Genomic DNA, 144,179 nt, shown 5'->3' with positions numbered 1-144,179 from the left:
CTGCGAAGCCATCACTATTTTTGGTGAGATCCACCCACATATTAAGCAATTTTCTGTGCACTATTTCTCAAAATTGGACTGCCTTTTAAGATATTTTTTCTTATTTTTTCTCATTTTGTGTCTATTTTTTCTAATTTTTCCTTTTTTCTTATTTTTCTCATTTTTGCCCTTTTTTCTTCTTTTCATTTTGTTTTTTCACATTTTTCATTATTGGCTATTAATAGCGTTTTTTTTCTCTTTTTCAATTTTTTTAAAGGCCTAGCATTACTCCAGTAGGTGGTGGATCCACCTAGGATATTTTATCCCCGCACGTATGGGATATCAGGACTGTAATTATTTGTTGCTTAGCGCTGAGCTCCCGGGTCCTCTCTCCCTCCCTCTCCTGCCGGCTGCCAGCACAGTGCCTGCGGACCGGGGAGGGAGATCTCTGATCTCCCCTCCGGTCCATGAAGGCACACTGCAGGGCATCCTTGGGGGGAATGGGGGGAATGGTGGGGGGCAATTGCACAGCGCTCTCTCAGTGTTTCTTACTCTGGCTCTGCTTCTTCTCCCCAACTCCTCTCTGTTGGTGTCCCCAAAGGTTCAGTCCTTGGTCCCCTACTGTTCTCCATCTATAGCTCACTTTGGCTTCCAATATCATTTCTATGCGGATGACATGCAAATCTTTATTTCCTCTCCTGATCTCTCCCCATCCCTATTGACTAGTGTCTCTGACTGCCTCTCTGCTATTTCTAACTGGATGGCTGCCCACTTCCTTAAACTCAACTTGACCAAAACTGAAATTCTGGTGTTTCCTCCCTCAAATGTTGCTACTCCTGTGTCTCCCTCCCTCCAAGTCAATGGTGCTACCATCAGCTCCACCATGCAGGCTCGCTGCCTAGGTGTTCTCTCTGGCTCCGACCTCTCCTTCACGCCTCATGTTCAGTCTATCGCCAAATCCTGCCGCTTCCATCTCAAAAACATTGCACGCATCCGACCCTACTTAATGCCAGATGCGACTAAGGTGCTGGTCAATGCCACTGTCCTTTCTCACCTTGACTATTGTAAACTGCTTCTCAGTGGTCTTAAATGCTCTCAACATTGGACGTTACATTCCATAATAAATGCGGCGGCGAGGCTCATCTTCCTGTCCGCCCACACCGCCTATGCCTCACCCTTCTGTCAGTCCCTACATTGGCTTCCAATAAGCTATAGGGCTCAATTTAGAATTCTGGTTCTTGCTTTCAAATCTCTACATAATGCTGCTCCCACCTATGTATCCTCCTTAATACACAAGTATGTCCCGTCTAGGCCCTTACGCTCTGCTGAAGACTTACATCTATCTTCTGTCCCTACTCCCACCTCTGATGCTCGCCTTCAAGACTTCTCGAGGGCTGCACCGTTCCTGTGGAACTCACTTCCCTCCTCCGTAAGAGGCTCACCCAGTTTCCACTCCTTCAAAAAATCATTATAAACCCACTTCTTTATAAAAGCATATCAATTAAACTGTTACTAGCTCCCGACTGATTCCTCTCTTGTAACGGTCATTAGTCTAATACTATCCTTACCTTTTGTGTCACTTTACCCCACTCCCTCTAGCATGTAAGCTCATTGAGCAGGGCCCTCAACTCCTCTGTTCCTGTGTGTCCAACTTGTCTGGTTACAAATACATGTTTGTTCATCCACCCACTGTAAAGCGCTGCGGAATTTGTTGGCGTTATATAAATTATAACATAATAATAACTCCCACGCTTTCCTAAAGGCCAAATTCTGCTACGATTTTCAGCTCCTTCCCTATCAAAATTCTAAGCCTATGTAGAGTTGTCCAAATAACTACACACACCGATCTAGTTAGTCATATTTTTCCTTCATCTTGTCCATCTTATACAATAAGATATTATACAATATTTGAACTGAAAACATTTGCCCTAAAATTCATATTTTAGCAAATAACCTTAATAAAGTTAAGCCTTACTTAAATTTTGCTCAAAAAACACTTGATACAGTTACACACAAACGTTTAATGTATAGAATGAAGGAGTTAAGGTTTTGATATAGAATGTGTATTTTGATTGAAAAATGACTTGAAGGGGAACTGGCGCCTCTTTAGAATTTACAGCATTGAGTATAAATGTTTGTAAAGTTTGTGTGTACAGCCTTGAAATCACTGTAAAATCTTTCAAGATGATTCCTTCAGATATAAACATTTTTGTAAGTTTTTAAAAGACACATAAAATGATGTCATATATGATGTCCGTTTTTCATGTACAACTCAACTACAAACATCTATAACACCATGAAGTTTTATGAATCTTTCATAAAATGTTCTAGAATTTTAATGAGAACAGAAATAAAACTGAAAACAACATGGCATAAATGACAAGGTTAACATATACTGTCCCTCTAACACTCAATTTGCTAGAGCTTGTCTATACAAGAAAGATAAATGAAGAAAACCGGAAAAAAACAACTTCTGAAGCACTGAAACCGGAGAAAACAGGAACCAGGATGAGGGATTAGGATGGTAATGTAGCCGAACTGGAATTGTTCCCAAATCAGCTGTTTAAATCTTGATTTTTTAAAAAAAAAAAATGTATTTATAATTTACTCCAAACTGATATTTAGTTAATAAACTCAACAGTGGAGATCCATTTTCTGAAAGTGAATGCAGCTAAAATAGCTGAATAGTCATCTGTAAATTAATTGGAAATGGGTCCTTGTGTCTGATTGAACTGGATATCAGAGACGAGGAACCAGGGCCGCCATCAGAAATTTTGGGGCCCCTAACACAGCTCAAGGTCTGGGCCCCCTTCAAGTCCGCCCACAGGGCCCGCCTCCAAATCCCGCCCACAGGAATACACACACAGTAACAGATACATATACTGAAACAGACATACACACATGCATAGGGAGATACTGACACACACATAAACATGCATACATGCATACATACACATACTGCATACAGACAGACAACCACTGACATACATACATATATACATACATACACACTGGCATACATACATACACACTGGCATACATACATACATACTGGCATACATACATACATACATACTGGCATACATACAGGCATATATACAGGCAGACACACACTGGCATACATACAGACAGACACACACTGGCATACATACAGACACACACACACTGGCATACATACATACATGCACTGGCATACATACATACATACATACACACACACTGGCATACATACATACTGGAATACATACATACATACTGGCATACATACATACACACATACGCTGGCATACATACATACATACACTGGTATACATACATACATACATACACACATACACTGGTATACATACATACATACATACATACATACACTGGCATACATACACACATACACTGGCATACATACACACATACACTGGCATACATACACTGGCATACATACATACACACATACACTGGCATACATACAAACATACTGGCATATGTACATACATACACACATACACTGGTATACATACATACATACATACACTGGCATACATACACTGGCATACATACATACATACATACATACTGGCATACATACATACATACATACTACCAAGGAGCTTGTCCATGCTCTAGTAATTTCCCGCATGGATTATTGTAACCCTCTCCTGATTGGTCTTCCCAAAAGCCATACTGCACCCCTCCAGTCCGTAATGAACGCTGCTGCTAGACTGATTTTCCTCTCTAGTCGTTTCTCTCACACCTCATCCCTCTGCCAGTCCTTACATTGGCTTCCTGTATGCTATAGGAGTCAATTCAAGGTACTAACTCACACCTATAAAGCACCCTCTTATATCTCCTCACATATCCATATGTATGTCCCTTCTTGGTTCTCTCCGCTCTGCCCATGACCACCTCCTGTCCTGTCCACACCCGTACGGCCAACTCACGCTTGCAGAACTTCTCCCTTCCTATGGAATAGCCTGCCTACCGCCATCAGACTCTCCCCTAGTCTTGCATCTTTTAAGAAGTGCCTTAAAACCCATCTCTTTAGGAAAGCTTATGGCCTCCAAGACTAACCTCTACCTCACATACATGTCTCTTGCCCTCTCCTAAAAGGCAGCCCACTTTATTTGACTTCAAATTCCTGTCCTAATGTGTTTTACACCCCACCTCCTATAGAATGTAAGCTCGATTGAGCAGGGTCCTCTTCAACCTATTGTTCCCGTAAGTTTATTTGTAATTGTCCTATATATAGTTAAATCCCCTCTCATAATATTGTAAAGCGCTACGGAATCTGTTGGCGCTATATAAATGGCAATAATAATAATAATAATAATAATAATAACATACATACACTGTTATACATACATACACACATACACTGGTATACATACACTGGCATACATACATAGGCATACATACATACATACACATACTCACATACATATATACACACACCTCATTTTCAGCCTTACCATTTCGTCACAGGAGGGTGACTGGGGATGATGTGAGTTGGCTGCCTCTCCTCTCCTCGCGGCCTTCATGCTGTCTCTCCTCCTTCCCGCGCGGAGTAAACTGGGAGGAAGTGACCGGACGTCACTTCCTCCCAGCAGCACTTGCTTTCTGGCTGCAGTTTTTTTTTTTTTTTACAGGGGCCCGGTCACGCTATTACAGCGCTGACCGGGCCCCTGAAGATAATAGGGCCCATTGGGTGGCCCTAAATGCTTAGGCTACCTGATGGGCCCCAGATGCACCGGCGGCAGTTCCACTGATACACGTGGGGCCCGGGCGGCCCGTCATGGTTGTCACCTCCTGATGGCGGCCCTGCGAGGAACCAATGCGATGTGGAGCTATACTAAATAAATCTTTAGTTATACCTCCCCAGGTGACCCATAACTTTAACAAAATAAATGTCCTGTGTCTATTTAAAGACAAGCAGTTGACATGCTAAACATATAAGCTGTAATTTAGCTTGATCTCTATTGATTCACATTTTAAATCACCACCTTACAACTCTTGAGACCCAACTTTTAAAGAATCACTACTTGACAAGCTTTGTCTAAGTATTTACCAATGTAGATACCGCCCTCTCCTGGATCCCAGGGTGCAACCGGGCCTGAGGTTGGCCAATCCTCGCAATGTGATTTACAAAAAAGTAATGATGGTCCAGGCACTCAAGTTCAATCCAGTAGACAGATTTATTGGAGCAAATCGAAACAATGTTTCGGGCCAAAACAGCGCCTTTGTTAGGCTGACAAAGCTTGACAAAGGCCCTGTTTTGGGCCGAAACGTTGTTTTGATTTTGGCTCCAATAAATCTGCCTACTGGATTGAACTTGAGTGCCTGGACCATCATTACTTTTTTGCAAAGCTTTGTCTTAGGACTGCCCTGTTTTTCCAGTATCATCAGATGTAGATGTAGAGAAGTACACAATAATGTGTACTTCTCCTCTAACTTCCTATATTATAGCTACATTTATAATCATCTACACATTCCATCACACATCATCGTCCACACTAATTTATTGATCCTAATGGTATCCTGCCCATTCTACCCCATTGTTGAGATTCTGGTAAAATCAACACACTGGTCTTGGATTGTACTCTACCAAGAAGATGTAGACAAGCAAAGATAGGCATGTATGTATTACCAGTCCTTAGGATGGCCATATTTAATACAAAGTAGTCCAGAAGGCAGGGACGGACTGAGACGGGGGGGCATTTGCCCCCCAGGCCGCCCTAAATTCAGCAAAAAAGGAAAAATCAGAATCCCCTGCATCTGGATGGGGACACAGATTTTTCAACTAACCTATCTTCCTGCAGCCTACAGCCAGTGGAGTTGGCTGGCCTCTCCTGATGATGTCAGGAAATCCAGCCAATCAGGTGGTCTGTGTAATTTTACACAGTGTGGGAAAATTCCAAAGAACCTTCCCACGCTGTGTAAAATGACACAGAGCACTCTGATTGGTTACTTAATCCACCAATCAGAGTGCTCTGTGTCATTTTACACAGCGTGGGAAAATTCCAAAGAACTTACCTGTCAGTCTCTTCATTTACCTGTCAGAGAGCTCTGATTGGATGGCTTAAACCCACCAATCAGAGTGCTCTGAAGGAGAGTCAGGGATAAGCAGGTGTCAGGAATGCCAGGGGTACACTAGCCATATAAGTAAGCCAAGATCAGGGTTACCAGAAATCCGAATATGTGATAAACTGGTTGAATTAATAAAAAAACAACAACATAATACTGAATGCAATTGAGGGTGACATAAACCACAAAATGGCAACTACTCAGAGGTGGATACAGGATAAATAGGAATGAGTGTGTGGTATCAGCAATCTGTATTAATTGGAGTGCAGTAGATCATGCTTGTGCGCTGATGCACAGATGACACATGAGAACATACTGGAAGCAGGAAAGGTATGGCTGCATGATTTAAAGATACTGACTGGAGTGCCTGTGTAATCATGGTAAATAAAATGGCACATAAAAAAGTTCAGGTAAGATAAACATACGGCATGTTATTCTACAGTCTACCATACTTCAGACATCCTACTATTTTATATGTCTACAAGAAGCTGTGAGTGTAAAACAGTATCAAGGTTTTACATAGATTACAAATTAAGAAAAACATTATCTACAATTTTGTGAAAATCTCTTTAAATATTGTTCACTATGATTAATGTAATGCAATGCAAACGCTTGGTAAATATTGACTAACCCTATATGTCAAAAGATGGTAGCAATGTCACATCTGAAAAGTAATATCTAAGTCCATTCCTCACAGACATCATAAATGTCTTGTTCTTTCAGAATTTATAAGTATGTGTTTCTAAAACAGAGAATGTGTGTTGGATTATTTTCCATGTGGCTAAAATGACTGCCTTAAAGTTGAATTAAATCCCAAATATTCAGTAACTGTGTTACAGGAAAAGAAGGACTGCTCCCCATTTCAATATCTAGACCATAATCCTATTCAGCTCTATTTAGTATTAAAGGACCACTATAGGCACCCAGACCACTTCAGCTCAATGAAGTGGTCTGAAAATCACAGTGAGAAGACGCTGTACATCCATAGGAAAGCATTGAGTAATGCTTTTATATGGGCTGTTTGAATGCGCGCGTGACTCTTGCCGCACATGCGCATTCGGATCTGACGTCCTCAGGGGGTGGAGAGTTCCCCAGCACAGAGGGAGCCTGACGCTGGAGAAAGGTAAGTGGCTGAAGGGGTTTTAACCCGTTCAGCCCAGCGGGACAGGGGCCCTGAGGGTGAGGGGGACCTAATGACCCTATAGTGTCAGGAAAAGTTTGTTTTCCTGGCACTATTGTACCCGCGGCTGGTTCCCTTATTTACCACTATAATGCCTTAAAGCATAGAACTTAGTAGGGCGAACCATACAGATATCATAGACATAATTGTATATAGTTAGTGTAAGAGATTCTCTATTTAACATGTATAAATAATTGAGAATACAATATAAAATAAGGATTGTCTTGGAAGCAATAAAGTTTTGTCTTTTTAGATATTTATTATATAAAAATATAAATATAGACATATAAAATCCATATAGCAGAGTTTATAAGATTAAACTAAATGCTTGCAAATGTCATTAATAGGTTACATACCCTTCTGAACATGTCATCATGTCAGCCTCTATGTCATTTTAAGATGGAGCAGCGTCTGTCTCCAAGTCTCTCCTCTGTGTCTTAACATTTAAAAATACACCTATTTATACCTTAGGAGTCTCCATTTTAGGGTTACCGTAGGTCATATATGAAAAAGTAACACTTCTTTTACTTTATTCATTTTAGGACCTCCCTTAATTTGGCAAACATACAAGGCCATAACTAAAGGGTGCATACGTCATGGAAATTTTCCTGACTTAGTTCAAGATGGCATCATAAAGTCTGAACATCCTTATCTACTAAGGTTACCACAGTATATTACGTACTGAAAGAGTCGTAGCATAGCCTTGAAACTTGTTTATGCATTATTGTTATTGTAATTCGTCTGGGACAAAATGGCGCAAACATATTATGCACTAAGGTTATTGCTTAAAGAAACATCTATGAAAAACAATATGTTCCATTTCTTGCAATATCTCTTAAAGACAAAGTACACAGTTTAAGAAATACAACATTTCATTCTAAAACTTGTAATATTTGCATTTGCCCATAACACTATAGTGCTCCTTTAAGAACCACCACATTATTGGATAATTCTCAGCTTTATTGCTCTACTACCACTTGTGACAAACCCTGTACTTTCCTTTGCCCCAGTTATTTTTTCCTATAGGCCTCGGGTGTCACAGCGTACCGGGCCAATAAAATATTATTTTCCCGCTCACAGTGTTGTATATCAGAGTCAGGTACTGTCCGGTAAGCCTCAGCTGCTCTGCCGACAATTTTCTGCACAGGATAGCTGCCCACTTATCTCTGTCCAGGTCTTCTAGGGCACATTGCCTTTCAAAGTCTTGCAAATAGGCATCTATATCCATCTCCCCAACTACAACGTTTTTGAATGAAGCATAGTTCACCTTTCTGCTTGCCCTCCATTACTGGATCCTGGTAGCGATGCTGTATCTCCCTGACACATGTCAGTTCTGGACTGCTGCGCTGTCTGTGCTGCTGTAGCTTGCTCCATGATTTGTACAATCAGCTCCTGTAAGGAATTTGGTCCCAGTTTACTGAGCCAACATCTCATGTCCCTCTGGAACTCTACCTCTTCCCTGCTTACAGTCGCTACATTACTGGCTTGGTCGCCCTCCAACAGTTTGGCTATGATCGCTGATTTCTTTTTGATACTTGCCGAACAACCCTGATCGCTGTTCGCTCGAGGCTTTGGAACTGCTGGGCCATTCACTGCTGTTTCTTTGTTCAGGAGGTTCATTCGGGAGTTACATCCCGCCACTTGCCACCAATTGTAACGAACCCCTTGTACTTTGTATAATACGTTCATTCGCACACTCCTAAACTGCTAGAGGCTTACGTGATTATAACCCATTTGCATAGTACGCTAATTCGTACTCTCCCAAAACCCAAAAAGATTGTGGCAAAAATCAAGCGCTTCTTCATTCGTATGTCCAAACATCAGTGGAAACTTGATGAAGGGTACAACTGGAATGTTTTATTATGGCCAGATGGGCCACTTTTATACACAGACCCCCAATAGGGGGTCTCCAGCAAAAATATAGTAAAACACACAGGAGTCTCTGTGTCTCGGAGATAATTGAGTGTACTTTGCTTAAACTAATTATCTCCCAGGCACTAGAGGTACAGAGAATAAAATGGAAAACGCCCCAAAACATATATAATATTAATATTGACCCTCTATAAATCCTATATCCCCAGATAGCCTGGATCTGAGTGCCCAAAGTGTCCAAATAGCGCCAATAGCGCTGAGAACCCACAAACACAGCCGAATCGCCACCTGGGTAATGTTTTGACGGACCGTACATGTGGTGTCTGCCCCAAATAGTTCCAATAGAAAAGTGGTAGTGGTCGGTCACGTTTCCCCTGGCTCATAGGTAGCAATTGTTTCTCTAGTTCATGCGTACCTTTTCACAGAATAGCGCTCTACTGTCTTGTTGGGAATAGAAGCAGGCATTCGTACCAAGTTACCGGTGTTTGCAAAGACGAGTGTCTAACTTAGAGTTCCAGACACTCAATGACAAAGTACCGTTGATTGCTTTCAGGAGACAAGATGACCGCTGTTTTCCAGCGGCCGCCTAGGCACAGCACTTAATTTTGTGGTTACTTAGAAGGTAAATGAGCCAGGTGGGTGGTCAGTGACCTTTTTTCTATTAGGCTGCAGCATGGTAACCCTGTTTTGTACAATGTACTATATATATATATATATATATATATATAATTGATTTTGCTTGATTGTTTTGTGAGTGTTGTATAGTACACTGCATTCTTTTTGCTGCCATTAGCTGTGTTGTTTTAATTGTTCTGTACTTTATCTTATTCTGTTTTAATGTTTGTTTTTATGTAAATCAATGGTATTATTGTTAAAAGGAGGCAAGGGTTTTGCTCAATATCCATTCATTTTTTACTTAACCTGACACCTATTATGATCACACCTGTGCTATAAAAAAAAAAAAAAGAGTTAAACAGTTATATTAGAAATTTTAAAGATGGATCAATTTTGTTTCTTTTTTCAACACAGGATCCTGGGAGTATCAAACTCATAATAAGGAAGATTAACAGTTCCATAAATGAATCAGTTTAAAATATTTTCAAGCACATTTAAAGGCAACGTTTCCTTGTGGGTGACTACACCAAATTGACACATTCTATATCTATTTTTTTCAATTTAGTAACCATTTCTTGATACAAATGCAGACACAACAAATTCTGCAGTTTTGATATAAGCTTGCCTGTTTTAACCTAATCCATTCACTCTTTTCTTGTTTTTTTCCCCCGATTTATGTTTTTTTATTCTCTTTATGTACATTTTGATTCTGTACAAGCTTGTTTTATATATATATATATATGTATATATATATATATATATATATATATATATAATGAAAAGTCAACGGTATCGGATGCACTATTGTTTCTAAGGATTTGAAATGTATCTAACTGCAGTCTGCTTACAATTAAACAAATAATAAAAAAAGGATATATATATATATATATATATATATATATATATATATATATATATATATATAAAAATAGTACTTCATATATAACTCTGTGGATGTAGCTATCCTTAACTTTTAAAGACAATTATTTGGCCTCTGTTTTACAATGCATATAAAATACACGAAGACAACAGGCCTACTTTAAAGGGACACTATAGTCACCTGAACAACTTTAGCTTAATGAAGCAGTTTTGGTGTATAGAACATGCCCCTGCAGCCTCACGGCTCAATCCTCTGCCATTTAGGAGTTAAATCCCTTTTTATGAACCCTAGTCACACCTCCCTGCATGTGACTTGCACAGCCTTCCATAAACACTTCCTGTAAAGAGAGCCCTATTTAGGCTTTCTTTATTGCAAGTTCTGCTTAATTAAGTTTCTTATCCCCTGCTATGTTAATAGCTTGCTAGACCCTGCAAGAGCCTCCTGTATGTGATTAAAGTTCAATTTAGAGATTGAGATACAATTATTTAAGGTAAATTACATCTGTTTGAAAGTGAAACCATTTTTTTTCATGCAGGCTCTGTCAATCATAGCCAGGGGAGGTGTGGCTAGGGCTGCATAAACATAAACAACGTGATTTAACTCCTAAATGACAGTGAATTGAGCAGTGAAATTGCAGGGGAATGATCTATACACTAAAACGGCTTTATTTAGCTAAAGTAATTTAGGTGACTATAGTGTTCCTTTAATATATATCAGTGAAACAGTCGCCAAAATGAGAGACATTTAAACCTTAGTGTGGTACTCTACAAAATTGCATTTTTCTCTAAAAATATGTGCTCTTATAAGTAAACAAAACGTGTTACTAGTGCAAATGGTAAATATATTTGAGACATCTAATGGCAATAATCTGTTGTGAAACAATGCATGATTCATAGGAGTTTGCTTATAGTGACAAAGATTAAAGGTGCTAATGTCTGTAAGCATAACAGCAGCGACCTCTTCTGGTCTGTTTTATGAAAAACGCTCAACTGAAGCCATAACCACGCATTAAATTACATTTTATTTGTTTAATTGTTTAACAGACAAGTTTCTTCAGTTATCTAGAAAATGTTTACTATCTAGTTTGTTACTTGTCACGATCCCGGGGAACCCAACACGCTAACACACACACAGACACACACACAGAAAGTGTGCTGTACCGGTCCTTAGAGTGGCCGGGCTAAGCACACAAAGAATAGTCAGGAGACAAGCCGAGTAAGGGGAACCAGAAAACAGAATAACGAGAAACAAGCCGAGGTCAAAGGGTAGGAGAAAGTCACAAAGTCAGTATAACAAGCCAGAGGGTACGTAACCAGAAAGCACACGTTCACAATCGATACTATAAAGCAAAGACCACAACAGGGCACAGATAGACAGGAAAGGTAAGTATTTAAATCCTAGCCTGAATCCTGATTGGCTAACCACCAATCAGTATTAACAAACACACGTGGGGGATATCTATACCCCCCACTGTGTTTGTTGCACTGTAGCTTTAACGCCGGGTCACGTGAGTGACCCCGGCGCTTAGATAATAGTGCCGGCTCCCAGCGTGCAGCGTTAGACATGCTGCCGCTGGGAGGAGGAGAGGAGGACGCGAGCGGCGTGTCAGGAGGAGAGGACGCCGCTCGCTTAACGGTAAGGGGAGAGGGGACCGCGGGCGGCGACGGACCGAGGGTGAGTGCTGCGAGAGGATTGCAGCCTCCCCTCACCGCTGCCCGCGGAGCCCTGACATAACCCCCCCCTCGAAGACCGCCCAGGGGGCGGGAAGCCGAAGGCTTCAAAGGAAACCGCGCATGAAAGGAGCGGATCAAGGAGGGGGCGTCCAAGTCAGAGACAGAAACCCACGACCGCTCCTCCGGGCCATAACCCTTCCAATCCACCAGATACTGCAACCGACCTCGAGAGAAACGAGAATCAAGGAGAGCAGCCACCTCATAAACGTCACTAGAGACCGCGCGGAGGGCATCGGAACGCCTGAGAGAGCCAGAGAACCGATTACAGAGCAAGGGCTTCAAAAGGGAGGTGTGAAAGGTGTTAGGTATGCGCATGGAAGGGGGCAAGGCCAGGGAGTAGGATACAGGATTCACCCTACGCAACACCTTATAGGGACCAAGGAACTTTGGCGCGAACTTCATCGAGGGAACCCTAAGGCGGAGATTCCTAGAGGACAACCAAACCCTATCACCCGGAGCATAAGAAGGAGCCGCACACCTACGACGATCAGCAAACCTCTTTTGAGTAGCAGCAGCACGACAAAGAGCAGCATGGACCTGATCCCACATCTTCCGTAAGGAGGCGAGGTGCTCGTCCAAAGCGGGCATTCCCTTGTCGGAGAATACACCGGGAAGGACAGCGGGTTGGAACCCATAAGCCACCATAAAAGGACTTGCGCCAGTAGAAGAATGAGACACAGTGTTCCTGGCAAACTCAGCCCAGGGAAGGAGACGGGACCAGTTGTCCTGGTGTGCATTCGTGAAACAGCGTAAATACAACTCCACAGACTGATTTGCTCGTTCGGCAGCTCCATTAGATTGCGGATGATAGGAGGAAGTAAACGATAAGGAGACCCCCATCTCAGCACAAAAGCCTCTCCAAAACCGAGAGACAAACTGAGGGCCCCTGTCAGATACGATATCTTGTGGTATACCATGCAAGCGGAACACTTCTTTGGCAAACACCTGAGCCAACTGAACCGCAGAAGGTAGCTTCTTAAGCGGAATGAAGTGCGCCATTTTGGAGAACCTATCCGTTACAGTCAAAATTACTGTCTGCCCATCAGATGAAGGAAGATCCACAATAAAGTCCATGGATAAGTGTGTCCACGGTTTCTTGGGTACAGATAGGGGCATAAGGAGTCCCAGGGCTTTAACATTAGGGGACTTACACTGTGTACAGACACGACAAGCCTGCACGTAATCTACCACGTCTTTTTTGAGTGAGGGCCACCAAAACTGTTGGAGAAGACCCTTGTAAGTCTTGGTAACCCCTGGATGACCAGCCGTTTTGGCTGTGTGAAATAAAGTCAACAACTTCTTTCTGTCTTTTACTTTCACGTACAGCTTACCAGTAGGTGTCTCAGAGGGTGCTTGGGGTTGGTATGACTTGATACCATCAAGAAAAAGAGACGAGATAACCAAACGGGTAGTAGCTATTATATTAGTTGTGGGTACAATGGGCTCAGGAGTGGAGGTAATAGAATCTACAGGTTCGTACTGGCGGGAGATGGCATCAGCCTTGACATTTCGATAACCAGGCCTGTATGTGATTATGTACTGAAAACGTGAGAGAAATAAAGACCATCTAGCCTGACGAGAGGATAACCTCTTAGCATCTGCGATATAGGATAGATTTTTATGATCGGTTATAACCAAAATCTTGTGTCTAGCTCCCTCTAACAAGTACCTCCATTCTTTAAATGCCATCACTATAGCTAATAATTCCCTGTTCCCAACGTCGTAATTCTTTTCAGACTCTGACAAGCGTTTTGAAAAGTAACCACAGGGAAGGAGGGGTTCGTCATACGATTGTCTTTGTGACAACACTGCTCCTATACCTGATTCAGAGGCGTCTACTTCCAGTACAAAGGGAAGGGAAGGATCAGGATGGTGTAACACAGGGGCAGTGGCAAATGCCTTTTTTAGAGTCTCGAAGGCCACAATAGCATTAGGATTCCAAACCCTGGGGTGTAAACCCTTTTTAGTCAGTTTAGTGATAGGGGAAATAATGGATGAGAAGTTTTTAACAAACTTTCTATAATAATTGGCAAACCCTATAAATCGCTGTATTGCCTTAAGTCCTTGGGGAAGGGGCCAGGACAGTATAGCTTCCAATTTTGAAGGATCCATGCTGAATCCTTGTTCAGAAATAACATAACCCAGGAATTGTACAGAGGTTTGGTCGAATAAGCATTTCTCTAATTTACAATAAAGACCATTCTGCAACAACCTTTTAAGCACCATCCTAACATGAGTATGATGTGTCTTCAAATCTGGAGAATATACAAGTATGTCATCTAGGTAGACTACAGCACAGACATGCAGTAGATCTCTAAGGACATCGTTTATGAGGTCCTGAAAAACGGCAGGAGCATTACACAATCCAAAAGGCATGACCAGATACTCGTAATGCCCACTACGCGTATTGAACGCCGTTTTCCATTCATCATTCTCCTTAATACGAAAAGGTTATAAGCCCCCCTGAGGTCTAGTTTAGTAAAATATCTAGAACCTTTGACACGATCAAACAATTCGGTAATGAGGGGAATCGGATAGGCATTTTTAATCGTTATATTGTTTAGGGCTCTGTAGTCTATACACGGTCTCAAATCGCCCTCCTTTTTTGCCACAAAAAAGAAACCAGCACCAGCAGGAGAGGAGGACCTTCTAATAAAACCTTTACTTAAGGCCTCTCGTATGTACTCCTCCATGACCTGGTTTTCTTTCTCAGAAAGAGGGTAGACCTTACCCCTAGGAGGCATAGTACCCGGTAATAGGTTTATGGCACAGTCATACTCACGGTGTGGGGGTAGCTTATCTGCCTCCCTTTTTTCGAAAACCAAAGCAAGGTCTGCATACACAGAAGGGACAGAAACAGAAAGCGGTTTAGCCGTGGGCACGTTAAGTAAACAAATGGGACGTACTTGGGCCATACAGTCTCGTTGACAAGATTCCCCCCAGGAGAGTATGTCTAAACAACCCCAATCAAGTACTGGGTTGTGTTTCACTAACCAGGGAAAACCCAGAACTATGGAAGCAGTAGGGGAGTCAATTATTTGGAAGGTTAACCTTTCCTTGTGTAAAGCACCCACACACATCTCTATATCTTGGGTCTCATGGGTCACCAGAGGTCTCTCAAGGGGTCTACCATCTATGGCCTCAACGGCCAAGGGTGTGGCCTTTTGGATCAAAGTCAAGGCTGCGGTTCTGGCAAAGGTCTCATCCATAAGGTTGTCAGCCGCACCTGAATCGATCAAGGCTTTAGTTGTTATGGTGGTTTTATTGACCAAAAGAGAGACCGTAATAAATGGTCTGGAGATGGACACATGAGGGGACAAAGTCATAACACCCGAGGCCGACCCCTCTCTAGGCCTTAGGTGCTGGAGTTTCCCTGTAATTTAGGGCATGTATTACAGTGGTGACCCCTCTTTCCACAATAGAGACATAACCCCTCCCTTCTACGATACGTTCTTTCAGCCTCAGTTAACCCCGTAGCACCCAATTGCATGGGTTCGGGGGATGGTTGCCTAGGAGCGGGTAACGCTAGTAATGCAGTACTGGGTAGAGCAGGTAACACCCGTGTATCCAGCCGTCTTTGACTACGTCTCTCTCTAATGCGGTTATCAATAAGGATTACATAGTCTATAATATCATCTAGAAGGACAGGCAGTTCCCTGGATGCTATTTCATCCAGTATGTAAGCGGCCAAACCCTCCTGAAAGGCTGTTACGAGGGCGTCGTTATTCCAAACCACTTCAGCTGCTAGAGTGCGGAATTCGATAGTATAATCCGCTACAGATCTGTTACCCTGTCGAACCCTAAGCAGAGCTTTGCCAGCAGAGGCAACCCTACCGGGTTGATCAAACGTGCGTTTGAATGCGGACAAAAAATCCGCAAAGGACATAGGAGACATATTTTCCCACATGGGGTTTGCCCATGCTAAAGCTCTCCCAGACAGGTGGTTTATCAAAAAGGCAATTTTGGATCTGTCGGTGGGATAGGAACGTGGATTCATCACCAGATGGATGTCAATTTGATTGAGGAAACCACGACACAATGCTGGGTCACCACTATAGCGCTGTGGCGGTGTCATATGGACTACATGGGCAGGAACGGGTACTGGAGTGGCAATGGGTTCGGACACAGCAGCAACCGCCTCCTGGACGGCAGGCTGCAGGTGTGCAGTACGAGCCAGTATGGTCTGCAAAGCTTGAGCAAACTGATCCATACGGTGGTCCAAGCCATCCATTCTAGCCTCCTGATTAACTAGGAGCTGTGGTATGTCAGCAGGTTCCATTATGGCCCTGTTGTAATGTCACGATCCCGGGGAACCCAACACGCTAACACACACACAGACACACACACAGAAAGTGTGCTGTACCGGTCCTTAGAGTGGCCGGGCTAAGCACACAAAGAATAGTCAGGAGACAAGCCGAGTAAGGGGAACCAGAAAACAGAATAACGAGAAACAAGCCGAGGTCAAAGGGTAGGAGAAAGTCACAAAGTCAGTATAACAAGCCAGAGGGTACGTAACCAGAAAGCACACGTTCACAATCGATACTATAAAGCAAAGACCACAACAGGGCACAGATAGACAGGAAAGGTAAGTATTTAAATCCTAGCCTGAATCCTGATTGGCTAACCACCAATCAGTATTAACAAACACACGTGGGGGATATCTATACCCCCCACTGTGTTTGTTGCACTGTAGCTTTAACGCCGGGTCACGTGAGTGACCCCGGCGCTTAGATAATAGTGCCGGCTCCCAGCGTGCAGCGTTAGACATGCTGCCGCTGGGAGGAGGAGAGGAGGACGCGAGCGGCGTGTCAGGAGGAGAGGACGCCGCTCGCTTAACGGTAAGGGGAGAGGGGACCGCGGGCGGCGACGGACCGAGGGTGAGTGCTGCGAGAGGATTGCAGCCTCCCCTCACCGCTGCCCGCGGAGCCCTGACATTACTAGTGTTGATGTTTTTATTACTTATATATTACTGCCTGTAAATGTGTTTAGTGGTCAAATGTGAAAACTTACTTATGGCATTCAACTATAATCATAGTGGTCAACTACAAAACCAAGCACTCAATTTGATAGAGCAGAACCAATTTTATTGTAGTGCAAAAAACAAACAAACCAAAAAAAAACTTTAAATTTATTTTACTTCATAAAATACATTGGCAATCGCAAACTTCTTTTTGGGATGAAGCATTTTTGTGCATTATTATTCTTTGATCAGAAAGTACATCGCCCCTTTTTTTGCAAGTAGAACTGAAGCTTGTGATAAACGTGGCCACGTGTATCTATGGAATGCAGACTTACATAGAGCCAAGTCTTCAGGCGTGCTTGTTTCTTTTAAATGTGTTGCTTTTTACAGTATATCTGCTAAGATGGCAATAAGTAATCAGACCACAAAAATATATAAAAAGGTAAAATGTAAAGCTTCAGATGTCCGATGTAAATTATTCCTTTTTTCGAACTTTTGATCTTGGAGCTGAAATTAAGAACATAAAATGTTATCAGTCAATCATGGATCAGTTTATAAAATTAATTCTGTACACAAATTAACTAACCGTTCGGATTTTCTTGCTTGTAAAAAGTTTTCAACATTTCAACAGCTCTCTCTGTCTGGTATCCAGCTATGCACTGTTTAGAACAAATTAGTAAGAATTTATGAACTCAGGAAATGGATTTAAATACAGTAAATTTTTTAGAAATCCTAATATGATTCAAAGTAGTTTATTTAGCGGATTAAGATCCCGAATGTTACATAAACCCTGTAATTGTACCTTGAAAGGTGTTCCAGTATTAGGGATATCATCTTCAGCTATATTCAGTACAGACCCGCACCCTCCAAACCTTTCATTGCGACATCCATACACCACCAGAGGAATTTGTAAGTTGATGTAAAGGAAGGAAATGTTTGTAATAATAGAAAATGCATTTTATCCATAAAATATCAGAAATCATATAGAGTAATTTCACACCAAATGTACAAATTTATGTCACCATATCTAGCACCCTAATATTTTGACAAGGCCTCTTTCTCAAGGAGTTCTTGAGAACCCATTGAGAAAGGGTCTTGTCAAAATTTTGGGGTGTCAGTCTCTATTGTTCTCGGAATCCATTTTAATATTTTTAAGCAAGTTAAAAATTTATCTGATATACAATATGAATGACCAATTTATTGTGCAATAATATAATTTATAGAATTTTTAAATATCTGATATGGCTGTGATGAAAATCTGTTAACTATAATTTGGAATCCTAAATAAATAAAAGACAAAAACCTAAATCGTTTAATGCCTCTTACATACTGGATGATGTGTAAAAAAAATAAAGCATCAATGCATAACTTTAGCAATATTCCAACCCATAAAAGTTCCAACAAAATATCAAAGGTTAGTAAATCCATGCTACAGAAAATATAAACCGGTACAAAGGGTAGATCAGAGATTACAATAAAGGAAGCTTGAAAGGAACAAGATTCAAGGACAGACCAAAAATGAAATTCAATCTTAGCAACAGGAGGCTCAGGGAGGAAAAAAAAATAACGGCAAGAGGCTGTTGAACTAAAAAGCTGTAAAGATCAAATTGCCAAGGAACTAATCTGAGGTGAAAGGCACTATAAATATACAATGTAATTCATAATTCTGAAAGAGCAGTATACCATTTCGACGAGCATTACATTTGATGAAGGGGGGGAGGCAATTTTATTTAAGGGGTTGTCCCTGGAGGTAAAGGGATCTGGGAAATTTCTACAAAAGGTAGAACACACTATTAAAAAGGTGCCTGTAGCAAGTGCTGCTTGCCTTTCTTCCATCTCTGACTGGATGTCATCCCGCTTTCTGAAACTCAATCTCTCAAAAACTGAGCTCCTTGTCTTTCCTCCTCCTAATACTGATCCTCCTCTTTCGCTCTCCCTCCAAGTTTGTGGTACCAACATCAGTCCATCCTTGCAAGCGCGCTGTCTTGGCGTCATACTTGACTCTGGTCTCACCTTTGAGCCTCACATCCAGCATGTTGCCAAATCCTGTAGATTCCATCTTAAAAACATAGCCCGCATCCGCCCCTTTCTTGCACCAGATACTACCAAGGAGCTTGTCCATGCTCTAGTAATTTCCCGCATGGATTATTGTAACCCTCTCCTGATTGGTCTTCCCAATAGCCGTACTGCACCCCTACAGTCCGTAATGAACGCTGCTGCTAGATTGATTTTCCTCTCTAGTCGTTTCTCTCAAACCTCGCCCCTCTGCCAGTCCTTACATTGGCTTCCTGTATGCTATAGGAGTAAATTCAAGGTACTAACTCACACCTATAAAGCACTGAACAACTCTAGCCCCTCATATCTCCTCACAGATCCATAGGTATGTCCCTTCTCGGTCTCTCCGTTCTGCCCGTTTGTATGCGAAGGATAGCATAAAATCTAGCCTAATAAAAGTTAGTGAGGTGAACATAGAGTCCGTTTGGGTTACGTTAGAATTTGGTAATCACGCAGTAATTCGTGTAGGTGTGATTTATAGGCCCCCAGGACAAATTGAAGAGTTAGATAATCTACTAGTTGAGGAAAAAGCTAAAATGACAATGAAGGGGGAAGTTATCATCATGGGTGACTTTAATCTTCCTGATGTGAATTGGAAAACAAAAATAGCTGCTTGTGCCAGGAGCACACATATTCTAAACTCCCTACTGGGATTGTCTCTAAAACAAGTCGTTGAGGAGCCATCTCGTAAAGAGGCCATACTAGATTTAGTGTTAACAAATGGAGATTTGGTATCCGATATTACTGTAGGTGAAAGTTTAGGATCCAGTGATCATCAATCAGTGTGGTTTAATATAAGAACAGTGACGGAGTCACACCACACAAAAACAAAAGTTTTAGACTTTAGAAAAACAGACTTTTCTAAAATTAGAATATGTGTAAAGGAGTCATTATCAGACTGGAGCAATTTAAATGGCGTCCAAGAGAAATGGGATTATTTAAAAGTTGCACTACTGAAGGCAACAGAAAATTGCATTAGGCTTGTCAGTAAAAGCAAAAAATTCAAGAAACCACTGTGGTACTCCGCAGATGTGGCCAAAATAGTAAAAAACAAAACGTTAGCATTTAGTAATTATAAAAAAAAAACAGAGTGAGGAAGACAGAATGATCTATAAGATTAGGCAGAAAGAGGCTAAGCAAGTTATAAGAGCTTCCAAATCACACACAGAAGAGAAAATAGCACAGTCAGTAAAAAAGGGGGACAACACTTTTTTTAGATACATAAATGAGAAAAGAAAAGTAAAACAAGGATTAGTTAGATTAAAAACAAAAGAAGGAAGGAATGTAGAAGAGGATAAAGGTCTAGCTGACTGCCTCAATGAATATTTTTGTTCGGTATTTACAGATGAAAATGAAGGAGAGGGACCTCAGTTAAGAAAAAGGATAAATTAGTTATTTATTACACGTGAGTTTACAGAGGAAGAGGTTCTATTTCAACTGTCAAAAGTAAAGACAAATAAGTCAATGGGACCTGATGGAATACACCCAAAGCTATTAAAAGAGCTTAGTGGTGTACTAGCAAAACCATTAACAGATTTATTTAACCAATCATTGATAACAGGAGTAGTCCCAGAAGATTGGAAGTTGGCGAATGTTGTGCCCATTCACAAGAAAGATAATAGGGAGGAGTCGGGCAACTATAGGCCAGTAAGCCTTACTTCAGTAGTGGGGAAAGTGATGGAAACCACGTTAAAGTATAGGATTGTTGAACATCTAAAAACACATGGATTTCAAGATCATAGACAACATGGGTTTACTTCAGGGAGATCATGCCAAACTAATCTTATTGATTTTTTTGATTGGGTAACTAAAATTATAGATCAGGGTGGTGCAGTAGACATTGCTTACCTAGATTTCAGTAAGGCTTTTGACACTGTTGCACATAGAAGGCTTATCAATAAACTGCAATCTTTAAGTTTGGATTCCAATATTGTTGAATGGGTGAGACAGTGGCTGAGTGACAGGCAACAGAGGGTTGTAGTCAATGGAGTATATTCGAAGCTTGGACTTGTCACCAGTGGGGTACCTCAGGGATCTGTACTTGGACCCATTCTCTTTAATATTTTTATAAGTGATATTGCAGAAGGTCTTGATGGTAAGGTATGTCTTTTTTTGCTGATGATATTAAGATATGTAACAGGGTTGATGTTCCAGGAGGGATTAGCCAAATGGCAAATGATTTAGGTAAACTAGAAAAATGGTCAGAGTTGTGGCAACTGACTTTTAATGTGGATAAGTGCAAGATAATGCATCTTGGACGTAAAAACCCAAGGGCAGAGTACAGAATATTTCCTAGCCTCAACATCTGAGGAAAGGGATTTAGGGATGATTATTTCTGATGACTTAAAGGTAGGCAAACAATGTAATAGAGCAGCAGGAAATGCTAGCAGAATGCTTGGTTGTATAGGGAGAGATATTAGCAGTAGAAAGAGGTGATTGCTCATGCCCTTGTACAGAACACTGGTGAGACCTCACTTGGAGTATTGTACGCAGTACTGGAGACCGTATCTTCAGAAGGATATTGATACCTTAGAGAGAGTTCAGAGAAGGGCTACTAAACTGGTTCATGGATTGCAGGATAAAACTTACCAGGAAAGGTTAAAGGATCTTAACATGTATAGCTTGGAGGAAAGACGAGACATTTCAATACATAAAGGGAATCAACACAGTAAAGGAGGAGACTATATTTAAAAGAAGAAAAACTACCACAACAAGAGGACATAGTCTTAAATTAGAGAGACAAAGGTTTAAAAATAATATCGGGGGGGGGGGGGGGGGGGGCAGAGCTTGACCGTCGAGCTACACAGACGCCATTCAGACAGGCTCCGCTGTCTAAGTGCACAATCCGAGGAAAATCTCACCACCCTAAGCCAATCCAGCTCCCAAAACCCACCAGCTGGATTCCCTACCTTCACCTGAGGAGATAGATGCCATTTTTCGCGGCGTCCACCCAGCCGAAACGGAGGCGGAAAATTGGGGCCTACCCCACGCTGGCACTCCCGGACCTGGAGAAAATATTCCGCGGCTACGAAACGTGGGACGGACCCTCCTCACAGAGACCCGACCAACCTCTGCACACGCCAGCCATGGGCCGCCGATCACAAAGGCCACAAGCTGCAGAACACAGCAGAGACATAGGGGCCATGCTCCAACGGCCTACTCCGTCTAAAATCACCCCCGCGGAAATACCACGATCAGCAACTCACTCCCATCACACGGAGCCACCTGAGCCGGTAACAACCCCAGAAACCCAAACAGAGCAGCAACCCCAACCCGAACCTCCAGCAGACATGACCCCAACGTCCAGGCACGACCTGAAAATTTTATTGGCGGACTTCCATAAAATTCTGGCGGCAGAACTCGCCCCCATCAAAACGGAAATCACAGCCACCACTAACAGGGTGCAAGTCTCTGAAAAACACATCATAGACTTACAATCCCATCTAGCTGAGCTTCAAAACTCGGTGCAACAAATCTGGACACAACAAAGAGTTATGATGGCACAGCAGACGGTCATGGAGGAACGCCACCGGCGCATAAATATAAAAATAAGGGGCATCCCGGCAGCCGTTTCAGCAGATGAACTGCCGCACTATACGCGACGCCTACTGTCTGTTATTCTACCCCACGCCACACTAAAGAAGATGGTCACAGGGGAGATATATCGCCTACCCACACCAGCAAAGGTGCGCTCTAACGTACCCCGAGATGTGATACTCAGGTGCCCAATGGTCCATGAAAAGGTGCAGATCATGTCCGCGTTAAAAGGCAAGACACCCCTGACCTTTGAGGGCGCTAGTCTAACATTCTTCCAGGACCTCACAAAATCCACCCTTATGTGGCGCAAAACCTTCAGTACCCTCACTAATGGACTTAGGGCAGCAGGCATTACCTACAGATGGGGGGCAAACGGATCCCTGGTGATTCACAAGAACGGAACCCAACACATACTCACCTCAATGGAGGAGGCACCCACACTCCTAGAGTCCCTGGGACTGGAGATCCCGACCGCTAACCCACTCCCGAGACCCTCAACTGCTAACTGGGATCCGGAATGCACCACACCGTTCGTCCCAAGGAACAGAAGCCCCCGGGCCCAGGAACCAAACCAAGGGAATGGCTGACGACGATGCGCAAATACCGGTGGAAGGGACCCTTCCCCAGAGACTGACTTAACAAGTCTAAAGACTACAGCATTTTATCCCTCTCGTTTCTTTTTCCCTCCTCCTCAACCTTTTCGTTGACATAGCTCCTGTGACATATGAGGTTTAATGTTTTTAATGTTTATGTTGACGCTATATTCCTCGGCAGAGATAAACGCACTGATAGCTCATGACGGACCAACTATTGACATCGACACCAACTACTAGACACAACACGACCCGTACAGATTACACCCATGACACGACACCAAACACACACAACAAGCCATCATTTCCTAGACAGGGTGGCTCAACAAGCTCGTAACGGGGTGACTAATCCACTCTCACCAAACCACTCCCCCCCCCCCCCACAACTCCCATGGACAGGAGTTTCTCACTCAAGGTATAGTACACAAACATAAAGGAGAAGCTGCGACTGAATACCCCAACACTTTTCAGAAATCGCACGACTGTGCCCACTCACCTCTATGCCCACGAAGCACTCATGCTTGACACAATTATACCCAAAAGTGCCAGAACCACGGACGCATCCCTTCTCCTATGGCCCTCCAGCACAAGGGACAAAGACGTTAGGACTGACTAGGCGACCCACACTTACGTCTACATAAAAGACACACATAGCAGAACTAACTACCAGTTATATAGCATGTTAAAATATAAAAATACAGTGCAGACGCACATAATGTTATTATCCTACAATAATTGTATATCAGACTTACTATTACGCAACAGAATGTTTATTGTATGGCTTATGCAACGCACTGCAAAAATAAAGAATTAAAAAAAAAAAAAATAATAATATCAGGAAGTATTACTTTACTGAGAGGGTAGTGGATGCATGGAAAAGCCTTCCAGCTGAAGTGGTAGAGGTTAACACAGTACAGGGAGTGCAGAATTATTAGGCAAGTTGTATTTTTGAGGATTAATTTTATTATTGAACAACAACCATGTTCTCAATGAACCCAAAAAACTCATTAATATCAAAGCTGAATATTTTTGGAAGTAGTTTTTAGTTTGTTTTTAGTTATAGCTATTTTAGGGGGATATCTGTGTGTGCAGGTGACTATTACTGTGCATAATTATTAGGCAACTTAACAAAAAACAAATATATACCCATTTCAATTATTTATTTTTACCAGTGAAACCAATATAACATCTCAACATTCACAAATATACATTTCTGACATTCAAAAACATAACAAAAACAAATCAGTGACCAATATAGCCACCTTTCTTTGCAAGGACACTCAAAAGCCTGCCATCCATGGATTCTGTCAGTGTTTTGATCTGTTCACCATCAACATTGCGTGCAGCAGCAACCACAGCCTCCCAGACACTGTTCAGAGAGGTGTACTGTTTTCCCTCCTTGTAAATCTCACATTTGATGATGGACCACAGGTTCTCAATGGGGTTCAGATCAGGAGAACAAGGAGGCCATGTCATTAGATTTTTTTCTTTTATACCCTTTCTTGCCAGCCACGCTGTGGAGTACTTGGACGCGTGTGATGGAGCATTGTCCTGCATGAAAATCATGTTTTTCTTGAAGGATGCAGACTTCTTCCTGTACCACTGCTTGAAGAAGGGGTCTTCCAGAAACTGTCAGTAGGACTGGGAGTTGAGCTTGACTCCATCCTCAACCCGAAAAGGCCCCACAAGCTCATCTTTGATGATTCCAGCCCAAACCAGTACTCCACCTCCACCTTGCTGGCGTCTGAGTCGGACTGGAGCTCTCTGCCCTTTACCAATCCAGCCACGGGCCCATCCATCTGGCCCATCAAGACTCACTCTCATTTCATCAGTCCATAAAACCTTAGAAAAATCAGTCTTGAGATATTTCTTGGCCCAGTCTTGACGTTTCAGCTTGTGTGTCTTGTTCAGTGGTGGTCGTCTTTCAGCCTTTCTTACCTTGGCCATGTCTCTGAGTATTGCACACCTTGTGCTTTTGGGCACTCCAGTGATGTTGCAGCTCTGAAATATGGCCAAACTGGTGGCAAGTGGCATCTTGGCAGCTGCATGCTTGACTTTTCTCAGTTCATGGGCAGTTATTTTGCGCCTTGGTTTTTCCACACGTTTCTTGCGACCCTGTTGACTATTTTGAATGAAACGCTTGATTGTTCGATGATCACGCTTCAGAAGCTTTGCAATTTTAAGAGTGCTGCATCCCTCTGCAAGATATCTCACTATTTTTGACTTTTCTGAGCCTGTCAAGTCCTTCTTTTGACCCATTTTGCCAAAGGAAAGGAAGTTGCCTAATAATTATGCACACCTGATATAGGGTGTTGATGTCATTAGACCACACCCCTTCTCATTACAGAGATGCACATCACCTAACATGCTTAATTGGTAGTAGGCTTTCGAGCCTATACAGCTTGGAGTAAGACAACATGCATAAAGAGGATGATGTGGTCAAAATACTAATTTGCCTAATAATTCTGCACTCCCTGTAAAGGAGTTTAAGCATGCGTGGGATAGGCATAAGGCTATCCTAACTATAAGATAAGGCCAGAGACTAATGAAAGTATTTAGAAAATTGGGCAGACTAGATGGGCCGAATGGTTCTTATCTGCCGTCACATTCTATGTTTCTATGTTTACAATTTTGGGGGTGGAAACAAATCTTTTCAGGGGCCAACTACTTTGGTTAGTCAATGATACAGATAACACGTGCGAGTCCTTTTCAAGATGGTTTATAATATAGATTTGTCTGAGTTTTATCTTTTGTATTACTTCATTATTTAAGATTCAGGTTAGGTCAAGGTTTATTGCTCAGGCTAGGTTTTCTTTAAAGAAAGACTCTAGCATTAACATTACAAAAATGTGTTACTAATGCTAGAGTATTATATTAAAATTATAAGGCCCTCCTATCTAAGAAAATGAAAGCATTTTACTTACCTTACCAGAACGTGGGTTTCACCATGGATGCCACTCCTCTGACTGAGAGCATCAATTCTGATGATAGCACCAATCAATGGGGAAGAAATGGGAGGCTCATGTTCATACTTGGCAAGCATTGACTCAATGCATCTCTACGCATTGATTTAGTGCTTAGAGATGCACTGACTCAATGCATCTATATGGGGAACATTCGGCAACTTCGTGCAGGACATGGAGATGACAAGTTTTGCAGGACTGTAAGCTTCTAGTACAGAGGGTGCCGCGGAATGTTTCCCTGGTGCTATGATTATAGCACCAGTGAAACATTACTGCTGAACAGGGAACCGAACCTCTGTAATGTCGGCCGGCTGGGAGGAAATGACAGCCTGTCACTTAATATATGTATATATCAAAAATGGTATAAAAGGATATTGAGTAATCGCAGTGCCCCAGCACACATTATGCATGGTTCCACGGTCACATACAAAATGGTGTCTTCAAAGACTTTTGAGGCATTCTTTCCATTCTTCCGGCACCAATCATCTACTTGATCGATTGCCACCATTTCTGCATGCCGTGTAGCCTGTAATGAAAAGACCAAGTTTTTTCAAAGAAATATCTAGTAATGAAACATGATTAAGTTTCAGCTAAATATGTGAAAAGACATTTGGCTACTGGAACCACCAACATTTTATATGCTGACAATTGGTATTGTTCTCAGGCCCCCGGGAATCTTCCGTAGAAATTTACAAACAGCCAAGTGATTTGCTCCTGTATATTTTAAGGTGGTACAGAGCTTTATCCCTTCAACTATTGTCCTCCATACAGATTTTTTTTTTTTTTTGTCAGTCAACAACAACCATTACCAGAATACTGGCATTGCAAAACATTCAGATAGATGTTAGAATTTTATCGTGAGATAAATATTTGGACACTTGGCTTACTATACTCACATTCCTTGTTTCATTGACCTCATTCCGTCCTTTCCCCACTATCTGTTTATTGTAAACCATGAGACAACCAACAGGAACTTCACCATTATCCAATGCATCCTGTGCCTGAAAAAATAAAACAAAAATAAAAAACTGATTTATAAGAAATCTCCTCTCCAGCAACAGATCATTCTGCAGTGAATAGTTTTTAACCCCTAAAGGTAAGTTAGGGACTTCCTTTCACCAGGGCCATAGCGCACTTCGTGCTCCTTTAACTCAAGGGGTAAAACTGTTTTTGAACAGTTTCACCTGAAGTTGGATAACCAACGCCTCATGCAGTCCTTGCCACGGTTGTAGAATGTGTACTTTTTCTCCTGTTTAAAGGGGTGGTGATTATCTGAAAGCATCAGCTGACATTCTCAGCCAATCAAAGCCCACCCACTGAAAGTTACAGTGCAATTATAACCCTGTAAAGCAGGGTAGCATTTAGTCTCTACACTTTATGCTCATACCATTTGAAAAGCTTTCTCCATCCAGTCTTTCATTTCATCAGTGATTACAGGGGTGTCATCCCCAAGTTCTTTTTGGTCCATTGTTATACAATGTTCACACTGGAAAACAAAACATGATCCAATTGACTACCAAATAAAGGAATGCCAGTATTATTTTTAACACAGACAGAATACATAAAAACGTTAAACATAGAACCAATGTACAAATGTGTAGCCTATCAACAAAGTACATACTTTAAAAAAAAAAAGCTGTTTAGCAATGGAGCCAAACTCAAAAGACAGGCAATTGCTCAGAGCACCTGCCTTATAAAGTCTGTGCTTTGAATAAAAGGGGAGAGCTTGAAAAGCTGAAGACAGCAGATCTGCAGATTTTGCAAGCAATTTTTTTAGATATGTTAAGCGCTGCATACAGCTCATCTGTCAATCAAACAGAAAAAACATGGCCCGATTTAAATGCCTGTGTGCAGTGCTTACTTTTAGCGTTCCATACAGTTTATATGGAAGTCTGAAGTCACTAAATATGGCCCATGTTGACAGAAAGAAGTACCAAGTATTAATTGAAGGACAGGCTTTGTGGGATGTAATGGCAAGTTAAAACCTTGTTAAGGGATTAATTGGTCTTTAATCCCACTCAGGAATCTCCTGCAGGCAATTACAGTGCAGAAGATAAGAAATTCTAAATTAAACACCACTGTGCAAAAAGGAAACCTAAAGAATTTAGGCTATTTGTCAGAAAAGGGGGAGGGGGTGCAAGTCACAGCCTTGGGAGGTATGGCTAGGGCTGCATGAGCAAAATGGCAGATAATTGATGAATGAGATTAAAGGGGTATTATTTATACACATAAATCACTTAATTAGCCTAAAATTGCTATGGTGCTTAGAGTGTCCCTTTAAAAAATGATTATGGTGCTGAGAGAGTGTCCTATTAACCCCTTAACGACACATGACATGTGTGACATGTCATGATTACCTTTTATTCCAGAAGTTTAGTCCTTAAGGGGTTAAAGGGACCATGGAAGTGCTTCATATCATTGAAGTGGTTGCAGTGACCTCTGCATGTGTCCTGTGGTACATGGCAACATGACATTAGCAGCAGATCCAAGTCTTGCAAGTTGCAATGTGGGCCCTCTATGGATCTAATTAATTAGTTATTCCAGCACATCCCACAGATGCCTAATTGGATTGGAATCTGGGGAATTTGGATGCCAGGGCAACACCTTCAACTCTGTCATGTTCATAAAAACAATTACTGAACATTTTTTGCAGTGTGGCAAGGTGCATTATCCTTTATAAGTAGTCTGCGACAATCTCTAGGTTTGTGTCAGAGTAACGCCCATACGAATGTCAGGACCCAAGGCAGCAGAACACTGCCCAAGTAAAAACGATGCACAAAAAAAAAATGTGATCAGACTAGGCAACCTTCTTCCATTGCTCCATGTTCCAGTTCTGATTATCACGTCAAGGCTCTTTTGGCAGTGGACCTTATGGGTACTGTGATTACGCAGTCCCATAAGCAACAAACGGACCAGATGGGCTAGCCTTCACTCCCCACGTGCATCAATGAGCTTTGACCCATGACCCTGATGCCGGTTCACGGGTTGTCATTCCTTGCACCACCATTTGTAGATACTAACCACGGCATACCAGGAACTCCCCACAAGACTTTCTGTTTTTGAGATGCTCTGACTCAGTCGTCTAGACATCACTATTTAGACCTTGTCAAAGTCATTCTGATCTTTTCGCTTGTCCATTTTTCCAGCTTCCTACACATGAAATTCAAGAACTGACTCTTCACTTGCAGCCCAATACAGCTAGCCCAATATGCTACACCTTGACTGTTGCTATTGTAACAATTTAATCAATGTTATTTACTTCACCTGTCAGTGGTCTTAATGTTTTAGCGGATAGGTGTATCCGCCCCTTTCTTACGCAAGATGCTACCAAGGAGCTTGTCCATGCTCTAGTAATTTCCCGCATGGATTACTGTAACCCTCTCCTGATTGGTCTCCCCAAAAGCCGTACTGCCCCGCTACAGTCTGTAATGAATGCTGCAGCTAGACTGATTTTCCTATCCAGTCGGTCCTCTCACACCTCGCCCCTCTGCCAGTCCTTACATTGGCTCCCTGTATCCTATAGGAGTCAATTCAAAGTGCTAACCCATACATTTAAAGCACTGAACAATTCCAGCCCCTCTTATATCTCTTCACTGATCCAGAGGTATGCCCCTCCTCGTACCCTCCGCTCTGCCCGCGACCACCTCCTGACCGCTGCTCGCACCCGTACGGCCAACTCACGCTTGCAGGACTTCTCACGGGCGGCTCCTCTCCTATGGAATAACTTGCCTACTGTCATCAGACTCTCCCCTAGTCTTCAATCATTTAAGAAGGGCCTTAAATCCCATCTCTTCAGGAAAGCGTATGGCCTCCCAGAGTAATCTCTCCCTTACATACCTGTCCCTATGGGATAGTGCTTTGCTCTCTCCTCCAGCTCTGCTTCACTCCTACTTGATATTTCCTATCCTAATGTTTCTAATACCCCACCTCCTATAGACTGTAAGCTCATTTGAGCAGGGTCCTCTTCAACCTATTATTCCTGTAAGTTTTCTTGTAATTGTCTTATTTATTGTTACATCCCCCCCTCTCAAAATATTGTAAAGCGCTACGGAATCTGTTGGCGCTATATAAATGGCAATAATAATAATAATAATAATAACAGGCTAGGTCTAATTTGCTTGCACATACCAGATGTATGGTCAATTCGATGTTCTCACTCTCCAAAAAGGAAATACCTAATACTTAACATTAAGTAATATGTGTTCCCACTGCCGCATGTCCTACTCATATTATTCCCCTGATTAGATTTCTTCCAGATTTGTATTAATTGGTTTTGACATTCTGATAACAATGCATTTACCAGTAGGAGCTGAGCCTGAAATACCTGGCTGCACACTAGCATGATGCTCCAAATTTCTCACAGCATTAATTGTGTGATTGTGCTGATATGTTAGCTGCATGCAGTGTGTGTTATGTATGTACTGTGTCATCCTGTGTGTACCCCTCCCTGCCATGCTGGGTTAATTACCCTCTCTCGCAGGATGCCTGCCTTCTGCTTGCAGGGCGGTCACATGTTATCCCGGAACTACCCAGCGGCTCCTTGTATCCGGGGGGAACGGTCCGTCTGATCTCGGTGCACCTTTATTACCGTCCCGTGCTCGCGGAAGGCGATTAGCGGCTGAGAGTTGAGTATGGAACTGATTACCAAGCCGTACATCATAACTGACACAGTATACACACACAGTGCATTATCAGCCATACATTATACTGGGCATGCACACAGCCACGGGTACACCGGGAATATCAGCCTGCACACTGTCAGTCTCCACTATACATGCAGACCTGGGACACAGTCCGAGTATAGCACTGCAATACAGAGTAACACTGCAATACAATGTCAGCATACAGAGTAACACTGCAATAATACAGAGTAACACTGCAATAATACAGAGTAACACTGCAATACAGAGTAACACTGCAATAATACAGAGTAACACTGCAATAATACAGAGTAACACTGCAATACAGAGTAACACTGCAATAATACAGAGTAACACTGCAATAATACAGAGTAACACTGCAATAATACAGAGTAACACTGCAATACGGAGTAACACTGCAATACAATGTCAGCATACAGAGTAACACAGTGTATCCATTAGACTGCATTACAAACAACCTGGGGCTGTACATGTCTGCCTATATTGCTATATACAGTATTTCGTGTATGGATGTCACTGTGCATTAACCCCTTAAGGACACATGACATGTGTGACATGTCATGATTCCCTTTTATTCCAGAAGTGTGGTCCTTAAGGGGTTAAGGACCAAGGCTCTTTTGGCAGTTTTGTCATGTGTTCATTCTACCACAGTTTCACCCCGTTTAACCCCTTAAGGACCAAACTTCTGGAATAAAAGGGAGTCATGACATGTCACACATGTCATGTGTCCTTAAGGGGTTAAATTAAAGAAGTTACAAAGAAAAGGCAGTGTTTACATTGTTGCCTAGTAATACTGGAGATGCTGAATGTTCCCCATAAAGAGGCATTAAAGGACCACTATAGGCACCCAGACCACTTCAGCTTAATGAAGTGGTCTGGGTGCCTGGTCCAGCTAGCATTAACCCTTTTTTCTATAAAAATGTTCTATGTTTATATTGGGGTTAATCCAGCCTCTAGTGGCTGTCTCATTGACAGCCGCTAGAGGCGCTTGCGTGCTTCTTACTGTGAAAATCACAGTGAAAAGACGCCAGCGTCCATAGGAAAGCATTGTAAATGCTTTCCTATAAGACTGGCTGAATGCGCGCGCGGCTCTTGCCGCACATGCGCATTCAGCCGAGTAGCAGGGGAGGCGGAGGAGAGCTTCCCGCACGGCGCTGGAGAAAGAGGTAAGTATAACCCCTTCCTCCCCCTAGAGCCCGGCGGGAGGGGGACCCTGAGGGTGGGGGCACCCTCAGGGCACTATAGTGCCAGGAAAACGAGTATGTTTTCCTGGCACTATAGTGGTCCTTTAATTCAATGCACCTCTATGAGGCAATGATTGGCGAAGCATTTTGCCAAACATGCGTAATAGCCTCAGCATTGCATTGGCTGAGATCATCAAATTTTATGATCTCAGCCGCGGAGCCAGGCGGGGCCAAGCGTGGCGCTTGAAAAAAGGTGACTTTAAACATCTTTTTAAAGGGGGGGCAGAGGACCTGAAATAGTGATTTTGACACTTGTATCAGGAATACATGTTTTCACTATAATGTTTCTTTTAAGTGCACCCATACATTATATATATATATATATATATATATATATATATATATATATATATATATATATATATAATTTATTAAGGAGAAATATTGATTTCTTATGATATATTATGTATACATATATTTTGATATGTGTACATAACACATTATTAAATCTGAATAAAATATTTAAAAAAAAAAAATCTGTTTCACATTTAAGAATGTCTAAACAAGTGCAACTGAAGAAAGCTAATTTAAAATAGATTCACTTATTTGTCCCGACTGTTATAATGCCCATTTTATCTAGGATTTCATTCATTATATATTTTTATAGGTTATAAAATAAAGTTTGCATGGAGTGAATTATAGTTTGAAAACTAAAACATTGTAAAATTTGTCATGCTGAGAATACAACTTTTGTGGTAGCTAGAGAATTCAAAACCACAACACAAAAGTATATATTTGTGGAAAGTACATCCTCGGACTATTTAACTAAGAGAATTTTGACACTTTTTATTTTATCATGAACCTCAAACTAAATATTGTTTTTCATTTGTGTGTGTGTGTGTGTGTGTTTCCCTTCAGATTAGAGACAGTGCATAACAAATGGGCTATTCTCTAATCTGGAACAGAAAAGGCAGGCAGATACCTAAAATGTAAATAGTTAGACTCCTCCCCATAATCTCCCTCTCTTAGGTATAACTTAGCTGTTTGCAAATCCTCAGTTCTTTACCTGCTTTAAACAGGAAAATATTGTATAGCAGGCAGTCACGTTTTTGGTTGCAGGACATTGTTAATCAGCTGAGGCCGAGGACAACTCTTAGGACACTAAGTGGGTCCATCTCTCTTCTCTGCATACTCAGGTGGAACGCACGCCGAGCGTCTGTGTTTCGCCTTTTATTACTTCCGTTTAATGCCAAACCGGGTTGTTTTTTCCCAGGAGATAGTCTTAACAGGCTTATCTAAGAAATACGCCTTATGAAAAAATGAGTCCACTAAACACAAAGAAACTGGTAAAAGCAGGAATCCTAAGGCATTTCCAATGCACCCTAATTTGAGAGATCTTATGCTTAGAGAATGGAAGTATCCATCTAAACATCTTCTCATTAAGGAAGACTCTGACAAGAAATTGAAGGGATTGCCTAAGTTCGATGTACCTATTGTGCAACTGGGGAAAAAAAACACCCTACCTACTGGTGATTCTAGTGGTCTCCAGGATTTCATGAATAAGAAAGCAGAATCTTCATTAAGAAAACTGTTTATAACTACGACAGCACAGAGTAAACCCCTTATTGGAGGAACATCAGTGGCTAATGCGTAACGTTTCTGGCTTGACTCACTAAAAATAGATTTATTGGGGGGCAGGGCCTGACCGCCATGCCTGCTGGTCGCATGGCACAAGAGCTCCGGCAACATTCGAATCATTGAACTACAAAATTAAGCTTAAGGTCCTACCTGACGACCTACCGATAAGGGCCAGCACACGAGGAGACAATGGACCCGGGAAGAGGCTTACGACTAACGTTTTAGTCCCCCAAAGAGACGCGCATCGCTCCTTCGGGATGAGGCCTACTCAGGCAGTAAGCAAGGCGGACGGCTGTCGCCTGCTATCCTGCCCGATGCAGCCAGGACAGACTCCCTCAACTGAGCGGACCGGGCCCTGTTCCCCCCCCCCTCCCCCGGGCCGGTGGGGGTGATCCCGGCCCACACCCTGCACACTCAGCAGCTCCTGCTACACCGAGACACCCAAAATGGAGGCACAGTGTCCCGGCTGACTCACACGGACACCTCCAGTTCCCGAAGGGGCATAACCCCCATGTGGCTAACTCAAATTATGTGTACCTGAAAGGAACAACCCAAAACGCGGCACTGCTCAGCCTCAAGGCCCAAAACCTATACACACCAAAAAGGCGGGAGCGGCAGCCGACTGATACACAGAGCTTAGACCCGGCCACCCAGACCCAACAGTCAACCCCTCGGGCCTGCATGCCCAGATTCGGGGACCTGGCCTGCAACACCTCAACAACCGCACAGAGACACAGCCTAACTGCAAGAAGAGGACACCAACCGGCTGGATGACAGCGGCTGCTACGAACTCTTCACCATGAGGGGACTTGACAGCCTCCTACTTCCACATAACTGACCCCATGCAGAGACGACCTGAGGAAACAGCTTGGGTATCGAGGAGGGTGCAAAGCTTACCCAATCCCCCTCTATGGAACAGGACTGTACAGCTGCAAGCCGCTGAGGTAGCTGGGTGTTCACAAGTTATAAGCGACTGCTCTCAGGACTATAAGTATGATAAGCTAGGCTCTCCGTAATAACAGTAAAGATTAAATAACATACCCCAGCTAAGTTAACACAGGAGTAATTGCTAGTTGTAAAATTGTTAACCTTCTGCATTCTGGACTGCCCCACCGATCTCCCACACACTTACCTGCACGCACAACCTCACAGGCACAGTGTAAAGCAGATCAGGCACACTCCAACCATAGACAGGCACCCACACTTTGGCACGAATGATAAACCTGGCAATTCTCATGTTTAATTCCCATGTTTATTTCTTCTATTTATTTCGTTATCCATCCACATGTCGAAGTTTATCGTATAGGATACCACCTCATATACTCCTGACATGTTTCGATAAGCCTGTTATATTATTACTTAAGGCACGTTGAACAAGCCTGTGACTACGTGAGTTAACCTAAAAATGTATGCAGTGATTATCCCAATAAGTTACAAGCGAACCATATATCAACCTGTTCCCTCTTGTTCAAAAAAAAAAAATGTGTGTGTGACTATCTCATACCATGACACTGTATATTTCTGTATGATAATGCATTGCATGTTAGCGCTGTCGTGGTGCTGCAAGCATATTGTTCTCCTCTTCACAAAACAAAGAATTAAAAAAATATATATAGATTTATTGGGTGAACTGAAACGGTCTGTGAAGTGATGGGTCTCTCCAACATAGCCAGGAGGGCGATGTTGCGCAGGAACTGGTCAGTTGATTCCACATCGAAGAACTCCTTTTATGATCTACCCTTTGAACAGGGAAGAATATTTGGGTCACATCTGGATAAGTTCCTCAAACAGATGGAAAATGGTAAGAAGGCTTTATCAGAAGATTGAAAAAAGAGCAAGTGGAACAAAGCATTCTTCTACAGAAACAGATCTGCCTATAGAGATTCATGTCATAGACTCACTTCTTGAGTGGGCGGAAGACTTCTGGATTATTTGTCAGTATAGAAAATTACCACCACAGATAACTGGGTCCTGTCTATTTTAAAAAGAGGCTACAGGTTGGAATTAAACGAGCTACCTCCAGGAGGTTTCCTCTGTTCAATTGTCCATTATTCCCGAACTGCCTACTGTTCAGAGAAAATCAGACAATGTTGAAGAAAAAGTTATAGAAATGCTTCCAAGAGAAGAATGTTTTTTGGAGACCTATTCGTGACTTTTCTTGTCCAAAAAAACAGATGATTCTTTTATACCAATTTTAGATCTAAAAGACATGAACAGGTTCATTGTCAAGAAGTTGTTTCGCCTGAAGACCATACTTTCTACCACTCACATTATTCAAACAGGTTTCAAGCTGAGCTCACTCAATAAAGGATGCTTGTCTGCACATCCATATCGCATAGGAAAGCAGAAGATTTCTAAGATTTTCAATTAAAAAAATCTGACAGAATAAAAGAAAACAAAATAAAATAAGTCAGCTCTATTATGGCTTTAAAAGCAAAAAAGATCTGTTTCATTGGGGAAGCAATGAGACTATTAGGTCTCTTTACAACTGCAATTTCAGCAGTAAGCTGGGCGAAGACAAGGATGAGACCTTTACAGGAAAAAAAAATTAAATCGTGGGACAAGTCTAGACCAGATGGAACTCGAGTCTTCAAAATTATGGAGTTTCCGCTGGTGAACAACATCTCAGTTCCATACAGAGGGGTCTTTAGTTTCCTATGAAACATTTTCTGCTAGTCACCACAGCTGCTTCAGACTTGGTTGGGGAGTTCATCTGGGAACATACGTGACAAAAGGTAAATGGAGGCCTCAAGATTCAAGAAAATCATCCACGTATAGGGGGCTAAAAGCCCTTCTGTCATTCAGGCTACATCTCCAGGGTCATCGTTTACAGATAAGAAAGGACAATTCAATAGCATTCACGTATGTGAACCGACATGGAGGGGCTTGTTCTCATCCCCTGGAAAAGTTATGCTGCAAAAAAATGCTCTGGTAAGTAGTCACCTGCTCTCAATATCTTAATCCACTTAAAAGGAGAAAACAATACGTTAGTCGACGCACTCAGCTGGAACCATCTGCAACAAGGGAAATGGTCTTTATAGCGTATTTAGAGAAATAGTGGCAAGATTAGGAACACCAGAGATGGCTTCAAAAGCAAACAGAAAAACGAACAGATTTGCTTCTCTCAATTCAGATTTACTAAATGCACTAGCAATTCCATTGAATTTTTAACTGGCATATATTTAACCCCAGTTGTTCTGATTCCTCAAATATTACATAAAATCTAATTGGACAAAGTAAGAATCATTGCAATTCTTCCATTTTGGCCTCTCAGAAATTGGTTCTCAATTCTTCCGAATATATCCAAAAACGCCTATTGGCAGTTTCCAATTACAGTAGAGATTTTAGAACATAACCTGGTCCCTCTGCAGACTCTCCACACATTTAATCTAATGTATGGTATCTGAATGCCAGATCCTGAGTGCTAAAGGTCTGCTTCTGGAAGTCATAGACATCATAGTAGCCGTTAAGAAAGATTCCACCTCTACAGTCTACTCCGGAAATCTGGAAGAAATTCTGCTTCTAGTCTTTTTTTAAGGCGGACCTTTCAGCTTCGATTCCTAATATCCTAAAATTCCTCTAGTAAGGATTTTCGATAGGTCTATGCCCAGCATATCTAAAAGTCCAAGTTTCTGCAATAAGCTTTTACATGATTAGACCCTGGTATCCAGATTTTCTAAGCAGTGTCCCATCTTCTTCCTACTATCAGGGAACGTGTTCCTCCATAGGATCCCCAATTTGGTCCTTTCAGCCTTTTGTGAAGCCCAATATTGAGCCTTTGGAATTCTGCAGTCTTGAGATCCTAACATACAATACTTCATTTCTAGTAGATGTTACTTCTAGGTGAACTTCAGGCCTTGGAATCTTCTCCACCCTATCAGGTGTATCATCTGGGTATAGTTATCTTTAGCTTCATCCTTCCTTTCATCCGAAAGTTTGTTCTATGTCTAATGGGAATCAGGAGATTGTACTACCAATATTCTGCCAAAAACCTCAATGTGAAAGTTTCATTACCTTAATGTTAAACACACTCTGCAGTTTTACCTTGACAGTCCTTTCTGTCATTCTGACAGGTTGGTTGTCTATTTCAAAGACAGAAGAAGGGTCTTATGGCATCTAAAGTTTCCCTAGCAAGATGGATTAAGGAAGCCATTACAGACACTCCTCACTTAACGACCAGGTTCCGTTCCTACGACCAGGTTGTAGAACGTATTGGTCGGTAAGTGATGAGTTAAGGGATTCCCCGCTCTGGTGCGCATGTCTGTGTTCAGGGACGTTTCCCCCAAATATAGACGAACGCACAAGAGCAGGGAATCCCTCCAATCTATGTTCGGTGAAATTTCCCCGAACATAGAAGAACGCAGCAGAGCAGGGTATCCCTCTAATTCCCATGACGGCTCGCTCTTACCACCACGCGAGAGAGCTGGTCGTAAGTACGAGCTGTCACAAAATGAGGACCACCTGCATTTTATAAGTCTTCTAATGTTCCTCCTCGTCTTAAATTGAAGGCGCATTCCATAAGGGTGATTGCTGCATCATGGACTTTCAGGATTTCAGCAACTCGTTCTCAAATTTGCAAACTGCTACCTCAACGTCTCTTCACACACTTTCAAAGCATTATCAGTTAGACATACAGGCCTCTGAGGATTCTATCTTTGGGCGTAAGGTGGTACAGGCAGTGGTAAAAATTGATGTATTTTTGCCTTTAAGGAATTGCTTGATTATTACAGTTGTTCTGCACTGCCTCTAATCTGGAGGGAAAAGCTAAAATTTTACTTACCGTACATTTATTTTTCCGTACGATTAGTGGCAGTGCACGTATTTCCCACCATATTTTAAAAATATATTGTTGTAGTTTCTTGGCTTGTGTATTTTCTGTGGTTTTGCGAACAGCAGTATAAGTTATAACTAAGGGAGAAGGAGTCTAACTGTTTAAATTTTAGGTGTCTGCCTGTCTTTTTCCGGTCCAGATTAGAGGATATCCCAGTTGTTGTGCACCACCTCTAATCCTGAGGAAAAATACATTTATGGGAAGTAAAATTCCATGCTGTGCAGCTGGCAAAGTCAGTCAAAGTCAGTCACTGATCACTGGGCAGAGAAGAATGCACGGAGACCTCACCATGGTCTGAAAAGACCAGGGTCTATTTAGACTATGGGGGTCTCCCTCATACTAGATGTACACTCAAAATCATCTGAGCATTAAACGGTCTTGTGCAGTGCTCACTATGAGCTCTGCGCATACCTCTTCTGTCAGTCTGAGGTCACTAAGTGTGGTCCAAGCAGACAGAGTAGACGCTCAGGTATTAAACGATACCAGGGGCTTTCTGTATTAAGATAAGGGCATACTCATAATTAATTTGCATGTGCATATTTGCTCAACTGCGATATTTAAATAGATTTAAAGGGTTCTGCAAGTCTGGGGCCACTAATTGTAGCCCTAACTAACAGAGTGTACCCTCTGGTATCCAAGGGTGGCCAAAATGTAGATTCCCATCTGTTAAACTCCAGCAATGCAATGCCAGATGAAAATTTACCATTTGCCCATCCTTGCAGGGTTGTATGTGTGAACAGTGTTTGTGCATTTGAAAGTAAGCATGTGTTTGTATACAATATGAGTGTGCATGGAGGTGTGTATCTGTATGTACTGTTGCCATTGGAATGCAGTGGTGTACTTGTGTGTAGAATTATATTTAAATGCAGGGGTGTGTTTGTATATACTGTTGGCTTTTAACCCCTTAAGGACTAACTTTCTGGAATAAAAGGGAATCATGACATGTTACACATGTCATGTGTCCTTAAGGGGTTAAATGAAGGTGTACTTTTGTGTGTAGTGTTGATGTTTGAATGAAGGAGTGTTTGTATATAATTGTAGTGTTTTTAACAGAGGAGTGTGTTTGTATGTAATGGTTGTGTTTGATTGCACCAGTGTGTTTTATGTAGTGTTGGCTTTTAAATGCGGGTGTACATTTGTGTGCAGTATTTGTGTTTGAATGAAAGGAAAGTAAAGGAAAATTGCAAAACTACAAACTTCTTATAGCTCCAAATATATCTTAACAGTTCCCAGAGATTCCATCTCATATATCTTGCATTCATCTTTCATTTACAGGTCTCCATACTGTAGACATGCTTTCTGTATGGAACTTCCTGAAGCGGCATAAGAAGAAGTTTATCTTTGTTGGTGCATTTGCTGGTGGTAAGTTATGTGTCTTGCTGATTTCATCCCTTTCAAACTTATGTCTCTAGATTCCAAATTCTACTACTTTTATAGGTATACTGCGCTGATCATAGCTTCAGTGTTCGTCACTATGTATTCTCATAAGTTCAAATAGTTAGAAAATAGTAGATTCATTTTAGCAGCTGAGAGAGAAAGATCAGAGTGCTCATTCATGTGCTGTGGGGAAGTCCATCTGCTGATAACAGCAATGGCATATGTTGGAGGAATACTTCTGCCAACAGCAGAAATCTGCAGTTAGTTGTAGAACATGGATATACGGCTAGGGTTAAGAATGGGTTAGGATTATAGGACCAGTGTTTATTTTATTTTATTTTTGGGGGGGTTAGGGAGATATAGGATTTAGGATTATAGCTTCTATGCTTCTCAGCCATATTACCATGGTAACCCGACCGTATATTGAACACTCTGCATATAGATTTAGTGCCTAGATAATAAGAAAGTGTATATAAAATATATCACCTATATAAAATCAGTTATATCATAATAAAAACAATAATCAAGTAACGTCCTTAATTTTTCTGAACAAAGACGTTCATAATGTAGTAAATTGCTATTGTAACAATCTTAAACATCACCCGAGATGCCACTACGAAAGCATTCTGATTCATGAACATGGTAGTTCAGTTTAATAAACAAGAAAATTTACAATAGAGGCAAAAACAAGAACATGAACAAACTAGTGATTCAAAAAAGAATCATAACAGAGCTTCACGAAACTAGGAATAAATCATAATGCCTATTCACACACAAAGGCTCCAAGGAATTAAGCTCCTTTATCCAGAAATGTTCTCTCTATTTAAGATGTTTCAATCTGTCTCCCTCATGTGTGCGGGTGCCACGTCCTGAACTACCTGAAAGTGTAACTGGGACAAATTATGTTTGGCTTAAAAAAAAAAAAATGGTAAGTCTATATTTTTATTCCAAACAGCAGATCTGTGTTTAGACACATGATCTCTTACTTTTTGTGTAGGTTCGCCTACATTAATATTGCCACAAGGGCATTTAAGTATCTATACAACATATGAAGATTTGCATGTGCAAAACCCTTTAACTGGGTATGTTTTACCTGTCCTACAGACTGTAGCTCCTATTCTTTTTACTTTCTTTCTTTAGTGATTGTTGGCAATTAAAGTCCAGAGGATCTTTAAGGAAGCTACCATCTAAGCGTAACCATTCCCTGAACCCCTAATCCTGCATAATGACCCACGGAAATCTAATAAATACAGATTTATATTGGAATTAGACAAATTCATTAAAGATATACAATTTGTAACCTAGACGTTCCATTTAATTGTAGAAAAGCACATTCAAGTATATGTATGTGTAACAGTTTTGATATCTACTGGACTGCAACTTAGTAGCATAGTACGTTGCTCCTAATTGTGGACCCAAATATTAAACCTAATTATAAAAGAAACACTCCAGGCACCATAACAACGTAGTTAAAATTATGTTGTTATGGTGCCAAGGGGTTTCCTGGCTCTGGCTTTCCTTTTTAGGGTTAAATGTTTACGAATTGTTTAACTGAAATCATGCAGGTGTCTGAGGCTTCCATTTTGAAGATTTTTCAGAAAGCAGATATTATTATTATTATTTATTATAGAAACATAGAATGTGACGGCAGATAAGAACCATTCGGCCCATCTAGTCTGCCCAGTTTTCTAAATACTTTCATTAGTCCCTGGCCTTATCTTATAGTTAGGATAGCCTTATGCCTATCCCACGCATGCTTAAACTCCTTTACTGTGTTAACCTCTACCACTTCAGCTGGAAGGCTATTCCATGCATCCACTACCCTCTCAGTAAAGTAATACTTCCTGATATTATTTTTAAACCTTTGTCCCTCTAATTTAAGACTGTCCTCTTGTTGTGGTAGTTTTTCTTCTTTTAAATACAGTCTCCTCCTTTACTGTGTTGATTCCCTTTATGTATTTAAATGTTTCTATCATATCCCCCCTGTCTCGTCTTTCCTCCATGCTATACATGTTAAGATCCTTTAACCTTTCCTGGTAAGTTTTATCCTGCAAGCCATGAACCAGTTTAGTAGCCCTTCTTTGAACTCTCTCTAAGGTATCAATATCCTTCTGAAGATAGGGTCTCCAGTACTGTGTACAGTACTCCAAGTGAGGTCTCACCAGTGTTCTGTACAATGGCATGAGCACTTCCCTCTTTCTACTGCTAATACCTCTCCCTATACAACCAAGCATTCTGCTAGCATTTCCTGCTGCTCTATTACATTGTCTGCCTACCTTTAAGTCATCAGAAATAATCACCCCTAAATCCCTTTCCTCAGCTGTTGAGGTTAGGACTCTATCAAATATTCTGTACTCTGCCCTTGGGTTTTTACGTCCAAGATGCATTATCTTGCACTTATCCACATTAAATGTCAGTTGCCACAACTCTGACCATTTTTCTAGTTTACCTAAATCATTTTCCATTTGGCTTATCCCTCCTGGAACATCAACCCTGTTACATATCTTAGTATCATCTGCAAAAAGACACACCTTACCATCAAGACCTTCTGCAATATCACTAATAAAAATATTAAAGAGAATGGGTCCAAGTACAGATCCCTGAGGTACCCCACTGGTGACAAGCCCAAGCTTCGAATATACTCCATTGACTACAACCCTCTGTTGCCTGTCACTCAGCCACTGCCTTACCCATTCAACAATATTGGAATCCAAACTCAAAGATTGTAGTTTGTTGATAAGCCTTCTATGTGCAACAGTGTCAAAAGCCTTACTGAAATCGATGTAAGCAATGTCTACTGCACCACCCTGATCTATAATTTTAGTTACCCAATCAAAAAAATCAATAAGATTAGTTTGGCATGATCTCCCTGAAGTAAACCCATGTTGTCTCTGATCTTGAAATCCATGTGTTTTTAGATGTTTAACAATCCTATCCTTTAACATGGTTTCCATCACTTTCCCCACTACTGAAGTTAGGCTTACTGGCCTATAGTTGCCCGACTCCTCCCTATTACCTTTCTTGTGAATAGGCACAACATTCGCTAACTTCCAATCTTCTGGGACTACTCCTGTTATCAATGATTGGTTAAATAAATCTGTTAATGGTTTTGCTAGTACACCACTAAGCTCTTTTAATAGCTTTGGGTGTATTCCATCAGGTCCCATTGACTTATTTGTCTTTACTTTTGACAGTTGAAATAGAACCTCTTCCTCTGTAAACTCACGTGTAATAAATGACTCATTTATCCTTTTTCTTAACTGAGGTCCCTTTCCTTCATTTTCATCTGTAAATACCGAACAAAAATATTCATTGAGGCAGTCAGCTAGACCTTTATCCTCATCTACATACCTTCCTTCTTTTGTTTTTAATCTAACTAATCCTTGTTTTACTTTTCTTTTCTCATTTATGTATCTAAAAAAGGTTTTGTCCCCCTTTTTTACTGACTGTGCTATTTTCTCTTCTGTGTGTGATTTGGAAGCTCTTATAACTTGCTTAGCCTCTTTCTGCCTAATCTTATAGGTCATTCTGTCTTCCTCACTCTGGGTTTTTTTATAATTACTAAATGCTAACTTTTTGTTTTTTACTATTTTGGCTACATCTGTGGAGTACCACAGTGGTTTCTTGAATTTTTTGCTTTTACTGACAAGCCTAATGCAATTTTCTGTTGCCTTCAGTAGTGCAACTTTTTTTTTTTTGTAAATCTGTTTATTGAGATGAGATAATCAACATAAGTGGCTCGCAGGCCAAGTAAAAACGTTATATTTCCAAAACAAGATAAAGCCAGCATAAAATATTCTAGTGTCAGAACAGTCTGAGCAAAACAATTTTAGTACAGTTAAACATCACAAAGTCAGGTGAACAAAGTGTTGACCTAGGTTGACAAATTCCGTGATTACTTCCCTTCATATGTGGAAACAGAGAGCAGGAGTCAGTATAGAGCGCCTTCATGTAACATTTATGTGTGTATAAGTATTTGTTCACGGCCTGACATAATTCTGGCTAGACATGGATTACAGTAGGCGCTTGCATATGGTGGACAGGGGATGGCTATGTCACATAGGTAGTTATTGCTTTAGATATTCGAGGCTAGTTCGGGGCGTAATATAGTTTCAGGGTAGGGAGACCAGTAAGTCTTGAGTTAAAGGCTATGCGGGGTCGGGTCAGCCAAGGTCGGAAGATAGCGTATGGGCAATGACATCAGCAAATCTTCCACATATGTGGGGGGCGTTGGTGTTAGGGTCCAGATGTAATCCGGGGCACAACCGGGGAGAGTTATAATCGGTTCAGTGATGTTGAGGTACCTCCCGTTAGGTAAGGTATGTGGGAGACCTATCTTACAACATCTCCATAACCCGGCACCCCCACCATAAGTAGCCAAATACCCAGACTAAAGGTAGAAAACTAAGTCCCAATGCAAGTGCTGACCCCTCCCATGCGATACCCATCCAAGGCGGAGCCCAAGACATGCTTACCGATTACCTCTACCTCATCAGCGCTGAGTCACCGAATGGTTCTAAGGGCCTCTGATCACTCCTGTCACGGGCGGTGTGTTCAGTTGCGTGTGTGTGTGTAGGGTTTCTGTCATTCCATGTGTCAAAAAATGTTGGTGAGTTGAATCAGAGCGTATTCAGATTGTGGAATGTCCAGTACAGTAAGTGTCCCTGAGGGCGATGTCCACCCCCAGTGTCTGCCGTCCAATGACAAGTCCTAACTCGTAGGTTTCTAGTCAGTGGTTTCTATCCTGTCAGTTGTCACGGAGCTCCACCTATCTGCTTAAGTCCAGTCTGTCCAGTATCGACCCCAGACCCCTCGAGGCCCTGCGATCAGAAGAAGGAGGGGAAAGGAAAGGGGATTAGGGGGAGGGGGGCATAGGTGCCTGTGCCGTGTGTCCCTGATTGCCTCCATCTTGTCGGTACTGAGCAATATAGTAAAACCAGGGCATCCACATGTCGGTGTGTCTGGTTCTTCGGCCAGTAATGGTGGCGTGTGCCTCCTCCGCCCCTTGAATATCTTCGACCCGGTGAATCCATTCCTGTTTAGTTGGCACCGTATCTGTTTTCCAATGTGCTGGAATGTTGGCCTTAGCTGCGTTGAGCAAGTGTCGCAGTAATGACTTTTTATACACTGGAATGGGCTGTGTAGAGGCGTGTAGCAAGGCCAATTCCGCAGTCCAATTGGGTATGTCCCTCAGGATGAGCGTCACATCGGTCCTGATCATGATCCAATATGGGGCAATGAGTTTGCATTCCCACCAGATATGTAGTACCGTGCCGCGTTCTTCCTGGCATCTCCAGCACACTGGTGGGATTGATGGGAAGATTCGGTGAAGTAGTGCCGGTGTCCGGTACCACAGGGATATCAGCTTGTAATTCATTTCCTGGTAATAAGAGCTCATTGAGCTCTTATGTTGCCAAAGTAGCGCGGATTCCCATTGTTGGGTGGTAAGTTCCTTCCCCATTTGTCCTTCCCATTGCCGCTTAAATGCCAACGGTGCGGGTTTGCCTCCCACGAGTAGGTTTTGATAGAGCATCGAGATTGCGTGGGCCAGATCTAGTCCTTGGTCACAGAGTCTTTCGAACCATGTGAGGTCCCTACGCATCCGTGCATTGTGTGGGATGGAGGCAATGAAGTGTTTCAGTTGCATGTAACGAAATTGGGAGAGGAGGGTCCAGGGCCTGTCTCCAAGCAGCGATGGGAGATCCCGAAGCTTCCCATCAGCGAGGATCGAATGTATGGGTATATATGCACGTTCACTCTCGATGGGCCATGCTCCCGCTGGGAGCCCACCTCCTACCTCTACATTGTGTGTGATCGGTAGCATTGGGCTAGGCGTTGGGGAGATGTGTTCTTGCTTCCTCAGCGTTCGCCAACCAATCAGGGTCTGAGAGACCAGTCCCTCAGTGCGAGTCGGGGTGATGCGTCTTCCGGGATTCCCCCATACCTGGGCCTCCAGTGATGGGCCTATGAGTCCCCTATCCAGGGTCACCCATTGTTTGGGTGCCGAGGTTACATGCCAGTCTAAAACACGTTGCATTACCGCGGCCTGGTAATATTTTTTAAAATCAGGGAGCGCTAGACCGCCCTGTGTCCTAGGTCGGCACAGGATTTCATGCCGAAGTCGGGGGCGTCCGCCTCGCCAGACATATTTAAGCACTCCCGATTTCAGGGCCGAGAAGAAAGACTCCGGAATGGCAACGGGTGTTGTTTGCAGGAGATAGAGGATCCTTGGCAGGACATTCATTTTAAGTACGGCAACTCTGCCGTGCCATGTAATATGTGGGTAGGACCAGTTGGAGAGGTCCATCAGGACGTTCTTGAGGAGGGGTATAAAGTTGCAGTCGTATATATCCTCCGGGTCCGTAGTCACCCACACGCCTAGGTACTTCATTTTGTTAGAGCACCAGCGGAACGCGAATTGCGATTCCAGAGAGCGGGCCTCCTCTGTGGGGAGTGTGATGTTTAGTGCCTCACATTTAGGAATGTTGAGTTTAAATCCAGATAGTTGTCCGAATCTGTCAAGTTCTGTGAGGAGGCAAGGTAATGTTGTTCGGGGGTTGCGGACAAAAAAGAGGAGGTCGTCGGCGTAAGCTGCCACCTTATGGTGCACTCCTTCCCACTCATAGCCCTTGATGTCTGGGCTTTGCCTGATAGCTTGTAAAAGGGGTTCCAGGTATAGTGCGAACAACAGTGGTGAGAGGGGGCATCCCTGTCTGGTTCCATTACGGATCGTGAAGTCTGTCGTTGTGGCCCCATTGATTCTCACAGTTGCCCGAGGATCCATATATAGTGCGGATATCCATGAGAGGAGCCTTTCACCGCATCCCTGCCATCTCAGCATCTCCATAAGGTATGACCAGTTGACCCGATCAAACGCCTTCTCCGCGTCCGTGGAGAGAAGCATCAATCGGGTCCCATGTCTCCTAGCATGATGCTGGATGGCGAATACTCTCATGGTGCTGTCTCTGGCTTCTCTACCCGGTATGAACCCTGTTTGGTCCTCGTGGATCAGCTTGGGTAGAAGGCATTTGAGACGGGTAGCCAGGACTTTTGTGAACAGCTTGGAATCCACATTAAGTAGTGAGATCGGGCGGTAACTGCCGCATTGTAACGGATCCTTCCCCGGTTTCAGGAGTACGGAGATGGTAGCAGCTACTGATTCCCTCCCCAAATGTCCCCCCTCTCCGACTGCGTTGAGAGCATCAGTGAGTCGAGGCAAAAGTATGTCGGATAAACTTTTATAGTACCCCACAGAGAAGCCGTCTGGTCCTGGTGCCTTACCGGTCTTAGAGGATTTCAGGGCTGCAGCTATTTCTTCAATACCAATTGGAGCTTCCAGGAGTGCCGCAGAATCTTGCTCCAGTCTGTGGATGCCCATTTCAGAGAGATATTCCTGAACCATCGAGCGGTGCCTCACAGTCTCAGCCTCCCCTTTAGGGGGATATAGATTATATAGTTTTTCATAAAACTGTCTGAATTCCTCCGCGATCTTCTCCGGGAAGGGAGATATCTCCCCGGAGGTCAAGCAGATTTGTCGAATTTGTCTATGGGGCATGGGGCCTTTTAACAGCCGTGCAAGGTACTTGCCACCTTTGTTAGCGTGGGCATAGTAGAAGCCCTTAGAGCGTTGTACAGACCTGAGGTGTCTCTTCAGGAGGAGGGCTTTAAGTTGTCTTCGGTGTTCCATCAATTCTCCATAGACCGCATTCAGTTGGGATCTCTTATGACTGCGCTCCAGCGCCGAGATGGTGCGATGTAGCTCAGTCAGTTCGGACAGGAATGCCTTCCGTTTTTGCGAGGCGATGCGAATGAATGTCCCGCGGATCACGCTCTTGTGTGCTTCCCAGAGCGAAATCGGGGAGACATCCGTCGTGTCATTCTCCCTAAAGTACTGCTCTAGTGCCTGATGTAGTTGGTCCTTCGTGCCCATATCTAGTAGCAGGGCCTCATTGAGTCTCCAGGTCCATCCCGTTGGTTTGTAGAGTGGGGAGGCCAATTCCATGGTGACAGATCCATGGTCCGACCAGGTAGCAGGGGTGATGTCGGCTCCAAGGAGGCAAGATAGTCCCTCTCGAGTGATGAAAAGATAATCAATGCGTGAATATCGGTTATGAAGCGCCGAGAAGTAGGTGTAATCCTTCACCGAGGGGTGTAATGTCCTCCAGCAGTCCACTAATCTGAGGGCCTCTAGTGATTGTCTAATGGACCTGGTATGGTGCTGCGGTATGCAGCTGTGACCCGTGGAAGAATCCAACGTCGGGTCCAGTGGGGCGTTAAAATCGCCTCCTACGATTAGGATACCGTCGGAGAAGTCCTCTAATTGTTGGAGAGCGTTGCGGAGGAAAGGAGCTTGCCTCTTATTGGGTACATAAATGGAGGCTATGGTGTAGATTTTGTCCGCGATGACCCCTTTAAGGAAGAGGTACCTCCCCATTGAGTCCTGTACACGGTCGAGTTCTTCAAATCCCAGGTTGGTCGCCAGTAGAATGGCGACACCGGTCTTATGCGATGTGGGATGGTTGCAAAAGTAGTTGGTAGCATAGTGTCGGTTGCGTAATCTGGGTTGTGACCCTTCCTTAAAATGTGTTTCTTGCAACAGGGCGATTGACACCCGCTTTCGATGTAGTTCCCTCAATAGGTGCGTCCTGCGTTCGGGGATGTTAAGTCCCCTACAGTTCTGCGTGACAACCTTAAGGGGTGCTGTGCGGTAGGCCATAGTGCTCAGTATCGTCGGGAATGTGGGTTAGTGAAGAGCAACCAGTCCACACGCCCGGCAGTCCAATGCAGGAGGGGGGGGGGGGGGAGGAGGAAGAGGAAAGAAAGGAGGGAGAGAAAAGATAAGGGGGGGTGTAAGAGAACGGGTAGGGGGAAGAGAAGGGGTCAGAGATAGGTAAAGTGAGTGTAGGGGCAGGTTCGTCCAGGGGCCCGAGGTACTGGTTCAGGCGTCTGTAAGGGGATTAAAAGGAGGTAAGTATCCCTATTGTCGATACCCTCACAGAATTTGGGTTCTATCCCAAATCTATACCCCCCACCAAAGTGGAGGAGGGTGGTCTCGTGCAGCAGCCGATGGCAATGAGTCTTCACTCCGGTACCAGCCCAGGAGAGTAAAGTACTCGTTGCGCGGCCACACCACCTTTAGCACGAGTGTATATGTGTGGAAGCACGGTTCGGGCTCCGCTCAGAGGGTCTCCCACTAGGAGAAATTCAGCACTCGCCTCAACCCACCCCCCGTGTTGAAAGTTAGTGGGCAACGTAAATGGCCTTTTGGGCAGTAGCGATGAAGGGGCCCGCGGACAGTAATCGTTAAGTAGGTTAGGCAATAAATACAATCGTCCAGGCTAGTCAGTGAATTCCGAAGCTATCCCGATTTCCCAGGTACATCCCCAGCTCAGAGCACTCCTTCTAGTCCTCCCACCTATCCCATTAGTCCGCCCCTTGCGGGTCGGCTATCGATCATATTGTGGGGTAATGAACATTTCACATACGGCAAATCCCCGGTTCCTGAGGGGGAATGAGTCTATGGAGAGCAAAACCCAAAGATAAAAATAACCACGTGCATATGTAGTGATCCATGCAAAACACAATATAGCAAAACAAGATTAGCAAACCTTAAAACAATGTTAACATCATTAAGTACGCTCCCACACCACGGTTCACCTCCCCCAGCTCGCCCCGCATCCGATAGGGAGGGGGGGCAAGCGGGAGGGGGGGAATGCACACGCGTGAGGGGGGGCGCTCCCGTGTGGGGGTTAACAGTTGGATACACCCCGAGATGAACAGATGGTTCTGATATCCCTGCAATCCCATGTGCGTGTCTAGGCAGGGGGCCTGGGAGGCCATCGCACATATCTGGGGAAGGGGCCGAGGGAGCGGGGGGGGGGGGGGGAGGGGGCCAGGGGGGAAAGGGAAGGAGGGGGTGGGAGGGAGAGGGTGGGAAGGGGGGGGGGGGGAGGAAGGAGCGGGGCAGGAGCCGCAAGCCGGTCCCCCACAAAATAGTTATGGGTGTGTAGGTCTCAGGGGCAGGGTACAAGTGCGAAGCAGGCCATCCATCTTGAAATTTGTACGTACTAAACCCCAAGGTAATATGCAATTAAGTACAACAACATGTGACCCTCTATGGAAAACGGCAAATAGTGCGGAGGCATGGAATACATCCTACGTCCCCCGCCCCGCTCCCCCCCCCCCGAGTCCACATCTATCCCATAGCTCAGGCAAGAACCAGAGGCCCACAAGTCCGTGTTGTTCACAGCGGATCCTCGGAGGGGACAGTCCGCAACCCCCCCCCCCTCCCCCAGCACCCCCCACCCAAAGGTTCAACATGTGCATATGCAGTTGGTGTCACAAATCATGGGACCAGGAATGCCATATTATAAAGCAATTAGTTACGGGGCTCACAGCAGTAAAGGGCCCAGTCCAGAGTCCACATGTCCCAATAACCCCCCTCCCAAGATGACAAGAGATAGAGGGGGCCCCATAGTACCTCAAAGTCTGTCGCGTGAAACTCACACATCCAGAGACAACCAGAGTGGAAACCGTCGTCGTCCAGCATCAGGGTTTCATCGCTTAGAGTAGAGGGTGTTGTATCATGGAAAGTTCAGGGGAGTGCGACTATTCCTCTGGGGCCGTCGGGTCTCGATGTCGTCCAGTCCGGGGGGCATAGGAGGCTCCAGCCGCACGTTGTCTGGGTTCTCTCTGTGGTCTCGGTGGCGGTCCCAGCGGGCCCAGAATCCAGTTGGTGACTGGCTGAGGCGGAAGGCCCAATTCTCCCAGAAAACGCGGGACCTCCTCAGGCCATCTCAGAGTAACCCACCGGTTTTGATGTCGTGCCATCAGGGCGAAGGGGAAGCCCCATTTGTAAGTCACATTGTGTTCCCGCAGTGTTGCTGTAATAGGTCGGAGTGCTCGCCTGGCCTCCAGGGTGATAGGAGACAGGTCGTTAAAAAGCGCAACTTGGGCACCTCTGAAGGGCCAAAAGGCTCGTTCCCGGGCTTTCAGCATGATGGCGTTCTTCACCGGGAAAGAGCTCACACAGCAAATGAGGTCCCTCGGGCCGTCCTCTGCGTTCCTGGGGCGCAGTGCCCTATGTGCTCTTTCAAAGAGGATTGGTGGTGGTGGCGTGACCTGCATAATGGAGTGGAAGAGCTCTCTGAGAGTATCCGCAGCCTCCTCTGTCCCTTCGGCTTCTGGTACACCGCGTACGCGGATATTACATCGCCTACCTCGGTTGTCCACATCTTCGAGTTGGCGGCGCATAGATAGGATCATCTCGCCTTGCCTAGCGACCGCGGTGTCCGTGGAAGCTATGCGGGTCACCATAGTCACATCTGCTTCCTCCAGCGCGGCTATGCGGCCTGCATGCGTCGTGAGTTCGGCGCGGAGCCCAGCCACCTCCGTCCGCAAGGCATCCTGCAGGTTTGTGGCCACTGCTTGGAGGTCTGTTTTAGTGACCATAGCAGCCGTTAAATCCCGGAGGGAATTTTCAATCCTCTCCAGGGCAGCATGTGTTGGGCCTTGTGCTGGGGCCGACGCCATTTTGGGTGTTGCGGGGTCGCCGCTCGCCCCGGGCTGTGGCTGCAGAAAACCGTCCAGGGGGCCTTGCTGGGGGTTCCCTGGGGTCTGGGGATGCTCAGGGCGTTTAGTGCGCCCCATGGAAGCTAAGTTGCCGCTGTAAATCGCTATATCGGGGGTTTAGGTGAGCGGAGCACTTCTCTCAGGCGGCCATTCCAGACGGAGCCGAAACCACGCCCCCCAGTAGTGCAACTTTTAAATAATCCCATTTCTTTTGGACTCCATTTAAATTGCTCCAGTCTGATAATGACTCCTTTACACATATTCTAATTTTGGAAAAGTCTGTTTTTCTAAAGTCTAAAACTTTTGTTTTTGTGTGGTGTGACGCAGTCACTGTTCTTATATTAAACCACACTGACTGATGATCACTGGATCCTAAACTTTCACCTACAGTAATATCTGATACCAAATCTCCATTTGTTAACACTAAATCTAGTATGGCCTCTTTACGAGTTGGCTCCTCAACGACTTGTTTTAGAGACAATCCCAGTAGGGAGTTTAGAATATGTGTGCTCCTGGCACAAGTAGCTATTTTTGTTTTCCAATTTACATCAGGAAGATTAAAGTCACCCATGATGATAACTTCCCCCTTCATTGTCATTTTAGCTATTTCTTCAACTAGTAGATTATCTAACTCTTCAATTTGTCCTGGGGGCCTATAAATCACACCTACACGAGTTACTGTGTGATTACCAAATTCTAACGTAACCCAAACTGACTCTATGTTCGCCTCACTAACCTTTATTCGGCTAGATTTTATGCTATTCTTTACATACAGGGCCACCCCTCCCCCTTTCTTGCCTTCCCTGTCTTTTCTATATAAAGAGTACCCTGGTATTGCTATGTCCCAGTCATTTTTCTCATTATACCATGTCTCAGTAACAGCGACTAAATCTACACTATCAGTTGCCATTATTGCCACAAGTTCATGGATCTTATTCCCTAAACTGCGAGCATTTGTAGACATGACTCTAAGCTTATCATTTTTTAACACACTTGCTACAGGCACCTTCTGTCCTTGTTTTGGGGGACAATTGGATTGATGTTTTATCACCCTTTTGCCCCCCCCTCCTAGTTTAAATACATCCTAGCAAAACCTCTGAACTGCTCACTGAGAACATTTGTTCCCTTTTGAGAAAGATGCAAACCATCTTTTTTGTACAGTTTATTTCCATTCCAAACAGAGCTACCATGAGCAATAAAGCCAAATCCTTGCTCCCGACACCATTCACCAAGCCACAAGTTAAGTCCCTAATACGCATCCGCCTGTCATTCTGAGTGTTATGCACAGGCAGAACTTCAGAGAATGACAATGTGGAAGCAACCTGCCGTATATCATTGCCGTATATCATTGCCGTATATCATTATTATTTTATTATTTATATAGCGCCAACAAATTCCGTAGCGCTGTACAATGGGTGGACTAACAGACACATAATTGAGATTAGACCACTGGACGTACAGGAACAGAGGGGGTTGAGGGCCCTGCTCAATGAGCTTACATGCCAGAGTGAGTGGGGTTTAGTGACACAAAGGGTTAGAGTAGGGGAATTAAATAGTTTGTTAGAGAAGGGTTTATTGAGTGCTTGGTAGGTCATTTTTGACAGTTGCAGGAAAGGAGTCCTGGGGTGGGGGATGAGAAGCCTGCTGACAGTTTAATTGATACGCTTTAATGAAGAAGTGAGTTTTCAAAGATTTTTTGAAGGAGTGGAGGCTGGGTGAAAGTCTGATTGAGGAGTGAAGGGAGTTCCACAGAATAGGTGCAGCCCTAGAGAAGTCTTGAAGGCGAGCGTCAGAGGTGGGGATCCGGGCAGAGGATAGGCGTAGGTCTTGGGATGAGCGCAGGGGTCTCGACGGGACATACTTGTGTATGAGGGAGGATAGGTATGTTAGAGCAGCATTATGTAGGGATTTGTAAGCAAGCGCCAGAATTTTGAATTGGGCCCTATATCTAACTGGAAGCCAATGCAGGGACTGACAGAGCGTGGAGGCGTGGGAGGTGCGACCGGACAGGAAAATAAGCCTCGCAGCCGCATTCATTATAGATTGCAGCGGTGCAAGCTGGGAACATGTAACACCGGTGAGAAGGGGATTGCAGTAGTCGAGGCGAGAGAGAACAACAGCATGAACCAGTATCTTAGCCGCGTCTGGCGTTAGATATGGGCGGATGCGCGCTATGTTCTTGAGTTGGAAGTGACAGGATTTGACATGGGGAGTAAAAGAGAGGTCAGAATCGAAAAGAACCCCTAGGCAGCGAGCCTGCGAGGTAGAGGTGATAGTAGCGCCGTTGACTTGGATGGAGACAACAGGAGTAGCAGCACTTGAGGGAGGAAGAACTAGAAGTTCTGTTTTGGACAGGTTGAGTTTAAGGAAGTGAGCAGCCATCCAGTTGGAAATAGCAGAGAGGCAGTCAGAAACACGAGTCAAGGTGGGCAGAGAGAGATCAGGGGAGGACAGGTAGATTTGCGTGTCATCTGCATATAAATGATATTGGAAACCAAAGGAGCTGATGAGTTTACCAAGGGAGGCAGTATAGATAGAGAACAATAGGGGGCCGAGGACAGAACCTTGGGGGACGCTGACAGAGAGGGGTTGGGGAGAAGAGGCAGAACCCGAGAAAGAAACACTGAAAGAGATATTTGAGGAGGCAGAGCGAAACGGCACTGGCAATGAGACTTTAGCGTTAGACCGTTCGTGAACAATTTAACCCAGAAAGATAAGCCAGCGCTTGAGACCTCCTGGCGCTATAACAACTCTAACTTTTAATTAAGTTGCTATTGTGCCCAGAGGATCCCTTGTACAGCTGCTGCAAAACCAGCACTAGAAGAGTTAATTTGCAGTGTGTGACACTTTTTTCGTTATATTTACATTTGGACAATTTCGACTGCACACAGTTCTTATAAGGTTCCTAATATTTACCCATGGCAGTATATCTTTCCTCTATTTTCTTCACTGCCTTTGTGTATATATAATATTAAAAGAAAATAGTAATTAAAACTATGCCTACTACTGGTCATGAAGAGTTTAAAATATTTGTTTCCCCTCTCCCCCCATGTTCAAGATACTGCAAATTGTATGCTCTTAACTGCATTAATAGTAAGTAATGCCATTTTACTATTACTTTTTTATTCAGGTGTTTATCTTCTTGGAAAGTATGCACAGAAGAAAATCCGAGAAATACAAGAAAGAGAAGCCGCAGAATACATTGCTCAGGCACGAAGACAATATCATTTTGAGAGCAACCAAAGGACATGCAACATGACAGGTTAATATGATATATGAAAGGATTTATTCATGGAATAAAGAATAAGATGTTTATTACATCAGTCGACTTTAGGAGGGTAGACAAAGCAGTGTGGAGATTAAGTCATGACAAAACTATTTTTGTAATTTGATATTACTTGAGGGATTATTTTAACTTCGTTATGAAGCATATTGAACTCAAATTTTCCCAAGAATGGGTTTCGGCCAGCAAGAAAAATAGCTGTGATTGGGAGTAGCTTCATTCATAGAAAATAATGAATCTACTCAATATCACATGTATTTCTCAGGTGCTTGGTGTGCCACTCTAGAGAGAATTGAAAAAAATGTAATTTGTATTATTATTGCAGAGATTAAGGTTTCACATCATATTCAAATAATGCAATGTGGTCTCCCTTTTTGGTAGTGCATTGTGGAGTCAGTGGTCAGAAAAGACACTTTAAAGATTTATTCGTGTGCTATAGGAATTTAGAGGTAGATGTGACTTCTGAGCCAGTTTTGGTTCTTCCCAATATTGTAATGGGAAAGCTATGCATATCCCCATGTGTTTATGTGATGTGTGTTTTTTTTTTCCCTTTTATGAAACAAACTAGTCATTAAGCTAATAGCAGCCTGTGCAACTAGCTTTCTTTTTGTATTTGCATTAATTTAGTTTTACTCTGCCATGCATTCCTGCTGCTTAGCTGTTTTAAAAGTACATAGTACTTCGTACTGCCAAGGAGCAATAGAGTGTGTGTATATATAGGCCCATTGCCTGAATTGCTGTATTTCTCATGAATAGCATGAAGGGGGACATTGCTGAGGTTAGGTACCTACAGTGAGGGAAAAAAAGTTTTTGATCCTCTGCTGGTTTTGAACATTTGCCCACTGACAAAAAAAAGATTAGTCTATAATTTTAATGGTAGGTGTATTTTACCAGTGTTAGGCAGAATAACCCCCCCAAAAAAATCCAAAAAAACATGTCAAAAAAGTTATAAATTGATTTACATGTCAATGAGTGAAATAAATATTTAATCCCCTATCAATCAGCAAGATGTCTAGCTCCCAGGTGTCTTTCATACAGGTAACAAGCCAAAATTAGGAGCACTTTCCTAAAGGGAGTGCTCCTAATCTCAGCTCGTTACCTGTATAAAAGACACCTATCCACAGAAGCAATCAATCAGATTCCAAACTCTCCACTAAGGCCAAGACTAAAGAGCTGTCCAAGGATGTCAGGGACAAGATTGAAAACCTACCCATAGCTGGAATGGGCTACAAGCAGCTTGGTGAGAAGGTTGACAACAGTTTGTGTGATTATTCGCAAATGGAAGAAACACAAAATAACTGTCAGTCTCCCTCAGTCTGGTGTTCCATGCAAGATTTCACCTCATGGAGTTTCAATGATCATGAGAACGGTGAGGAATCAGCCCAGAACTACACAGGAAATATAAAGCAATTATAAATACAAGGGCTTTAAAAATAGAACGCATTGGTTTTTTCATAAGAGTTTATTTAGGTAGATTTATAATCAAATTGATGAATCGAAAAGAGAAAGCGAAAGGAGAGAAAGAGAGAGGAGGAAAAGGAAAGAGAAAATTGAATTGAAAGGAGGATAATACAATCATCCTTGAAATTTGAAACTCACATCTAAAAATGGATTATAGACTTCATATAAAATTCACAATTAGAACATATTTATTCAAACTTTTAAATCACCTTCTCCCTTTTGTAATACGGTTATGTTCTTATCTATTACTCCTTCTGAGCGTATATGTATATGTTGGTGCTCTCCTGTTTGACTCCCCCTAAAACTATACGATTACGCACCCCCAAGATAGTTGTCTTCCTTGTTAAGGGTCACATGACCGTTGTTTCCATTATAATGCATTTCTTTTGAATGAGGGTTAATGCATTTCCCAATGCCTCTGGGGAATATAGAGACTTGGCGGTTTATGTGATATGTTTTTTGTTGTTTGTCATGTTTAGTAAAAGTTTCTTTATATAGATGCGTACATAGAGCGTCGGAGGAGAGAAAGATGGGAGGGAATTATAGGCTTAATGGTTACATTTTATCATTAAACATTCAGGGATTGAGTTCCCCCAACAAAAGGTCACTGATTAGAAATGTACTTAATAAAGAGAAAATAGAGATTTGTATTATCCAAGAGACGCACTGGTTAACAAAAGTTTTCAGGGCTATACGATATTAGCAAATTCCTCATTGACTGATGAAAAAAAAAAAAGAGGGACCTCTATTTTAGTCAGTAATGCATTAACAGTGGAAACCTTACACCAAGAAAATGACTTAGAAGCTAGATATAATATTATGGTATGTAGAATAAATCAACAAACATTGACCCTGATAAATGTCTATGCCCCTTCTAAAGAACAGGTAAATACCTTGAACAAAATTATAGATACGGTAGATACATTTAGAAAATGACCGGTTATCCGGGCTGGAGATTTCAATATGGTAATAGAACCTAGTATAGTTCTGTATTGTCTCAAGAGGTAATCAGACAAGCACACAATTTCAAGAAAGTTGTTAAGTTGTTAACCCCTTAATGACACAACTTCTGGAATAAAAGGGAATCATGACGGAATATATCCGTCATCTGTCCTTAAGGGGTTAAGTAAAATTGTCGGACTAGAAATAGATAAAATAAACAAAAATAAAGTTCCTGGGCCAGACACTTTCTCAGGATCCTTTTATAAAATAATGAAAGCTGATTTAGGCCAATATAGTAAAATAGTAAACTATGTGACAGAGTCTATGGGAGGGTAATAGAAGGAAGGTATCTAGGACCCAGAATCCTCCATAGTCTATACTCATTCACCTGCCCAATTAGCAACTGCTGAGGCTTTAATTAGCAGGTCTCAGAGCAGAAAGAGTCAGATACAATCTGACCTGCAGAGAGAGAGCAGGTCTGTGCAGAGCAGCATCTAAACAATGTGCTAAAGGTTGGTGAAACCAAGGCTTATTTTTGATTTGTGTAGTTTATTACCCTGGTGAGTAAGGGACATTTCTTTATGTTTAGTTAGTGCTCAAATTTGAGCTAGGATTTATTTTGTAGATTTTCCTTTCTGTTGTGCTGCAGTTTTGAACAAACTGATTACTGTATGGATTTTGTGCACGCTATAAATAAACCACACCATTTTTGCACCAGAGACTGTTGTTCTATGCCTGTAACCCTAGAGGACTGTGTTGCTTTGCCTATAAAGGTCACAACTATTTAATGGTTTCACAGAAAAAGGTGAAATAATTCCAGAACTATTCCAGGCAAATATAATACCAATTTAAAAAATAATAATAAAGACCCATCTCGGATTGAAGACTATCACCCTATTTCATTGATAAATGGGGACATAAAAATATTTTCAGCCATCATAGCTGATAGATTAAAACCTATAATTCCTTTTGTTTAAAGGAAGATATCCTTTGTTAAAGGGAGATATCCCTTAGAAAATATATTTAGAGTAGTAGATCTGATTGACCTATCAAATAGAAGAACTGAACAGACCATATTACTATTATTAGATGCAAGCAAAGCATTTGATCGGGTCAGTTGGAATTTTATGTTCCAAACATTAATTAAGATGGGTTTTAAGGGATGGATAGTACAGGCAATACAGGCTCTCTATACTAACCCCTCAGCTAGGATAATCGGTTCGGGTATCGTCTTTTCTTGTTTTAGGGTTAGAAACGGGACGAGGCAGGGTTGCCCTCTTTCTCCCATCCTGTATATCCTCACTTTGGAGCCATTATAATATTTAATTAGATCAAATTACAACATTGAAGGTATAAAATTTGGCACCAAGGAGGCAAAATTAAGTCGCTACGCTGATGATGTTATATTGATCCTAACAAAGCCCCAAAACTTGATTTTTTTTTCCTTAAATAACTACAAATATTCAGTCATATGTCAAATTATAAAAGAAAAAAAGAGATAGGAAGGACTCGGGGATCAGGACAAACAAAATCCCAAGGTCCTACAAATTAGGACTTTGTGGGTATAAGAGGGCATGAACCCTAAATTTATAGAGAGAAAAATTACCTCGGAGTATTAAAGGGGCTAGAAGGCATGACGCCGTTCTCCTCAAAACACTTACCAAAGGTATACCCACAGTGATGATAGTAACTTGTGAGCGAGTCAAATGTCAAACTATAAGCTTAATACATCTAAATCTACTATCATGGGGTTAAACCTAGATAGGAAAACTAAAGATAGCTTAGTATAAAATTATAGATTTAATTGGGCATTAGATAGAATTGAGTATCTGGGCATTACTATTACATCTCATTCAAATAATTTAGTAGAGGCAAATTATGATGCTTTGTTAAATCAGACAATCAAAATGCTTAACGATTGGAAGACCTCTGAAATCTCATGGCTGGGTCGAATTAACATTATAAAATCCTATATTTTTCCAGTATGGAACTATCTATTTGGGGCTCTTCCAATATGATTATACAGATCAAAATTAATAAAAATTTAGAAAAGTTTTTTAGATTATATATGGCAACGAAAGCAGCCAAGGACTAATCGAAAATTATTAGAAAGATGTTTAGATAAAGGAGGCCTAGCTACCCCTAATATAAAGATTTATCATGATGCTGCTATCCTAAAACATCTCTCCAAATGGTTGAAAATAGAATCTATGGAGTCTTGGCAGGATATTGAGAGATATATGTTGGAAATACAAATCTCTCTCTTTTATTGTGGCTGGACTCCAATAAAGCAAGAACAGACAGGATTAGAAATAGACCTGGAGATAAGAACAATCTTAGCAAACAAATCTTAAATTTTGATCAAAATTTTAATCTGAACATAATTTGGATTGGAGTAATACAATACGATGCAATACTAACATTAGTCTCTTAGAATATAATATGGAGGAGATCGATTTACATACTTGGAAAGAAAATGGTATAAACTACTGTAGGTATGTTTTAAATGGACCACACATAAAATCCTTTCAAGATTTAGTTTGTGAATTCCATATCTTCCCCAAAGAGGTTTTCCGTTATTTAAGAATTAAAAGCTGTATGTTGAATCACACATTCAAAAGAGACAATATATTGAGGGACTAGACTGTTTACTAAAAAATCGAGATAGAATAAGTAAATTAATGAAACGTACTTTGATGATATCGATTCATTATCTACTGACTCAGTCACAGTTATAATAAATAAATGGAGCTTGAAGTAGAGATCAGAATTACAGATTGGTGTAAAATTATACCTGAGGTTAAGAAATCTATACATTGTCTCAACCTAATTGAATTACAATACAAGATAATAACCAGATGGTTTCTAGTCCCAAAATTAATAAACAAGAGGTTCCCTTCATCCTCTATGATATGCTGGCGTTGCAGTCACAAGGAAGGCTCTTTTATCCACATTTGGTGGAATTGTCCCAAACTAAAAGCCTTTTGGAATCTAACGCATACAATCCTAGTGAAAGTATCAGGAATATTTTTTAAGATGTCCCCTCAAACTGTATTGTTACGTTTGGAATGGCCCACAATGAGATTAAGAGATAGATACATAATAACTCATATTCTAATAGCAGCAAAAAAAAAAACATTGTAAAATTTTAGAAACCGCGTGAGATTCCACGTTGGGAAATCTTAAAAAGTAAAATCTCTTATCAATTAGAGATGGAGAAGGAACTATCATCTATAACTAAATATTGGTGGATAAAATGGAATGATTATATCTAGAAGAATAAAATCTAGGTGTTATTCAAACGTTATACTTATCTTACCCCAAAATATTGGGGACCTCCCTGGATAAAATACATGTTTCACATAACGACCATTTTCCACCTATGGCTTAGCCATTTCCTCCCACCGCTTTCCTCCATAGCACCCCTCTATTTTATGATGTCTTTGTTTACTGGCACTTGTGAATGTTTGTGTTATGTTGCTTGTCATACATATCTTAAAAAAGAAAACGTCAACTTGGAAGGTGTTTGTGATGTTTGTTCGGCCCATGCACAAGCACTGTGACATTATTTGAGGTATTGGTTAATTTGTGACATTATTTTAGTAACCTATCAAGTATATGATGGTTCTATTAATCTGTTTTCAGAAGGACAATGATTGGTATGACTGGTTAATGTAAGTTAACAGACAACATTTTAATTAATCAATAATGTTAAAAGTAGTTGAAAAATATAGTAACTGTGCGATTGTAAAATCTTCTACAATGTTAATGACTCAGCAGCAGTCATTAACATGCTGATGATATTTCTAGTCATAGATTGCAATTCACTCTATTATTGACACAAATATCAACTTTTGAAAGTTCACAGTTTATCATTTGTGTGTTTTGACATAGCACAAAATCTATTTAAAAGTAGGTACATTCCAATGCTGTAGCTTTAAATGGTATCTGTTTGCTTTTGATGCATGCAAGATGACGAAAATAATCCAACATACAATCTTTCCACCGTGAGCAACATGTACACATTAAAGCGGCACTGTCATGACGGAATCCCGTTTTTTTTTTTTAACCCGCCTCCACTACATCTAACTGACCCCCTAGTCACCCCCAAATGCCCCTAAGCCCCCCATATTACCTCTTTTTTAATCTTTATTTTCTGCCCCGATCTATATTCGCCACCTTTGTGTGGGTAGATGAAGTCCCTGTGGGACACGTCATCTGCCCACACTAGACAGACTGTGAGATCCCCGCACATGCCCAGTGAAACACCTGGACATGCGAACGGGAATTTCATCTATTCATTCATCAGACAGACGAATGAATAGAAAAATCAGACGAACAAACGAACACTGAGTATCAGTGTTCGTTTGTTCGTTCAGTTTGTTACAAGGAGGGAGCTACCGGCGTGCAGCTCCCTCCTTGTAATATGTAAAGACAGAAGCGGCAGGGAGCAGTTCCACTTCATAAGCCCCCCCAGGTCCCCCTCTCACTTTATGGGGGTCAATATGACCCCCATAATAGCATAAGGGAGATTAAAATCTCCTGAATGCCCCTACTTGCGGTATGCCCCAGTGGCTGCTCACTGTTTATAACCTACTAAATAACAATAAGGAGGTATAAGAATGGTGGGGGGGGACCTAATGTCCTCCCCCCCCTGGCCCCCACCCCTGAGTGGTGGGGGCTCTAAAAAACAATAAGGGGGGGACCTACTGTCCTCCCCCAGCCCCCACCCCTGAGCGGTGGGTGGGGGCCCTAAAAAAAATAAGGGGGGGGACCTACTGTCCTCCCCCCTGGCCCCCACCCCTGAATGGTGGGTGGGGGCCCTAAAAACAATAAGGGGGGGGGACCTACTGTCCTCCCCCACGGCCCCCACCCCTGAGCGGTGGGTGGGGGCCCTAAAAAACAATAAGGGGGAGGGACCTACTGTCCTTTCCCCCTGGCCCCCACCCCTGAGCGGTGGGTGGGGGCCCTAAAAAACAATAAGGGGGGACCTACTGTCCTCCCCCCTGGCCCCCACCCCTGAGCGGCAGGTGGGGGCCCTAAATAAAAATTCACCCCCCCCCCCCAATCAAGGTGACTAGGGGTCCCAAGACCCTAGTCACCCCCCCCACCCAAATAAAACTATCCCCTACCTACCCCCCTCACCCTAAAAATAGTGAGGGGGGAATAAAATAACTAACCTGTAAACAAAAATTTAACTTCCCATTTGAAGTTTTCTTTTTTCTAAAATCTTCATTTTTCAGCCCCAAAAAAGGCCAAATAAAAAGCCATCATACCCGTTGAATTTAAAATAAAATAAAATAAAAAAACCTGAGCGCAAAAAAAAAATCCAGACGAAAAGGCAAAAACCCGACGCTAAAAAAATTAATCCATCTTCACCCATGGAGGGCTCCGCGCAGACTGAGCTCTGCAGGGCGGGGGAAGGCTTATAAAGCCTTGCCCCGCCCTGCATTTAGACTAAGAACACTCTGGTTATTTAGGGCCCCCGCCCGCCGCTCAGGGGTGGGGGCCAAGGGGGACAGTAGGCCCCCCCTATTGTTTTTTTTTAGGGCCCACGCCCACCGCTCAGTGGGACAGTAGCCCCCCCTTATTGTTTTTTACGGCCCCCACCCACTGCTCAGGGGTGGGGGCCGGGGGGAGGACATTAGATCCCCCCCTTATTGTTTTTTAGGGCCCCCACCCACCGCTCAGGGGGGGAGGACAGTAGGTCCCCCCCACCATTCTTATATAGGGCCCCCACCCACCGCTCAGGGGTGGGGGCTGGGGGGGAGGACAGTAGGTCCCCCCTTGTTGTTTTTTAGGGCCCCCACCCACCGCTCAGGGGTGGGGGCCGGGGGGAGGACAGTAGGTCCCCCCCACCATTCTTATTTAGGGCCCCCACCCACCGCTCAGGGGTGGGGGCCGGGGGGGGAGGACAGTAGGTCCCCCCCCTTATCCCTTATCTTTATTTAGGGTGGGGGCGGGGGGTGGACAGTAGGTCCCCCGCATTGTGATTTGGGGGCCGGGGGAGGGGAGGACAGGAGCCTCCCCCCCTCATTGTCATTTAGGGCCCCCACCCATCGCCCATGGGTGGGGGCCGGGGGGGAGGACAATAGGTCCCCCCACCTAATTGTTATTTAGGGGGCACCCGCCCGCGCAGGAGGGGGGAGGGGGGAAGGGGGGAAAGGGGAGTGGGTTAGTAGTTTTTTTTTTTTTTTTAAACAGTGAGAAGCCACAGGCTGCTCACTGCTTACTAGACATGCCCCTACTCGCAGTATTGCGAGTAGGTGCATCATTTACTAATACTAAGTAATCTTTACTTAGTATTAGTAAATTTGGCTGAAAGACCAATTTAGATCTTTCAGCCTTTTAGTAGATAGCTTCCTAATTCCCACGGTATCAGGGAGTTTTCTACTAAGCGGCTGCAAGATGCAGCCACAGCACGAATAGGATCGGAGTTTCATTAATTCGAATGAAATTGCGATCCGAACAAAGTCCCGAATTGCATCCTAACACGAATGGAGAAACTCTTCTCATTCTGTTAGGATGCAATAAGGCAGTTTTGCCGGCGTTCTGTCTAAGTGACAGGATGTTCGGCAGTACTGACAGGAAGCATTGTGGGAACAGGGAGGAAAGCTAGGGATCATGGGAAAATTGCTCTGACCAGCGGAAATGAAGCACACTTTACTCCTCCACGGGTCAAAGCTGGTCAAGCGGAGGAAACCTCCATAAGGCAAAGAGTCCCTACTTTGTCTTATGATTTTAAAGAAGACCGGAAGAAAAGAAGGACAGATCCTGAGAGAGGGGGAGAAGAGGAAGAGATTGAGGAAAGGTAAGTTCGGCATGACAGTGCCACTTTAAATGAGTTGTTCTTCATCCATGGATTCTTGCTGTTTATTAAAAAAATATAAACCTAAAATATACATATCTATCAAAATATGAAAAAATGAAATACTTTTTCCCCTCACTGTATGCTAATATTTAAAGAACCAGTACTGGCTTCTTTTTCTTTAAAGGAACAGTCATACCCAATTTATATTGTGTCTGACAGAACAAATCTAATGATAATTTTCATGAATTTCATTGTAAATGTGGCATTTACTCACTGAATCTTGCTCTGTAAAATCTTATGTCAGCAAAGAATTAAAAGATGAATAGAAATTGCTAGCTACCAGATACTATAAGTCTCTTATTTCCTTTTATTGATGATTTCTACATTTTGTATTTGCTTTTTATCAGTATTGTCAATGCTACCAGCCCTGAAAGAAGCATTGATGCAGCAGTTGAACTCTGAGAGCTTAACCAGCCTGCTGAAAAACAGGTAAATAAACAAACCGGGATTATTTGTTATTGTCACACACCATATGTAATTAAGTCTCTAAAAAGGTATATATGTTAAATCCCAATATTTATTTAGCTAGTCAATTTTACCACTGTTCCATCTGGCAGAAAAAAAAAACACATAAAGGTATTTTGATGCATTATTGAGATCGTGATTGTATCTCTGTGGCATGCTCATGGTGTCATAGAAAAAACAATGTTTAAGGAAAGCTAAAGATACATTAACAGTATTGCCATCTTTTTGAAGGGTGACTACACTTGCAGTGTTATTTACTTGGCTTGGACTTTATCTTTTTCTGTGTAAGCTTTGGAATAGCTAACTGAACTTTAAGTTACCCTAAAACACATATAATGAAACTAAATACAAACAGAATAAATGTATTCTATCTAAACAGCTTTATCACATAAATATATAAATCTGGTAAATTACATTTGAACCAATATACATATATCATTTTCTAAAACCAAAACAAATTCCTCCGTACTGGATATATTCACACAGCTGTGTTAACATTAGTATCCGTTTACAATGGACTCTCCTCGGAGATGTGCATAAAGTGAGATTCTTCCATTGTCTGTTCAAATCAAGCACCTAATGAGTCAGAACTTTTTATAGAACTTTCGATTTAACTCTCATTAAGAGGAGTCAGCAGTCTATAGAAACTACCGTATATACTCGAGTATAAGCCGAGTTTTTCAGCACATTTTTTGTGCTGAAAAACCCCAACTCGGCTTATACTCGAGTCAGTGTCTGTATTATGGCAATTTACATTGCCATAATACAGACTGGGGGCTGGCAGCGAGCGCTTACCTCTCCTGCAGCTCCTGTCAGCTCCCTTCTCCTCCGCGCCGGTCCGCTCAGCACCTCTGTCAGCTCCCAGTGTAAATCTTGCGATAGCCGCGGAGTCATAGTGCGGCTCTCGCGAGACTTACAGTGTGAGCTGACAGAGGAGCTGCACGGACCGGCGCGGAGGAGAAGGGAGCTGACAGGAGCTGCAGGAGAGGTAAGTGCTCTCTGACAGCCCCCCTTCCCCTCCCACTGAACTGCCAATGCCACTGGACCACCAGGGAAGGAGAGCCCCCCTCCCTGCCATGTATCAAGCAGGGAGGGGGGGACGAAAAAAAAATTAATAATAATAAAATAAAATATAAAAAATAATAATATTAAAAAATAAATAAAAAAAATAATAATAAAAAAATTAATATAACAAAAAATTAAAATTATTATAATTAAAAAATAATAATAATAATAATGCCCACCCTCCACCAAGGCTCTGCATCACACTCTGCATCACGCACACACTGCACTCATACACACACACACACTGCACTCATACACACACACTGCATTCACACACACACACTGCACTCATATAAACACACAGCATTCACACACACACACTGCACTCATATAAACACTGCACTCATATAAACACTGCACTCATATAAACACTGCACTCATATAAACAATGCACTCATACACACACACACACTGAATTCATACACACACTGCATTCACACCCACACACACTGCATTCACACACACTGCACTCATATACACACTGCACTCATACACACACACTGCATTCATACACACACACTGCATTCATACACACACACTGCACTCACACACACACACACACACACTGCACTCATACACATACACACTGCATTCACACACACACACTGCACTCATATTCACACTGCACTCATACACACACACTGCATTCATACATACACACTGCACTCATACACACACTGCACTCATACACACACTGCACTCATACACACACTGCACTCATACACACACTGCACTCATACACACACACTGCACTCATACACACACACTGCACTCATACACACACACTGCATTCATACACACACACTGCATTCACACACACACACTGCACTTATATAAACACTGCACTTATATAAACACTGCACTTATATAAACACTGCACTTATATAAACACTGCACTCATATAAACACTGCACTCATATACACACTGCACTCATACACACACACACACCGAATTCATACACACACTGCATTCACACACACTGCACTCATATACACACTGCATTCATACACACACACTGCATTCATACACACACACTGCATTCATACACACACACTGCACTCATACACACACACTGCACTCATACACACACACTGCATTCATACACACACACTGCACTCATACACACACTGCACTCATACACACACTGCACTCATACACACACACACTGCACACACACACACACTGTACTCATACACACACTGCACTCATACACACACACACACTGCACTCATACACACACACACACACACACACTGCATTCATATAACCACACTGCATTCATACACACACACACACTGCACTCATACGCACACACTGCATTCATACACACACACTGCATTCATTATATACACACACTGTAAATACAAATTCAATTAATATAATTTTTGTTAGGATCTAATTTTATTTAGAAATTTACCAGTAGCTGCTGCATTACCCACCCTAGTCTTATACTCGAGTCAATAAGTTTTCCCAGTTTTTGGGGGTAAAATTAGGGGCCTCGGCTTATATTTGGGTCGGCTTATACTCGAGTATATACGGTAGGTCTTTTTTAGATGTTCTACTCATTCAGATCAATCAATGCACTACGACCACAGCTTATTATAGTAGTTGTGATGCATTCTCTCTAATTTTTTTATGTGTTAGCAGGATTTGGCCAAGCCAGATTACCAATAATCCATTTGGCACAATTAAAGGAATACTATAGTCACCAAAAAAACGTAATCTTAAAAGAACACTATAGGCACCCAGACCACTTGAGCTCAATGAAGTTGTCTGGGTGCCAGGTCCCTCTAGTTTTAACCCTGCAGCTGAAAACATAGCAGTTTCAGAGAAACTGCTATGTTCACACTGTGGGTTAATCCAGCCTCTAGTGGCTTTCTCACTGACAGGCACTAGAGTCCGCTTCCGCGATTCTCACTGTGAAAATCACAGTGAGAAAACGCTGACGTCCATAGGGAAGCATTGAGTGATGCTTTCCTATGGGCAGTGTGAATGCGCGCGCGGCTCTTGCCGTGCATGCGCATTCGGCGCTGATGTCGTCAGGAGGAGGAGAGGTCACCAGCTCCAAGGGAACTCGGCGCTGGAGAAAGGTAAGTGGCTGAAGGGGGGCTATGAGGGTGGGGGGGAACTAAGGACTACATAGTGCCAGAAAACAGGGTTTGTTTTCCTGGCACTATAGTGGTCCTTTCATGAAGCAGTTTTGTTGTAAATAATATGCCTGTGCAGTCTCACAAAACAAAAAAGTTTCATTTTTAATGAAATGTAACTTACTTTAAAAGTTTTTGTCTCATGTTCTGTAAATTGAACTTTAATTACATACAACAGGCTCCTTATTTGCAATAAAGGAAGTTTAAACATTAACTCTTTACAGCAAGTGTTTAGGAAGGCTGTGTAAGTCACATGCAGGGAGGTGTGTCTAGGACTGCATAATCAAAGTGATTTAACTCCTAAATGGCAGGTAATTGAGCGGTAAGACTGCAGAGGCATGTTCCATACACCAAAACAAACTGCTTTATTTAAGTAAAGTTGTTTTGGCGAATATAGTGTCCCTTTAATCTGTCAAAGGCTACCTTACACTAACTGATTTAATAACCATTTGGTGCTGCTGAAACAAGCTAACCAATAGATTGATGCTAAAGGTTTTATTTTTTAATATAAACTTAATAAGAATTAAAAATAGAAATGCATGCTGAATCTTGTAGTTAATAGCAGCAACTCTCCTAATAGGTGTAAAAGCTTACGAACCTATTTGAATTCAGTCAAAAATATATAACTAAGAATGTGCTTAGAAACACAAAAAAAAAAATCAACTAAGGAATCTTCCAAAATAAAAATCCTATACCTAAAAATCGGTATATTACACTTGTACACCGATGTTAAGTTCCTCTCAGATATTTCAGGTCTCTTCAAATAAACATATAAAATACACAGTTAATAAAAGTCCTTGATATTATTATGTGAAGTCTTCCTCTTTTTAAAGGCAGATCATCACAATACATCATAACCTAAAGAGAAACATAGTAAATTAAGTTTAAAAATAATCGAAGCTAACTCACATTATTATATAAAATAAAATAAAGCTCTTACACGTATACACATAAGCTATGACTCCAACTCCAAACCCCCTGGTAAGTAATTAATTCATCTTGGACAGGGAAAGCATGCCAGAGGTTCAGCATTGCATTGAGATCTCCCTGTCATGGTTAAAAAAGCCAGCAGATGGAGGTCACAGATTAGATTATACAATTTTAAAATAGAAATCCCTTTGCTGATATCATTACTGATATTAGCATAGGAAAATCCTTAGGATCAGGATTAGGACCAGCAAGAGAATCCCTCTGCTGACATCACTATTGCTAAGATTAAGGTTAGGATTTTGGTTAGGTTTACGGTTCTTATAAGGACTAATACTTAGCAAAGGTATACTAAGGGGCTCTGGGGGATATTTTTGTACTCAGGAGATGTAGCCAAATGCAGCAAAAATATGTGTATGTAAAAATTATAAAATTATTTTTAAAAACTTTGACAAAAAATGGTGAGACAAATTACATTTCAATAAAGTTCAGAAAACATCATGTGAGCGTTCCCATAGTGTCCACAGTTGCGAATGGCATGCATTTATGGAATAATGCACCACAGACCCTTCAATTAGCCATTTTAGAAAAAAAAAAAAACACTGAACAGTTTATAAATTCAGCCCTGTATTTTCACAAGAACATGACATGGTTTAATTTTCATTCAGCTCTTAAAAGACAATGTGATTACTTTAGTTTTTTTTGTCTCTAATACATTCTCAGATAATATTAAAAATCAATGCCTTTTTTTGTTTGTTTGTTTTGTAATAAATGAAAAAAAATCATTAAATTAAAGCCTTTTTTGGTGCAATAAATTAAAGATGGAAATTGCGTTTGAACACACATAGCAAAATTGACAAAATTGCTTGTGTCCTTAAGTACAAAACAAGCAAACCGAAGTTGTGTCCTCAAGGGGTTAAACAAATTCTAGGAGTATGTAGTACATAGACAATATCTCAAATGTATAACCCCTTCCCGACCTCAGACATGCAGGATACGGCTGACAAAAAAGTCAGTTAATGACCTCAGATGTACCCTGCACGTCCGCAGCTAAAATGATCCAGGTACTCACCTGGACCAGTGATCCTGGTCCAGGGGAACTGCCTGAGATCCCAGCAGTCCCCCTGCTGCAGCTCCATCCTTTCCGGCTCTCCAGGGCCATGTGATCACCATGATCACATGGCCGCGATGGAAGTCTATAGTCAATCAGCCAGTCCCCCAGGCACCTAAAATGTAAAAACAAATATATATATATGTTGGAAGGCCATTTGGCCTGAATTTGTGGGAGGAGTTATGACCCTATTTAAACCCCTACCCCCCTATTTACCTTTGCCATTCCAGCTGTTTGTCTATAGCAACCAGCACTTCCAGTCCGTGGTTCCCGCCAGAAACCCAGTCTCTAGCAAACAGTTTGTCACCAGCGTTCGGCTATTTCCCATGTTCGGGCCTAAAAACGCGGGGATAGGTTCCCTTTATTACTATTATTATACTTACCCGTTCGTGAATTTTCTCCGTTCGTGCGGCTAACAGCCGACTGCAGAGTACACTCTCCTTCGTTTGTCATTCGTTTAAATTATGTACCAACCGCACTATACTCACTTACGTTCGTTTGTCCTTTTGTACGCATATACAGCTGAACACACGTAAACGGCTTTTCGTTCAGTCTTTCGCATGCTTCACTTAACTGACCGCAGGTGATCTGTTCCGTTTGCATTTTTCTCATTTACCTAAATAATTGATGTAAATAACAGTCAGCATAATTCTCATGTTATCAACTATAAGAGTTCTAATAATAAACAATTCTAATTTTATTGAACAAACCTCCTAATGATAACAGTATTTTTTCAATTGTAAAAAAACTTACAATGCACTGTTCCAAATTAATACACACAGTAAGTTTCAAAACACTTTATAGGTTGTAAAGAACTGAAAATTGTCATTTGTTGTGTTTGCAGCATATTTACTGAAATCAAAAGCCATTTCAATCAAACTTATAACAACATTTTAACTTTTTAAACATTTTAACTGGTCACGTTACATTTTAACATAGGACCCCTTATTTGATAGCAGCTTCACAAGTCTTGCATCCATTGAGTTTTTGGACATTTTCTGCTTGAATTTGTTTGCAAGATGTCTGGATAGCCTCCCAGAGCTGCTGTTTGGATGTAAACTGCCTCCCACCCTCGTAGATCTTTTGCTTGAGGATGCTCCAAAGGTTCTCAATAGGATTGAGGTCAGGGGAGGATGGAGGCCACACCATGACTTTCTCTACTTTTATCCCCATAGCAGCCATTGATGCAGAGATATTCTTTGCAGCATGAGATGGAGCATTGTCATGCATGAAGATGATTTTATTACGGAAAGCATAGTTCTTTCTTTTGTACCAGGGAAGAAAGTGGTCAGTCAGAAACTCCACATACTTTGCAGAGGTCATCGTTACACCTTCGGGGACCCTAAATGGGCCGACCAGCTCTCTTCCCATGATTCCGGCCCAAAACATGACTCCACCACCGCCTTGCTGACGTCGCAGCCTTGTTGGAACCGGGTGGCCGTCTACCAACCATCCACTACTCCATCCATCTGGACCATCCAGGGTTGCAATTAGTCTTCATGTATTTGTCTGCCCAATGCAGCCGTTTTTGCTTGTGAGCATTGGTTAGTGGTGGCCGAATAGAAGGTTTATGCACAGTTGCAAGACTCTGGAGGACTCTACATCTTGTTGTCCGTGGTACTCCAGAGGCACCAGCAGCTTTAAATATCTGTTTGCTGCTACGTAATGGTATTTTTTGGCAAGGCGCAGGTGTGCAATAACTTTAATATGGGGGCATTCAGCTACTGTGCATGCAGGTTATTGCACATCTGCTCCATTTGCTTCAGAGCCCACACCAAGAGTATGTGCCCGGCCTGACTGTCACCCAACAAATGAGTTGGTTTCTACTTGCACTCACTCCCAGCTAGGCGACTGGGATTTATCTGGTGACGGGTTCTCACTCGTGACTCACGACCTTCCCCTTATGTACATCCACATGACCAAAACCCTTGGTGATGTTCGCATTTGCTGCATTACGTACGGCGAACCACCTTCTGTCCACATCATTACGCTGGCGTCATGTTCAGCTGTTACTCATCCTAAGCGTACCTACCCCATCGGGGGTAGCTACTTACTTACACTCCTAGTTAATAAAACGTTTATTATTGACCTTTCACATCTTATTTCTTCCTCCAGTTCCAGCAGTTAATTCTCTCATACCCAATGTATAGTTCGCATGGTAATATGCCAAATTGGCTGCCAGACTAGCTACTATTTCAGCGGGTAGGAAGACATGGTTAAGCACTCTGTCACCAAGCAAACACTTGTTCCTATGCCAAGCTCGTTTCCTTGCCATAGCCTTACGAACTAACTTTGCAAACCAGCCTACCTCAGTAAAGGAGACTCATTAGTGGGGATGTGGTAGTCCAGTTCCTCCGGGGTGGTACGTGTGGAGCAGAGGGGACCCAGTCTCCGGCCAGGCACTCCCGCCGACCCACCTCCAACCATCCAGGACACCATCGCTCCTCTGGCTAATCCTGGATTAATTAAGTGGACTATTACTCCACACACAAGCACTCACGCACCAAGCACAGTCACCCAACACCACGATCACTTACACTAGGGCACTGACTATTTTTAACACTTAAAGAAAGTAGATGACCACTACATACTCTCCTCACCTTCTACTAAAACTAATCACACTACCTATCCTACTATGATTCCCCTCTTCCCTACCGAGAATCTGTGGTGCCCAGTAAATATTCTGGATCTGCTCCTGTTATCTCACCACGCGCACTCACCAGACACTCCACTACTACTACTCCAAGGGCACCCACTCACCACAGCTAAATTCATTTCTCACATCAGAACACTGCTATCAAGGTTGGGCTACAACCCAGCTTCCTTCTCTGGTCACTCATTTCGTATTGGAGCAGCATCATCGGCTTCAAGCACAAACAACCCGGTACACATCATTAAGAGACTGGGACGCTGGAAATCCTCATTATCCAACACCTACATTCCTCTACCAGAAAGGGAGCTCAGACAAGCCTTCAGGAATCTCGCTGTTTAAACTTGCAATAAAGTGTGTTTACTTCGAATTCCTTTTTGCCCTCTTTTTTACATACTCGTACATTGGTTTCGGCACACCTTAACCAACTCTGGTTCTCCTCTACATTTCATTTACGTATTAGAAATTCCAAGCACAAGTTGGAAGGCCATTTGGCCTGAATTTGTGGGAGGAGTTATGACCCTATTTAAACCCCTACCCCCCCTACTTACCTTTGCCGTTCAAGCTGTTTGTCCCCACCCACCTACACCCTTCTTTATATACATTTCACTTTGTGGGCCCTCTTTTTTACAGGCCTACTCGTACATTGGTTTCGGCACACCTCAACCAACTTTGCTTCTCCTCTACATTCTATTTAAGTATCAGAAATTCTGAGCACAAATATATATATATATATATACATATATATATATATATATATATATATAACATACAGTTGCAAGAAAAAGTATGTGAACCCTTTGGAATGATATGGATTTCTGCACAAATTGGTCATAAAATGTGATCTGATCATCATCTAAGTCACAACAATAGACAATCACAGTCTGCTTAAACTAATAACACACAAAGAATGAAATGTTGCCATGTTTTTATTGAACACACCATGTAAACATTCACAGTGCAGGTGGAAAAAGTATGTGAACCCTGGGATTTAATAACTGGTTGAACCTCCTTTGGCAGCAATAACTTCAACCTAACGTTTCCTGTAGTTTGCAGATCAGACATGCACAACGGTCACGAGTAATTCTTTACAGAACGGTTTCAGTTCAGCAATATTCTTGGGATGTCTGGTGAGAATCGCTTTCTTGAAGTCATTCCACAGCATCTCAATCGGGTTGAGGTCAGGACTCTGACTGGGCCACTTCAGAAGGTGTATTTTTACCTTTTACAAAAGTAGACAACCCAAGGTATTGCAAATAGGGGATGTCCAGTTTTTTTCTAGTAGCCACTTAGTCACAAAAACTGGCCAACGTTAGCGTTCATATTCGTTTTTTTTTACATTTTTCACACACAAACAAATATAAATGCTAACTTTGGCCAGTGTTTGTGACTAAGTGGCTACTACAAAAGACTGGACATATCCTATTTTGAATACCCTGGGCTGTCTACTTTTTCAAATGGTATGTCATGATGGGGTATATTTTCATTTCTGGGCTGCCATACCGTCTCAAAGGCAACATAGCCAATCTGGCAAATAGCAATTTACAAAAATAGAAATTGGCAAATCTTATGTTTGACCCTGTAACTTTCCAAATCACCATAGAACCTATACTTGAGGAACATTGCTCTACACAAATATGAGTGTTTTAGAGCACTAGAATGTATTATACTGATAATATAATTGGTGAAATTGCAGTTTATGTGTAAAAAATGCAAAAAAAAAAACAAATGTAAACACTAATTTTGGCCAGGGTTTGTGACTAAGTAGCTATTAAAAAAGAGTGGACATACCCCATTTTGAATACCGTGGGTTGTCTACTTTAAAAATATATGGTTTGATGGGGGTAAATTACATTGGCCAGCTTCAAAAATGTCCCAAATAGGACATGGGTGCATGATAACCAGCTGTGAAAATTCCAAGTTGGAAAATTGGAAAGCGCACCCTCCAAACAAGGTATTTTAGCCCCCAGAAAACCCGACACACCTATACATGGGTGGTATCACTGTACTCAGGAGATGTTGCTAAACACATATTGGGTTGTCCTTTGGCAGTTACTCTTAAAGTTCTCAGTACGTGTATTTGTCAAATGCTATGATTGTCAAAAAAATCCCCAATTATTTATTTATTTTAATTTAGCATACATTGGTGGTAAAATGGTTGCATGAAAAGAGTCAAAATACCCTAGGTTGTCCTCTTTTAAAAAATATATACATGTTAAGGGTTATTCAGGGATTCCTTACAGATCGCAGTGTTTCAATGTAACTTGCGTTAATTTTGAAAAAAAAAGGTTTGGAAATAGCAAAGTGCTACTTGTACATATTGCCCTATAACTTGCAAAAAAAAAGCTAAGAACATGGTTAACATTGGGTATTTTTAAACTAACGACAACATTTAGAGACTATTTAGCATGGGTGTTTTTTGGCGGTTGTAAATGTGTAACAGATTTTGGGGGTCAAAGTTAGAAAAGGTGTGTTGTTTTTTTTTTTGTTTTTTTTTATTTCCCATCATATTTTATAATTTTCTTTATAGTAAATTATATAACATGATGAAAATAATGGTAAAAATGGTATAGAATATGTGTGGGTACAGTAAAAGAGTAAGAGGAAAATTACAGCTAAACACAAACACCGCAGAAATGTAAAAACAGCCCTGGTCTCAAACAGTAAGAAAATTGAAAAGCAGTCTGGTCGCTAAGGGGTTAAAAGAAATAAAGGTTTGATTAAGTCATCATTTGATTTGGCACTCTACAAAAGAACACCTGTTATGTACAAAGTTTTGCTGGAAGATTTTTTTAATTGTATTTTTTCATGGATTTAGTTGGCTGTTGGCGGAGGAAAGGAAGAAAACAAACCCATATAACAATAAACACTAAGCAAAAGCTGAAGTGTAAAATTACTGTTCAAAAGTTTATTTTGTAAGTGTAGTTGTTTTATAAGTGCAGTTCTTACTTTCTTACAATGTGTTTATTGCATAAAATACCCTCACAAACAAAGAAGCAAGGGAATCCCAAAAGCAGAAGACCAAAAGGTATGTGTTTCTTTAGCAATAAATATTTTTTTCTGTACAATTTGTTTCCCTGATGTAGATATCGTAGTGTATTGAAATACTTACATGAAGCAGTGAATGGTTGTGCAAACGTTATATTAGTTTTCCATTTGTTTGTCTTGCAGGCCTACAAACAAGATTGAAATATGGGAAGATCTAAAGATTATAAGTAAGATTTAAACCTTGGTTTAATTAACCATATTGTTTTCAGGGAAACAGTCAGGGTAATTCACGAAACACCGGATTAAGTAGTCCCACACGATGACCAGTAATTTGGACAGGAAAAAAATTAATATGGCCACGGGTGGGGGCAGGAGGGTGAACAGTGACCTCTCCACCCCACTTTTTTTAAATTTTAACTCAACCACCCAATGCAACAGGATGGAGATCCACCATTATATTGCAGGCTCCATCCCCATCGAGTGGGGCTTTTGTTAGCAGCATTGACTTCCCAGTTGATAGTTTTTTTTATTACAGTGAGCTCCACTGGCTGCTCAATTAAGTAGATTATTTTCCCATCCTCTGTATGGCAGGTTGGGCAAAAAGAAGGTTTAGAACCTCCCTTATGATAATATGGGTTTCATATAAACCCCCCAGGCTTTTTTACATTTTGTTTTACATTAGTGTGGTGACCGGCTAGCAAGAACTGGCCAGCCATCACTTAATAAACCCTTGTGCCGCTGAGTGGTACTTATGCCGAAATCCAGACCAAATTCATGCTCCTTCAGAGCCTGCAATGTAAAATTGATAATATTGTCAATTGATGACATTGATAAATATTGTGAACAGTGTCTGTGTTTTGAAGTTTGTCACTATAAAGAAAAATGCAGTGTTGAATACCCTCCTTCATGCCTGGATTAAGAAACCCTCCGACCCACCTCTTTATAATGTATTTTACACCACAGTCGTTTCTTTTTCACATTCACTGGATAACTACTTAACACCAAAGGTAACTTTTTACACAGAGATACTTTCATTTAGGCAAACCTATACCAATATTTTTTTAATTGTTCATTCATTAACCACTCAGTGAAAGTAATTATATATCTTCCACGATGGCCGACATGTTATTTTCTTTCTCTTCTTATATACCATTTTTTTGATCATCATTTGTATTCAAGGACCTCCTTAAATCTGTAGCCAAAAGACATTGGCAGACTCTAGCACTCTTTATTGTTAATGCTCTGTAAAGCTTATGCTGCAGTCATCTTCAGCTTCTGTTCAGCTCAAGTTCATATGAGTCTTGTTTTTCACATGTAATGCGGATGGATACAGGTTCATAGTTTGAATTTGTCAATCAATAATAATTTGTTGGCTCTAAGAATGTAATAAAAACTTGTTTTTATGTAGTATAAACATTTTCCTGTTGTAAGGTGAAGTGTCTAGCAGTGTTTTTCTATAGTGGTTTGGTAGGTATCCAGAACAAAGCAACAATGCAAAACAGTACATTTATCATGTAGTCTTTTTTTTTTTTTTTTTTAGTTTAAATGAACCCATATCCGCAATACCAGCTAAAATGCAATAGTCTGCTTTACAATCTGTTCTTTAATTTATACATGTTTGTATGTTTTGTTGCCAGGTTTTAGCAGAAGCATAGTAGCCGTTTATAGTACATGCATGCTTGTTGTCCTCCTTCGAGTTCAGCTTAATATTATTGGTGGATATATCTACTTGGATAATTCATCTACAGGAAAAAATGGCACAGTAAGTTTCATCAGAATATTTGTAAATGTAACAGAAGTATATTGATTGCTGAAGTTAAAAAGGCACCCAGTCACACTCTGGACACCAGCATAGATTAAAGTGCCTTTGATATATTTTGACCTGCTGTTATTTTCCTCATATTCAAATCTCACTAACCATGCTAAAAAGAAATAACAAATTTACAGCATAACCCTCTTTTTACAAAGCAACTTCCTTTTTAGATACATGTTTTAGTACTTACTCAGGAGCAGAACTCTTAACATTACTTTACCCAATAGTCAATCATTGTTCTTTCTTTCTTATTATTTGTACACTTTCCCCTGAGCACTAAAATATTTAAAGGACAACTGTCATCAAGTTTTGACTTTCCATTTTTAAAGAAGTTTAATACATTTAATTCCCTCCACTGCTATGTCCAAAGTCCCTCCCTTGACGGTCCAGGTTTTTTTTTAATGGCATTTATTTGCAACGTTATACATAAGGAAATGTAGGGAGTGTGATAACCAGCATGTTGACGGATAACCAGCAGGTTGACAAAGGGTGGAGCTTTAGTCTAGCTCCTGTCCTTTATCAACTTTGTCATTGTACATCGGCTTAAAACTCATCTCTCACATGCATACCCAGGGAAGGGCAAAGACCTGAATTTCTGGGAGCTGCCATGAAAGACCTGAAAGCCATCAGAAATCGTGCCCAGTCAAACTTTAAGTAATAAAAAAGATGAAACAACCTAAGCAAAATAAAGAGATATGTATGTAGTGCTAATAATGTAGACGGCAGAAGGCAACTGAAACAACCCAAACCAGAATCTCTCTTGTCCTGGTCAGGAAACAGATGTATAGAGATCGAAGGAGCAGTGCCTTGAGTGGTCCTATGGAATGAAAAATAAGCAAGTATATTGGTGGTTTGTAAAACGAGTAAAAATAATAAATGCATTTCTAGTAAGCTCTACTTAAAAATTAAAAACGGAAATTCTCCATCGGACCAAGACACTCACACCATATCCATAGTCAATGATCATACTACCTAGGTGCTTTTAAGTAGAACTTACTGGAAGCACTACACACTTTAAGCACACTTCTTTTTTTTTATATACCAGCAATTTATTACATTATACAGTCTCCTTTTGTGCTTATTTTTCATTCCATATTTGGCCTACTTTAGGCGTTGCTCCCTCCATCTGTATACAATTTTAAAAAAGATAGAAATACCAGCCTTAGAGTGCCAAAGTGGAGCAGATCCACTGTCCTCAGGATTATGTCCAGTGCCTCCAGGGTTATTCACAGAAAATTCAAGTGAAAATTTAAAGTGAATTGCAAATTCAAGGTGAAAATAGCTGAACTGAGAGACTACCAGATCCCACTGAGAGCATATACTCAGACAGAGCTAAATATATGATAAATAGATAGATGTACTTAACTTAGTACAACATGAAAATGGCTTCCCTGAAGGCTTTTCCCTCTAGAGCCTCCGTTGAATCGAATGGATATGGATAACAATAGGGATACAGCTAGATGCTATTAAATAAGAAAAAAACAGCACATAGTGATGTACAGCATACAACGCTGACACGCAAGATTATAAGTAGCACTCACAGAGTTGAAATCAAATGGATGCCTTAAAATCCATAAATGGATTATACTGGTCCACCTTCCACCATTCACGGTAATGCAGCAGGTCCAGGAATATCAGGTAGCAGAATCAGGATGCAAATAAAAAATCCGGCCCCGCCCAAGATCCGCCTCCTTGATGACATAATTGCAGATTTTGAGCCAATCCAATGCTTTCCCACAGGGAAAAAGAAAAACATTATAGGGATATTATCTACTGCACGCCACAGTGTTACATACCAGTTTGATGACAGCTAGCAAGTGCGGCCAAACTCTGTCTCTGCAGAGCGTGGAGACGCTGAACGTCAGTGCTGCCTACTGTGCAGCACTGAGCCAGGAAGCACCTCCAGTGGCCATCCAAGGAATGGCCACTTGGAGATGTCCCTAGGGGCAATGTAAGCACTGCCTTTTCCTCTAAAAAATGCATTGTTTGTATGAAAATGCCTGAAGGCAATGATTATACTCACCAGAACAACTACATTAAACTGTAGTTGTTTTGGTGACTAAAGTGTCCCTTTAAAGCTTGCCTTAAGCTCCATCCCTTGGTCAAAGAAAGTCAAGCATGAGAAAAAATACACAAGACAAAGTAGTCTCTAATTTGTCTTGTTTTAAAGAGAAATAGGTAAGAAATGGAGAAAAGAAGAACAGATTCTGGAAGAGGAAGAGAAAGCAGTAGGAAAATTAGACACTTTAAAAAGACAGGGACATGACACCCAGACTGCTACATTGAGATGAAGTAGTCTGGGTCAATTTAAGATCCCTTTAATGTGGGTGTGAATAAATATGTTTTATTTTTTTATTTTCTGCATGAGCTGCTGTAAAGTAGAAAGATGGAAAGACGCAATAAGATATGTGTCACCACACATGACCTGCAGTCTTAACACCTTGGGGACTCTGAGCATGTTTGATAGTAACGGAGTTTAAACTTTGCAGACATGAGCAGTTGAATTCAACATGGTGAATATACTGATGTCACATCTCCATGCAACCATACATCAAACATGCCTATTAAATGCATAGAAAGAAAGAAATACCTGTGAGTTTCCTTAAGTATCATTAATGTCTTCATAGTTATGGTTTGTTCTAAAATTATTTGCTGTTACATGCCAATAATTTGTCTTGACTTAATGGTGGAAATGAAGACGTGTTTATGACTACTATTGTAAAGATTGTAAAGATGAACAATCAGGTACTTTTCTCTTTATTATTTGCCTTTAACTGGCATTGTATAAGTGAATTAATTAAGAAGGCTTAAAGAACATGCTCTGTGTGTGCATTGGTTAATTACTTACTATGCCTTTTTCATAAATGCTCACTGTTAATATAAACCTTTTTTTATTTACTCAACATTGAATTCAGTACTCTTACACTTTCATGTTTCAGTCACGGCTTACTACCCAGGTCGTGACTGAGACTTCACGTAATAGTCTTTAATTCTTACTTCCAGGCCCATCAAGCATCCCCTGAGGTACAACAGCAATATTTGTCCAGCATTCAACACCTCCTTGGAGATGGTAGGTGTTAATTGTACACTTTGCTAGATGTCATCAAACTGGTATGTAACACTGTGGCGTGCAGTAGATAATATCACTATAATCTTTTTTTCCCTCAGGTCTGACCGAGCTGATAACAGCTGTGAAGCATGCCGTCCAAAGAGTACTTGGCAGGTAACATTAACTTCTGCCTTTTTTATTTGGCTTCAGAATTTCCCTGTGCTCACTGATATGTAACATTTGTTCTGGTTTTAGCCAGTTTAATTTATACTGTTCATAGCTAATGTCTAAATATTTCTGCATCTGTCTTTGCATATTTTGGTGTGCGGTGGCCCAGTGTTGTAGGAGAGGGAAGGTTTTACTTAACTGAAGATGGACCTCCAGTCAGCTGCAATGTGGATCATTTTCAGCACCTGGCACTTCATCTACCAGGAGCCCATGTCCCTACTGTTGCAAGACTGCGGCATCCTCCATATAGACCACCTTTTTTCCCAAAGTTGGTGGAATTGCCAAAACATGCCGGCAGTAGCCTTTTATCAAGTTAAGGAAAAATTCATAGTTCCTACCTTGTCTTATGATGTCATTTGACTTTGTTGGGAATTCAGTGAAATTCCAACAGTCAGTGTGAGCATTTAAAAAAGATTTTATTTGCATAAGATACTCAATAAAGGGTGTGTTCAGGGGGGAGGGGGGAGGTCTAACAGAGCCACTTTAAATATATTGAATATAAAAAACACTTTAAGTGTTCAGTTTCTTTTTAAATATCTCTTATCTTTGTGTTATATTGGATATTAAATACAATATATAATCAAATAGCACTTAAAGGGACACTATAGGGTTAGGAACACAAACGTATTCCTGACCCTATAGTGTTAAAAACACCATCTAGCCCTCCAGCCCCTCCCTAAATGTGCTATAATCTTTTTTTTTTTATATATATATATATATATATATATTTATTATAATTTTGCAAATTAAACAAGTGTTAGAGAAATATAGTTGTGTCATAAGATAAACACAAAATATAAATATTACATTACATTATACACGAAACTACATAAAGAGACGTACAACAAAGAAAACAAGGTATCGGGTCGGCCATCGGGATCTGGAAAAAAGGACAGAGTCGATATCGCTTATTATATTCATTATAAATAGAGCCACTTTCGGAGTATTATTATCAGTGTTTATCTTACAGAAGCATCAATGCTAGGGTTGTTAAATTACATAAGGCTTGAATAGTTTATTCTTTATAATAAACAAACTATTTTCCCCAAATCTTATTGTAAAAGCTGATATTATTATCCTTAAAATACACTGCATTTTCCATTAGACCTTGATATTGAATCTGGGTTTTGATCTCTATTATAGAGGGAGATATATTCTGTTTCCATTTTCTAGCAATAAAGATCCGATTGAAGAACTCTCTAAATTAAAAAAATCTAGGAATAATAGAATGAATTAACTACATCTAAATAAGGAAAGGAATAACATTTAAGGAGAGGAACAAAGTAGAAACAACAGAGAATTTTGAGAGTGAAAGAAATAAGAAATTAAGAAATAACGTTACTATATACTGAAATATGACAGTTCTTTTATAAAGACTTACGGAATGGATATGCATACACATATTTTTCTAAATTATATAACTACTCAGAATATACATCACAAAAAGTAAAGATATATATCACCTGCACATGTAATAAACTGAATAGAAAGAGATATGATGTGAACTGTTGCGATACGAGTTATAATATTTGGTTATAATGGGGCATCTCCAAACAAATTCACTTTATTAATTTAAAAATGCATGTTCCTTTTAATTAACAAATATGATAGCACAAATTTATTTTTAAGGAGAAAAAAAAAGTAATTTCTATAGAAGTGCAATTGAAGAGGAAATTAAAGTAGGCTGTCCACATGCTATTTAACACTGGAACTTATATAATCTTATATCACATTGTATGATTTTACATAATTTAAACTTCACCTAGTATATATGCATTTATTCTTGATAACTACCTCGGTATATCTCAGAGAACATATGGTCATTTTTATTTGATTTTTAATTTATAATTGCTATCCGATCTCTGAATTTTGTTCCCCTCCCTACATATCATTCTATATATCCTTTTTTAAATTTTATTTTTAGGGAAAAGTGGAACTAATGCTAATGAGAGTCCTAGAGGGTTTATGATCCTTAGATTGAGCATGCTTTATAACTAATTACCTGGCCACAAAATGCCACCAGCGACTGATTTTCCCTGCGATTTTTATTTTTTGTTTTTGGGATGTTAGTATGTTTGGAGTTCTCTCCGGGTAACCACCTGCAAGATATATATTATCTAATTATGGTGGTACATTGTTTGTTTGTTATATTATATTGTAATGATATAATTATTTGTGTAATTTGTGAGGGACTGGCTATCGGGAATGGGGAAGGACGAGTCTCATTGAAAATTTTAGAGCCAGCTTTTGGAAGAGAACTCGTGGATATGAGTAACAATGTCAATTAAAATTGCATCTATAAATGCACAGGGTTTGAATTCTCCGGTAAAAAGAGGCCTTCTGTATAATATGTTGTTAGAAGATAAGATCGATTTGTGCTTTGTCTAAGAAGGAAAGGGAAAAAAAATTGTGGAACTATGCAAAATTTTCATATGTTATGAATGCTAATATGTTAGACAAAAAAAAAAAAGAGGAGTCGCTATTATTTTATTATTATTTGCTCCTCTAAACTTACATTTGAACAGATTTATTTGGAAAAGATTCAGTTGGAAGGTTTTTAATACTTGTATGTAAACTAAATGATATTATCTATACTTTGGTTAATTGATATGCTCCTAACATATTCTCACAAACATTCTATAGGAAACTCTTTGGAAATATCTGGAAAGTTAAAAAAGGGATATTATTAATTGGAGGAGATTGGAACACTATCCAAGATCCAACACTGGATAGAAGATCCAAAGACTTAAAACAATTGAACTATCCTCATAAAAAGCACTATATTTGGCTCCAAGACTTCCTAGCTAATTTTGGGTTATTCGATATTTGGAGGGTACAACATCCGACTGAAAAGGACTTTACGTTTTTATCTAAAGTCCATCTTAGTTATTCTAGAATAGATTTTTGTTTGTAACAGATATGGCTAATTTGAGAAAATCCGTAAGTTTATAAATTAGACCTATTGTTTGTTCCGACCATGCCCCTATAAGCGTAATACTAGAAAACAACCTAGAATATAACATTAGACCCCAGTGGCGCTTAAACGAATCAATTATAACATCTGCAAAAAATAGGAAGTATCTTGAAAATATGGCAAAATAATTTATAAAAATTAATGATAATGGACAAGTTTCTAACAAAACTCTATGGCTAACTTTTAAATGTGTTATGAGGGGTAATTTAATTAAGTTGGGTGTTAGAACTAGAAAAAGTAGAGATGCGAACTTAGCAGACCTTTATGTACAACTGTCTAATCTTGAACATAGCAATAAATTAAATCCAAATTCCCTTTTAGCTTCACAAATTAATACCCTCCAAGATCAAATAAAAGCAATTTTGGAAAATAAAATTAAAAATGCAATAATATCCCCTAACTAAAGATGGTACAGTATCAATAATAAAGTAGGGAAGTCTATGTCATATAAACCTAATTCAGATGAGAGAAAATTCACAATAAAAAAAATTATAGACGGAGATAAAATATGCTTATCACCGCGTAATATAAGTAAGGCCTTTGCTAGATACTATGCCTCATTATATAACTTAAAAGAAAATACCTTCTCTAAGAACGATTTAAAAGACTTTCTCACAAAGCTTAACCTTCCAAAATTAAACTCTGATAAATTACTAAATTTGAATAAGCCTATTGAAGCAGAGGAAATAAAGAAAACAATTGCCAAGCTTAGTAATGGGAAAGCACCTGGTCCCGATGGGTTTTCTGCGTACTTTTACAAATCCTTTGAGTCAATAATAACCCCTCTACTATTAAAAAACCTTTTCAGATATAACAACCTCCAATAGGTATTCCTCTAGAATTCTGGAAGACACAATTTACCCAATCCCAAAACCCAGGAAAGATCCACATTACATATCCAACTACCGTCCAATTTCCCTCATCAATCTTGATATAAAAATATTTTCAAAAATCCTAGCAGATAGATTGTCCCAGATAATTTCAGGTCTAATTCATTTAGACCAATCTGGTTTTATAAAAGGAAGATCAGCTAGTGATAATATTCGCAAAATTCTGAATATGATGATAGAAGTCGGCAAAAAATCTATCTCTACAGTTTTTATAGCAGTCGATGCCGAAAAGGCATTTGACAGAGTAAATTGGAAATTTTTATCAGCTACACTTTCCGCATTTAGGATTGAGGGATCTTTTAAGGATCTAACAATGTCTTTATATTCTTCTCTTATAGCAAAAATCTACGGTAATGGTTTAGATTCTGCATGGTTTTCTATTAAAAAAGGGAACCCGTCAGGGATGCCCATTGGCCCCCCTTCTTTATATTCTTTCTATTAAACCATTGGCAGTATATACAAGACAGCAGCATAACATAACTGGGGTGAACTTAGGAACTCAGGAACAAAAAATAACAATGTTCGCTGATGACATAATTCTGACATTAACAAACCCAGAATCTTCCATACCATTTACACTTCGCGGTATAGAAGAATACAGTAGATTTTCTAACTATAAGATCAATATGCAAAAAACTCCAGCTCTGCATAATAATCTACCAAGCGCATTAACAAATAACTTGAATAATGACTGTAAATTTAAATGGTCCAATTCCCTACGTTATCTGGGAATAAATATAAACTTTAACATTGAAGAATGGACCACTGATAATTACACCATACTTCTTAGAGCATTTAGAAACACAATTCTAAAATGGTCTAAATTACAAATATCTTGGTTTGGAAGAATAAATATTATCAGAGCATATTTACTTCCAAAATTAGAATATCTACTTCGCACCATCCCACTTAGAGTCCCAAGGAAAATACTTCAATTGTTTCATGGTATATTTGTATCTTATGTTTGGGGCAATAAAAAAAACAAGGATTGCTCTTAAAGTTATGTCAGCTAGATTAGCAGAAGGAGGTTTATCATTTCCAAATACATTTTATATCCATGACACAGTTATGTTTTCACACTATTTAGAATGGGGAAATAATAACTCAAAGCATAAAGCTTGGTATATACAGGGAGTGCAGAATTATTAGGCAAATGAGTATTTTGACCACATCATCCTCTTTATGCATGTTGTCTTACTCCAAGCTGTATAGGCTCGAAAGCCTACTACCAATTAAGCATATTAGGTGATGTGCATCTCTGTAATGAGAAGGGGTGTGGTCTAATGACATCAACACCCTATATCAGGTGTGCATAATTATTAGGCAACTTCCTTTCCTTTGGCAAAATGGGTCAAAAGAAGGACTTGACAGGCTCAGAAAAGTCAAAAATAGTGAGATATCTTGCAGAGGGATGCAGCACTCTTAAAATTGCAAAGCTTCTGAAGCGTGATCATCGAACAATCAAGCGTTTCATTCAAAATAGTCAACAGGGTCGCAAGAAGCGTGTGGAGAAACCAAGGCGCAAAATAACTGCCCATGAACTGAGAAAAGTCAAGCATGCAGCTGCCAAGATGCCACTTGCCACCAGTTTGGCCATATTTCAGAGCTGCAACATCACTGGAGTGCCCAAAAGCACAAGGTGTGCAATACTCAGAGACATGGCCAAGGTAAGAAAGGCTGAAAGACGACCACCACTGAACAAGACACACAAGCTGAAATGTCAAGACTGGGCCAAGAAATATCTCAAGACTGATTTTTCTAAGGTTTTATGGACTGATGAAATGAGAGTGAGTCTTGATGGGCCAGATGGATGGGCCCGTGGCTGGATTGGTAAAGGGCAGAGAGCTCCAGTCCGACTCAGACGCCAGCAAGGTGGAGGTGGAGTACTGGTTTGGGCTGGTATCATCAAAGATGAGCTTGTGGGGCCTTTTCGGGTTGAGGATGGAGTCAAGCTCAACTCCCAGTCCTACTGCCAGTTTCTGGAAGACACCTTCTTCAAGCAGTGGTACAGGAAGAAGTCTGCATCCTTCAAGAAAAACATGATTTTCATGCAGGACAATGCTCCATCACACGCGTCCAAGTACTCCACAGCGTGGCTGGCAAGAAAGGGTATAAAAGAAGAAAATCTAATGACATGGCCTCCTTGTTCACCTGATCTGAACCCCATTGAGCAACTGTGGTCCATCATCAAATGTGAGATTTACAAGGAGGGAAAACAGTACACCTCTCTGAACAGTGTCTGGGAGGCTGTGGTTGCTTCTGCACGCAATGTTGATGGCGAACAGATCAAAACACTGACAGAATCCATGGATGGCAGGCTTTTGAGTGTCCTTGCAAAGAAAGGTGGCTATATTGGTCACTGATTTGTTTTTGTTTTGTTTTTGAATGTCAGAAATGTATATTTGTGAATGTTGAGATGTTATATTGGTTTCACTGGTAAAAATAAATAATTGAAATGGGTATATATTTGTTTTTTGTTAAGTTGCCTAATAATTATGCACAGTAATAGTCACCTGCACACACAGATATCCCCCTAAAATAGCTCAAACTAAAAACAAACTAAAAACTACTTCCAAAAATATTCAGCTTTGATATTAATGAGTTTTTTGGGTTTATTGAGAACATGGTTGTTGTTCAATAATAAAATTAATCCTCAAAAATACAACTTGCCTAATAATTCTGCACTCCCTGTATATGAAAAGAGCCTATGTAATAATACCTTTGACCCTTTCAAACTTTTCTGGATTGATAAAAGACTTTTTAAAAACCTACCTATTGACAACGTAATTATCTCCCATACTTTCCAATCTATAATACCAATAAAGAAACACTTTTTTGCTCCAAACCAAATTTCCTCAAATGCCCCTCTGGAGATTCTAAAATTCTTCATTCAAGATCTTCATTTATCTGGTTGGTTACTTAGAGTTGGGTTAAAAATTCAGGACTTATACGATTTTTCTGGAATTTGTAGTTTTCCAAGTATTAAAGAAAAAATTGGACTTGTGAATAAAGAGTATTTTACCTATCTAAGAATAAAAAAACTTTCTTTATAAGGTAACTATAATTAAAGATTCGCTTTTTGGAGAGGTTAAAAATAAATCTTTAGCAGTTAGAAGATTTTTGGAGGTATTAAATCAAGAGGTAAAATATAATGCGATCTCTAGGTGGGAAACCGACCTAAATAAATCTTTTTGATCCCAAGATTGGTTAAAAGCATTTGAAGCTTTAAGAAAATCAGTCCATTGTATAAACATACAGGAAACATACCTAAAACTTATCCATAGATGGTATATGGTCCCTATGAAAATATGTAAATTTCAAGCCAATTCCTCAAATATCTGCTGGCGCTGTAATAGTGAACATGGTTCATTTGAACATGTGTGGTGGGAATGTATAGGTTTGGACATTCTTAAATTGGAAATATCTAAACTCTTTATTGATTTAAAAGTAAATATTACGTTCTCTCCAGAAAGATTTTTATTCCATCTAGACTTCCCAAAAATTCTCTCAATATTTGACTATACATATCTTGATGGCTGTTAAACTATGTATTGCTAAATATGCTATGATCTTACCCTTACTCCAGTCTGCTGCTGTTAGCTCTGCCCCAGATCTGCCTGTTTGGCTGACATCATTAGAAGTGTTTCCCATAGGAAAGCATTGGATTGGATGAGGCTGTCAAGGAGGCAGATCAGGGGCAGTGCTAGCACAAGCCACACACAGCCCTGGCCTATCAGCATCTCCTTATAGAGATGAATTGGATCAGTGCATGAGGAAAGTTAAATGTCTCCATGCAGAGGGTGGAAACACTGAATGTCAGTGCTGCACAGTGTGTAGCGCTGCCCTAGGTAGCACCTCTAGTAGTCATCTAAAGAGTGGCCAGTGGAGGTATCCCTAGGCTGTAATGTAAACATTGCATGTCCTCTGAAAAGAGTGTGTATAATGCAAAAAGCCTGACGGGAATCATTATACTCAGCAGAACAAATAAGCTGTAGTTGTTGTGGTGACTACATTGTCCCTTTAAGTTAACAAGCTAGAGCAGTCATCAATGTGGTTCCAGTGACTGCCTCAGTTGAAGCTTTGAGGTAATGGAACTAGATACACTGCTCTGGTATCAGGAACAAGGACATATCTGAATATCTCTGTAGATAGTGGCACAAACATTCCCTGCTCAAAAACTCACAATTACAGGGTCATACGTAAAATTGAATTTGTACATAGCAACATTCCTTTGAGTCATAAGAGAGTTAGAAGCATATATACCGAAAAAATAATAAAATATAGTTTATTCATTAAACTCTGAACTATAGCAAGTTGCAATCTGAACTGCAAAATAGCCTCTATCCACCGCTTGGCTATTTTAGCCTTAAATTTGCAATTTACATTTCAGTTTGCTACAGTTGTGGAGTTTATTGAATAACAGTGTAATAACAAATATTCTAAAATCTACCTTAGAGGAAATGTTTCATGTTTTGTTGCTTTATGTGTGTGTAATGATCTTTGTTACGGTTTCTTTCCTGTCATTGAAAGTTCTTAAAACTGGAATTGTTAAGTAAGGATTTTGCCAGGATTTTTATACTATTTACATTTACAGGGCATATTTTCTATGACATATACAAGGTCATTCAGCAAAGTGAGAATTCAAGGTGACTTTAAAGTAAATTTCAAATTTAAGGTCAAAATAGCTGAACTGGAAACTCTTTCAGCTACACTTTCCATTCAACTACTCTAGCCTTAAACCTGAAGTTTACTTTGAATTGTCACTTTAGTAGATATCCCTGATAATATGATTTGCCAAACAATTGTAAAAAGATAAAACCAAGAACAAACCTGTTAGTCTGTGTGAGTTAAGAAGACACAGATAAGTTCCCACTAAATTTCCTATCGATTTTGAAGAAAAAAAAAAATCTTCTTTTTTAACAGCTTGTCCTTGAAACACTCCCTCTCTCTCGTGGATGTGGAGCAGAAAATGAAAGAAATCCGTAGGCAAATAGAAGGCGAGGTGGAATCACTGGGTGAGGCAGAATCAGAGTGCAAGTCGCAGTTATGTCGTTATATGATGCCGGATGAGGAGACCCCATTAAATACCCAGGTATCTATTAACCTGTAACAATTGGAGCATGGTGTGTAGGTTTTCCATGTTGCATTATTTTTTTTAATTGTGACCTCTTACATCTTCTAAAGTGCCAAAAGGTGAAAGTTACATTTTAAGTTACAGTTGTGTGGGATGAGACCTCACCCACCTGGTTACGATAGAGTGGGAGTTGGAGCAGGAACTTATTAGACTCGGTTCAGCAACAGGCAGCGTTACAGGGAGAGGAGATTGTAGGTCCCTCATCCCAGCAGCAGCAAGCATCACTGGGAGTGGAGATGGTCGGTCCCACTACCCAGCACCATGCAGCATTACCGGGAGTCGTGACACTCGGTATGACTCTTCAACGGCAGTATGGTTCAAAGGGTTCAAAGGCAGTATGGTTCAGAGGAGACAACTGGTTCCTCTCCCCAGAGGCAGGGCCTGTTATCAGGAGACAGGACAATTGGAGCGTACGGTACAGATGGGACCTATGTCTCTGCACCAGCCCTACAGGGATGCTGGGCAGCATTCCCAGAGCCCCAGCCACAGCAGAGTGCCTACCCAGCAGAAGAGCTGGCATCAGGGCAGAGCGCTGCTGGTCTCTGTCCACGAGTCCCTGAAGCTTTTGGCACAGGAGGGTTGGATGGGACCGTGGTCTCCACACCTGGAGTACAGGGATGCGGGGCAGTCGGCCCGGATCCTCAATCCCGTAGTAGGGGATCCCAAGTCATCCTGATTGTGCCCCTTCAGCAGAGCAAGGGTCTGGGATATGGTGCCATCTGTTTCACTCCCCCAGGGCTCTGTGTATCCCTGAGAGGGGAGAATTGCGCCCTTCCCCTCCAGCAACAACAGGATGCCTCAGGAGTGGATTATAGTTTGTGCACTGCCCAGGAAAACCCCTGGATATTTAAACTGGAACGTGGGACAGGAGGCCCTCTGGAACACTGCAACGTTTAGGAAAATACACCAGACTAACACAGATCCAAACTGATTGGAGGTCTGGGGTCTGGTTAGTATTAGTTTGTGGGATTTATTTGTTCTGTTCGGGACGTGAACAAACTCACGAACCGGGTACCACCTCGGTGCTTGTTAACCCCTGTTAACCTCTCCTGACACTTCAATCATCGTGTGTTCTAATTTTACTGCTGGGTGGCCGCCATTCGTATGCACGATGTTGGCGGCAATCTTGTTCGCGGGAATGCAGGCAGCAGTGTTTGGGCGTCAGTCTCGTGGACTAAAACCGGACACTGAAACTCCCAAACACCACTGAACTTTGCCGAACACCTGCTTCTTCCCCACACGTCAGGAGAGCGCCATTCTGTAGGTTTGTTCGTATGGTTCATACGAACAAATGCTACCAACAAGCCAGAGTGTGCGTTCTGTATTTCTTTCGTATGGATTTCCTGAAGTTGACCGTGCGCCACCACTAAATCCTTGGAACTGTTTTGGGGAGGCGCCTCGTGTGCGGTCAGTCAGAACTTTATCCCGGTGGCATTTCGGCTGTGTTCGTGGGATCTGAGTGCTTTTTAGCTATGTTGGGTGCACATATCCAGGCTATCCAGGGATGTATAGACTGTGGGGGTCCCAATGTGGGAAATATGTATTTTTGTGTGTTTTCTATAATTTGTCCTTTTATGCTTAGTCATGGTGACATGACATTTTGGGGACCATTTGTAGGTGTGTTTATGGGAGTGTCATGTTTGCTGTGTCCCTGTTTTGTATAAAAACAGGCATTTGAGCCTGGATTAAAGAGATTCCTGTTGTACCCTTCATCAAGTCTAGGCTGATGTTTGGGTAGCTCAGAGCTTTAATCACTGCTTCACTTGGGATTTTGGAGAACTACAGTGGATATACTCAGTCGGAGAATAGGGGATTCGTTACAGCTGCCTTTTTAGAATGCTGCTTCCTCTGTCTTGCGCTCAACTTCTCCACGCTCTTGGAGACACTGGACACTCCCTATAGAGGCATTTTACTGCGCTTGTGCAATAATATCAAGATTGATGATCTCAGCCATGGAGGCCGAGCCGGCCACGGCAAGACCAGCACAGTGATGGAGAAAAGGTAAGTTTAAAACCTTTTTACTCCATTCTCTGTAAACAAGTACTCCAGCAATATAGTGTTAGGAATGCATGTTTGTATTTCTAACACTATAGTGTTCCGTTAATAATTGTTTTAATAATCGTTTATAATGTATCGACACTCAAACATTACTTGGCAACATTATTAGTCCATGCGTAATACTGAAACTGTCAAGAGGCGTTAATGCTAACTGTCTAATGTTTTTGAAAAGTTTATGTCAAGCCCCTGAACTATTTGTGAACATTTTGCAATTAATAGGCATGTGGACTAACGGAAAAAGATGTCACAACAATAAGACTACTGAATGAAACAAGGGACATGCTTGAAAGGTAAGCATTAGTAAAAAGAAAGTATTATTTTATAATGAAAGGGGCGGTTGTTTGCTTTTTGGAAATTTCAACATAAAATCTTGGACACTAAAGGTGTATATATATATATATATCAGGCCGGTGAGATAGCTTCATCCTTCTGAGGCAGATAAAAGATAAATTGAGTACCATTAAATTGTAATAGTCACAAAACAGAAAAGTGCTGGTGCGCATACATATGTACAGAACCCCTCAAGTGTTGAGAAGTATTTACAAACAGATGATACAGTGCAAACAAGTGTGATCCCTTATAGGGTATCTACAAGCCCAGGTGTATATACTTATAGCCTGTTACATTGTACAGTTGATATCTGTAGTTTAAGGAGACAAAAGTAGGGGGGAGGGAACAGAGAAAGCACTCCTAGTGCAATACAATTATTAAAATTTAAACTAAAATAAACTGTCTCTTTAAGAATGCAACTCACAAATGTAGAGTGGTATGAGCCCCACTCTAAGCTATCTTGCCCAGGGAGGATCAGCCCCTTGGGTACGTGGGATCTGATAAATGCTCCTGTGACTCCAGTGTCAGGCAAAAATCATTTATTAAAAATAAAAACAACTGATAGTCACATAATAAAAAAGCACAGTCCAGCTGCAGCTCACCACACCATGGGGAGTTTGATAACAGTTCAGTGTAATCTCTCTCCTTCTGGGGCTGGTCCTGCTGGCTGGTGTGTGTATTCAGTTCACTTCCTTGTATCCTGATACCAGGTCAAATTGTAATAGTAACAACCCCTGGATGCTGGGTAAAGTAACATCCCCAGGACGAACTTGAAAACCAGGGTAATCTGAATGTACCTTTCCTGGTTAAATACTTTGTTAATTAATTATTATATCTTTACATAAAGTATGCTTTAGAATGAAACCGGAAAAGCGGACATAGAAGACAATTTATATACACATGGGGGGCGGAGCCTGACCGGAGAGCTGAACAGACACGCTTACTGTAGGCTCCGGAGCCTGCACCCGGTTTTCGGCGAAAATCAGCGGGAAATCGACAGATCCTGCACCCCAGTTCACCCTGCCTACACAAAGGAAGGGGTACCGGGGGACACCTTGCATGCCTAAATGCCCGCTGTGATGCTGGACCGAAGGACCGAGGCCTACATCTCACAGGGCTGGCGAGAGACGGCCGCTCTCCCAGCTCACCAATCCATGAAGCACCCGCAGTATCGGACCTCCCTCCCCCCTCCCCCCCCCCCCCCCAGGACCGGCGGGGGTTATCCCGGTCCCCTTAGCATGTATTGTCGGCCCACAAACGCCACAAAAGCTGACGACACTCCACAGCAGGTTCTGAACAAGCAAGCTAAGTACCACAAAATAGCGACCACAAACCTTAACGCCGAGCCTGCGTCCCCTCAGCCTCTTCAAGAACACCTGGATGCTCTGCTGCAAAGTTTTTGGGAGAAACTGGAGCAGCGTAGGGCTCAACGAACCCCTAACCGACATGAGGTAATGGGGCAGCTGGAGGCCGCGAGACGGAGAGGGCAGATCCCGGGCACAGCCGCCTTACACATGCTGGCGGAATGCCCTCCTAGGCAGAGGCCCAACAGGAGACTCACTCCAAAACACCGACCACACCGCAGGAGCGCCCACAATGGGAAAGACCCAGCCCCGAGAGGTACCAGAGTCTGTGGACACGAGGTGTGGGCCCAATCGAAAGCCTGGAGCTGGGGCGAAGCTTCACGCCGCACTCCATTCTCCTCCACCTTGACCCACCTGACACCTCCGCAGCTGAACAACCAATTACCCCTCCAACAAACATCAACCATAATGCTGACAGGGATCGGCTGAATGAAACCAAGACCCAGACATAAAAGGCCAGACCACAAGCTGACGAACACTTACGACCTGGCGCAATGTTACCCAAGCAACCTGCCTACGTGATATGAATATCCACTTGTTTTGTATTACCAAGTACTGCACTTAAGCCTTACTAGTTATTCCCATTTTTCATAGGGGCATTAGCTGTGCCTGTCGCGTACTCTCTAAGATATATATTTAGACCATGCGACCACCAGGTGGCATTTTTAAGTGTCTTGCCGCCATAATTGTATAACTTACATCTCTGACTTACTACTATAGATACATTAATGGAGGTAAACATTTCGGATTGCTACTGCATCCAGGCTGACACCAAGCTGGCAAGGAAACCCGGCGGGCTAGGTGGTCATATATCCATTCATTTACGCTGGTGCCCACTATAATACTCTGCGTGATTAGGAACGCATCTAGCTACTGTTTTGAGCACCCAGCTAATTAACTCGTAGATTGCCATGTAACTACCTTGATGCCTAACTAAACATGTTAGTTACACACGTTATAGGATTCACCATATGTAAGATTGACAAAAAAATAAGAATTTATATACACATATGCACACATAATATGAAACTGAAAGAAATGGGAAAGTTTGGGAAGAGCAAAAAAGTTAAATATTAATTTTTCATTTAAATTTTATAGATTTTTTTTTTTTTTTTTTTTTAAGTGATTTTCAGATTTATTTCACGTTTAATCTCTCATTTCTCCCCATCACATTTTCATGATCACTGCTCAAATCCAATGGGGTTCGTTCGCTAAACAGTGAATCATATTGTAGTTGATTGAAAATAAAAGCAAAAAATAATCCATTCAAAATATCTAAGTTATGCAATATACTATTACTTGATTATAATCACAGCTTGATTTTTGGCTATATTTTGCAGTTCAGTTTCAGTTTATTACATTTCACCATTTAGTAAATCACACTAATGAGAAACTGTAATTGCATGGAACTAATTTTCTTATGGTGTGAAGGATTACCAGAGTGATATATGTTTTCAGTTTTATGTTTAGTGTTTTTAACTTTTGATATTTTGTGCATCTTTTTGAAGAGGAAACAGTGTAAAATGTAATCATCATGTTAAGATGTTAACTTTATTATCCGTGTCTGGCTATTCTTCCTAGACCAGGATTATCTAATTAGCAGGTAGCTTCCCTTATCAAGGCCTTCATCTGACATTCCAACAGCTTTTCACCCTTGGGACCCATCCAAAGTATGGGTAGCCAAGTGGATTACCATATTAAAAATTAAACATAAAAACATAACAAATTGGAACCTTGTATGATGTTTTCTCGAGGGTCGGCTTAGTCGTGGGTGGACGTTTCCCCCCCCCCCCCCCCTCCCATCTCCCCTTCGTCTCTCCAGCCTTCAGCCCCTGCTGCTCCCGTCTGGGGTCTTCCCACCGGGCTTCTTTCCCACCGGGGCTTCTTTGTGAGCTGTGACCCCGGCCAGAATTCCCCATGGATCCCGGGAGACAGTGTGTCCGGCCTCCCCCATGGGGCTCATGAGAGTCTCCCCTGTCTCCTCTACCATTTTCTCATTGCACCTCCCGCTATGCCACCCCACGGCCTCCGGGCCTCTCCCCCTCCACTGAGTGGCTCCCTGCCTGCCCTCGCTCTCTCCCCCTCCTGCCCTCCCAGACTACAAACTGGTCCCAAAGGTCCCACACCTTTTGGAAGGTTTTAACTGAGTGTCTCACCTGTGCCGTCAGTTTGTCAATGAGATAGTTATCGTTTATTTTGGCGATCACCATAGACAGTAGGGGCATCTCTGAGCTCAACCATTTCTGGGCTAAGGTGCGTCTGGCTGCCAGCTACACCATGTTAAGTAGTTTCTGTTCATGTCTGGGTAAACCCTCGGTAGATCTGGAAAGGAGGCATGCCCAAGGGTTGAGCGTGAGGGATCTCTGAAGTATCTGGGAGCTCAGTCCTACCACCTTCACCTAGTTTTCCTTTACTTTGGGGCGTGCCACCACATGTGAACGTAACTCCCTCTCTCTCCACGTGTCCTCCAGCATTTGTGCGTGGGGCTAATCTTCATAGGATATTGTTTGACCTGGGTGGTGTACCACCTAAGGAGGGTCTTTTAGGCTTGTTCCTGGAGAGTGACAAATATGGAGGATTTTGCGTTCGCCTCCCATATGTCCTCCAATTCCACACCCTCCAGTTGTTCCCCCAGGTCAGTCTCCCACTGGCTGGTGTAGCGCAGGGCCCCCCATTCATTGGATTCTGCACTAATGTGGCTGTATAACAGTGATATCAGGCCCTGCGGTGCCCTTTCTTGGAAGCACATCTTCTCAAAAAATGTCAGGGGGGTTGTGGCCGCTGCATGGACCTCCCGGCGGGCGGCAAAGTTGCGCACCTGGAGATATTGGAAGTAGTCCTTCGTTTGAAGGGTGGCCAGTTCCTTTAATCTGTCATATGTGACAATCTTGTTGTCCAATGTTTTAACAAATATTAGTCCATACTTGTATAGAAAGTGTTTAACCTGGAATTATATATTGATATTTTAGTTGTTTTTACTGATGTAAATTTACAGAGTTCCTTACTTCATATCTTCACAGCCATGACTTTAGCACTGTATTGAACTCCTGTTTGAGTCGAGGTTTTGGAAGGCTTCTTGACAGCGTTGCAGAATTCTTCCGACCTAATGAGCAGGATGTGAACCAAAATAGCTCTGTGAACAGGTATACTTTAATAATTTCTCAGAAGCATTATCTCATATCTTAGGGAAGCATTTTTGATATAGTACAAAAGAAAATGTGAGCTTTCTAAATAGTATAACATTATTGTGAATACAACTCATTTGGTTTATATTAGATATTTATCATCTTGTGTTCCAGTTCCTCTTCACTTTTCAGATTGTTTAAGCTTTAAGGGCAATCACTTTGTAAGTTCAGATGCACAGTTATGCTATATTACATGTAAGGCCAAAGTTAGCCAAACACAAAGCATTGCTGATTTGGAGAGCCTTTCCAGCTTGGCTATATTGGCCTTAAATTTGAGAATAATTCTCTTTAGTAAATGTCTATATTTAGTTTGTGTTGGAATTTTTTTTATATAGGAATAAATCAGATGAATGTTAGGTGCTAAACGTCTGTAATAGGCAGGGCCGGTGCAAGGATTCTTGCCGCCCTAGGCAAGGATCCAATTTGCCGCCCCCTCATGAATGCCACTACATTCCCCCAGAGGTTTATTCACTGAACACTGAATTCCAGTGAAGAGACATTTATGGAAAGCGACACACTGAGTAGACCGCAAAGGGAAACTATAGTGCCAGGAAAACAAACTTGTTTTCCTGGCACTATAGCTTCCCCCCGTCAAGCGCCCCTACCTCGTGGTGCAAAAGGGGTAAAAAAAAACTTCCGTCACTTACTGGAGTCCACTGCTGATGTCCCTCCGTGCTGGCTCGGTTCCACTTTCACTCCTCAATGGCCGCATTAGAATTTCCCCATAGGAAAGTATTACACAGATGTTTTGGACTACATTTCCTATAATGCTCTTACAGCCATAATGCTTGCAAAGCATCAAGGGAGATGTAGCCCATAACATCTGGAGGGCTGAAGGTTCCCCATCCTTACTTTAAGTGAAAGCAGACGCACGGTGAGAAATGTAGAGAACGGAAACAGCCTAGGGAGACATTTAGGGAAAGGACAGAGAGACTGTTGAGATAGTTAGGAAACAGACTGGGAGACATTTAGGAGAGAGACATAGTAAGCACACATTTAGAGGAAAAAAAGAGATACTCTCACTAACACACACAGTGTCACATGCACACTCTCACTAACACACACAGTGTCACATGCACACTCTTACTAACACACACAGTGTTACATGCACACTCTCACTAACACACACAGTGTCACATGCACACTCTCACTAACACACACAGTGTCACATGCACACTCTCACTAACACACACAGTGTCACATGCACACGTTTACTGACATACACAGTGTAATTTGCACCCTCTCACTAACACACATACACTGTCACTTACAGTCTCTCACTAACAGTGTCACTTGCACACACTCACTGACATACAGTGTAACTTACACACTCTCACTAACACACACACACACTGTCACTCAAACACAAGCTCACACCAAAGTCACACTTTATTTACACACAGAAATACAGCAATTTAACACACGCACACCCTAATTTACAACCATGTGCACAATAAACAATACCCCTTAGCCTACCTGGGGGCTGTGAAGAGAAGAGGTCCAGGCTGCGGGAAGTTGATCTTCTTTCTGTTGGGGGAGCAGGAGAGCAGGAGAGCCATACACTGAGCACAGGCTGCTTCCTGTTCCCCTCAGAGAGCTTCCGGTGTTCACAGGCACAGGGCAGGGGGATACTAAGTCACATCCTGGCTTCCCCTGGCAGCAGGAAGCAGTGTGCTCGGGTGCTGGGGTTGCAGCAAACCCCGCTCCCTGAGCAGGCAAACGGCAGAAAGGAGCCCAGCAGCCGCATGGCTGCGCTGGGGGGGATGGTTAAGGAGCCACTCAGCCAGCGTTCCAGCCCCAGACTGCAACAGGGCAGCCCATCAGGAAACTTCCCAGTGGGTTCCCCCTGCAGGTCGGCGCCCCAGGCAAATGCCTGTTTATGCTTTATGGCAGCGATGGCCTTGGTAATAGGGCATTGTACAAAATGTTACAAATATATTATGTGCTCATATAGTAATTTTACTTTCTGTGTATTGTTTTTCTTTATTTACAGCCTTTCCAGTATTAGCCTTCCTCTAGCCAAAATCATCCCTATAGTAAATGGACAGGTACACTCCATATGCAGTGAGATGCCCAATCACTTTGTTCAGGTATTAAAAAATAAATAAAAGGGAAACACATATTAACGTATGTATGTATGTGGGTTGGTGATTACGGTCACTGAATTTTATTCTCTAGTATTGTGTCCAAACATTACAGTCCTTTTGGTCTAATCTATTGTTTTTTTTGTTGGTGCATTTTTAGGATCTCTTGCTTATGGATCAAGTGAAAGACTTTGCTGCTAATGTATATGAGGCTTTCAGCACACCTCAGCAATTAGAGAAATGATGGCAAGCCCAACTGTCAATAATTGTTATCCCTGAAATCCAGCAAGCATTAATGTTTACAGTTTGTGTATGACATTCCTCTTGATTCAAGTAATTGAAGATGCCTCAGACCTGAAACATGAGTAATTTGCCATCTGTGGAGTGATAAGGCACCATGCAAATACAGTTACTAAGCAAACAGTGCAGATGTGCAAAGTATTTCCTGTTAAATTCACACAGGTTTTATTTTACAAGAGCCCTATTTTTTTGAAAGCATGATCACCTCATTTTCATCTGGAAAGTTTTGCCGTTTTCTGCATGATAATGTGCATGCTTTGGTACTGATAATGCACATGGTATGCATTCATAGTGTAATTGGCTAAATGCCGAAATGCTAAATGAAACAGAATATTGGTTCCCACAACCCAGTTTTGGTCCAGGTTTTTAAGTTTTCTACATATGATTACATTTTATTTAAGGATCAGTCCTTATCGCAGGTTTGTTCTGTTATTAGGAATAATTTAATAGTGGTCACAAGCTGTTCTATGGTTTTTTTTTTTACTACATATTTTGAGAACTATCTTAAGATAAGATTTTTGGAAATGTTTCTGGGTCTTAAGTAGTAATAAAATATACGATGTTTATGTTGAACCATACGTATCTTGTATCTAGTATAAACAAACACTGTGTAGCATGGAGCTTTATCTTCTCACGGCGAATAAGTCCAAAATGCCACAGACCTTATTAATGGGGCACTTGTTGTACAAGCATTGCTCCAGTTTGCATCCATCCACTGAAACTCAGGCAGTCCCTATAAATGCACTAATCGTTTTGTTTGTTTAGTACTTCTTAAAGAATTTAAACAAAAAATAGAAAATTAATTTTCCCATAATTTTCTAGAAAGATAATTGATATAATTTATTCTGTGTATTCAAACAGTTTACTCTTACTCCATAGTACACTGTCTTGTAGATAATTTTATTAATAAATGGCTGCATAGCCAGTTTAATCATGTGTTTCACGTTTTATTATTGCAATTTACATTTCGCGCTTCATATTTTGGTTTAGCATACTTTTAGATTAATTCTTCATATTTTTCTAATCATGATTATGTGTGGTTCATTTTAAAGGAACACTATAGCATTAGGAATATACAGCCCTGCTGCAGGCGCATGCACAGCACTCAAGGCAATGCATCTAAGATTTTGCCGTAAAGAATCACTAAATACAATGTTTCTCTATGGTCACCCATGACGGCACTGCACACGCTTTCAAGCTCTCTAATTAGTGAACTTAAGGATTTGGGGGGAGCAGGACTGAAGGCACTAGAACTTCAATAAGATGAAGTTGTTAAAGTGCCTACAGTGTTCCTTTAATTACCAGTTCAAACTTTTAAGTCAGTTGTCTCAACATGGAAGATTAGTAACTTATTGCAAATTATGCATAACATGCTAAATCCTTACTGTAAATGTATCTGTTGTTGGCATTTGAAGCTCTGATCTTTTTTGGGTGAAGATGGCCATCATTTTTTAACATTTTTTTTAGAAATCCTTACTAATGAGAAAGCTGCTGAAAACATATGATACCAACAACCAAATTGAGAATTTCAGCCTCAAACCTTTGACTTTTGGAAGTTTGAATTACTTGATTTATTATTCCTTCAGGAAGTCTAGATTAGTTAAAATGAAAAAAAAATATTTTTTATAATTCTTACAAAATGGGATGACCATCTTTCACATCAGGAGAGGAGCAAAATTCACAGCTGCTTCTACAATTCCCGGCTCCATCTCATGGATTCTCTAGTTAGGTTCATACAAATATAGTCTAACATAACTGGAGGTGTAAAGATTGTGTTATATTACTTCTCAGTCAAGAGAGATTCTGCATGTGATAGTGGCTACCAATAGTAATAGTTTGTACCCAATTTCCTTGAGTGGTGCCACTTATGGTAAATAGAAATTCTCTGTGATACTCTTCAGACAGAAAAAAAAAAAACAGCTAAGTACTGGACTTTATATCTCATTAATCCATATTGAGTATCTTGAGCAGGCTTTTATGAGAATAGGCCTGTCTCCTACTGAAAACAGCAGGAAGGCTGCAACTGGCTGACGTGTCACTCTTTAAGTGATTTTGGACCTAGGTACACTTCTATAAAATATAAATCCAATGAGTATACCAGCAAACAAGAAAAGAAACACTCAATAGAATGTGGCAGGAGAGTGCAAATAGGACAAAAAATATATTCTATACTAATGCATGGCACATAAAAATAGAGTACAAACTACACTTCAGTGCATGCTTGTTTTACCTTCACTGGGTGCTTCAAAATGTCCAATTTGCATAGAGTCTCAGTAAAGAGTTATACTTACAGGTAAATTAAATTTAGCAGCTTTAAATTGACAAATGGGAATGACCATTTAATGTTACCACTACTTTAGGACTTCATTCAACCTATTACAGACCAGAAGTCACCATGTTTGTCGCAATCTTTGAGATGGCTTATGGCATATGATCTGAAAACCACAGGTCTAGCAGCCTGCATTAATTCTGTTATTGACTTGTCTCAAAAATCTTGGAACACAGTAAAGTTATCTAGTGAAAACAATAATCAATTTATAGTGGCAGAAACATCTCATGAATCAATGTGTCTTTTATTTCAATAATGCATCATAATCCATAAAATTGCACAAAAGTGGAAAAGCAACCAACAAGATTAGCCAATCATAGGTAATTATTTGAAGTTAACAATACATCAGTGTATGTGCATGTACATGCTCATGTGTAGATGAAAATGAATAGCACTTAGAGTGAATGCTATGGGAGTTCACAGGCTAACCAAAAACGTAAATGCTTTACCAAGTGTATGGTATGAATATTGTAAGGATATGAATTTTTCAGTAGATTACTATGAAATAATACAGTCTGTATTTCACTGTTAAACATTGGAAGAATGTAGGACTTGTATGAACAGGGCCGGCCTTAGGCATTTGGGCGCCCTGTGCGAAAAATCTTCACAGCACCCCCCCCTTCCCGTCCCCCCCTCCCGCACTCCTTCCCCCTTCACACACACCCTGTCACACACACACAGGCAGACAGCCATACACACACAAACACACTCAGGCAGTCATACACAGACAGCCACACACAAACACACACACACACAGACATAGAATGTGACGGCAGATAAGAACCATTCGGCCCATCTAGTCTGCCCAGACAGTCACACATAGGCAGTCACACACACAAACACACACAGGCAGACAGCCACACACACACACAAACACACACAGGCAGACAGCCACACACACAGGCAGCCACACACAAACACACAGAGGCAAACAGCCAAACACACAGAGGCAAACAGCCAAACACACAGACAAACAGTCAAACACACACTGGCAGACAGCCACACACACACAGGCAGGCAGACAGCCACACACAGACAGACAAACACACACAGGCAAACACACTAACAGACACACACACACTCACATTAACAATTTTTTTTTTCATTTATTTAAACACCCCCCCCAGCCTCCTTACCTTTGGGAATGCTGGGGGGGGGGTCTCTTCCTCCCTGGTGGTCCAGTGGCTGCTGCTGGGCGAGTGGCACTGGCTGGCTGGCGGGCGGCTGGCGAGGGAGCACTTCCTCTGAGCTGTATGCTCAGCTCCCTCGCGCGCCACAGAGTGAGGCTGGGAGCCGGAATATGACGTCATCTTCCGGCTCCCAGCCTCACTCTGCGGCGTGCGAGGGAGCTGAGCAGACAGCTCAGAGGAAGTGCTCCCTCGCCGGCCGCTTACCAGCCCCGCCCGACCGCCCAGCATGTCTGTTAGCCGCAAGGCTAACAAGGCATTTGCCCTGGGCATTTGGGGGCGGCTTTTTTTGCCGCCCCCTGGAAAATGCCGCCCTAGGCAAATGCCGTCTTAGCCTTGCGGCTAATACGCCCCTGTGTGAGCTATGCGGCTGCAGGGCGCCCCCTGCTCCATGGCGCCCTGTGCGGCCGCACAGCTCGCACACCCCTAAGGCCGGCCCTGTGTATGAAGACTACAAAAGCAGCTTATCAAATAGTTCAAAGCTACTAACTAGGTCATGTGAATGACAAACTATTCTAGACAAATTAGTAGCTTGGTGAATCTAATCTGGAAGAACCTGCTCATCCACTCAGATTGTTATGGGAGTGAATAGATAGCACTCTGCAATGTTGCTCAATCTCACCTTTTATGTAAAGCAGTTCATGAGATTTTTCTATTAACAATGTTTGTATGCTAATTTGTTAATTACAGTTCCTTGAGGATAAAATTAAGACGTAGTTGGATGTATATTTCCTATGCATGACAAAAGGTCAAACCTTCAGCCGTCGCTAGTAATGGCTGAGAGGAAAAAAAAAAAAGCTCTCTATAGAGGATCCTACATAGACATCAGTGCTGTACTCTTGCGCATGCACATGAGTACACAGTGGCGGAACTAATGTAGAGAGGGCGCTGGTGGAAGAACATTTTTTTGGGCTCCCCTCTAGTTCAAGTGTGGCCAAAAGCTAGATACCCAGCTGATGTACAATTCCAATAATGGTATACCAGCTTGGCATGTACAATTGTCCCATTCTTGCAGGGTTGTATTTGTGCGTTTGAATGTAAGCATGCTTTTGTATAGAGTATGTGTGTGTATTTGTATGTACTGTTTCCCTTGGAATGCAGTTGTGTACTTGTGTGTAGTGTTTGTGTTTGAATGCAAGGGTGTGTTTGTGTGTAATGTTGGATGTTAAATGCAGGTGTGCTTTTGAGTGCAGTGTTGGTGTTTGTATTTTGTATTTACGTGTGTGTATAGTATTGGTGTTTGAGTGAAGGAATGTGTTTGTATATAATTAAGTTTGAATGATGTGTTGAAAGGGTGTGTTTATATGTAAAATTTGTGTTAGATTGCAGGATTAGGTTTGATTGCTTGAATGTATGCGCATACAAACATACACTGATATACATACACACATTCACGTACAGACTGACATATGCACATACCTTAACACGTGCACGCTGACATATTCACACCCTGACACAGAGATGCACACAAAGACACATACCTTGACACAGACACACTAAAACATAGATTGACACAGATATATACACACACACACTGACACACAGATGCACAGACTGAGAGATATATATATACACACACACACACACACACCCTGAAACAAAGATACTTACACACTGATGTGTGTGAAAATTATATATACACAGTATAATATACTTAAATTTTGGTATAGGATGTCTGTTATTATTATTTACAATCAACACCATCTTTATACAATGGGTTATAGTGTAATATGTTATACAGTAATAATATTTTGATTTCTGTGAAAATAATCTGATTGCGGTTAAACTGGTTTCTCGTTTAATTCACTTTTTTATACTATATATGTTTTTCTTCATTTTTCTTGGTTTTGGGGAGTACTATCCTCTCTTTTCACTTGGTCTTTATTACGTTATCTCTCTGCTTTTTGATTTATTTAATAGTATCTGCACGGCACTTTATCACTTAGTGAGATCGTAGCGGTTGCCATGGTGACGTAGACGTTTCCTTAGTTACGGCGCCGTTACGCAACGTAGGCGGGTCACATGACATTCGTAATACTTCCGCACATGCGTGGTGAGTTAATTGGTACGCCGGGTTTTATGGATTACACCGGGGGCAAGTCATTTTATGTAACTAATATGGATATATATTTAGAGTTATTTGCACTTGCTTTTTATGTCACTTCATCCTGAGGAAGGTCCATGTGCGGACCGAAACGTTGATTTCTTGTTCAATGGAATAAAATATACTTTTTTTCATATTCTAAGTCTGTGAGTGCAGTCTAATTTCTACATATATATATATATATATATCCCTCCCCCTCCCCCCCCCCGATATATACACACTCCGACACACAGATAAACACCGATATATTCAGATACACATACACACTGATATAAAACACACCCTGACACATACATATACAATTTGACATACTAAGACACACACACACAGGTCATATTAATATTTGTAGCCACCCTCTTGTTAAAATATATTTTATGTGCAGTAGGGTGGATTGCTTGAGGCCCTGTGGCTGCTGCTCTTTTCTTGCTCTTCTTCCATCTCCTCTGCCGCCGCCGCTGCCTCCTCCTCTCCTTTTAATGTAGTGTGCTCTCCCTCCACCTGTGTGAGCTGCTACTACTTTCTCCCTCCCACCCGGCTCTGTTTGAAGCTGAGAGGAAGTGATCGGCTGTCACTTCCTCCCAGGCTGCCGATATCACTGTGGTCCGGTCACCGTCTTAAAGGGCCTTAGCGCCTGACTGGACCTGTTAAGCAGTACTCGTCAGGTAGCCCTAAGTGCAGGGGCCACCCGATGGAGCCCCCCCAGTAGTTCCGTCACTGTGTACAGCACAGACGTTAGCTCCTGGCAGATGAAGTGACAGGAGAGGAAAAGGAACTCACTGAGGAAAATGGCAGTGCCCATAAGGGACAGCTTCAGGTAAGTAAAAACCCACTTGGCCATCCCAAAACAGGCGGAGCAGTCAAAATATGTAAAATCCCCAGAAGGTGACAGTGCCACTTTAAGTAAACAACATTTCATCAAGTAGTTATTGCAGAAGTCAGTTCTTAAATCACTCAGGTACCGTATCATTACAAAATGGAACTAATTAAGACTACTGTCCACAAGAATTCCCATACCATATCCTCTACGCTGTTTTTCTAGTTCTCAAAAGGAAAGAATGAGATGTCCCAAGTCTCCTTCCCATAGATATGGCTCCTGCCTCCTTGAACCTTGACTCAGGGCCATGAACTTAATTGTATAAATATACTCACCCATGTCACCATTTGGCCTAGGGTCGTCAAGCTCCAACCCAGTTATACAGTTAGTTATAAAAATAAATAAAAAATGGACTTTAACTTCAGGCATAAAAAAAAAAATGCTTTACTTATTGGGAAGCTGGATCACACATAGCCTTACAAAAATAAAAAAAAACAATTCTAGAAAACAAAAATATCCAGCATCCTCGTTTTCTACCTTTGAAAATTTAAAAAAGACAAATACCCTTCTATGCAGCTAGAATCTCCAAATCCTGTCTTTTTGGAGGTGTACATTAAGCTAACTAAAATCTGTAAAGAAAATATTCACAGCTATGACTGATTTAGAAAACTCTTATGTACCATACATTTATAAAACCAATATGATTTTAGTTGTCATTACATACATTTACAATGCCATTATGATTTTCCCTTCATAAAACCGTATCAGAGTTTCGGAAATTAAAATGTATAATCAGGTAATAAGCATCCATGTTTATATTCAATTTCCAGTAAAAAAATAAATGTCTTATTTTATAAAATTGAATTATGCCTTAGCATGTACCCTGAAGTTTTAGATACATGTTCATTTAAATAGCTTATTTTAAGAACCCATCCCCATTGGACAGTAAACTGTGTGGGATTGAGTATTGGCAAATGTACCACCATTCCCTTCTCTCCTAACGGCTCCCAATACAGATTTCTTCCATCACCAATCAGATGCACCTAAAACAGAGCACAAAGCGGTCAATAAACAAAAATAAGTAAAATATTAAAAATTTCACTATGTTTCTTCAATTGATAATTGACAAAGCATTGTGCATAATTTTAGAATCTATCCTAACATTAACAATATATTTATACTTACTGTATTTAGCTTAAAAAAAAAAAAAAAAAAAAGTTTAAAATGTACCTAAAGCTTAAAGGAACAATATAGTGTTAGGAATACAAACTTGTATTCCCAACGCTATAATGTCATAGTACCGGACTAGTATTAGCCCACCCCTCAACTTCCCATGTTTTAAGTAAAAAAAACACTTTTCACTTCCCTTTTCTCCATGGCCGAGATTGCCTCAGTGCTACCTCTCGCACTTCCCCTCACAATGTCATCCAGCTCTCAAGCCAATGGTCCAACCCAACGCTCCTCATATGCAAGGGCAAAGAGTGCACTTTTATGTTTGAAACATTATTACTAATTTTCATTGAGTTGAGAATGCAAAGAAAGATATATATTCAAGAAGGCAAGAAAGTTAATAGCGTATCATGTCACAGATTCTGTGGAAACCTTTGAGTAGACAGTGGTTCAATTGAGCGGAGAGGTCAGTGCCTCAATGAAATTATTACTGATGAATTTACCAAGTTATATGTGGTGAATTCAACTCTAGTGATACCAAATTCCTCCAAAGGAGTAGTAAATACAGCCTTACATAGTTAATCAGTAAATAAAGTTACTGTTCTGTGGAAAACAGGTTTCTTCTGCTGTGATAAAGTAATTGTCTTCTTTCTAATTTCCTATAGTTTTGCATATTTGCCACACTGAGTGGTTTCCTATCTTTAATAAAAACTTTTTTTTAATATTAAACAAAGAGTCCAAGTAAAAACAAAAAAAAAAATCAGTTGTCTTTATGGGAAAAAGCCACCCAACACCAAGTGGCCCACAAGAAAATAACTGCTTGCTTTATTAGTCAATTAAAGCAACTACCTTACATTAGAGCAGGACCACTCCAGGCACCATTGCAACTTTATTGCAAGGAGGATAGTGCGAGGAGCTCCTGGGTGCCATCTTACCTTAGGGGGTTAAATCATTAATGTTTTAACCCCAAACTCTAGAAGACGGCTCTCAATTGCACTAACCCTCCACTTACTCTGATGGTCCAAGGCTTTAGTCAGGGAACTTCAGACCAGTTGTTTTCAGACTATTTATAGCCACCATTTAGTTTAATGAATGGGGAGACAGTGATAGCAGCAGGGCCGACCCGAGGCCCATCAGACAGAGGACGTTGAAGGGCAGTGCAATTGGGCAAGGTTTCCCGGAGTTTGAGTGAAAACTCTGCAAATAAAAAAAGGTCTTCCCACCCTGTGCAGATCCTGTGATAGTGATAGGAGAGCATACAATAGGAAGAGGAAGTAACTTGGTTATGTCAGTGCTTCACATAAAACTGAACATATTGCTTGTATTTATGATATTCTTATATTAACTGGGAATGAAAACCGGTGAGGCAGTCATTCCCCTAACTTCAGCCAGTGCTAATCACAGTTTAATGTCTCATAGCTGGAGGACAGACCTTGCTGCAGAGGCTTGCACTCTACTAATGTAAGCATATCAAACATACAAGCAATCAGGGGCAGGCAGGAAAGCAGTAAGCAAATTGATGCTGCACAAAATACTAGCGGACTGCACAGCTTTAGGTCTCGAAAAAAGAATGCTGCTTTACTTTATTTTCTCTTTTGTTTCCAAAGTTGTCTGGGGAAACATGGGAGGTGCAGCCTACAGTTGGGAAGAGATTGGGGGGGGGGGGGGGGGGACTGAACCCCCGAAGATACAAGACAGGGCACACTGCAGAGCCAATATGACAGAAACCGTGCAAGAAATCAGCATAGAAGAATCAAAGATCCGGAAACAAGCAAACACACAGCCAACACTCATTGTGTTAGGACAAATTCATGGCAAGCTTATGTCACAGGAACTTCTGATGACATTGAATTGTGCATGCAATTTTGCACAATCCCTAAAAAGAGGACACTAACTGGCTGATAGGCATGGAAAACGCAGGGAAGATTTAAAAATAAATAAATAAGTATGCATGAAAGAAAAATCCTATTAACCTGCTTTTTTCTGACAACAAAATGAGACAACTGTCTCAATATGTTGGAAGTCCATTTAACACTCCGTTACAAAGTTTGCACCCACTGTTACTCTGCTACTAGTATCTGCTAAATATTTATTTTACTAACCTATATTGTTACTTTTGCTCTTTCGTCTTGACTGCTCTGTTGAGGTTTGTTTTCTTTTATACTATTTCAATAGAGATTATCTTTTTAAAGCAGGTTTTAGGTGTTTAACCCCTTAAGGACCAAACTTCTGGAATAAAAGGGAATCATGACATGTCACATGTCATGTGTCCTTAAGTGGTTAAATAAGAGGAGATCCAATTTGTAGTCCTGAGTTTTGTATATATGTTCGGGGCTACAATTTAGAAACAATTTAGTGTGACAAATATGCAAAAAGAGAGGCAACCAAGCAGGAGAAATACTTTTTTCAGAGAACTGCATATAATATTGATTGTGTTGCCTTAATGTAAGAATGGTGAGCTAAAAAAAAAACTGCATGCATAAAAAGCACCAAATGGTAGCTACGGCAAATCATCCACTATTGTTAAGTCCATTTCCTATGTGTCTACACAGAAAGTATCAAAAAAGATCTCAGGAGGGCATTACTTTGTAGTAGCAGTAGTTTAGTAACCCAATAAAAAGTATCTAATTACACACACACACACACACACATATATATATATATATATATACACACACATACATACACACACACACACACACACACCGCGGTCGCAGCTGCAACAGGGTCCGTCACTCCAGGTAACCGCTGTGGCTGCCTAATCAGGGGCCCATCGGCTGGCCCATGCTGTTAGGACAACCCGATCGAAATTAATGTCCAGGGGGCCTGGTCAGTGCTGCGCTTTAACAGCTGATCGGGCCCCCTTTGAAGATATCAGACGCTGGAAGGAAGTGACTGCCCTGGTCACTTCTTCTCAGCAATCATAGAGAGGAGGAAGGAGAGGGAGTTAGAGTGGAAACTGCACCTAAAAAGGTAGGAAACAGGAGGGTGACTTAAACATTTTGCATGTGTGTGTGTGTATGTATGTGTGTGTTTACATGTCTGTGTATGTATGTATGGGTCTCTGTGTGTCTGTATGTGTGCCTGTTTGTGTGTCTATGTGTATCAGTTTGTCTACATGCGTGGGGGAGGGCGGGGACGTGGTGGGAAGACATATTGGGGGGGGAGGCCCCATGCAATTTTCATACTGGGCCCCGTGGTTTCGAGTTACGCCTCTGTGTATATACACTAAACAAAATTATAAATGCAACACTTTTGTTTTTGCCCCCATTTTTCATGAGCTGAACTCAAAGATCTAAGACTCTTGCTATGTACACAAAAGGCTATTTTTCTCAAATATTGTTCACAAATCTGTCTAAATCTGTTAGTGAGCACTTCTCCTTTGCAGAGATAATCCATCCACCTCACATGTGTGGCATATCAGGATGCTGATTGGACAGCATGATTATTGCACTGGTGTGCCTTAAGCTGGCCACAATAAAAGGCCACTCTAAAATGTGCAGTTTTATCACACAGCACAATGTCACAGATGTTGCAAGTTTTGAGGGAGCATGTCATTGACATCATGACTGTAGGCATGTCCACCAGAGCGGTTGCCCATGAATTGAATGTTCATTTCTCTACCATTAGGCCGTCTCCAAAGGCGTTTCAGTGAATTTGGCAGTACATCCAACCGGCCTCACAACCGCAGACCATGTGTGACCACACCAGCCCAGGATCTCCATATCCAGCATCTTCACCTCCAAGATAGTCTTAGAGCAGCCACCCAGACAGCTGCTTCAACAATCGGTTTGCATAACCAAAGAATTTCTGCACAAACTGCCAGAAACCGCATTAGAGAAGCTCATCTGCATTCACGTCTTTCTCATCGGGGTCTCGACCGGATTGCAGTTTATCGTCGTAACCGGCTTAAGTGGGCAAATGCTCACATTCGATGGCATCTGGCACTTTGGAGAGTTGTTCTCTTCACAGATGAATCACGGTTCACTGTACAGGCAGATGGCAGACAGCGTGTATGGCGTCGTGTGGGTGAGCGGTTTGCTGATGTCAACATTGTGGTTCGAGTGCCCCATGGTGGCGGTAGGGTTATGGTATGGGCAACGAAAACAGGGGCATTTTATTGATGGCACCCCCCCAATACAGTAAGACTGCACATTTTAGAGTGGCCTCTTATTGTGGTCAGCCCAAGGCACACCTGTGCAATAATCATGCTGTCTAATCAGCATCTTGATATGCCACACCTGTGAGGTGGATGGATTATCTCGGCAAAGTGCTCACTAACACAGATTTGTGAACAATATTTGAGAGAAATAGGCCTTTTGTGTACATAGAAAAAGCCAACTTGTGAAAAATGGGGGGAAAAACAAAAGTGTTGCATTTATAATTTTGTTCAGTGTGTGTATATATATTTCCTTGTAATCAGAATAAGGATGTTCATGCTACGAACCAGTTGAAAATAAATATAATGGTGCTATTATAAAAAGAAAAGGTTTAAACCCAATACTTAAAGTGTAAATAAAAGGGACACTGCAGACCCATAAAGCACTTTAGTTTGCTGAAGTGCTGTATGTGTGGAGAGTTTGTCCTTTTTTTTTTCCTTTTACAAACAGTAGAGATTTCAATAGAAATTGCCACTTATATAAATTAACCTGGTTACTCCTCCCTTTCAAGCAGACAACAAGTCCTGTTACTTCCTGGTTTGGTTAGCTCAATGGAGTTAAACTATAGAGGCAGCAATTGCTCAGAGCACGTGCCTTGCACAGACTTCTCATTGAGCTGAATTGTGAAGTCTGTGATTGGACAGCTGGGTTAGAAAGGGAGAACTTGCAAGTGCTTTAGACAAGAGAACTGTGGCTTTTGCAAGCTGTTTTTAGATATATTCCCAAAAATGCATAATTAAACAATTGCATGTAATCATTGGGAGTAAGTCTACTAAAAATGGTTTGTTTTATTTTCCCAATGACTGCTGTTAACCTTAATTGGAAAATATTTGCAAACAATATATTTGAAAATTGAATATAAAAAGGTATAACAACTCATTATTTAAATATATTATATAATATTATACATATAAATAAACTACATTATAAATATTACATTTATATTACAAATATTTAAAATAATAAATTACAAATATATTTATTCTAAATTATTATTTATTTTGGCACTTAGCTGGTGTCGTACCTGTGTCTTTCCAATAGTAACTGTAGGCTCTCCCAGCGTTATTTTCCAAGATATTGGCCATTTCAGGAATATGGCATACAAAACTTGTTCTTGTGGTTTACATGTATACCTATTAGTAATAAACTGTGTTAACAAGTGGTCACAATAGAAGAAGATTTGGTTTAATACAAACAGCAAATTTAAAGTATCAATCTTCCTTTAAGATTGGGAAGATCTTAATTAAAATTAATGACTAATCCCTGCCTAAAGTGCAATATAAGCATGTCAAGCCCTCCATCTCCACAAAGTACATAGTGTGTAAATAACCCTAAGCCCACTCTGTCTGAGTCGGTCTGAGATGGGCTATTGTGTCAGCTATTTGTAAAAAAAAAAAAAACACAAACAAACACTAATTACAAGACAACCAACTAGCTAGTCATTAACACATACACTATATGAACAAAAGTATTGGTCACCTAACCATTACACTAACAGAGACTTTAATATGAATATGTAGTTGGTTCCCCTTTGCAGCGATTACAGCTTCCACTCTTCTGGAAAGGCTTTCCCCAAGATTTTGGAGGTTCATGTGGGACTTTTTGCCCATTCATCCAGTAGAGCATTTGTGAGGTCAGGCACAAAAGGTGTTAGATGGGATTGAGGTCAGGGCACTATGTGGGTCAGTCAAATTCTTCCACACCAAAATCATACAACCATGTCTTTATGGACCTTGCTTTGTGCAGTCGGTCACAGTCATGATGGAAAAAAAGGGCCTTCCCTAAACTGTGCCCACAAAGTTGGAAGCATAGCATTGTACAAAATGCCTTAGTATTCTGAAGCATTACGATTTCCCTTCACTGGAAGTAAGGGGCCCAGTCCAACCCCTGAAAATTATCCCCATGCCATTATCATTCCTTCACCAAAATTTAGAGTTGGCACAATGCAGTCAGGCAAGTTACGTTCTCCAGGCATCCGCCAACCCAGACTCACCCATCAGACTGCCAAACAGAGAAGTGTGATTCGTCACTTCACTGAACATGTTTCAATTATTTCAGAGTTCAGTGGTGGCATACTTTATACGACTCGATATAAGGCTTGGCATTGTTCTTGGTGACGTGAGGCTTGCATGCAGTTGCTTGACAATAAAAATCCATTCTATGTAGCTCCCACTGCACAGATTTGTGCTGATATTAATGCCAGTGGAAGTTTGAAACTTTTTAGATATGGAATCAGCAAAGCAATGGCGATTTTTACACACTATGCGCCTCAACACTTGTGGACCCAGCTCTGTGACCTTACGTGATCTTTTTCTTCACAGCTGAGTTGCTTTTGGTCCTAAACACTTCCACTTTCCATAATACCACTTATAGTTGACCGTGGAATATCTAGCAGGGATGGAGTTTCACAAACTGACTTATTGCAAAGGTGGCATCCTATCACAGTACCACTCTTGAATTTTACTGAGCTCTTTAGAGCGACCCATTTTGTTTTCACAAATGTCTGTGAATGCAGACTGCATGGCTAGGTGCTTGATTTTATACACATGTGACAATTGATTAAAAAAACATATACGAGGTGTGTCCCAATATTTTTGTCCATATAGTTCTGGGTTATGAGGGTCAATTGCATCCTTATGCACAATAGTGAGTTCTCTCTCTCCCCTCTCAAGAGAGTCAAGGGACATATTGTAATGTTTGCCAATATTTTAATGCACTATATATATATATATATATAATGGCTGACATATTTTCTCATGCAATGTAAATAGTATACGTAACTGTATTGCAGATACTTCTTTGCAATTTACAGGTATTTTAGATCATCTTACCAAACATCAGGATTCACTGTGTCATTCTGTGCCCTCCAAGGCTTTGTACTATAGATTGCTTCCCCATTAACTTTAAGCCACTGACCCATCTGTCTCAGCCGTTCTTCAAATAGAACAGGAATTCGACCATCGGACGTGGGGCCAATGTTCATAAGCAAATTGCCACCACATGACACAGTTTCCACCAGCACCTGTAAAGAGCAAGTATCAAGATCAGTTAGAGAGATACACAGTGGGTATGCTAGTATCAATTATTGGGTGGAAATGTTCATTAAAAAAAAAAAAAAGTTCTCTCCTGTCAGTGGAATAAATCATTTCAATTCAAACAGTATCCTACAGTAAAAGCAGGATAGAACATGCATGAAATATATGTAAAATAATATAGAACATGCATGAAATATATGTAAAATACATTTTTATTAGTCCCTTCTAGGGAAGATAATGAACGACAAAATAAATAATAAAAGTGTATATACAGTGAGAGTGTGAAAGAATAGGAATCCTCTGTAAAGTACTGGCCTCACAGCACACCTTGTTATCAAAATAATTGCAACAATGTCTCAACAGCTAAAATAGCTATTGGTGTGTATCTTAAGAGAAACAATAGTGTCTCCCTGATTTGGATTGCTGAATAGCAGAGTTGCTAGGGAGGGGAGGGAGAAATCCCCCGCTCACGGGTATGCTTAAGCAATGGAGTATATGTTGAGAAATAAAGGCACACTCAGACTAGCCCCAGATCGTAAAGCTGATGTAACAGACCCTCCCCCTTTTTGTGTGTAGAGTGCAAATCACATAGAGTAGACCCCTAATATCAATAGACCACTGGCTGTAAGTTGAGAGCAGAACTCCACATCCCATGTAACGGGACTAGAGCCTGAAAAATCGTTGGCTCCTAATTTTTCGTCACTAAGGATATGCTGCTCGTATACAAATATCAACCTAAATCATGATAAGGAGTCTAATAGCTGATAAAGCGAGACAGATAACTGCCAACAACTTTCTTAATCTACTCTTGGACCAAATGGTCCCGGTGACAGCTCTACAGGAAAGAACGCTGCTCATATAAATCTAAACTCTGATAAGCAGTCTGGGTGCTAGGTTAGCGAGGCGGTCAGATACAACTGAACTCAAAGTTCTATTGTATAGAGGAAAAAACTTTTCCTAGTACTAATATTGCAGAGAGATCCCTAGTCTAATCTCGGACCAAGTGGTCCCGGTAATGGCTCAACGCGCGTTTCGGCGCTGGCGTTGCGCCTTTGTCAAGAGCTCAAGAGTGAGTAAGCCCGCCGTAATTTAAACCCCATAAGCTCCGCCCATCGAGCTCCCGACGTCATCGTCACTCTCAAGCGGCGTTGGTCGGTGGGCGGGGAATGGATGGTTGAGTGGCATGTGCAACCATCCGGCAAGGGGATAACTAAAAAGTTAACCCTGTACTTGCCAAATACCTGGATGGATGCTAAACAAGTCCCAAGCAGGGACTGTAATGAGTAATACCATATTTAAAAGTAAATTTGAGCATATTACTGCAGGAAAAAGTGTATAGATATGTGCTGGTTTATAATTGAAGATGCAGAATCTTTTTATTTAAAAGATTGAATAATTGAACGGGTGGAAAGGAGCAAAATGAAATATATTCAAAAGTAGAAAATAAAATAAATAAAGAATAAATAAATAAATAGATAAAAATGAATATATAAGTATATGTTACAAATATATACAAGCAAAGAATTTTTGGTAGATAATACATTGTCTGAATGGCCTCAAAACGGGTCCAGATGGTAAATATTGGGGATGTTATTCATATGTTATAACCATATCCCTAAGAGTGTTGATTCTCATAGGGGTGTTAGATCACTGAGGAGTCAGTTGGTAAACATATGTAGATGCTGGATTAATCTTGAACATTTATCAAGTTACCAGATGATGATCATATAAAAGGATCACATTTTCTGGTATGGTGGTGAGGTGAATATTTTCCCATCTTTTTTCACCCTAACTACGAAGGACCCCTGTGGGGTGCCGCAATGTATTATATGAATGGTGCAAATGAAAACCCTTCATTTAGTCCCCTGGGTTGTAAAGTCTTGAGCCTGTATATCCAAAAGCTTTCACGTTGCATAAGGAATCTGTCGTAGTCACCCCTCCTCTTGTCACGTTTCACCAATTCAAGGCCACAGAAGCGCAGACCATGTGATTTGCCTGAATGTTGTTCCTTCAGGTGACGAGCAATTGGCGTTTCAATAGTTAATTTAGGTGATCTAACGTGTTCCTTGATCCTCTCTTTGAAGGGACGGAAAGTTTTGCCCACGTATTTACAAGTACATTCGCAAGTGAGTAGATATACCAGGCCTGAGGTGTTGCAATTGAAAAAGGATGCAATATTAAAGGTCTGTTTATTGTCACTATCTGTCACTTTCTTTGAATCTCGTTTAATATATTTGCAGGCGACACATCGCCCGCATTGGAAAGTGCCAGTGATGGGTCTGTGGAGCCATGTTTTGATCCCTGAGCGTACTGGTTGGAAATGGCTGGGAACCAAGAGATCTCTTAAGTTCTTGCCTCTACGTGCCGTGATGTCTACTTTTGGACCCAAAATCTTTTTAAGATGAGCATCCCCTGTTAGAAGTGACCAGAATTTTTGAATTCCGGATTTAACTCTATCCCAACCAGCATCATAGGTTGCAATCAAGCGGGGGCTGGAAATGGTGGGTGATGTAGGTTTACTTGCACTCAAGAGGGTCTCTCTCTCTGACTCCAGAGCTCGCCTATAGGCTCTTTTTAGGCACCGATTAGGGTAGCCTTTATCCTTGAACTGTAATCTCAGGATGTCAGCTTGAGTTTTAAACTCCTGCAAAGTACTGCAGTTCCTGCGTGCCCTAAGGTACTGGCCTATAGGGATGCCTTGCTTGAGGGGTTTTGGGTGAAAACTGTCCCAATTTAGAAGGCTGTTTGAGGCAGTCGGTTTCTTAAATAGTGTAGTTTGAATTAGTTGATTATCAATCGAGACAGTCAGGTCCAGGAAATTGAGGGTTTTCCCTCCAAACTCGGAAGTAAATCTAAGATTGCAGTCACTCTCATTTAAGAGAGCTACAAATCGATTAAAGTCATTAACCGTGCCTGTCCAAACTATTAAGATGTCATCTATATACCTTGCCCAAAGATGTATAAGGGGGCATAAGTTTTAAAAAAAGGATATTCTGGGAGCTATTTAATATTACCTACAGAACTGCCATGGAAACGTATATATTTTTGCATTTAAAATATCTTTAAAGGGTTTGACAGGAATATTGAAAAAAAAATTATTGAGCTTATTGATACATACTGCTAAGAAAAGCATATACATGTCTTTTATGGATGATACCATCTTCTTTAATATATAAAATAAACACTTACATATAAGAAAGAAAGAAAAAAAATAAAACTTTTTAACATGGAGGGGTGTGAACTGAGCATCACCTGACATGGAGATAATGGTGGTACATATTTGAAAACTAGATACTCTTATTTATTTACCTTGGAGATTTTGATGTTTCTCATACACCCGCATTTTAATCTACCATTATTGTTCTTTTTACACACACATACAATATACTGTCAGGATCATTTACCATACCAAAATTTATAGAGAACCACTAAGGAATCTGCTAATTTTAGCGTGAAACAGCTGAACAGAGAAAATGTTCCATCTCGGTTATATTTTCTATTTAATTCTGTTTTGCTATAATTCTGCAAGTCTAATGTGCTCCATACCAGTAGTACGTAGAAATTACTCACCTCTTTTGGCAATTACAGGGCAAACATTACAGTTTTCACATCTAGATTTCTGATAGTTTGATTTATTGGGACTATGTAGTGTTTAGGGCAGTTCAGCAGCCCATCAATTGTAAGTGTCACATAAATGCATGTAGATTCTAAAAGTATACAACCCAAATGTACCTCACGTGGAGTTTTGGTTTTTTGAGATGTTATGTTATCAAATATTTGTCATCTAATGGAAATATTTTTCTGTACTGTTTACACCTTGCAGTGAGTTGCATGCACCAACCACTGCCTTCCCTCTTTGTAGCAGCATCTAATCTCAGGCAGAAGGGACTCAAGGAGCTCTACACATCCTCAATATTGTAAAAATGCAAAGTTGTGATGGTACACAATTCCTCCAAACATTCACAGACACTGCACCCTCACAGCACCCTTTTACACACACACTGCATCCTCACTCACACAGCACACACCGCCCCCCTCCCCCCCCCTTCAAGCAAACACAGTGCAAGCAGAACAAATACAGGGCCTTTTTTCTCATGCTAGAGCTCTTCAGCAGAGCTCTGTGCATGGCCTGCCCTGGTAGTGCATTAAACCAACATGCTCACTTTGTGATGGGTGTGTGTCATTGGTGATGAGAAAACACGCCCTATCTGGCCCCGCTCCTTTTTTAGTGGGCTGCTGTAATTAAAAAATGCCCGGGCCGAATTTTCTTATTATTGGTTCATCCCAGAATGGTAGCTATTTAGCATCTACCTGTACCAATTCCTCAATGGTAAGTAGCTCTGAGATCCGAGCATTTCTTCGATAGCCCCAGGAACGTTTGTCAATGGTCATGCAGTTTTCCCATTTGTGAGCTAAAAGATGTCCAGGGTTGTAGCGGTCAGCGCAGGTATAATATCCACCATGTTTGCAGATACAACCAGAGCCCCAGCGGTCATTGGTAACAACAGTATCACGCACTGGGCTGAATACGTAAAGAAAGAAAATGACAGTGGCCAAAATATTCTTCATTAACAGTCAGATAAACACAAATTTTAGACACTCTGGGCACCCTCACATTAGGTGTAGTTTATGGGCTGAGGTATAATTCTTTATTTTGTGGGTTTCTTAATCTTAGATTTTTTTTTTTTTATTAAATAACTAGTTGTGCTCCATAGATTTTCCATAGTACTCCAATACAACCTTCTGTGTTTCTCTTTATATTCCATTAACATTGCTGAATGTATTGTCGCCACAAACAGCTGTATTGTGCGGAGGGTTCCTTAAATGTGTGAGTTTGTGACGAGTTATATCTAGGTGTGTGATAGACTAGTCCTGTGTATATGTGAGAGTGCGGTTAAATGGATGTGTGATATGATTGTGAATATGCTTAACAAACATGTTTAAGGTATGTGTGAGTTTTGAAAACATTTCCCTGTCTGCTTATACCCATATTTTGTCACACCTCCTGTATGTTAAAGTGGTAATTGCACTTTTACACTACTTACTTTTAACCAGTTTTTTAAGTCTTGAGATACATTATTAAATTACTCCCTAAAATATTGAAAAGAATGAACAAACAAAAGACATATGTTTAGTCTGTACATTTATATAATGTGTTTTATGTTTTCTAGATCCACAGTCTATGCTAGGTATGAATTCTTTGTTTAAAATAAATGGTAAACCTTTTTAATTGAAATGACCTTCAGAATGTTATATATTAAAGGAACAATATAGCCACTAAAACAACTTAAGCTTAATGAAGCAGTTTTGGTGTATTGATCATGCCTCTTAAGTTTCACTGCCATTTAGGAGTTAAATCACTTTTGTTTCTGTTTATGCAAGCCTAGCCACACCTCCCCTGGCTGTGACGGACATAGTCTGCATGAAAACAAAATGGTTTCATTTTCAATCAGGTACAACTTACTTTAAATTGTGTATCTCCTGCTCTGTAAATTGAACTTTAATCGCACACCACAAGAGTTTCCTGCAAAGTCTAACTGGCTATTAACAGAGCAGGAAATAGGAAAAAAAAAAAAAAAAAAAAGGGTTTGCAATAAAGGAAGTGTAAATATTAGATTACTCTTTACTGGAAGCGTTTAGGAAGGCTGTGTAAGTCACACGCAGAGAGGTGGGACAATGGCTGCATAAACAAAATGATTTAACTTCTGAATGGCAGAGGATTGAGCAATGTGACTGCTTCATTAAGCTACAGTTGTTTTGGTGACTATAGGGTCCCTTTAAAAGTGGTGTGTTCTAAATTACAACTGCAATGTAAAATATTCACAGCCCTCAGATTAAATTTAAACTTAGTTAATTTTTAGTGTAACCTGATGTCCTCCATTTTATCCTGCCTGAAAAGTCTCAGATAACCTTACACTTGCCTTTCATTGTAGAGCCAGGCCAGGAAGCCAGTGCTGTTCCAGTATACATCGGGGGCATTTCCATCACCATCAGACCAGAGGATCTCTGGCTTGTATTTTGTCACAATTTCATAAAGCTCAGGCAAAGATTTAGCTTGAGGAAACAGACGTGTCTTGAAACCGTTATTTTTATCACACTGAAACAGAGGATTGAACCACTCAAACAGCGAGTGATACAGTCCAAAACGCAAATCAGTGCAATTCTTAACAGCTTCTGCCAGCTCCCCAACTAGGTCACGTTTGGAGCCTACATCTACAGAATTCCAATTCCAAGAGAATTTTGATCCCCACAGTGTGTAACCTTAAAAGAGCAGTAAACATACAATTAATATACATCTAATACGACACAATTTAATTACACAAAATGTACAAATGTCCATGTATTTTTGCAGCCAGCATCAGTTACTGTTTATTAAGGTCACATTTCCAAACATAAAAATATAGATGTCTAAAATGTTAGGCTTTTGCACAAGCCGTAAATGCACATATTTCACATGCTTTTCTTGTCAAGATGGAAAAATAAAGAATTCTAAAAAAAAAAAAAAAATATATATAGATGTAATTTGAATGGTTTCTATACACTGATCTGCCACAACATTAAGTAAGGTACACTATAGTCCACAAAACAACTATAGCTCAGTGAAGCAGTTTTGGTGTATAGATCATGCCTCTGAAGTCTCACTGTTCAATTTTCTGCCATTTAGGAGTTATATCACTGTTTAACCCCTTAAGGACCAAATTTCTGGAATAAAAGGGAATCATGACATGTTACACATGTCATGTGTCCTTAAGGGGTTAAGCAACTCTAGTCACAACTCTCTACATATGACTTACACACCCTTCCTAAACAAACACTATCTGTAAAAGGTTTACCAGAAAAGTAATACAAAAAATACAAGTGCTAAAAATGTATCTCACACAATAGTAAATTAAAATATAATATAATAAACCGCACCTGATAAAGTGCTATAGCCCCAACAACATGCACTTAAAACCAGGTAACATAAAAAAGGTGCACTGTGTCTTTAAATCACAATGTTTATTGCTTGGGACAACCACGATGCAAAATATTTCTGATACAAAGCACTCTATTTTCTATTTTCAAAGCCTCCCTACTGACTTCCAGGAAAAGAGTAATTTTTTTTTTGCTTTCCAGATAGTACAGTTTAATTTGGAATTTCTTCATCCTGCTCTGAGCATACAGGAGCTTCATATGTGCTTACTGTTCTATTCATAGAGCAGGATATAAGAATTTATAAACTAAACACACTGTGCTGTAAGATCTGATTGAAAATGAAAAAATGTTTCCATGAAGGGTGCAGGGCTGTATTTGCCATGAGGCAAACAAGGCATTTGCCTAAGACGGCACTTTCAGAGAGGGGCAAAAACCGCCGCCGTAAGTACCCAGGCAAATCCCTTGTTTGCCTCATATCCTGGGGGAACCAAAAAGGTGGTCAGCTGGCCACCTTAGGCCCCTCCGAGGCGTTAAACTTCTCATAGTGTAGGCGAGCGGCGAGGGAGAGGAGTCGCAATATATCACTCCAGTCCCGGTAGTGCGTGAGGGAGCAAAGCAGGAAGAGCTTAGTTCCCTCGCCACCTCCATTGAGCTTCTGCCTGTCCGCCCCGGCCAGCCGAGCCCGCAGTCCCAGCAAAGAGCCTGCCAGCCCAGCCAGCAGCCCCATCAAGGAGGCCACCCAGCAGCAGTCAGGGACAGGATCCACTCCAGCTCTCCCAAAGGTAGGATTTAAATTAAAAAAAATTGGTGAGTGTATGAGGAAATGTGTGAGAGTATGTGTGTCAGTGAGTTGTCAGTGTGTGTGTGTGTGTGTGTCTGTCAGGGAGTGTGTCTATGAGTGAGTGAATGTGTGTGTCTGTCAAATCACTGAGGATGTTTGTGTCAATTCAAGCTAGTTGCTTTGGCGCTTAGTGCCCCTTTAAATGGCAGAAAACTGTCAGACTGCATGCATTTACCTTCGTGGTGCTTTGAAGTCAGGACAACATACTTGGCCCCAGAAGCGCCCAGTATATCAGTCCACTGTTTAGGATTGTAGAACTCTGCAGTAAACATCGGGCCAAAATCTTCATATCGGAAGTTGGGAGGAAAATTATTTGACATAAAATCTACATAAGCTTTTGACTTCATTCCTTGCCAGTACCACCTAAATAAAAAATGAAACCGTAAAAAGCAAACCAAAGCTGCAAGCATTTTAAATATAAACCATCATTTTGTATATCAACTCACAGCACAATCGCCTATCATTGACAAAATTAAGAGCTAATAAGGACATTCACTATCCCATTAGCTAACCTGCAGGAGAGGGGACAGACTTTAATGGCTGCCGGAAAATGTTTTGACATAAACTGAGAACGTAAGCACCCCAAAACTATTTGTACTATAACCAATACAATCAGCTGAAATGGTTATGGTGCTTAGAGTGCCCCTTTAAGAAGTGATTTATATTGGGGAAAATGTAAGAGAGTTTGAGAAATCTGCAAACAGAAATGACCATAATTTCATTTTGAAATGACAGCTATCTCCTCTTACTCCCCCAATCCATGGTACAACTGACGAAGGTGCATCAGTATGTGCACCTGAACCATTATGTTTATTTTTACATCTTAGCATTAAAGGAGCACTATGCCAGGAAAACAAATTGGGCTGAAGGGGTTTACCTTAATCCAGCGCTGGGCTCCCCCTGCCGACCAAGCGGAGCCGAATGTGCATGCACTCAATGCTTTCCAGTGGACGTCCAGCGTCATCTCAGTGTGAATTTCACAGTGAGAATCGCGGAAGCAGCCTCTAGTGGCTGTCAGGTAGACAGCCACTAGAGGCTGGATTAGCCCTCAATGTAAACATAGCAGGTTCACTGAAACTGCTATGTTTGCAGCTGCAGGGTTAAAACTAGGGGGACCCGGCACCCAGACCACTTCATTGAGCTGAAGTGGTCTGGGTGCCTATAGTGGTCCTTTAAGTTTATTTAAACATGCAGTACACTGTAATTGCACATCATGCACTTTACCAATTACTTTATTCAGATATGGATTATGATTTGGTCTAACTTAGCCTGGTCATATCATTGTTTCTCTCCTTATGACTATCTGTGACACTTTATATTTATACTCACTTCATATTTTGATCATATTGATAGAAGATATGACTTATTAATACTGCTTATTAAACCAGCTCCTTATGTACCCTTGTGTTCCTGGACATTTGCCAAGTGAATAGTTACTATGCATTGGGAAGGAGGAACTAGGTATGTGAACAAGCACTACCAAGCCTCAATAAGCAGTGTCTTTAGGTTGACAGGAAGGGATGATGGTACCAGCTTTAACATGAGTTTCTACCGGCGGAGGTTCAGACTTCTCAGGAGCACTGGTAAGTTATTCACCATAGTTTGAGTACCCTTCTGTGTCACATAACGGGGACATGACTGGCAGTAACCTTGGCAGCATCTAGACGGTGTTTCTGAGATGACTGGATAGGTCCGTAGGGCACCCAATAGAAGGGGTCTTTGCTTGGGTGGACAAATTGGGCAGAGAGAGATGAAATGCCCTCTTTCTCCACAATATAGGCACAAGCCATGGGCTCTCCTACGGTCTCTTTCCTTTAGGGGCAACCTAGTCCTGATATATCCGATCTCCATAGGTTCCTCCCTGTCCAGAGAGGTGCTATTGCTAGCTGGAGTACACTCAGGGTAACAGGACAGGTTCCTGGAAGTGGGTTCACGCTGGAACGAGATGGGAACTTGAGAAGTTTGTACATAGTCTTTAGGTAACTGAGCTCTGCGGGTGCTTTGAGCAGGTTTGGGGTTTTCTTTCTTAGAAGCCAAGCACTGTGAGTCCATTGCAGACATAAACGACTCCCAAGTGTCCAAGACTATTCTCTTGCAGCTTCTGGTATGCCCAGACCTTAATCTGTCCAGAAAGTACATTGATAGCAGAACGGACCTTGATGAAGTCGGTGACGTAGGTTCTGGGTTTCAAGTAGGGATCGACCGATATTGATTTTTTAGAGCCGATACCGATACCGATATCCTGTGAACTTTCAGGCCGATAGCCGATATAATTTGCCGATATTCTGTACATTTACCATTTTGGAAAATAAAAAACAATTTCTAAAGGTAAATGCACAAAATATACATGCCACGTGTAGTGGATGCAGTGTGTTTAGACAGGGGAGCTGTGTATGTGTGTGTAGTGGATGCAGTGTTTGTGCAGTGTGTGTAGTGGATGCAGTGTGTGTGTAGTGGATGCAGTGTGTGTTTGTATAGTGTGTGTGTATATAATGCAGTGTGTGTTTGTATAGTTTGTGTATATAATGCAGTGTGTGTGTATATAATGCAGTGTGTGTTTGTATAGTGTGTGTATATAATACAGTGTGTGTGTATATAATGCAGTGTGTGTGTAGTGTGCATTATATATATACACACAGACACACTATACAAACACACTGAATTATATACACAGTGTGTTTGTGTAGTGTATGTGTATAATAATAGTGTGTGTGTGAGGGGGCATTTTTTTATTAAAACATTTTTTTTTTAATTTTTATATTAAATTATTTTTATTTTTTTATATATTTAATTATTATTATTTATTTTCTGTTGTCCCCCCTCCCTGCTTGTTGCCTTGCCAGGGAGGGGGGATATGTTAATCCCTGGTGGTCCAGTGGCATTGGCTTAGCTGGGGGAGGGGAGGGGAGGGAAGTGGGATGGGCAGCAAGCGTTTACTCACCTCCCAGCAGCTCCTCCAGCTCCCCAGTGTAAATCTCGCGAGACCCGCGGCCGTCAGAGCTGGCCGCGGGTCTCGCGAGATTTTGACTCGGGAGCTGGAGTAGCTGCTGGGAGGTGAGTAAACGCTTGCTGCCCGCCCCCCCCCCAGGACCGCCGGGCTTGTAATGAGCCTGGCGGTCCTGGGAGGTATTATCGGCAATATCGGTATCCCTATTGGCCGATACCGATATTGCCGAAAATACCGAATATATCGGTAAAACCGATAATCGGTCGATCCCTAGTTTCAAGGCAAACAGGAGTTCACAGTCCATCTTGAACCTCGAGAAGGTGGAACAAGAACCGTCGAACCGGTCAGGCAGTATAACATAGGGTTCTGGATAAGCAGGTTCCGGGGCTGGGCGTACTGTCCCTTTAAGAAATAAAATTTCTCGCTGCAGCTCCAAAACAACCTGGGCCAGGCTGGACACTTGCTGGGGTAGGGGTGAGCACATCTCTGCGGACTCCATATTGGTCAGTTCCTTATGTCACGGCTTACCTGGGTTGGGAGTCCGGCAGGCAGAGAAATATGCTCACTCTTGCAAGAAAACACAGGCCAAGGTGGTCAGGCAAGAATTCACCTGACCTGTGAGTCGGTGCACGGGGGCTGTACAGGGTAAATCCAAATCGCGGTACAGGAACAAATAAACCAGGAGAATAGTCGTGGGAATCCCAGGGTCAGAGGAAGCCAGAAGTCAGGATATTCGGAGTAACAAGCCAGGGGTCAATAATAAACTGGAGAACACGAAACAGCAGAAAGATCACCAGAGTCAAGGAACTGACACTGCCTTCTGGGAGAGGCAGTGTTATATACCTGGCTAATGAGACATCAGGCTCAGGTGTAACATGAGTGGCAGGAGTAGTTCCAACGTATGTCCAGCTTCCAGTGCTAGATACTAGACAGGGCTAGATACAGGTAACAGTAAAGCGGAGAGATGGCTCAGAGGTAACACAAAGCACCAACATGGCAGTTCCCAGGTTCGAATCCTGACACATTCCTCTTTACAGAACTGTTTCAGTTAAGCAATATTCTTGGGATGTCTGGTGTGAATTGCTTTCTTGAGGTCATGCCACAGCATCTCAAATCAGGTTGAGGTCAGGACTCTGACTGGGCCACTTCAGAAGGTGTATTTTCTTCTGTTTAAGCCATTCTGTTGTTGATTTACTTCTATTTTCCTTTGGGTCATTGTCCTGTTGCAACACCCATCTTCTGTTGAGCTTCAGCTGGTAGTGCTAGGAAAACAAACATACTCGTTTTCCTGGCACTATAGAGCCCTGAGGGTGCCCCCACCCTCAGGGACCCCCTCCCGCCTCCGATCCTACCTTTCGGCTGAATGCGCATGCGCGCCAAGAGCTGCGTGCCCATTCAGCCGGTCTTATAGGAAAGCATTTAGAATGCTTTCTTATGGACGCTTGCTCACAGTGAGAATCACGCAAGCGCCTCTAGCGGCTGTCAGTGAGACAGCCACTAGAGGATTTGGAGGCTGGATTAACCCTATTATAAACATAGCAGTTTCTCTGAAACTGCTATGTTTATAAAAAAAAAAGGGTTAATCATAGAGGGACCTGGCACCCAGACCACTTCATTAAGCTGAAGTGGTCTGGGTGCCTAGAGTGGTCCTTTAAGTTCTCCTGCAAAATGTCTTGATAAACTTGGGAATTCATTTTTCCTTCGATGATAGCAATCCGTCCAGGCCCTGACGCAGCAAAGCAGCCCCAAACCATGATGCCCCACCACCATACTTCACAGTTGGGATGGGGTTTTGATGTTGGTGTGCTGTGCCTTTTTTACGCCACACATAGTGTTGTGTGTTTCTTCCAAACAACCCAACTTTGGTTTCATCTGTCCACAAATATTTTGCCAGTACTGCTGTGGAACATCGAGGTGCTCTTGTGCAAACTGTAAACGTGCAGCAATGTTTTGTTTGGACAGCAGTGGCTTCCTCTGTGGTATCCTCCCATGAAATCCATTCTTGTTTAGTGTTTTACGTATTGTAGATTCGCTAACAGGGATGTTAGCATTTGCCAGTGACTTTTGTAAGTCTTCTTCACCTCACTGATCAGTCTGCGCTGTGCTCTTGCAGTCATCTTTACAGGACGGCCACTCCTAGGGAAAGTAGCAGCAGTGTCGAACTTTCTCCATTTATAGACAATTTATCTTACCGTGGACTGATGAACAGCAAGGCTTTTGGATATACTTTTATAACCCTTTCCAGCTTTATGCAAGTCAACAATTCTTAATCGTAGGTCTTCTGAGAGCTCTATTGTGCAAGGTATCATTCACATCAGGCAATGCTTCTTGTGAAAAGCAAACCCAGAACTGGTGTGTGTTTTTTATAGGGCAGGGCAGCTGTAACCAACACCTCCAATCTCATCTCATTGATTGGACTTCAGTTGGCTGACATCTCACTCCAATTAGCTCTTGGAGATGTCATTAGTCTAGGGGTTCACATACTTTTTCCACCTGCACTGTGAATGTTTACATGGTGTGTTCAATAAAAAACATGGCAACGTTTCATTCTTTGTGTGTTATTAGTTTAAGCAGACTGTGATTGGCTATTGTTGTGACTTTGATGATAACTCGGAGTGCCTGTGATTCTTCCTTTTCTACATATGATTCTGGGATTGCTGGTCCTGATCCGGAGCACCCGTGGCCGCTGGCATTGAGTGCGGTTCACATTATCTACTCTGCTTAGATGATGATCAGATCACATTTTATGACCAATTTGTGCAGAAATCCATATCATTCCAAAGGGTCCACATACTTTTTCTTGCAACTGTATATATATTCTCATTATAGATATACTATAAAGTCTCTATTTAATTTTTATGTGCCATTTGAAATACCCTAATTTCGGATGTGTTACACATATACCCTCGCTCTATAAGAAATGCAGTACTAATAAACTTGGTTATCATGGTTATATTTGGTGGAGCTGTCCAAAAGTTTAAACACTGTGGAGCTCAGTTTTTGCCCTACTTACAAAAGTACTTCACACTCAGATACCTGCATGCCCATGCTTTTTCCTGTTGCACGTTGTCCCAGTTACCCTGTCAAGGGCAAACTACACAGCTGTTATTCTTAGCAATCAAAAAGGTCCTAATCAGACACTGGAGAACTGCAGAGTTCCCTTTAACATTCTAGATCACAAGAACACGTAGGAGAATATGGCACACTCTGCCACAGAAACTATATGGGGATTGTGGGAGGAGATCTGTAGACCACGGTACATCAAATACTGATGCACTGGAAAAATCATGTATTGAGATCATAACAAAATGGAAGGAATGGTACACCCAACAAGGTGAAGGTAGATTAATAAGCCAAGGTTTGCAGAAAAGTTATACAGGAGTTTAAACCAAAACTGTAGCAAAGGTCACCCCATATAATCAAGGATGTATCAGCCTTACTACGCTATTTAGTACCAGTGGCACTACTCAAGCCAGTGCCATAACTCTAGAGCAGGGGTGGGCAAATAGTAGATAACCAGATTGTCGAAATGTAGGGTGGGTAAACAGTAGATAACCAGATTGTCAAAATGTAGGGTGGGTAAACAGTAGATAACCAGATTGTAGAAATGTAGGGTGGGTAAATAGTAGATAACCAGATTGTAGAAATGCAACCTTGAAACATTGACATACCGGCAAAACATTATGGCATTTATAGTTTTACATCTTGGGGAGTGCCTGTCTCATTACTCGAGGGAGTGCCAGTCTCACTGCTCTAGTCCATGACAGCAGCCCTACTCCAGTCAGTGCCAATCCCATAGCCAGTGACTATCTCATTACTTTATGGAGTATCAATCTTATTATTCTAAAGAACGCCATTCCCATTACTCTACCAAATCTCTGTCCCATTATTCCAGCCAGAGCCACTTCAATACTAGGGGAAGAGTCAGTCTCACTACTCCAGCCAGTGCCAGTCTAACTATTGCAGCATCAGTCCAACAACTCCTCCAGTCAATGCCAGTCACAGTAACCCACCCAGTGCCAGTCTAAGTTTTGCAGTCAGTTAGAGTTTACCCCCGTGCTCACCAGAACCACTCGCTCCCGAAGCTGGGCACTGAGAACACTCCCCAATGGATGAAGATGCCGAATTTAGCGTCGTCGAACCATGCTGGAAGCGGTCTGGAATCCAGAGATTCCCAGGTGGGTTCGTACGTGATTCTAGAATCCCCCGGTTGAAGAAGCAGAGTGGACAATGCGGCCAATAGGGGGAGCACTTTTTGCCTGGGTTCTACCAGGGACATTGCTGCTGCTCGTGGCTACCGCTTCGTCCCGACTGGCTGCTAGTCTGGCTTGTCACATGATAATTACCGGTAAAATGGGAGGGACCTAACCAGGAACTGAGGCTGTGTGCATCAAGCTTCGAACGGTTCTTCCTGGTTAATTAAATCTGGCCATGATTGTTTTGTTCCTGTTGTTTTGATCGGTAGTTCAGAATGTATGGGCAATAGTGGCTGCACGTTGCTCTGCAGGATGTATCTGTACAGTTTGTCCCTCTATTAAATGGTATTTTGATTCCTGAAATCTGAAAACCCAAGTTAAAGAAGCATCACACTGTCAGCCAATTGTTTGTTTTTTTATAGTATTTTTTTTATTAGATGGAAATTACATTTGTACAAACATGTATATAGCGCCAACATATTCTGTGGCGCTGTATAATAGGAAACATGACAAACTTTACATTTCAGTGATTTGAAGTGGTCATGGTCCTTGATGTCTCTATGTGCAGCATTTTGCAATGAATCGCTATACGTACCGAATTTAACTCTTGCTGCTGGAGGTGTAACTCCACCTTTTATTGGGGAGTCATTAGCCATAGACTTGATGATGTAAATTATGTACATATTTCTATGCACTGGCTTTGGTATTCATTGGCTGAAAGTGCTCAGCAGGATCAGCATTTGGCTTGTGCCGCTCTGCAGAATCCATAAGTTGTAACCCTGTATTCACTGGAGAGGCCCCTAATGGGGACCATTATGAAAAGTTTTGCCCCATTACTGGAGAACGATGCAAGGGTACTCTTACCATCATAACTAGAGTTGAGCGAACCCAAACTGGAAAGTTCAGGTTCGTACCGAACATTACGGTTTTTGGACCTCGGACCCGAACACGGACTTTTCACTGCAGGGCAGCCAATCAACAAGCGTTTAACTCGTGTGCCCTTAGAAGCCATCACAGCCATGCCTACTAATGGCAAGGCTGTGATTGGCCAGTGCAGCATGTGAGCCAGGGCCGCCATCAGGGGGTGACAACCATGACAGTTGTCACGGGCCCAGCGGCCCTGGGGGGCCCGGCCCCCACGTGGAGCACCAAAACTGCCGCAGGTGCATCTGCACCAGGGCCCATCAGGTGGCCCAAGCATTTAGGGCCATCCGATGAGCCCTATATGTTCAGGGGCCCGGTCAGCGCTGCGGCTGTGTAATAGCGCAACCGGGCCCCTTTAAAAAAAAATTGCGGCTGCACCGCAAGTGCTGCTGGGAGGAAGTGACGGCCGGTCACTTCCTCCCATCTTACTCCGCGCGGGGGAAAGCCAGGAGAGGAGAGGCATCCGCTCCCATCATCCCCAGCCACCCTCCTGCAACGAAAAGGTAAGGAAGAGGAGGGTGGCTGAAAAATGAGGTGTGTGTGTATATGTATGTGTCTGCATGTATGTGTGTGTGTGTGTGTGTGTGTATGTCGGTATGCATGTATGTCTGTGTGTGTGTATGTCAGTATGTGTGTGTGTGTGTGTGTGTATGTATGTCAGTATGTATGTCTGTGTGTGTATTTCAGTATGTATATATGTCTGTGTGTATATCTATCAGTATATGTCTGTGTGTGTATGTCAGTATGTATGTATATATCTATCAGTATGTATGTGTGTGTCTCTGTGTGTGTCTGTTTCAGTATGTGTGTGTCCGTATGCCTGTATGTGTGTATGTCTGTTTCAGTATTTGTGTCTGTTAGTATGTATGTATCTTTCTGTGTGTGTGTGTCTGTGTCCTTTTGTGTCTGTGTGTATTCCTGTGGACGGGATTTGGAGGCGAGGCTTGGAAGTGGGCACCTGGGGGCCCAGACCTTGAGCTGTGTTAGGGGCCCCACAATTTCTGATGGCGGCCCTGATGTGAGCTATAAAAAAACAAAACAAAAACCTATTGGCCCTCACCCCTTGACGGTGGATGGGGGCCCTAAAGTAAAATAAGGGGGGGAAACCGATTGTCCTCCCCCCGCCCCCCATCCCTGCGCGGCGGGTGGGGGCCCTACATAACAATGAGGGGGGACCTACTGTCCTCCCCCTAGGCCCCCACCCCTGAACGGCAATAGTGGCTGCACGTTTGCCCCCACCCCTGCGTGGTGGGTGGGGGCCCGAAATAAGATTGAGGGGGTACCTACTGTCCTCCGGCCCCCACCCCTGTGTGGCGGGTGGGGGCCAACCCCACCCCTGGGCGGTGGGTGGTGGCCCTTAATAAAAATCTAACCCCCCCATCACACACCTCCCCCCAAAAAATAACACCTACCTACCCCCCTCATCCCTCATCCTAAAAATAATGAGGAGGGACCATAAGCTAGATACCTGTAAAAAATAAATAAACTTACCATTTGATGTCTTCTTTCTTCTAAAAACTTATTTTTTCAGCCCCAAAAAAGGAAAAATAAAAATCCATAATACCCGACGGACTTTTAAAAAAAAAAAAAAAAGAGCGCAAAAAAAAAAATCCATGTTCAACTGGAGGGCTCCGCGCAGACTAAGCTCTGCAGGGCGGGGGAAGGCCTATAAAGACTTGCCCCACCCTGCAATTAGGCTCAGAGCACTCTGATTGGTGGGTTTAAGCCATCCAATCAGAGTGCTCTGACAGGTAAATGAAGAGACTGACAGGTAAGTCTCTACATTTACCTGTCACAGCACTCTGATTGGTTGGTTTGAAATCCACCAATCAGAGTGCTCTGTGTCATTTTACACAGCGTGGGAAAGTTCTTTGGAATTTTCCCACGCTGTGTAATTTGACTCATAACAACACTCTGATTGGTGGATTGAATGTAACCAGAGAGTTATGAGTCAAATTACAGAGCGTGGGAAAATTCCAAAGAACTTTCCCACGCTGTGCAAAATGACACAGAGCACTCTGATTGGCTGGATTTCAAGCTAACCAATCAGAGTGCTCTGTGTCATTTTACACAGAGTGGAAAAGTTCCAAAGAACTTTCCCAAGCTGTGTAAAATGACACAGAGCACTCTGATCGGATGGATTTTAAGCCATACAATCAGAGTGTTATGAGTCCACTTTAGGGCCCCCACCCGCCGTTCAGGGGTGGGGGCCAATAGGTGTTTTATTGTTTTTTTTTTTTTACAGTGAGCCACTGTTTACTAGACATGCCCCTATTCACGGTATAGCGAGTAGGGGCTGAATTTACTAATACTAAGTAATCTTTACTTAGTATTAGTAAATGTGGCTGAAAGACCAATTTAGGTCTTTCAGCCTTTTAGTAGATAGCTCCCTAATACCGTGGGAATTAGGGAGTTATCTACTAAGCGGCTGATTATTTTATGTTATTTTAAGTCATTTCCCTATCCACATTTGTTTGCAGGGCACTTGTCCTACTCTTATCCCCATTTTACTTCCTTTTGCAGCCCTCTAGCCCTTTCCAGGACTTTTTAAGAGGCATTTTAGTGCCCAAAAGTTCGGGTCCCCACTGACTTCCATGGGGTTCAGGTTCATGGTCAAGTTCAGGTCAAGTTCGAACCCGAACTCAAACTTTTGACGAAGTTCGGCCGAACTCGGCGAACCCGAACATCCAGGTGTCCGCTCAACTCTAATCATAACCGCTACAAAGGCTGAAGTGATTATGATTGTTCTTTTAAGGAGTTGCAACCAGGCAGCTAATGACTTTCCTTCCTAGGCCTCTGTTTAAACCCCCTACAAATATTGCTGAATAGTTGCACCACTCCCAAAACTGAGAGGTATGAAACTTGGACCAAATCTGGCGGGGATATCTTAGTAATAACAACTATTTGGGTGCTAGAAGATATTAATAAAACAGATGACACTCCTGTAATTCCTAAATATATAATTTCTACACATTTAGGTGCAATTCCAATTCACCAGCATAAAATGATAATAAAATAATAAGTGTAGCAATATTAAATAATGTAATGTATACAAACGTATTGAGTATATACTCCAATAAGTGGCGTTTGAGTAGAATTCATGGAACATGTAAAAGAGGAAATAGAAAGAGCAAATAGTACAGATCGTTTGATAATTTTCCCATACACAATCACTCTAAAGGTGCATAAATCTTATCTTGAGAGATTTATGCAGGTGATATACTTCAGAAAGTGTATAAATATGTAGTAATCCTTTAAGGGTGGATGATATCAAATCTACAATTTATTAACAGACATAAGTGACAAGAAGTAAATAAATGAAAAAAATGGTGAGCAGCTCTGCCTCTTACAGAAACAGGTGGTGAGTAATCACGGCATACGCCGCTACTCACTGATCGAGCTCAGTGTGGGTGTGCTATAGACATCTCCACAAGCGGGGTGAAATTCTCTTTTGATCCTGGCAGTGATTTTGCCACGCCTTTGTGGCAGGTTCGATGTTCTGAGCTTCCCGCTGTGAATTGTAAGTCCGCAAGCTCCGCCCCTTCGATGAAGTCAATGCGTTTCGCCGTTCAGTTCTGACTTCCTCAGGACATGCTGATAACTCCATGTTGGAGATGGGCATAAAAGGGCAAAGTCTCAAGTCCTTATGGGTTGTTTTCAAAATGCCTCATTTACATATTGCTCGTGCAGTGTGATGTTGCTTATATATACAATTATACCATACATGTAAAATATACTCTAAACACTAATGTGTATCATAAAATACATTCATATATTGGTCTTATAAAAAAATGTAGATACAGGATCCATCATCTGTCCTAATTTATCATATTTATACATTTAAACATACAACTTAAAACACATATAGGAAAGCCTAGACTTAAAAAGCTAGAAAGAAACCATAATATAACATAGTAAGTAGTATTTGCATAGAAATATATGTTCAAATATATATCAATTCCTCTAAGGCAATGTATATTTACAGAAAATGCATATTTAAAGAGACAATAATCAAAAACTTTTTAAAAACTTTTTAAAGGGACAGTAATCATAAACTTTTGAAGGGGATAGTCACATAGAAAAAGGGGGATAATCACATAGAAATACACCTGTAGAACATAAAGGTATTTCTAGACCTGCTTAAAAGAGGGCAAAATAGAGAATATATATAGAGAGAGAGAGATAAAGAAAATACCAAAATTTTATTTCAAGAAGTGGCAAATTTCAAAATCATTATTGAGGCCATGTGGGACCAAAGTATTTAAATAAAAAATCAATTTTATCTCTGCCCGTCCAATCTTTACATTAAAATCTCCACCTCTCCATTCGCTTTTAACTTGTTGTATCTCAATAAAATCCAATTTTGTGGAGTCTGCTCCATGATGATCCCTAAAGTGGAGTGACACCTGGTGTAGTGCGTATTTCCTTCTGATGTTGTAGACATGCTCACATATCCTAATTCGCAATGATCTTGTGGTGCGTCCTATGTAATTGAGTCCACATAAGCATGAGAGCATGTATACAACATTATGAGAATTGCAAGTGATTCCCTCTTTAATTTTATATACAGTGTTATTTGCTGTAAATTCTCCAGAATACTTTTTTTCTACCACCTGTCTTGGTGCAGGAGTTACAATGCACACATTTAGAAAAACCCTCCTGCATACTTAAGTGTGTTTCTCTTACTTTCATGTTATCTAAAATATTTTTAACTAAAATTCTCTTTAAGTTGGGAACACCCTTATGAATTATTTTTGGTTTACACGTTAGAATCTCATTTAAAATAGGGTCTTCTCTTAATAGAGGCCAAAATGTATTGATTATATTGCATACTTTGTGGCTATGTCCACCTGAAAATTGACATAAAAAAGGAACATTCATCCCACTATTTCTTTTCTTTATATTGCAATATGTGTGACCTCTCTACCATATTGACACTTTCAATTGCATCTTGTAGAATCACTTCTTTATAGCCTCTGTCTCTAAAACATTATTTTGTCTCTTTGTTCTGTAAAAATGTTTTTTTCAGTGCAGTTTCTCTTTATTCTAATGAGCTGTCTCCTGGGAACATTATTCAGCCAAGGACTAAAGTGACAGTTATTATTTTGGATATAGCTGTTCACATCCACGGGTTTGAAGTAAGTTTTTGTTTTGATATTGTTGTTTTCTTTGTATATTGAGAGGTCCAAAAAATTAATTTCCTTGTTGCTATGCTCTGAAGTCAAATGTATCCTCCAATCATTAGAATTAAGAATTGTAGATATTCCACACCACCTTTCCAAATCATGATGAGGGCATCTATATACCTCTTATAGAGCACCAAGTTTGACCCTCAGCCATTTCCTTCTCCAAATGGGTAGATTCCCAATGGGCCATAAAGAGGTTAGCGTAGCTGGGGGCAAACTTAGTGCCCATAGCTATGCCACATTGCTGAAGGTAAAAATTACCTTGGAACCAAAAGTAGTTGTTTTCCAGGATAAGTTTAATTGCCTCTAAAATAAATTCAATTTGTTCTGTTGGATACGAAGAGGATGATTCTAAATATTGTTTAGTGGCTCTTATACCTAAGTCGTGTCTAATGCTGGAGAGAGGAGACATCTGCTGTCACTAATAGAAAGTCATCCTGCCAAATTATATCTTTTAGAATTTGGAGAATATTTGTTTGAAGGACTTTTTTGTACTATGGGTAGGAGCATGTGTTCTACATATTCAGATAACCTACAGGAAATTGAGTTAATACCGGAGATAATAGGGCATCCTGGTGGTTTTCTAAGGTCATTTGATAGTTCTTTTCTGCTCCCCATTGCTCAGTTTCTAGTCTGCTCAGTGCATCCACATGAGAGCTAACAAACTCTTTGACTATTTATACACAGACACCAATTGCAATTTAAAAAGCCACAGGTGTGGGGAAGTAACCTTTAGTTGTGTCTGGGTTTGCACCGTGCCAGGCATGGTTGTCACTTCTCAGGGCCTGGCTGGGATAAAAAGCCACAGGTGTGGGGAAGTAGCCTTTAGTTGTGTCTGGGTTTGCATCGTGCCAGGCATGGTTGTCACTTCTCAGGGCCTGGCTGGGATTGAACCTGAGTCCTCTGCGTCCCAGTCGGTGACCTTACCCTGTCGCCACTTCTCTTGTTATTTCTGGTTCTATTCTCATCCTGTGATGTCTGCGTCTCTGGGCCTAGACTGCTTCACACCTGCTCATGGTTCCTGACGGAGTGGCTAATTTACTGCCTTTATAAGCCCTGCTTAATTCATCTAACTCCTGCTTTGACTTTCGGAACTGTTTATCGTATTTGCCTGATTTCCGCCTGCCCTGACCATTGGAACTGTACCAGACTACTCTATTGGATTTCCCTTGTCTGTTCTGCGTATCCAGGAGTACTTTTCCATCAAAGCCCCAGTGCATTGTTTCACAACCTTGGAGATTTCTTCTTAGAATCTCCTCAGTTTGTGTTAAACTACAAAGGTGACCCTGACAAATTGTCATTCTAACATGTGTGTGTAAGCTTGTAACAAGGCCAAACACTCAATTGTAAACTTTTGATCAGGGCCATTTGGGTGATTTCTGTTATCATTATGATTTAAAAAGGCGCCATGCCATATGATCAAGCTGTCGCAACAACATAAAAACAGTCCGTTTATCTAAATATGCACATTTTTGGCAAATAATGAAACCATAATTCCCAAAACATATTAGCATAAACAACCCTAAAGACATGAAGAGATAAAGGAGTAAATGGGGGGGAGGGGGGTTGAATATTTGCCTCTTGTCTTTAATAAACTTTAGATTATTACTTCAAAGATGGAATAATCCTAAATTGTACAGCAAGACAGGGGTCTTCATATTTAACATTTTAACACCTAGAAAGTAAAGCATAAAAAGCATGAAAGCAAGGACAGAAAAAAACATCCAGATAGTAGATTCCTGAGACCAATCTGACACAGACAAAATCTTGGATAACGAACCGCCCAAGTCCATGGCAGCCAATGCCATAGTACCTCGCACCAAAAGATCTTTCCACACCCGCAAGCTGAAGAATCCATTTGCCCATTACCCTGCCATAGGAGATGAAATCAGTTTAAAAGGTTGTGTATATAAGATCAAAAACTAACCATGTGAAGAAGTCTGGAAAGACGACAAGATGTAACACTGAAGGACGTGAGCTACACAAAGTTGAAATCTATACAGAAGATACCAAAGAAGAATTAAACTTAGTTCTGTGAGAAATTGTGAAAGACACCCTGTCTGACAAAATGTAAAAAGAGTCAAAGTCGAAAGCTCTAGTATTCAACACTGAGACAGAGGAGATAAGCCAGTTTTGCCGATAGTTGAAATCCATCCATCTTTCCAAAAACTGAAGGACCGTAGAAAGTCCCAAAAGGAGGAGTAACAACAGGAGTCCTGTAAGACTTCCATTGAGATAAAATTTAAAATTACCATGACAGAGGTAGTAAGGGAATCCAAACCCCTTTCAGGAACCAGCTACTTCATGATCTCCATGTTCTGGTGCACTGAGACCAGGAGTCCCAGAGCCAATACTGAGCCGTTGATAGGCCTGGCACATGCCACGATCCCCAGAAACCATCCAGGCCACCAGGGACAGATGATCATGTAAAACTAACGCATTAGGATTCTCTAAGGTGAGTGAGGAAAAACGAGAGGAACGTTGCAGGACAACTCCAGTAGAAGCTGGGAACTATGACCACTGTCCATAGTGGTGTGACGAGCAATGTTGTTACACCCTGATGCTTCAGAATATGATGAGTCCACAGAATCATCAAGAATGGAGGAAATGCATACTGCAATAGAGCTTCCGAGGCCTGGGTACCTCTGCCAGGCTCGCTTCCTAGCTGGAACCAGGAAACCTGAAGTACTTGTGAAGTCACCGCAGTTCGACTGGAGTCCTTCTGGAACTTTTCCATCTGACCAGCCGTTCTTCCAGTAATGTGACTCTAAGGGTTTAGCTTGCCCAGGCTTTTATTGGTGTTGGCATTCACTCTATCACTATTTACACACACTGTTTTGGTGTATATAGCATTTTTTTCTAATAAAGGTTTATTTACCCTATTTATGTGACGTTCTACATTAGGAGGTATATCTGAATGGGTTGGACTTTCCACCTACTCTGTGTGAGTGGATTCTCTACCCCATTTTTTCTGTTCTCATTTCTGTGATTTTCTGGGGTCAAGCCTCTTTTGGGGTAGTGGTGGTGGTTTTCCACTCCCTAACCCTTCTTTTCTCTTTTTTAAACAATTACAACCCTTGGTGGTAGTACAACCATCTTATTTGCGAAACTCTATGTCTCTATTGAACCTCCTTGATGGGATAATAATTTTGCTATCGGTGACTTGTGACGTCTCAAGCCTGTATACAAGTATACCACATTTGTCTGGCTGTGAGGCAATCGAATATTTTCTTAAAAATCATAGTGAATTGAAAGAAGTACAGATACAATTTATTTTAGATGGAATCATACTTATCCTCTGTAATAACTACTTCTGGTTTGACGACAAATTTTTCTTACAGCTTAAGGGGACAGCGATGGGGGACCAGGTTCGCGCCCAGCTACGCTAACTTATTCATGGCACATTGGGAAAATCCGTTTTTAACGGAGGAAGGTGGCTGGGCGCGGAGCCTGGTCCTTTATCGTCGGTTTATAGGTGACATATTTTTTATTTGGCATAGTGGTGAAGAATTATTATTTTTAGAATTCCTGAGCCTTCAACATCCAGACATTAAATTGACAAGTGAGTATAGTTCATCTAACATCAACTTTCTGGACTTAAATATCTATTTAGACCATGAAGTTATAAAGACCAAGACTTTCTTTAAGAAAGTCGATGTTAATGGCTACATAGAAACGTCCAGTTGCCACTATGATTCATGGCTACAAAGTATCCCTAAAGGCCAGTTTCTTAAGTTGTTGAGGAATTGTAGTGATGTCAAAGTGTTTGAGGAACAAGCAGTCTGTTTGAGGGATAGGTTTGTAGAGAAAAATTATAACATCAAGGAATTGGACAGATGTATTAATTCCATTAAAAAGATGGATCAAAGTAAGATTTTGTATAAAAAGATGTCTAGTGAGGAGAGGAAGTGTGCCGACCAAGTACCAATCATTTTAAACTATATTGAAGATGCTAAGCAAATTAAGCACATTATTAACAGACATTGGCGTATCCTTAAATCAGATCCTAATCTGAAAGAAATTATTGGTGATAAACCACGCATTATCTATAGAGGGGCAAAAAATTTAAAGCAACATCTAATCACGAGTTTCATCAAAGATAAAGTGGAAGTAAAAAACTTTTTTGGTCTATAAAAGGGTTTCTATCCCTGCAAATCCTGCCTGGCCTGTAAGAAAACCTTATTTGGCAAACAAAAACAGACAGAATTTACCTCTTATTCTACCAACCGTACATTTAAAATCCATCAGGTTTTAACCTGCAATTCCACTAATGTCATATACCTCCTCTGGTGCCCATGTGGTCTGCAGTACATTGGAATGACCACGAGAGCTTTTAAAACCAGAGTTGCGGAACATGTGGGGAATATCCAGAGGGGGTATATGAAACATAGTGTATCTGCACACTTCACTGAAAAACCTGGCGGTGATCCTTCCTTGTTGTCGTATGCTGTTATCTTTAAAAAAATTCAAAAATTGGAGGGGCGATAATAATGTTAAGGAGTTGGCTAAGATAGAGGGCAAGTGGATCTTCGATGTGAATACCTTGTCCCCGAATGGATTGAATTTCGATTTTGAGTTTATTCATTTTTTATAGAATTTATTTTAATTATTAGATTTTTCTTTTTCTGAGATTTTTACTCTTTTTTAGAAATATATATTGAATTTACTTGTTTATCAAGTCACTAGAGGCTCCACTTGCTTTCTGTCTAATTGTTCCCCATATATGGGGATTCTTTTGTGGTTACACATTGCTGTGTTTAAATATATGTGTACTAATGGCTTTTTACAAATATTTTTTTTATACACCTTTAAGTCTCTCTCTATTCATAGAGAGACTGATGATAGTCTTATTTGAATCTGTACTGTGTATACACATGTCTATTTACTATTTTATATTGATTATATTTTAATTTGATTATTTTGTTATGACTTCCTGCAAACATGGAGTGTATGGTTGCTATGGGGACTCAATTACAACATTAAGGAGTAACCTACATCCTGAACGCCGCGTTTCAGTGTGCTTTTCAGCTGTCCGAAAACCGGAAGTGACGCGACGCCGGTATGAAATTAAATCCAGGTGAATGGCAAAGATAGGACCTATATAAGAAGACTCAACAGGACATGGAGATAAGCACTGTAAGAAGGCTGCTAGCCGAAACGCGTCTGCTTTGATTTTATATACGTGTTATTTGTTATTTTATGTGTATTTTCACACTCTAGGCTACTATACAAATAGGGGTAAGTGGAATTCCAATTTTGTCATATTTTACTAGTGTCTGTCTTGGGTTCCACCCCCATAGTGCCCTACAGTGCAGAATTTGTATACATTTTTTAACAATAAATATATTTTGCACTTATACTTGGAGTCTCATCTACCTGAATCACCTGGATCGCTAGCCAGTATTTGGCACCCCTGAGCCTGATTTACAGAGCCTGGTACGGCTCTGGAGAATGTGAGTGAGAGTCATATATTCATCTATTATTCATCAGTCATTATACAGTTTGCACTATGATTTTTTTTTCTTGTTTTAGTCTATATCCCAATCAAGCTCTACGCTGTTTGTATTACAATCAAGTTTCATATTGGTAATATTACCCATTTTTGCTGTGATCACATTGGGGAGGTGTATATACTGGTATATGTCTCTTTAAATTGCATTCAGGAGATCTTTGTATGAGTCTTATAAGCGGGAAACTCATCTAGGTCCCGCTATTATATCTGCTTTTTTAAATTAGAAGATTCAACGTTTGAATATGTAATAAGAATAATAGGTCATCCCTCAGTATAAGAAGGGACACCAATTCTTCCTCACGAGAATCAGCAGTGTCCTCCAGGGAAAAAGAAAAAGGAAGGGAAGAGAGAATATATATGTATATATATATTAAGATTTATTTTATCTGGAATCTTTATTGTTTTTTATTATATTCTGTAGGTGCAGCCCTCATTCCTGTATTTTTTTGCTTTGTTATTTTGTCTGTTTACCAAAGTAAATTCAAGTTATAGTTACATAATAAATAAGGGCTTAAACTGAAGTAACTTATATTTGAGGGTATTCACATTCAAATTGGAGGAAGAGTTTAGGACTTACATCTCTTTAATTTGTAGAACCCTTTTTTTTTTACAAGGTACCAAAAGTAATTGGACTATTGACTCAAAAGTTGTTTAATGACCAGGTGTAGGCTATTCCTTCAATATTTCTTCATCAATTCAGTAGGTAAAAAGTCTGGAGTTGATTCTAGGTGAGGTATTCACATTTGGAAGCTGTTGCTGTGAAGCAACAACATGCGGTCAAAGGAGCTTTCAATGCAAAAGACACAGGCCATCCTTAGGCTGCAAAAAAAAAAAAAAATCCACCAGCAGTGGCCAAATCAACAGTTTGGCACATTCTGAAAAAAAAAATGCACTGGTGAGCAACACCAAAAGACCTGGATGTCCACAAAAAACAACAGTGGTGGATGATCCTTGGATTTTTTCCATGGTTAAGAAAAACCACAACATCCAGCAAAGTGAAGAACATGCTCAAGGAGGGAGGCAAATCACTATCCAAGTCTACCACAAAGAGAAGACTTCACAAGAGAAAATACAGAGAGTTCACCACAAGGTACAAACCATTCATAGGCTTCGACAATAGAAAAGTCAGATTAGACTTTGCAAAAAAAGATCAGCCCAGATCTTTAACAGCATTCTTTGAATAGATGAAACCAAAATCAATATGTACCAGAATGATGGGAAGAAAAAAGTATGGATAAGGCTCGGCACAGCTCATTATCCAAAGCATACCACATCATCTGTAAAACACGGTAGAGATAATGTGATAGCATGGGCAAGTATAGCTTCCAATGGCACTGCGTACTAGTGTTTATTGATGATGTGACAGAACACAGAAGCAACCAGATTAATTCTGAAGTGTATATGGATAGTGTCTGCTCATATTCAGCCAAATTCAGCTTAGCTGATTGGACAGTGCTTCACTTTACAGATGGACAATGACCCAAAGTATACTGCAAAAGCAATCCAGGAGTTTTTAAGACAAAGTAGTGAGATAAGCATCCACCAAGTCACATTTATTTATTAATCCTTATTTGTTGTCTCTTACTTTGGCATTAGTTGTAGCCCCTAGCCAGAAGTGTCTGTCTTTGGGCATTCTGTATATAATCACATTATTTGAATTGTTTTATGTTCACAATGGGGCATGCTTCCACTAGATTTGGTGTTTTTCTTCATATTATCTATGTTTCTTATATTCATGTAGTCTGAGATTCAATGTATTACTTTTTTATGTCTATGCCTCTTTAAAAATTCAATCTAACTTTATTGTGCCTATTTTATCCTAGCAATGGCACTCGATGACACAAAGACGTTGCACACATTACGTATGATCATGACATCACACCGATTCACGTGACCACGCCATATGCTAAAGAGTTGGGAAGATGGCGATGAAATGCCAAACATATGCTTCTCTTGCCTTATTGATTGGGTTTGGTATCTTGTACCTGGATTTCACAGTTTTCTTTGTGTATATGTGGGCGAATGTGCTTAAGTAAGGATATTATGCATAAATGTTTGTATATTTTCTGGTCCTTCTAATAAACCACTGCTGGCACCCTGTTTGCACATCTGGCATCCCTGCCCTCATTTTTGACTTGTAATAGAAATTTTATGAAATAAAAACAATCATGCACAATCAGTATATCATACAAAACTGCATTTCATTTACATTTTGGAAGTCTTGTATTCTTTTGTAATTTTTTTTTCATAGCATCTGTCTTATTGATTTATTTAATCCGTTTAATTTAATTATGCATGTGAATTTGTTCATTAAGATCCTATGAAAATGCAGTGCCTATATGTCCCCTAGGATGTCTATTCAGACATTATATCCATTAGGCATCTTTCACTTTCTGCTAATGATCAGTGACACAGAGCCTTAAAATCATTAGTTTTCAGTAAAGGCTTTCACTTGTTTTGCTGCCTTTCATTAAACATTTCACATAGCATCTGCAGTGTTGTGTGGGTTGTTCACAAGTATAGTGGTGACCTTTAAAAGATAATTATACAAATCAGTTCAACCTACAAGCACAGCGTGGCCCTTTTTTCATTCTGGGACTATGTGTAACAGCCATTTGGAACAAATATAATAAAAGATGTTTCTATAAAGAAGGTACTCCACATGTAGCTGGTAATGATTGATATATTCTTTGCTCTGTAAATGTATGAGGTGAAACTAGCTTTAATGCCTTCGGTTAAAAGCGATTCACAGGGGTAGGGGTTTACTTTTAAAAGTATATTGCAAATAACTAGCGTTCAGATATTTTTGGTGCAAGTATTAAAAGGACTTAGGCAGACCCTGTAATGAGCTGCAGCCTAAAGGCCTAGCTACTTCTGTTCAACACAATCTATAGCAGTCAACTGCGGTTTTAGTGCTTCCTTGAGCAGCCTACCTGGCAGCAACAATCCTTTATATGTGCATATATAATATAAAATAGTTTTTGCTACTCAGCATGGTGTCAGTTGATTTGAGCAGAACGTTTTGTACTGTTTATTTACCAAAGCTCCATGACTTCGATGTCTAAGGGTTAATACTTTAACTGTGTTAGGTAAGTGATAAAATAGATTAAAACAAAAAAACATTTGTGTATTGCAATAGAATGCCAACAGGTGAGACCTAAATGTCTCTACACACCTTGATTTAAAAAAAAAAAAAAAAACACTCCCCCCAAAAATCGCTGTTTTGTAGATATACCCCCAAATGAACACATACATGCATTTAATTATGCATTTTTTGTATCGGTGGTATATCTAAATCAGCCGGCAAAACCTACATAGCTCTTGTCTGCTTCCTTTACAAGCCTTCCCCTTCAAACCCAGCTCCGATTTTCTGTATCTGTGCAATTACAGACTTCCTAATACAGCTCAATGAGAAGTCTTTGCATTTACATGATTTTGCTATTTCATGATGAAAAGTCATGATTTTATGAAAGACACGGAAGCGAGTATTGTGCTTCTATTTTTCTTTACTTAAAATACAGCAGCAAAGAGAAACCAAAAAAAAAAGGATGGTAACATGTGACCTCCCAAGCTCCACCCCCTCATGAGCAACCATCGCTATATTCCAGGATCACACCCTTCTGCTTCCTCTTTCTTTGGAGAATTAACCGTGCGAAATTAACAGATCAGCAACCGACCAGTGGTAACCAGGAATCAGAACTGCTGCAAACCAATATCTCCAACAATGAGACAAGCTGCAGTCCAATCCATAAGTGAGAACCAACAGCTCAAGCCTAGGGAACATCAATCTGGAAAACATAAAAGACAGGGCGTAGCCCCAGTTAGACATCAC

General features: G+C 41.2%; 3 protein-coding genes across 4 annotated transcripts; 1 reads left to right on the top strand and 2 right to left on the bottom strand.

The window, feature by feature from the left end:
- Window positions 1-17,581: 17,581 nt before the first annotated feature.
- ADAT2 (adenosine deaminase tRNA specific 2) lies at window positions 17,582-27,987 on the bottom strand. Its single transcript, XM_063443317.1, has 6 exons — window positions 27,833-27,987; window positions 27,342-27,446; window positions 26,821-26,971; window positions 18,100-18,206; window positions 17,884-17,956; window positions 17,582-17,804 (listed from the first exon to the last, which is right to left on the bottom strand). The coding sequence occupies exons 1-6, from the start codon at window positions 27,911-27,913 to the stop codon at window positions 17,773-17,775; spliced, it is 549 nt and encodes a 182-aa protein (XP_063299387.1). The 5' UTR covers window positions 27,914-27,987; the 3' UTR covers window positions 17,582-17,772.
- A 3,011-nt stretch (window positions 27,988-30,998) lies between these two features.
- PEX3 (peroxisomal biogenesis factor 3) lies at window positions 30,999-99,618 on the top strand. 2 transcript variants are annotated; one of them, XM_063443316.1, is made up of 13 exons: window positions 30,999-31,069; window positions 40,035-40,121; window positions 54,838-54,969; window positions 64,612-64,693; window positions 75,802-75,845; window positions 77,256-77,380; window positions 80,435-80,501; window positions 80,600-80,654; window positions 89,496-89,664; window positions 91,984-92,054; window positions 96,479-96,601; window positions 98,637-98,733; window positions 98,888-99,618. In XM_063443316.1, exons 2-13 carry the CDS (start codon window positions 40,052-40,054, stop codon window positions 98,969-98,971), a joined length of 1,119 nt encoding a protein of 372 aa, XP_063299386.1. In that variant the 5' UTR covers window positions 30,999-31,069; window positions 40,035-40,051; the 3' UTR covers window positions 98,972-99,618. The 2 variants fall into 2 exon arrangements, with proteins under 2 accessions (XP_063299386.1, XP_063299385.1); XM_063443315.1 differs by having other exon boundaries at window positions 31,032-31,074.
- Window positions 99,619-106,242: 6,624 nt separating this feature from the next.
- On the bottom strand, window positions 106,243-128,858 carry FUCA2 (alpha-L-fucosidase 2). Its single transcript, XM_063441214.1, has 7 exons — window positions 128,594-128,858; window positions 121,758-121,945; window positions 119,748-120,087; window positions 118,138-118,348; window positions 113,623-113,813; window positions 111,816-111,924; window positions 106,243-106,504 (listed from the first exon to the last, which is right to left on the bottom strand). Exons 1-7 carry the CDS (start codon window positions 128,806-128,808, stop codon window positions 106,313-106,315), a joined length of 1,446 nt encoding a protein of 481 aa, XP_063297284.1. The 5' UTR covers window positions 128,809-128,858; the 3' UTR covers window positions 106,243-106,312.
- Window positions 128,859-144,179: the final 15,321 nt, after the last annotated feature.

Source organism: Pelobates fuscus, chromosome 2, assembly GCF_036172605.1.
Source record: "Pelobates fuscus isolate aPelFus1 chromosome 2, aPelFus1.pri, whole genome shotgun sequence".
Classification (NCBI taxonomy): domain Eukaryota; kingdom Metazoa; phylum Chordata; class Amphibia; order Anura; family Pelobatidae; genus Pelobates; species Pelobates fuscus.
Note: the sequence above shows the minus strand (reverse complement) of the source record. Positions and strands in the feature narration are given on the sequence as shown.

Bases quoted from the DNA above. Each gene is read 5' to 3' on its own strand.
- PEX3 (XM_063443316.1), top strand. From the start codon at position 40,052: ATGCTTTCTGTATGGAACTTCCTGAAGCGGCATAAGAAGAAGTTTATC. The intron at 96,602-98,636 runs GTATACTTTAAT...CTTTATTTACAG, and splicing joins CAAAATAGCTCTGTGAACAG to CCTTTCCAGTATTAGCCTTC. The intron at 98,734-98,887 runs GTATTAAAAAAT...GTGCATTTTTAG, and splicing joins TGCCCAATCACTTTGTTCAG to GATCTCTTGCTTATGGATCA.
- FUCA2 (XM_063441214.1), bottom strand. From the start codon at position 128,808: ATGTCCCTGGTAGAACCCAGGCAAAAAGTGCTCCCCCTATTGGCCGCA. The intron at 121,946-128,593 runs GTGAGCACGGGG...TTTTTTATTTAG, and splicing joins TTCGGGAGCGAGTGGTTCTG to GTGGTACTGGCAAGGAATGA. The intron at 118,349-119,747 runs GCAAGTGTAAGG...TTACGTATTCAG, and splicing joins GCCTGGCTCTACAATGAAAG to CCCAGTGCGTGATACTGTTG.
- ADAT2 (XM_063443317.1), bottom strand. From the start codon at position 27,913: ATGGACCAAAAAGAACTTGGGGATGACACCCCTGTAATCACTGATGAA. The intron at 26,972-27,341 runs GTGAGTATAGTA...TTTTCATTACAG, and splicing joins AGGTCAATGAAACAAGGAAT to GCTACACGGCATGCAGAAAT. The intron at 17,805-17,883 runs GTTAGTTAATTT...TCTTAATTTCAG, and splicing joins CAAGCAAGAAAATCCGAACG to CTCCAAGATCAAAAGTTCGA.